This window comes from Chionomys nivalis, chromosome 7 (assembly GCF_950005125.1).
Source record: "Chionomys nivalis chromosome 7, mChiNiv1.1, whole genome shotgun sequence".
Lineage (NCBI taxonomy): Eukaryota > Metazoa > Chordata > Mammalia > Rodentia > Cricetidae > Chionomys > Chionomys nivalis.
The window spans coordinates 14,532,906-14,677,084 of record NC_080092.1 but is presented as its reverse complement, the minus strand read 5'-3'; the positions used below and the strand labels follow the sequence as shown (position 1 = coordinate 14,677,084).

Below are 144,179 nucleotides of genomic sequence, written 5' to 3'. Positions count from 1 at the left end.
CACACTGTGTGCAGTAATGGAGCACAGACCTTATCTCGTCTTACAGAGAACTCACAGCTACTAATCTGTCAGATCACGATACCACCTCCCGAATGACAATTCCCAAAGGCAAATGACTGTCACTTGAGCAACACTGTGCATCTACCATGCTGGCACAGAGTCTTTCCTGCAGCTGGGAGCTATAGGCCCATCCTTGCCCTCCTGGAAGTGGGGCATCACCCCACAGCTTTAAGGGCTTTGGTGGAGCCGTGAACTTGGGCTGGGTCTCTAGAAAGTCCAGTCTCTCTCTCTTTTCTCTTAAGCCCCTGGATCTGCCAAATTAAGTTTCTTTAGCTATTCAGTTGGCTCCTCCAGATTGTGTGGCTGAGCTTATGGGGTCCTAGTGGAGTTCTGAGGAGATGATTAGTGAGACGTTGAACTGACCCCAAAGCCCCTTAGAAATGGAACTTTTGTTTGTTTGTTTTGCTTTGCTTTGGACACTGCCCTCTGATGAGTTTAGTTTCGAAGTTGACATCTAAATTTCAATTAAAATTGACATAATATTGTTACATATTTTTATGGGAATGGCATGATAACTCTCTACATACATGTGATGTGTGGTAAAACTAAAAAGTTTGGCCCGTCAAAGCAGGGGTGGGATGGGGGTGTGGTGATGGACTCTCACCACAGAAGCCTGAGAGGACAACTGAAGAGAGGGAGCAGGTGGGAGGGGTGAGGGAGGATTTATTTTATTCCAAGTCTTGGTTCCCCATAGTGGGAAGACAGAGCATAACAAAGCATTGACATCAAGGCAGCCAGTAAAGTGTGACCCGCCTCCTCCAGACAGACTCTGCCTCATAGTTCCCATTAACTACCCGGACAGCATCCAGGACCAATCCTTCAGTAACATACCAGCCTTTTCCAGGGAGCTCTTCATACCCAAACCATAATCATGATCACCAATCTGGGATGGGCAGAAGGATGGGGAATAGAGAGAGGGTTGATGTGGGATGTCCTTCTGTGAATATGTGTTGCTTTTATTGGTTGATGAATAAAGCTGATTGGGCCTATGGTAGGACAGATTATAGGTAGGCTGGAAATCAAAGGATGGATACAGGTGAAGAAGGGTGGGGTCAAAAAGAAGCCAGCAAGCCACTGGAGCAGCAAGATATACAAGAGGACAGGTAACGCCATGAAGCCATGCACTGATACACAGATTATTAGAAATGAGTTGATTTATATGTAAGTGCTAGCCAATAATAAGCTGAAGCCTTTGGCCAGGCAATTATAATAAATATTAAGCCTCTGAATGATTATTTTATAAGCAGCTGCAGGAACCGGCAAGTGGGAGAGAAACAGGTCCAGTCGGACCAGGCGAGACAGAGAAAAGCATCTGGCTACAGAGGGTAAGTATGGTGTCCCCAACCCAGTTACGTAAGAGGAGAAAGCCCCTGTGTTCAGTGGCACCATAAAGTGACTGTGGCTCCCGACCATGGATGTGTTTCACAATGACAGGGAGAAGAGGCTATGGGCTCTCGATACACAGGAGGAAGAAACGTTTGAGGAACTGGAGACATACTTTGGTGAGTTCTTTGAAAGTCCAGACTATTATTAGTTTCTAAGGACAACAATTGGAGAGTCATGCAACACGACAAAGGAACAAAACAAATGGCTCACTCTCCCACTAAGCACGGGTCATTTACTAACCCGCCAGTGCATTTCCTCCTGCATACAAGGATATAAGAACTGCTATGCTGGAAATTCAGGGCACTTTGAGCAAAGCACATCCACATCCCACCACCCCCAACAGGGTGTTACTAGGTTGCTTTGGCTGTCCTGGAACTTACTACACACCAGGCTGATCTTGAATGCATAGAGATCCTCTGCCTCTTTTTCCTGATGCTGGGGTTAAAGGTACATGCTACCATGCTTGACCTACTTTTACTATCTTTTTAATTGTGTATGTGTGTCTGTCTGTCTGCATGCATGCATGCACATGCACACATGGGTATAGGTACATGTGAAAGCCACAGGTATTGTATGTCCCAGGGATGAAGTCCCAGGCAAGTTATGAAGTCTCCCAACACGGGCGCTGGGAACTGAACTTAGGTCCTTTGCAAGAACTGTGTATGTTCTTAGCCACCAACTCATCTCTCCAGGCCTATAAAATGGAAAATTCTTATGAACCCTGACTTGACTGTCAGCCTCTGTGTGACCTGGCCCGTGCCTGCCTCTCCCATCTCTTTGGTTCCTCTCCTATCCACCCAGCCCTGCAAGTACACAGCTCCTCAAGGCTAATGTCTCTGCCCCAGTGAAAAGTTTTTGCATGACTTGCTTTGCTCCAGTGTGTGGCTCTCAATCAAAGCGTCACCTCCTAGGATAATCTCTCTTGGAAATCACCTTGTTTCATTCTAAGTTTCTGTGTTCATCGTCTGTTCCCCCAAGTAGTAAACTTCCTTCCTTCCTTCCCCAGTTCCCAGAACAGCCCCAGAATAGCCCTTGGCACACGAGCGCATTCATTAATTATTCAGTAAGTTCATGAATTAGAGTACTGTATTTACAAGCTGAGATCCAGCTATGGTTGATGGTTTGAAACTAAATTTTCTAACTCACAAAGATGTGGCCACAACATCTTTTAGTGGCCACATGGATGTGGGATGGATGCATTCTAACATTTGACCAAGCTAGGAGGGCATTTCAACTTTCTCATTTTGTAAAGGGGTGCAACATACTTCAGGGAGTCTTCGTACACACTTGTGCCCTCTTCCCCCCTCTGCCCCCATTTTCTCCGTGAGTCACAGCTCGCCAGAGACTGAAGGATCAAAGGGGTTGTTTAGCTCTCATCCACTAGGTGATCGCCGGAGTGACCTGTAAAAGCTTTCATCACCTCGAGTTGCTTAATGATCCATTGCCTGCGGCCTTCCCAGTAGCATCCTCGAAGGTGGTGGACTATTGCTGTTTACTTACCCAGGAGAGCTAGCATGGAGGGCATGGGGCGAGACTGCTCAGGTCTCCTCTCTCTGCCAAGGTTCGCATACACTGATCAGCTGTGTAGGGATCGTCTAAGCTGAGAGTGGCAAAAGGGAATGATATCACTCCTTCCAGGTCAGGGTTCTTGGTTGTGGAATCTGTAACCAGAGAGCCTACCTCAGCCACACACTGACTCCGTTTCCCTCCTCCACGGTCCAGCACTCACCGTGGGCTCAGCGAGCTGGTCCCCCAAGCCCCACCCCTATCTGGCCAAGTGCACTGTGCCTGCACCCAACCCACCTTTGTTGTGCATCTCCCTCAGCCCATTTCATCTTCTCAGAAGTCCTTTCTGTGGTCCAAGTACCAGGACGCCCTCCAGTCCACAACTATCCTGGTCACCAGGTTCTTGCTGCTATGTGTCCAGTTGGGAACTCCCCTCAGCCCCACTCTTCCCCATTCCAAACCCCGCCCCTCTCAGAAAGACCACCAAAAATCCAGGCTCCTCCCATGAAGCGCAACACCCTGCCTACAGGGTATGCCCCATTTCTAGATGAACCGTGAGATTGCTCCTCATCCCCTCTCCCGCCTCATAGGAGTGGGGTTGTGAAGGGAGGCTGGAAAGGTCACCTGAGAGTGCTTGGCTCATTAAACCTGGTCTTTTAAATTTGACTTTATCTGGTTTACTGTGTTGGTGGAGAAACCTACTATGGGGTAACAAAAAAACCCCTTTATCACTATGCAGTTCATGTACCTTAATAAGCTCAAATCTCCAGCTTCTCCCGGGAGAAGCTTGCAGTACCTCATGACATCTAGAGGAATCAGGGCTAGAACAGAGCCTTCACTGACCAGCTCTGAGCACTGGGGACAGCAGCATCTACCCTCCTGAGCATCACTTTCCCTGTCTTCAAAATGGGGCTTATGCCATTTGGGCTGAGAGGATGACTTTGAAAGTTTGGGGCTCCTATGGCACAGAACCCTCAAACTGAACAGTCGTGCCTGTGAGATGGTGCAGCTAAGAGGAACAGGAGCACTTGGTGATGACAGGAGCGCCATCCCTAGAGCCCACAGCGGAAGGAGAGAACTGACTACTGAAAGGTGTCCTTTGACCTCCACGCATATGCTATGGAACTTGTGCACATAAATACACAATAATAAAAATGTCACAATGATGACTTTGCCTCCCAAGAGACATAGACTTAATGAGAAACCCAAACACTAGACATAAGAAGCCCTCTTTTGAATTGTTGGTCAGGGATGTCCAGGAGATTCCCAAAACATGATAGGAGATTGCTGTTGGCCTCAGTTGCCCCTCATTGGTAGAGAGTAGTTACTTATTGCTAGAAACATCATGCACTTTGGACACAGAACCCAGAGGACCTGAGCTGGACCTGACCTGAAAGCCCTTTCCCTGAGGACTAGTTTTTGTGGCACCAAAGATGCCACACAAGCTTCCAAAGGGGGGAAGATAACCAATAGTCCTACCCAGCGATGACGAGCTACAGCAATGACCAGCCTGGCATGATAACCCTAATGGTGTAGCGTGGCACATATATAGCAGTAACCAACAGCGAGAAGGAAATCATGCCTGGTACTGGAAACCCAGGTAACCACCGTGGATCTTGGAGCAGAACCTACAGCCACCACTTTACTAGACCACACAAGCCCTAACAGCCATCTAAACATTACATCTCTATAACAGAGACCACTACAGAAAACCAAAGCTAATCAAAACGTAGAGTTGTAGAACCCAGTCCCCATGCATGGATCTACAGCACAACTCTGGCACCTAAAGCTCAGAGAACATTGCGGAGGAGGGGGCAGAAAGGTGGTAAGAGCCAGAGGATCAGGAATCTGCTGTGAGACTGTGTCTCCTGGAAATATTAGAAGCCACATCCATAAAGTGGATGAGCAGAAGAAGGAGAATACCAGTAGACATGCCAACACGGAGCGGGGAAGGCTCTCAAGGCCTCAGCCCTAGACAAAGAGCCACAGGTAACTAAGGGACGCTGAGAGTGGGAGAAACAGTCTTCCCCAGGGAAGCGCACACTACTGCCAATCCAATATCAAGTGGCTACTTCTGAAATATATATATATATATATACATCTATATATATCAACATTGTGTAAGATGGGCAGGTTGTATTTACGTATATGTGTGTCTATGTATACCTACATGCATTTATACGCAACAACAGTTAAAGAAAAAGAGGCAATGAATTTGGGTAAGGATAGGGAGGCACTTGGGAGGGGTTAGAGGGAGGAAACGGAAGGAGGGAAATGATATTACTCTATTATAACCTCAAAAATTAAAAGTTATAATTGAAACATAGAAAAGCACAATAAAATAATGGCATTGGAGCACTGGCCTTAACTTTGCCCTTCGGTCCTAGGTCCTAACAGAGAGTGGGCTAGCAGCAGGTTCAAGGCTAAGGGAAGTATCTGTGGAACTTGAGGAATAGCCGCTCAGTAGTGTCCTTTCTAGTGCAGGGAGCCTCACCAACCGGACTGCTGTCAGAGCCAGCGTCAGACCTCCCTGGGAGCTCGGTCTAATGCTCCTGGAGGAAAACGACCAGCGGTCCCATGTACCGCCCACACCAACCTACCCGGGAGATGTTCTGGTATCCCTAGGCGAATGAGACCCACCATTCATTGACTACCTCCTGTGTGTCAGAACTGAGGGAGCAAGAGGGTTTTCTGTGGGCTTCATTTGGCCCCTCATGCTAGCTTTATTTTTTTTTTAAGATTTATTTTTATTTGAAATTAAATGCGTATGGGGGAACACGCTCACGAGTGTAGATCTGGCAGAGGTCAGAGGAGTTAGAGTCTCGAGCTGGGGTCCCAGGTGGTTGTAATCCGCCCGATGAAGGTGCTGGGAATCAAATTCAGGTCTTCTGCAAGAGTGGCCTCTCCAGTCCCACATCATGCTATCCTGATGTGACAAAGATTCTTATCACTGAAGAAAAACAGAGTCATGAAATTCAGGAAGCAGCCAGAGGACAGAGGGGCAAGAAGAGGAAAAAGAAGAAGTGGGGGGAAGTGTTTGAACAGAATCAGCTAGCATATAAACAATAATAGTTTTCTTTTGTATAAAAGGAAGCAGCTCCGCCTCCAGCTGGTCAGCCTTCTTATGCATTCAGTGGGAGCCTTTCAGGGTTGAAAGGAGGCCTTGTGGTCACTAGATCAAGGATTATCAGAGACTTCAACCTCCCAATGCTATGGCAGAGGAGTGGTTTCTATTTCTGGTGCCCGCTGCCATCTCCAGGGAAATGGCTCTCCGCTGCTCGGGAGTCACAATGTTCTTGTTTGCCTCCTGTGACTCAGCAGGCAGCTCCAGATGGCTTCCTGCCCCTCTTGCCCTGCTGGCTGGGTGCTAATCGCAAAGGCGAGTCCGAGTCCTCCTGGCCCAGCTCTCCGCTGCAAAGTCTTGCTGCCCCTTTGCACAGGTTGCTCGCTCTGTCTTTCAGGCCTCCCCCAGAGTATGTATGCTCCACGCTTTGAAGGTGAGATCCACAAAGTGCATCCTCCTACGGACCAGCAAGAAGGGGAGGGGCATTGGTGGAGCCTCACTGACCCAATGGGAACACTGATCACCTGCCCCTGAGACTTGCAGAGTTAGGGCTACCGGATACAACACAGGATACTCTGGTAAATCTGAATTTCAGACAAATTGTCTTTTGCTATAAATATGTCACAAATACTACATTGAAATTTAATTGGATGCCCTGCAACTTTATTTGTGAAATCTGGCAAATAACCATTTCAGCATGCTGAGCGTGGAACGAGGAAACCAATGTGGTTCTTCCTCCACCAAGAGCCTACACTCAGTAGCATCTTTGCCATGTGTCTGTTACAATGACAAACACACAGTCTTGAGGTGTGACAGGGGTATGGACCACCTCAGTCAGTGAGTAGGATATCTGGGTCTTTTGTCTGTTGCTTCATCCTTAGGGTGGATGCTGTAATGCTTGCATGTCGCTGGCTGCCTGGCACACAGCTAGACCAAGACTCCTTTTAATTTCATGGATAATAAGAAGCCTAACTCGTTGGTAGGTTCAAGCCACACAATTCGCTGTATCGTGCTCCTTGAAGCCTGCTTGACATAAGAAAACCACAGGGGACAGCTGAAGCCACTTTCCCTCTTTGACTTTGAAGCGTCTCTGAAAACCAACATATGAAATCTGCAAGAAGAGGGGTTTGGGTTTGTTTTGTCCACCAGCACTCAGAAGAGTGCCTGGCCCTCAGGAAGGTGAGCATTGGATGAACTGAACCCTGTCTGATTAACAACATCAACAAAAACAAACCCGTGCTAAAGCACAGTGGATCACCTCTGTAGTCCCAGTGCTCGGAAACTGGAGGCAGGGAAGTCATGGTCGTCAGCCTCAAGCACATGGTGGCTGTGAGTTGGCCCATCTCAGGAGACCTTGTCTCAGGAAACAAACAAACACAAAGCATAAGTAAGTAAATGCATTCACAGTCTATTAGAAGGGAGCCTTTCTGACAATAATAACGTCCCGTCCTTGCAGGGACACCATCATAGCCCTGCTCTGCTTGCAGTAATTTCTATCAAACCCAAACAGGATTTCCATTAGCCACTGAGAAGTCACAAGTACTCAGCCCAAGGCTGACACAGCTTTGCCAGCTCTCCCCCAAGCTTCCCCTAGATCAGAGACTGGGCTTTTTATCTTGAGTAGCTTTTCCATGGCTCTTGTGTTAGTCAGTGTTCTGTTGTTATGAATCATTTCTGAGGCTGGGTAACTTACAAATATAAAAAAAGGATGTTCATATAGTGAGTGGCTTGAGAGGCCAATGCCATGTCACCAGCTCTGGTGAGCTTGGTGACTTTCTTTACCTTGAGATACATGGTGTCACAGTGGCAGGAATGCATATGGGGAAGTCTAAGACATGAAGCCAGAGAGGACCTCGTGTGTGTCAACCTGCTCCCCAAAAAACTACTTTAACCCCCTCCAGAGTGCCCTGTCCCTAGTGACCTCCCGCATGGCCCCATCACTCAGCTTATGAACCAAGCCTCCAAGACATGAAATCCTGGAGGACAAACCACATCAAACCCCAGTGGGTCACAAGGCTCAGATGACTGTCCAATACTCGGTATGGGTGTGAGGGCATCACCCACGGGAATTGCAGGCAAGCCACTGGAATGGTTTAGCACTCAGAAGCCCTAGGAGCCATCCTGGGCTCACCAGGTGGCAGCTCTGGAGGGTCTGGTATACCAGCTTCACCAAATGTGTTCAGAGCCCGCATGCCCGCTAGCCCCTTATATGGTTCCACACTGACATCTCATTATTTCATCGTTCTCCATGATAGGTTCTCCAAACTGTCCCCTCTTCTACCCTACCTCCATCGCAGCTTCTACACAGAGTGTTCCATCTGCCCTAGTTTGTTTTCTGTTGCTGTGATCCAACACTGACCAAAACTAACCTGCAGGTGGGGACTTACTTGACTCTTAGCTGACAGTCTATCATCCAGGCAGGATCTCAAGGCAAGAACCCAGAGGCAGGAATGGAAGCAGAGGCTGGGAGGAATGCTGCTTACTGGCTTTCTCCTGTCTTCATTTTTAGTGACCGGTCTTAGTCCCAAACCACTGCCTAGGGATGGTACTACCCACAGTGGACTGAGCCCTCCTGTGCCAATTCACAATCAAGAAAATGCTCTCCAGATGTGCCCAAAAGCCGATCTGAGGGAATTCCTCAATTGAAGTTCCATCTTCCCAGGTGTGTTGAGTGAGAAAAAACGCATGGGCTCATATATTTGAATGTTTAGTTCCCAGTCGGTGGGTGGGAGTGTTTGGGAAGGATTAGGAGGTGTGGTCTTGTTGGAGGAGGTGTGTCACTGGGGGTGGGCTTGAGATTCCAAAAGCCCACCTCTTGTTTATCACGATGTGCTACTGCTCCAGCACCATGCCTGCCTGCTGCCGTGCTCCCTGTCGTGATGGTCATGGTCTCTAACACTCTGAAACTATGAGACGCCCGTAAACTCTTTCTTCTGTAAGTTGCCTTAGTCATGGTGTCTCATCACAGCAGCAGAAAAGTAAGACAAGAGGGCCTCACTATGACACTGTCTCGCTCGGGATGGTGTTGCTGGCTCTTCCCAACTTTTCCACTCCCAGCCGCCTCTCCCCAGACCTACTATCACCATTGTCCCAGGGTGACCATTGATCAAAGGGTGTCTTCAGTCTTGTCCCGAATATCTCATAAAATGAAACTGAGGAAGCCCAATGCTCAGCCTAACCTTGGTCCGACTTTCTTCGTAGGCCACGCCTGTGGCCACTTCAGCTTTGAAGGCCCATTCCTACTGTACTCATCGCTTCGTGTGAGCCTGTGCAGCACACGCTCACCAACTGATCACCGTATCACCTGAGGTGTGGCTTCAACTCATTCCACTTCTATGACGGAATAGCACAAGCTCGTAAAGTACAGACGTTAGTGCAGGCAGATGGCTCAGAGGCTAAGATAGCCTGAGGAGCTGAGTTGGAAGCACTGACACCTGCGCAAAAACTGGGCTTGGCCATTTGTCCACCTGTGATCCCGGGGTGGCGGGGTGGGGGGGGATAGCGAGAGACACAGGCGATGACTGGAACTGGCTGGTCAGCAGCCTAGTGGAGAAGCGGTGAGCTCTGGGTTCAGTGTGAGACCTTGTCTCAAGGGGAGAAGGTAGAGAGTGATGGGGCAGGACACCCAGCGTTTTCTTGTGGCCTTTGCATATGCCTAGCATGACCTCCTACACACACAAACACACACACACACACACACACACACACCTCCCCCCACAACAGCACAGATGTCATTTGATTCTCCATCCTGGAGTCTTCTGGTGAGGACTCCATGCTGACTCATAATGAGGTGGAAGGTAGTGCGGAAAGCAAACTCATGAGAAAGAGGGAAGAACAGACAAGCAGCAAACAAATATGTGAGGGCAAGATGCAATGTCTAGTATTTCTAGCCACTCTACAGAGACCGAAACCAGTGCACAGCCAGAGACAGTGACACATCCCTGTAATTCCAGCATGTGAGAGGCAGAGGCAGGAAGATTGCCACACTTTCAAGGCTTTCCTGAGCTGCACAACAAGAGCCTGTCTTGAAAACCAACAAACAAAACTGAACAAAAGAGACACAAAAGAAAACAAGCACACTAACCCAAGAACGTCCGTCCGGTTCTGTAGGAACAGCACGTGATCTCTACCACTCCCATTAGGCTCCACCCCCTACCATGGCACCGTGGGAACTGAGGCCCCCAAATGTGAACTCTTGGAAGAAAGAGTCAAACCTCAGCAGCTCTTCTCCCCGTTACTCACCCCGGGAAGAGCATGCGCATAGATATCACGTTTATGAGCATGAGGATACTAACCTTCTCTGGATACTAAATGTGCATGTTGTGAAGACAGCATCTTCCGGTTTCTCACCAGCATCACTGCACTCGCTTAAGCGGCATTGTGTGTGTGGTGTTCCTATACACGTGTGAGCAGGGCATCACCACCTAATCTGAATACTTGGCGTATTTCTCACCTCAAACATTTATCGTTTGTGACATGAACATTCAAAATTGTCTCTGTCTACCAGCTATTCTGAAATACACAATATGTCACTGCTAACTATAACAGAGACTTTTAAAGCACTATGAGGTTTTTTTTTTTTTTTTCTTCATTAAAACGATGAGAGGAGGAACAAGAAAATGGAAGACCCTAGTTTTCGAGGTGAATCATCGCCAAGAGCGAACTCCTGGACCTGAAAGCGGCTGACACTTCTTGAACCCCCGGTGTAAAACACAGGTAGTCTGGTGAGCCAGATGCTGTGATCCCAGCACGCTGCTCCTGGAGCCCACACTGCTTCTCCAGCTACTCCTCTGGGCCTGTGCTGCTCCCTACCAAGGCTCTTAAGGGCCTTTGCTTTTGAAAAGCTCTCTAAGGCTCCTCACTTCCTCACTCACTGAAAAGAAAGTCTTTAATGGCTGACAGACAAGTCGACCTCCGTTTTCCTATAGAGAGGCAGACACCAGGGGAGGAAGGATCCCCTTGGAACATAGTTAAGAGCTTGAGACATATTTGCCAAGTAAATAAACAGCCAATGCATTTCATCACATTGGGAGAGAAAGGCCAGCCCACTCAGAAGAATGATCAAGGTCACCCCTAGGCCCTGCCCCACACCTGCGCCAGCCCGTGCTTCTGCATATGAGGCCCTCAACTGAGTCCAGCTGATGGCTGCCCTCTCTCACGCATTTCTGAGGACACCCTCCATGGCTGACACTCTTGAGACACAGGGCTTCCTTCCTTTCCCTGCTGGGTGAACCCACAGGAGATACCAACGCTGCCCCTGACAGACTAGCAATGAACTTTAATTTAATAAGCGATTAGCAGCAACCAATCACAAAGCAGGATCATCATAACAACGCACAGCCACACAGGCTATTTAAAACTTAGCCCTGGCTTGTCTCTGGGATTTTTCCAAGTATGTTCAGAACTCACAGAGAAGGGGACAGAGCCTTACACACTGCAGATGACCTAGTGGGTCTTATGTACAGTAGACAACCTAGTAAGCCACATGGGACCCTTGGTGCCTAGCAGAATACACAGCCCCAGACGAGCTATTACAGTATGTTCAGGCTTCGTTGGGGTGGGGGTGGGGTTCTCTGAGAGCGCCTCATCTCCTATCCATCCCTTAGCGCCTAGCTAGAGTATCACCCCCTCCAGGAGTGTCCCAGGATGCCCATGGCCTCCTGCCTGTTCTACTGTCCTCTTTCTCTTGTGTCTCCCCAGCCAGCCTGATCTCTGGACTACAAGGTTCAGTGTGAGGCAAGACTTGATTCTATTCTATTCTATCAGCTACTGACCTGCCCTTTAGGCAGTCTCTCCCTCCCTCCCAACAGCCCTGTCTTCCCTGTACAGCAGGTTCATGCCCCACCCCCGCATTTCTTCATCTTGTTTTGAATTAACCTTTCTGCTTCCAAAGAAAGTCTCAGACCAAGAAGTAATAAAGCCCCCTGGCTAGCCGAGAGCTCATGAAGATTGCTTTCCTGTTACTTCTCTAAGCCCCACCCCCACTCCCACCTTGCATTTTTACTAAGCCACACTCTCTCCCCCTCTGCAACACTGCTCCTTTGCCCCCCCCCTTTTCTGCACCTCGACAGAAAGTGGAGTGCTCCTACCATGCTCCCCATTTCTCTGGCTATGCAGGTCGCATGCATTCTGGAGGCACACCCAGGATCTACTGGCTTTTGGAGTTCTTGCCTCCACCAGGGCAAAGCGGTGCTCAGCCTCACTTGGGCCCTTCCAGCCTTGGGCCTCAGGCACACCACACCAGGAGCCACCCAGAGGACTGCTGTCTGGACTGCTGGGGACCCAGGGGAAGGCTGAGGAGTGTCTAGTTTGAGTGGGACAGGCAACCATATCAGATGGTCACCCCGTCCCAGAGAGACCCAGCCAATGCTGGTGTCCAAGCGTGAGCAGCAGGAGGGTGAAGAAAATGAGCCAACCAAAGGAGAGTCAGATATGAAATGGCCCCATGAAGCCCGGGTTATGTGACACTCCGGCTACAGGAGGGATGGACACTAGCAAGCCTGTTTGGTGGCAGCGCTCTGAGCAACCCAAAAAGAGACCCAGAAGTTCTGAGCAGGACATTAGCTCTGCTGTTTACTAACCAAGCCAAAGTCCCCATCTCCTTGACCCCCAGTCTCTTTCTCAATAACTGTGATTAGCAACTTGCAAGGCCACTGTAAAGGCTATAGGTCACATGCCCATGGCAATCAGTCCAGCAGCACCACTACCTTTGTTCTGTGTTGTTAAGAGCTGTGGTCTGGTACAAGAAGGCAAGGCAGGTGCCATTCAGGCAGTAGTAAGCCTTAAACAAAGGGAAAAAATAGAGAGGAGGAGACACTGGCCGCACAGGCAGAAACCTTGTGTTTGGAAATAGCAGAAACTCCAGTTGAAATGCGTTGAAGCAGAGAAAGCACCAGCCCCACAGCCGGGAGGGGGGTGGGGGTCAGAGGCTCATGGCCATGTCACCCTGCCCATCCATGGGATAGTCTCATCTTCAGACAACCACTGCACATACCTACCCTGACCCCAGCTACCCAGGGCTAGTGGGTTCCTTGTAGGAATACAAATGATGTCTTTGCTGGCTTTCCGGATGGTCTGGAAACCTATTTCCAGAATATTCCTGATCCTGAGGCCAAGGCCATCAAGGAACTGATTGGCTAAGCCTGGGTCATGTGACCATCTCAACCCAGGAGCTGGGAGTGAGGAGGGGGGAGTCTCTAGGGAGCACAGGTGTGTCACTCAAAGCAAGGGTAGGGTGCTGGGCAAATAGGAACTCGGGGTGTGCCCTGCAAATGATGGACCAACTGAGCAGGCTCAGATGTGGAAGGCTGGGAAGTCAGAGCAGTTAGTGGAAAGCGGGCACTCTGAGTGACAGCCTCGACTGTGACACATGAATTGTGACTCAGCAGCAACGCTTGGTTTTGCAACAAGCTTCCCTTGACTCCCACTGCTCTGCTGTGTCCCTGGGGCTGCCCAGCTTCTGCTTAGAAATACTGCCAGATCCCTCTCCCTACAGGGTCTCTAGAATCTCTGCAGCCCTTCCTTTCCCTCGTTCCCACTGCCCAGGGCAAAGTCTGGTGACTGCAGAGGAAATGTCAAAGGTTGCCTTGTGTTTCTGATGAGCCTTTCAGGCACCCAGTCAGGGAAAGACCAGGACAGCTTGGCAAAGACCTTAGACTCCAGAGACCAGCAACCATAGAACTAAGCCTAGAGTGTCAGCAGAAACCCCTTTGGCCGTGCTCAACACGTCTCAACACTCCCAGTGATATGCCCCCGGGGGTGTGAAAAGCACTGGGGTGGCCCACAATTGCAGACTATGCTGGGAGAGGAGACTCTGCCCTCAGCAGGCCTTTCCTGGATACATCTGAGCTCCGATGGTCTGAACCACACACAGGCTCAGGAAAGAGAGGAAAGTTCAGTCCAGTGCAATCTGTGCACAGAGTTGGTAGGAAGGTCTCATTCACGACAGAGCAGACCTGGAACCAATAGCCCAAAGCAGACAGAATCCTTTGTGGGAGAAAGCTAGATACATCCTCGGGATGAACACAGAGACCAGACAAGCCAAGATGGAACTGGCCTCAATGGGAAAGTCGAAGAAAGGAGGAAAAGGGCAGTGTTGGCAGAAGCAGCTGTGCGAAGGGGCTAAGTGGGGGTGGAGGGTGGGACAGGACCGCAAGTTTCCAATAGGAATGTGTTGAGGTCTGAGAGCGCCTTCTCTACCAGTTCATCTCTAAGATGGAGAAGCACAACCTTGTATTGAGCGAGGCTCTCCCTTCCCTAGGAATTGGGTTCCAGGAGGACTCTGGCATCCAGGGAACGGTAAAGAGAACCTGACTTTCTAGGAAAGAATCATAACCTGAACATATTTCCATGTTCAAGGTCTTTCTGAGGAGTTAAGACAGTGGTAAGTACTGGGACTATATCAGTGGTTGGGTGAACAGACACACGGCCTCTGCACAGCTAATCTATACGGCAATGTAGTTAGGGGAGTGCTCAGCACGGAGTACTGCAGGTACCAAAGTCCCTGCCATTCCCACCCACACATTCAAAACATCTTCCTTTTTGGCCTTCATTTGACACTTCCAGCTCATCATCAGGAGGAAAGTAAAAGCTGCTTGGTCACAGAGTCCCAGCTGGGTGACCTTTGTCAGGGTTTTCACTGAAAATCAGCTTCAAAAGTGATGCAGCCTGGGGCTGGAGAGGTGGCTCTGTGCTTAAGAGCACTTACTGCTCTTGCAAAGGACCTGGGTTCGGTTCCCAATGCCCAGATGGAGGCTCCACAATCAGCCTCCATCTCGTATCTCCAGTTCCAGACGATCAACACGCTCTTCTGGCCTCTGTGGATACCAGGAACACACTAAAAGGAAACATATCTTTTTATAAAATCCATGAGGCCTCAGGTCTAGGATGAACACAGCCACGCTATGAGATGGCATGCTCACCCAAAACGATGCTCTGCCGAGCCCACATGGTCTCCTCTCTCCATTGCTGTACTGTGTCCATGTGTGGCTCCCAGAGAGAAGACAGTGACAGCATAAGTCACAGCGCCGATGGCAATACCCGAGTGTTGAACGGAAGATGTCCTTCCTCCTATCCTCCTGAGGACCCAGGGGCTGGGTGGGGTTGCTCAGCCCTCTGGATGCCACAGCAACACAAGACAGTTACTTCTTCATTGCCCAGGACCTATAATGGGGCGCCAGGAAAGACCCGGACGCCAAGCCCTCACTGCAGATCTGTGCACATTTCACAGAGCAATTGCCCTTGGTCAACGCCTACACCTTGGGCAACCCTGGCCTTGTGGCTCACACTGGGGAAGACTAGGAGGGAGGCTTAGCTTCAGAAAGAGAACCCCGGAGTCCCAGGGCTTAGAGTTCCAGGGAGGGAAATGTGCAATACACATGGGCGTATCTCTTCCTCCCTAAGACTCTTTGTTTCTGATGTTGGATGGGTCAGAGCAGGGCCTTATGGAATGCAGGGTCCAGGAGGAGAGCCCCACTGACCCTGCAAGCAGGTTCTTGGTCTCACTATTGCAGGTGCACTCTGAAGTAAGAGTCCAAGCCTCTCAGGGCTTTACATCTGCAGGCTACTTTGTAGCTTGGGCTCAAGCTGCTGAGTCCGGTCCTAGCCAGTGGGTATCAGCCACTGGCTCCGGTCCTGGCCAGTGGGTATCAGCCAGTGGCTTTGGTTCTCAGGTTACCCTGTCACAGCAATCCTCAGAACTGAACATCTGGCCTTCTCTAGACAACATGTTAGTAATGGAGAAGGGAGTAGCCACACCCACCTTCGATTTCTTCCATCTGTGACCTGTGATCATAAGGGCAAGCAAACCCTGACTAGGCCTGCCTAGCAAGACTCCCCTGTCCCCCAAGCAGGCCAACCTTGTGTACAGCCAGGTCCCTCATTGGGATCCTAAATAAATAAATTAGGGAAGTTGAGAAGCCAGAGGATTCCTGACTAAACATAAGTGGAAACATGATGGGAAGCTATGAGTCTTGTAGGGTTCAGAGACAGCCCTGGAGAGGATGGACAATCCTGAGGAGGGGAGGGGAGAGGAGGAGGGACAGCGTCACTGTAACCACTCAGTGGCTCTATGAGGGCGTCATTTCACCTCTTCCAGTTCTCCAGTCTGGAAGCAGACACAGGACCACTCCCTTTTTGTCATACCAATGAAAGATGTGAAACAACCAGCCTATTCATTTTTCATTTTGTTGACAAGTATTTATTCGGTCCCACTGTCTCCACTGGGAATGGACACCCTCCATGGGTACCAGCAGCTGAAGGTACGGAGGTCCCTTCTATACAGTGGCGTTGGGTTTGCATGGAACTTGTGAAGCCCATCCTCCTGTACACTGACAGCTATGCCCGCATCACTTATCACAGAATGCCAGGTGAATGCCACGCAAATAGCTGTGGGAGACTGTTTAAGAAAAAAAGACAGAAAAAAATCCGGGGCTATTCTTGTCTTCTCAGCATTTCAATCTGTGGTCGGTTGAATCCACAGTAGAGCAGAGGCCAACTGTACACACATATATGTTATATAAAGCACAAACAGGTTCACCCACAATACACGTATATAGTGCTGTAGGACTTGCTTTTGTCTGCTGATTAACTGCCTTGGTTTGTGGAGAATCCAAGCTGCAGAGCCTGGTTGGCCAGTGGCAACACACAGGCCAGGGCTGTGCCTGACCCAGCAGCCACTCGGTTGCTGCCAGCCCTCCAGCTCCCAGCGCTGACCAAGAGAACTGCTTTACCATCTGGTTTGACCTGATTTTCCTCCTCTTTTTCTTCCCCACACTGCAGGCTTCGGAGTCTGGGCGGGTGGTGTAGAGGCAGCTGAGCCGGCAAAGCAGGCTGGAGGCAGACTTTGCTCTTTTTAGAGGCCAGTGGGCAGTCCCCTGGCGTCAGGCCACTAGGGCCTTTGTGCAGGCATTTGGCCTGATCAGAAAGGCCAACTATGTGGCAGGTGGGGCATGGAGGGTAGCATTGCTTCCAGGTTGTTGGTGCCAGTGAGCACTTGGGGCCACCTGCATAGCTTTGTGCTGGGACCTGTGTGAGTCTTCTCACCCAGATGAATTCTGTCAGCCACATAAAAGGACAGGCAAAGAGACTCATTCACTGGTCCATTGTTTAGACTTCCATCGCACCCAAGGCTGTCAGCACCGTGGCAGGTTCTTCCTCTCCTTGCTGTAAAAGGCATTCAACTGCGGTGTGACCTAGGAACCGTCTTTGGGGGATGCGTTCAGATCGCAGGAAAATGGGAGAAATGGGGGGGATTTGAAAGAAGGTGAGATCTGGGCGGTGCTGAGTAGAGAGGGCTTTGGCCAGGAAGGGCATTCAGGCGGGGGCGGTTTGGCTGAGAAAGGCTGGGCAGACATACAAAGTGAGTGTGCTGGGAACCCAGAACTGACTCTGATGTCCCCAGCTCCACGGTGGAGGAAGTGGCTGTTGTGACAGATTCTTTCCACTGCTCTCTTGAGTGGCCTGAGGCCAGTCACCTGCCTCTCTGACCCTCAGACTGCCATCTTGTAAACCGCATTCCAGGATCCTCACCTGGCCCGTCCTACAGAGAACTCCGAGAGGCCAAAGGACCATGCAAGCTTTACTCTGCAGAGCTGGAAGCTACGTGCTTGCTTCTTCTACATGTTCCCACGGTCTCATCTGACCTCAGTCCCTGGTGGCCTAAGAAGGAAAGATTCAGACTATGGGAGGTGGGAGGGACACCGGCAAGCGGCGGTCTCCGGTGGAAGGACTCGGGTCAAGAGAGCTGCAGGCAGAGGGAAGGAGAGGAATTCCTGTGGCCTGCAGACCTGCTGGGCTGGAAAGAGTGGGTGCAGTCTGCTTGCACAGGTGGCAGGCCGGGGTGGGAAAGGCCCTAAGGCGTGGGCTTCCTGCAGCCTGCGAGTCCAGGACATTTTCAGGGCAAGCTGTGTCGCAGGTCTGGAGGAGAGGCCTGGAAGGTGGGAAGGCCAGGGCGCCAGGGTGCCTCGCCCCACACAGCAGGCCTCCTGACCTTTTGAGTAGCACATAGGGGTAGGGAGCAAGCAACCCCACTACCAGCTCACGGGTGATCCGTAGAGGACCCCATGTTTCTCTAAATATGTAGAAATGACTGCTGCCCAGCCAGAGGCTAGCAATTGCCTTTCTAGTTCTGGTACCTAGAATTCTCTTCCTGGTTACTCCAGACACGTGATCCAGCGCAGGCGTACCTAAGCTCTCGGCAGTACCCTCTGCTCTCTCTGCATCCCCATGGTGAGTTTGTGTAGTCCTATTTGTTCGTAAGAGCCTTCCTCTAGCCCACGTGATGCTGGGAGAGTCTGGATTCTGGAGGAACAGACTCAGAGCCAAGGAGACGAATCCTTCGGAGAATTTAAACCAAGGGACCAGAACGTTTAGGCAATGTTAGCCCCTGGTGATCACGAGCATTCGCTCTGCTGACCGCTTACTCAGTGTGCTTTATCCCAGCCCCACTCACATCAGCCTGAGGGTCCAGGTCTGATTAGCAGTGGTGACGAGAAAACAGCATCATGAGGACCCATGTTTGTCAGATCATCTCAGGCAGCTGCATGTGCTATAACTCAGTTCTTCAAGGGAAAAAGGGAACAGAACTGGGAACGCCTCATTACCTAGGCGATAGATCCGTATCGCGAGGTGACTGCAAACTCCCGGGAAGAGACCGCGCTGTGTGCTGCCGATGGAAGACTCCACAGCAGACTCAGGTCCCAGAGCTGACACACGCATGAAGAATATAAGCTACACACGGAGCTTCTGTGGGTCTGGGATCCGCCTGGGCTCCACGGCAATGGCAGGAGCTTCCATCCGTCATTCATGTCAGGTTGAAGTCTGCAGCCTGGGTCTCTTAGTAATACGAACATGTTGCCCCTACTCAGCGGAGAAGGATGGTTGTGGATGAGGACAGTCCCTTGGTCAGGGAAGTGGCTGTTTCAGAGATGGGACGGCCCTGGTCTTTGTTCTTTGCTGTGCTTTCTCTCGGGGACATGATGGAGGGCTGGGAAGGAGCTGAGGCCTGAAACACTCAACTCCAGGCTGCCTGCAGGCAGTGGGAGCAAGGGCGGCTGTGAGGTGGTGCAGTCTGCAGAGGGAACCGAGAAACAGTTCGGAGCCCCAAAGAATGAGCAGTGCCGCCCACCTTTGTCTTCTCTGAAGCCTGGCACCTTTCTGCCACCTGAGGTGTTTTGCATCCTCCTGGCTGCTCTCCTGTCACATGACTGTATCTGAGCTTTAAGCTGTTGTAGCAAAGCACTACGTAACGACCTGAGGTATGAAGCCCTCTAAGAAGCACCCACTCCACTAACTCAACGCCCCAGATATGCCGGCAATGTTTACTTCATTTCCTGTAGGTCAAAAGAAATGTGACCCTGAGTGACATTCCTGCTGATGTAAGTCAGGAATGCCCACTCCCCCTTTCCATACACTAAAGGAGAGGTGGGGAGGGCTTTTTTTAGGACGTTGAACTGTCAACCATTGACCCCTTAAATTCATCTGCACTCCGCTCCTCTCCACAGCTGAGGGTCCCTCCTACAGGGTCCCCGTTGGTCAGTGTCACCTGTGCATCTAAACTGCAACTAGGCTGTCTGAGTTAGATGCATCACCTGGCCACTTCCACTGGACACTGCCAGCCTCCACCCTCTTCCCACGGAAATCTCCCTCTGTCGTATGGCACAGGACATTTGGCTTTCTCTCTCTCTCTCCTGGAGCCAAGGAGGCAGCCTATACTGAGAACCTTCTAGAAGATGAGAATGCTGTTAATAGGAGGGAAGAAAGCGTGTGCAGGAGCACGCAGCATGTAGGGAGCCCTTGCAGGTCTTTCTGACACCTGCCATGCTCGCGATGACCACAGCACCCCTAAGAGAGACCCTACAGCTTCAGCCTCAGGAATCCTGCCCATGTCACCCCCCCCCCCAGATGTGGCTTTGGTCAGTGTAAGGTTCCAGACTGCTCTCAGTGCTGCTTCCTTGGTCACCTCAGAAGGCTACCCAGGCCAGGCCGTAGTTCATTCTTCTGGCATCTTCCTCGGGAGCACTAGGTTCATGTTTATTGAATGTGCAAAACTGGCTTGCATGGGCTCGGATCTTACTTTCCTGCTTAAGACCCAAGCTCCTCCACTCGGCTCAGCCCTGTGTGTCTGGCTCCCTGCTCATCTTTTCAGCTTCGACCCACACCCTCCCACTCTGCATGTGCTTCCAAATCTCACACCACCCTCTCTTCTCCAGGGCTTTTGCTCCACTGTGACTGTGCCTTGCTCAGCCTCCTGGCAGCCTCCTCGGCTGTCTCAGGCTTTCTACTGTGTGAGAGTGGAGTTGAATGTCCCTGGGCCCAGAGTCACAGAGAACTCTGCCGTGCCTGGTGTGTTGCCTGTTGTTCTCAGCACCTCGGGCTTCTCACATGTAAGCGGGGCTCACAAAACCAACTTAATGGGACCACAGTGAAGCGCCACTGAGGAGACAGGGGCAAAACACTGAGGAGAGGAGATAAAAACGGTGTCCCTAGGGCTCAGTAAACAGAACCACCTTTGCCATTCTCCCATCGGCCATCTCTTCCCCGTGCATCCCTCAGCTGAATAAGCAGAGCATAGATTGTTTATCCAGATAGGGAACGGACGGCTCAGTTCACCACGAGGACTTGGCGTGATAACATACAGAGGATAAAAGTGGCAACCACATTTGCTGGCATTTACTATCTGCCAGGCACTATGCGAAATACTTAAAAAGCATTAATCCACTTCTTCTCCAAATCTACTAATGGGGAATTTTCCTTTCATTTACCTGGCTGTGCCCAACTTATCATAGCCAATGACTTTTTTTCAGTTTTAAAATGGAGCCAAAATGATAGGCGCTCAGTAAAAACTGTGCTTTGACTTTGAATGTCCCCTTTGTCCTAGGCTAACGATGAGCTCCGAGACTCTTTCTGGAATGATGGGGCAGCAGCCAGATGCCACTTGGAGCCAATCCTGAATTCTGGGACCCAACAATGCAGGGTCCTCTGCCACTGAGGGCAGTGTCTGGTGCTTTACACTTAGCTACACTACAACCTCAGCTGAAGAATCTTCTTCAGATCAGCCCAGAACCACGTCAGTGAGACATTTGGTTTTGCTTGTTAGTTAATATAGGAGAACCCACATACCATGGGCATTATCACACCTGAGCAGATGTGTCTGGGCAGTGTAAGAAAGCTGAACATGAGTCAGAAAGATCAGAACCAGTAAGAATCGTTTCATCCCAGTTCCTACCTTAAATTCCTGCCTCGCCCTTTGTTCGTGGTGTGCTGTGACCTGGAAATGTAACCCGAATAAACCCTTTCCCCCAAGCTGATTTTGGATAGATGGTTTAATCACAGCAACACAAAGAAAACTAGCGCACGCGCGCGCGCGCGCGCGCACACACACACACACACACACACACACACGAGCCACAATATCTAGGAGACTGGTTGGGGAAGTGGGAGGCAGGGATTGGGAGTGGTGAGGGCGTGACCAGCAAAGAGGTCAAAATCACCCACTTGTCCCCACTCTGGATAGCAGCGCAGTATGAACCTTCATGTCCTGAGCTCAGCTGCTGAACTACTGCACCGATCAGCAGTGGGAGCACGCTGGTGTTTCACTGAGCACGGGGGTTCCAGCGGCCAGGCCCAGCAAAGGGCACAGGTTTGTTCACTCTGGGACTGAGCCCTAGCCCTTCTCTCAGGCACTCTGACCACGACATGATCTGGCAAGCTGCACACAGGCTTTTGGTATGTCCATTTCTGACCTCCCTCCATCGGGCCTCCTTCTGCAGTTCTGGCTGTTTTGTGACTGACAGCTGCCTTTATTTCCAGACTCTGGAGCACCTATTGGTCTGTAAATGTTGTAGTGAATTTGATGAAAGCGACACCTGTGACTGGTGCTTGCAAGCATTCTAGGATTTAGAACATATCCTCGTTCATAATGGGTGGTAGCTGGGTTTGGTGGCAACAGACAGCCTGGGTGTATCTGCATCCACTCATCCATTTGAAAAACATTGAGTGAGCAACTGCCATGAAGTGTGCATGGTTAGAGTGCTGTGAGAACAGCCGTGTACCAATAGGCATGGTTCCTGTACTCAATCAGACTACAGGGTAGGGATGGGAGAGATGGTGCAGTGGTCCAGAGCCCTGACGGCCCTGCCGACCACCTGAGGTCCAGCATCTGCATGATGGCTTACACCTGCCTTTAACTCCAGTCCCTGGGGAGCCTTTGCCCTCTTCTGGCCTCAGAGGGTACTGCAGACATGCGGTGCAAATATACTCACACAGGTTCACACACATACACATAAATAAGAAAAATATCTAGCTGGGCACGATGACACACGCCTTTAATCCTAGTACTTGGCAGGCATAGGCAGACAGATCTCTGAGTTCCAGGCTAGCCTGGTTTACAGAGCAAGTTCCAGAATAGTGGGAACTATACAGAAGAACCCTGTTTTGAAACAAAACAAAATAAAAATAATTAATACTAAATAAAGAAAATCTTTCAAAAATTTAAGACTAGATTTAAGATGGCAGTGAAAAGGAAACTGGAAACAATAAAAAGCGAAGTGAGCTCAGAGGGCTAACGTGACAATACATGAGATGTAGAGCAACCCATGCCTTGCAATGGGTGTCCAAGTGGCTATGTCCGCACAGACATTCACAGCATTGCTCTTTGCAAGAGCCCAAAGCTAGAAGGAACCCATTGCCCATCAACCGCGAACAAATCAAATGTGGGATGACTGTTATGTGTGAGAAGATGCTATCCAGTCTTGTAAGGGAAGCTTTGAACATGTGCTATTGAGACCAGTCAGTCAGTACACAGACAAATAACAGATGGGCACAATAGCACAAACTTCTAACCCAAGCACTCTGGAGCCTAGGGTGGGAGAATGGTGAGTCCAAGGGTACCTTGGGCTACATAGCAAGTTCCATGCCAGCCTGGATTATGCAGCAGGACCTCCTCTCAGAATAAACAGAGACAAAACTGCGTCATTCCACTTAAAAGAAGTCTCTAAAATAACCAAGCTCACAGAGACAGAAAGCAGAATGGCAACTGCTGCTGAGTGGGAGAAAGGGATTAGGGAGGAGCTGCCTGGGGACTGATGGCAGTAAGCTGAGGTTCTGCAGGTCGGGGTGCAGCATGGGGACACACCAGCAACCTGCACCACCCTTTGAAACAGTTACCATGGCAAACTATGTGTTATATGAGGCTATTTTTACCATCTTTATATTAAAATGAGAGAGCAAAAGAAAGGGAGTGGAAAGAGAGATACACAGACAGACAGACAGACAGACAGACAGAGACTGATAGAGTGAAGGAGGACCCAGACTTCCAGGGAGAGGAGTCTGGGCTATGTCCTGGATTCCCACGTATATGTGAATGAGACTTCCTGTCTCCTGAGGTGGCTGTTGAGTACCCTGTGAGGAACTCATGGGAACCCCACACCTGTACAAGGCATGCACGAGATGAAGGTGAGATTTTTGCTATTGCTATCTCTGGTGCTAAATAAACAGCTGTTGGAATAAGCACAGCAAGACAGAGGTTTAAAGACCCAGCAACTCCTACTCCTAAAGGAAGGCTGTGTGCTTGGTCTTGTCCCAGGTAGGTTAAGTCCCTTCCCCACCCTGTAGTGACCTTCCTGTTACTAAGCCCCACAAGCACATCTTAGCTGTCACAAGTGATGGTTGAGACTTTGCCTTCACCTGTCCCCAGTGACACCATTCACTTGATTCTCTTTTGGTCTCTCAAGTATTCAGCTTCTCAGTCTCCTCTGTTGGTTTCCCCTGCCTGGCTACTTACTGTACGGCCAAGGGCAGAGCCCAGCAGTGGTATCTTTTCTTTATTTCCACTCATTCTTGAGACTCCAACCAGATTCAGACATCCCTACCACACATGCAGCCAAAACTGTCCTGTCTTCACCCTGGCCATTCCCTCAGTCTGGACTCAACACTGTCACAGAGATGTCTAACTCAACATTCTAATGGATGAACCTAATGTACACAAAAGAAATAGGCCTTACCCAGCAACTGAGATCCCCATTGCTTAAGCAAAAACCCTGGTAACATTTTTACCTTCCATTCCTCTGTCATCCCATTTTCAACACAGCAACAAGTACCACCTGGTCAGCCTTTAAACCATACCCAGAATCTAGTCATCTGGTCCAACTGCTACCATAATGTTTCCTGACAGTCAACCTTGTGCCTATTGGTGTCCAATGAGTACTTTCCCTACTTGTGATTTAAACCAACCTATAAATAGTTCATCCCCCAAATAACAAACAATGTGATCCTTTGAAACTATGAGAACACATCTCTGAGCTGACCCGAACTGACATGGCCTCTCCTTTCATTTAGGATAACAGCAAAACTTGCATCCTGTCTACCAAAGCTCTACTACCCAGGGGACCAAAGGAGCCCTAAGGAGTAAGAGAGGAAGGGAAGGATCTCTCTCCATCCCCCAAGCCTGTACCCACGGGGTAGACAGGAGCACATAGACCTCCCCTTTCATTGCACATGCTCGCTACTCAGAATGGAAATTGTAGTTATGGAAATGAGAGTCTTCTTGAAGTTATAAGTGAAGAGATTTGTTGGTCTATAAAATGAGTATCCAAAAAAAAATTATAGCTCCCATCAAAGGTTTGCCCCACTGAGTAAGGGAAAAGTAGTCAAGCTAGCATTTTGCAAGGGCATAATTGTTCTTCTTCTTTTTAGGCAGTTTTTTTAAAGTTCCCTTTTACTCAGAATTGAAAGAATTCTGCCTTTCTGCAGAGAATTCTTCCTACGCACTGCAACCAAGCCAGCAGTGAGATTTCTTCCCAGCGCTCCCCCTCACCCTCCCTGCTGTTGGTTTATCGTCTGGAGTGAGGCAGTGGTGTGATTTTGTCACTTATACAAATGCACACTCACAGCTGATGTACGATTTTGCTATAAATTGAAAGAGGACCCCAGCAAGCACTTACTACAAAAACAGTTTCAGTTTCCTTTCTGATCCAGGGATGCCGTGAAAACACAGCATGCCCGGAGTTCCACACGGTGAAGACTTTTCTTTAATGTTTTATATCTTTGGCCCAAATACTGAGATGCAGCCCTGGGCCATATATCAACCTGAAGCACTTAAAATGGCTCCCCAGCCTTCTGCAACTTGTGGACTGGGTAGCTAGGAGTTTTCTTTTGTTCCCAGAATCCTCTCTGTTCCCTTTGGGTTCCTCATTCATCTCCTTATTGTTATGGTGGTGCTGGGGGAGGCTGTGATTATCTACTGACTTAGGCTGAGGTTTCTAATTCAGAGTTGAGAGGCTGTCTAGAGCCTCGAGTGGGCTTGTTAGCTGGCCAATCTCACTTCTGGGTTAAAAAGTGGCAAGCTAGGTTTTGTTCTTGTTAGTGACCAAAGAAAGGACTACTTCAGCCTCCTGCCTGGAATCTATTCCCCCAGAAGTCAGTGGGGACCTCACTACTTCATAAGACACTCTCACTTGATATTCCTCTGAGAAACAGCTTTGTATTTTACAGCTCCTACCCAGCATGATATCTAGAAACACTAATTCACCTTCTCCAAGGACAAGCATCTGGGGTTTTATTGTGAGAAGAGGGAAATGCTCTTGGATTCACTGGTAGAGTGAAGGAGTGATGTTGGTGTGGTATTGATACTCATGGAGGTGCTAGATGTGGTGGCAGCGACTGTGGTGACAGCTGCAATGATGGATTTGGTGACAGCAGTGGTGGCGAGTTGGCAACAACAATGGTGGTGGTGGTAGAGCCGCTGGTGAAAGTCTGAGGGGTGGAACCTGCAGCTATGTGGCTGAGCTGGCAGCAGTGACGGTGGACAGCAGTGCTGATGGCTGCAGTGGTGGACAGCAGTGCTGATGGCTGCAGTGGTGGACAGCAGTGCTGATGGCTGCAGTGGTGGGCGGCGGTGCTGATGGCTGCAGTGGTGGATGGCAGTGCTGATGGCTGCAGTGGTGGGCAGCGGTGCTGATGGCTGCAGTGGTGGACAGCAGTGTTGGTGCTGATGGCTGCAGTGGTGGCAGCGGTGCTGATGGCTGCAGCGGTGATTGTGATGGCACTGTGGTTGCTGGTGATACTGCTGGTAGAATATCTTGCTCCTTCCGCCCTCCCTACTGTTGTCTACTTCTCACCCAGCCATAGAACTATCAGGTGCTCCTAACTCCTGCCATGTTCTGAGCAGCCCTGGCTTTTCTCCTACAGATTAGATTAATGCTTCCTTACTATTTAGCTACTCCCTTGCTCCTTGTCTTTGTAAATGTATCCCCCTTTTTTCACCAGGATAGATAGATAGATAGATAGATAGATAGATAGATAGATAGATAGATAGATAGATGGATGATAGATAAATCTGTGGGGTTTGGGAGAGAAACAGGTTTTTAAATAGAAGTTCCCACTACCTTTAGAACGAGATTTTGTTTCTTACATCTTCAGATTTCCTTTTTGTTTTCTGTATAAAAAGTAGGACCCTGCCAGGCGGTGGTGGCACACGCCTTTAATCCCAGCACTCGGGAGGCGGAGGCAGAGGCAGGCGGATCTCTGGGAGTTCAAGGCCAGCCTGGTCTACAAGAGCTAGTTCCTGGACGGGCACCAAAGCTACAGAGAAACCCTGTCTCGAAAAACCAAAATAAAAAAAAAAAAAAGTAGGACCCATCTCCAAGAAGAGCAGAGTACTCCAAGAGGAGGCGAGACCTTTAAACTCATGTGTCGAGACTCCATTTCTCAGGATACAAAGGGTTGAGCCTCTTCAAGTTCAGAGGATTTTTTTTAGAGTGCTCCCTTTTTTAAAAAACAAAAACATGCTTAAGCAAAGTTTAGGAAAATTCAAATCAATTTTAAACATCTACATTTACCAAATTCCTGTTTTCTATACTGAAAACAAAACACAAAACAATACAATTGTGTACTGTTCACAAGATAATCACAGGATTTGTTAAATATATTAATTTACAATATGTAGGCAGAGTGGTACAATAATGAGATGCAACCTGCGCCAGTGTGAACCCATGTGATGAATGTGATCTTTGCATTTCCTCTCAACTCACTTCAGAGTCATGATTTCCATAGCGATGGCAGCCACGCACAGGCTCCATTTAGGCTCATGTGCCTCGCCTCAGTCAGCACACGCACATGTGATGAGCCAGCTCGACAGACAACAATAGCCCAGCTTCCCACGGGCAGCAAGAGCTCAGTGCCTGGATGTGAGCAAGTCATTGTTGTGTGCAAAGGGCCTGGTCTACAGTGTGCTTGCTTACAGCAGCTACTTCCTGCAACCCTGGCAAGCTTTGGAACCATATGTCCTCTCTTGGCCCTGACAGGAAGACAGAAAGGGGATTAAATAACCAACATAGCTTATCTCCCTTTAAGATATGTAGGGCTACTGGAAATCAGAAAGTCTGGAAACCTAGCAGGATATCTCTCTTTGCAGCGTAATTTAACACTTAGGGAAATACAAAAGGGAGGGATTCACCCGCCACTCAAGAGAAAAGTAGCAAGTTTTGTTTTGCCACATTTTCTCCTTCTCAGTCATAGGTGCACGTGCACACACACACACACACACACACACACAGGGCTGAGGACAGACAGACAGACAGAGAGGAGAAAGACACAGAGAGAGCTTGAAATAAAGCAATTCAATCCAGCAAGACTTGGTTTCAGATCCCATAGCCTTTAACAAGTGTATGAACTTAAATAGACTTCAACCTTTGACAAAACCTCTGTGCTCCAGTTTTCATGTTTATGGAATAGTATTGATTGCATATATTATTTCATAATAAAATAATGCAAAATAATACACGCAGTATAATGCTGGTCACCACCACAGCTGTCTTGCAGGCACTCAGTGAACAGTAGCTGAATTGCTGATGTTGACTCTTAATTTAGCAGGTCTCTGTTAAAAGTCAGGCAGCAGGGAACAGGCAGAGGCAGATGTGGACATGTCCACTACTGAGCTCTGTGTACTGAGGACTCCATCTCATGGAACCAGCAGCATTGCAGCCAGAATGAGCCTGGACCACGAAGGCAGGGAGGGAGGAGCTGAGAGGTTGGGATCTGGCTGACGGGGAGAACTTGCAGAAAGATGAGTTGGTACTCTCTGCTTTTTTAGATGAGCACACAGTCCAAGCATCCCGGATGCTTGCTACTGCCTGATTTTCTCATCGCTTCTAATGACGGCATGACATCACCCGGCTTCCAGGTGTTGCCTTTTTCTTCACCCTTCCCTGTCATTTGTCTTCTCAGCTGTCGATTTGAAGCTCTCACAGGTATAGCTACAATAAACATTCACCTGGCAGTTCTTCCTCTTGGGAATTATCTCCACCCTACTTCAAGGGCTATGGGCACTCTTGGCAACTCTTGCAACTCTCTAGCAAGCTGCTGTCAGTGGCTTCGGACACCTGTTGTTATAACTATGTAGTTTGTCAGGATAGGTAAAAGCAGAGCCTCACTATTGTTATAACTATGTAGTTTGTCGGGATAGGTAAAAGCAGAACCTCACTGTTGTCTAGCATCAGTTTGTTTTAATGTGTTGTTGATGGGGAGAGCACCAGTCACTAGGCAGGAGAAGGCAATGGGAATGAGAAGGAAACTTACCTCCTGAGCAACAGCCAGGGGTGGCCTGAAGCAGGACTCGGCCTACAAACTGACACTCAGTGTGGCTATGGTGCTGAGTTTCTCGTCCACAGCTAGCTGGTCAGACCCTTAACGGAGTAAATACTCATCGCCTACCATACGTGCCGGGAAAAACCATTGTTGATTCCAGCTCTGACCGTTCTGTTTGCTTGTTTATTTTTAGGAAGTTGCCAACTGTCACTCAGGGATCTTCTTCTCTGCCCTAAGCACTGTGGAGGAAAACTCATGTCCTGTTGGTTGGTTTCCATTTCAGCGTGGCCCCTGTTGGGTTTGTTGATTTGTTGCTGACATTTGGCTACAACCTATTGTCAGCACATTTCTCATTGATGTGAGAAAAGACCTGAGACTAGATGATTTATAAACGAGAAAAGGTTGTTTGGTTCATACTGCTGTGGGTTACAGGTCGAGGAACCTGGCACCAGCATCTGCTTAGCATCGAGGAAGCCCTCCTAACGCAACAACATTGTGAGTCAGACAGGTGTGTCTTCCTGCCCTTTGCCATCACGGGTCCACCCTCATGACCTCACCTAATCCTAGTCATCCCACACAGGTGACACCTGAAGACACCATCTGTGCTGGGCATTACATTTTCAACACACGGGTGGATGGGGGAACACATGTTCAAACCACAGCACCTGTGAAGCTCCCCTGAAAGGGTCAACCTGCAGGAAGTCCTGAGCTAGTGAAGGGGGTGTAGGGGGCTCTGTTCCTCTTGTGGGCCCCCACTCCTTACCTCGTGTCTGTTCTGGGGAGAAGATGGCAGCAGAATAACAAGACCAACTGGCCACACAGGATCTGACTTTTCCAGCTCTGGGGGTGGAGACCCTGGAAAGGATCAAGTTGGAAAACATCAGGGAGGAACTGAGAACATGGCCCTGGCAGGGCGGAAAGGGAGGTTGGTGCCCAGCTGCCCAAGACCATGGTGCAGGGACCACAGTGCAGCCTTTGCCAAAGGGAACAGGCAAAGGAGGGCGGTGGAGCACAGTGAGAGAGTTATCTACAGTTTCCCGGGGGCCCACTGTGGGACACCAAGTGTCTGAGGAAGGCCAGTGTGGCTAGATTTAAGACCTGTAGATTTTAGTGATGGTTGGCTCTACTGTACCAAAGCCAGATGAGGCCAAGCACCCTTGAGCAGACCCATTCTAGGCACCAAGCTAGACCAGGCAGTCCACAACAGGAAGAATGTAACAAAACCACCTCAGCTTCCATCTGTCTTAAATACCAGCTGCTCCTGTATGCTGCCCACGCCCATTTACCATTGCTCATTCCACCATTGCAATGAGGGAACAACTGGATCTGGGTGCTTCACAAGGAACAGAGGTTCACTTCGCTTCCCAGGTTTAGAGGCTGGAAGTCTGAACGGCACGGATCTGGCAGCAGCCTCCTTGGCTATGTCTTAGCATTGTGACCGCGACAAAACCCACATGACAGATAGAAGACATCTCGGAAACAGAGAGGGACACGTTGCTCTCACAAGAACTATCAAAATGCCACAAAACTACCCTGCTCCCTTCTGACAGCCCCCTGGCACCTGCCTCTTAATGTTTTCAGGTTGGAGACCAGGCTTCTAATGCAAGAACCCTTGGGGGTACGCGCCAATCACACCCAAACCATAGCAATGTTTGCATCTCAGAAGCAAAAGAATTTGAAATCCCTAGGGAGTTGGGAAGAAGGGAGGGGGCAACAGAGACTGGAAAGAGATGACTTAAGAGGAAGTGAGATGGTGCCAGGGTGTGTGCTGGGAAGCGGTTCCTGTTCCTCTACTCCCCCAAGCCCCACATCGTGATAAACTTGCTTTGTAGAAAATCAGGCCCAGATGGAGTCCTGAACAGCTGTGGAGTAGGCTGGGGGCAACCACACAGCAGTTGAGAACCTTAAGGATCGAGTCCTGTAGAGCCCACTAAGGGCTGTGCCACACGGCTGCTTTTTCCAGGACACGCCCATCCCTTCGTGTTAGTGTCCTGAAGCAGGAATGGAAGGGCTTCAGCCACAAATGGCCTCTATCCACACCTCCCTTTCCCCACCTGGGAGCTAGTGTTATGGGGCAGGCCATCTGATGTCACAACGTCCTTTCTAAGGGCTGAGCACTATAGCATAGCTAGAGTACTGAGTACCTTGGACCGTTCTGCCATGGCGACAAGAAACTACCACAGCAGTGTCCTGTGCAGGTGTGGGCTAGCTAGTGACAACAATAATAGAGGGGGTGGTGCTGGTGACTGTAATGGCCAGGGCCAGCTTCCTGCCGTTATCACAGCTCCTGTTCCCTAGCAACAGCAGCAGGCCTAGCCTGGCTGGTGAATCTGTGACTTGGAGGTAATTGCCACCAACATTTCCTCCAGCATCCCTTAAGGCAGCTGTTCCCAGCCTTCCTAATGCTGTGACTCTTTAATTTGGTTCCTCATGTTGTGGTGACCCCCAACCATAAAATTATTTTCGTTGCTACTTCATAACTGTAATTTTGCTATTGTTCTAATTCATAATGTAAACATCTGTGTTTTATGGTGATCTTAGAAAATCCCCATGAGGTCAAGCATAGGACCTTGTGCCTGCTAGGTCAACTATATTCCTGCAATCTGTCTAAATGTTAAAGATTATAAATAGAAATATATAAATATATAATAGAAAGCTGAGACTTGGAAAGAACTGAAAGTTAGTGTAATATCAAAAACAACTGTTCCTCTTATATCTGAATAATCTTGATGTTTAATGCATAACAAAATAAATATATACATACCTAAAAAAGAAAAGAAAATCCCCATGAAAGGGTCATTTGCCCCCAAAGAGGTCTCGACCCACAGGTTGAGAACCACTGCCTTGAGGTGATGTTATACAGCTCAGACCAATGGGACTTAACAGAAACGATGCTGCAAAGGTTTCTGGGGAAGTTTTTGTTTGTCCTAATTTAAGAAAACAGCTGACTCTGATCTGGAAATACCTGCTCCCCCCGCCCCCCACTGCTCACCCTGCCTGCAACAGGGCATTGTGAGGGGGCTAAAGGGTTCTTTGTTTGCCATGACCTTACAAACACAGGCAACTGCTCAGGGCGTCATGCCTAGCCCAGCACTTCTTACTCTTTAATTCTGAAACAGGGTCTCACTAAACTGCTCAGGCCGGTCTTGCCCTCTGTAGCCCTGGCTGACCTTGAACATGCTATTCTCCAGCCTCACCCTCTGAGTAGCAATGGTTACAGACCTGGGCCACCAGGCAGCCTTGGCTGGCATCATGTGATTCCGAGAGATAAACATGAGGAAAGAGGCCAAGGGAGTCTGAGTCACTGGCCTGGCATTTGGAAGTCTCTGGACCTAACCTACCGGCTGCCTGCTCTAGGCTCTTGCTATCACTGAGGAGTATAAGCTGCTGGTTTATGCTTCAGGTACCTGCAGCCAAAGATATTCCTGATAGATCCAACACTGAGCTGTTCAAGAAGCAAGAAGCCCAAGCAGACATGCAGGCTCCGTGAATGTCATCCGTTTCTGTCCCCCAAGCGTCCTTATGTCCTCATCCCTAAGAGATGACTCGGAGTTACCCTGCTGTGTCTATCAGAGCTCAGCTGATTAAAAAAATGTAATGGTAGTATTCAAAAAAGTAGTGGAAATGTGGCTTCCAGAAAAGCCAACAATGAAGAAATAGCAGTCGCTGCCACCCTGGGGAAACCCCAACACTCCTGCAGCAGTTCACTCCCACCTAGTTCCCAAGGATTCCAAGGGCCCCTGCTTTGCTGCAATGCTCCCTGAGGCTCAAGCTGACTATTCCATGCACTTCCTGCGAGTGACAATCAGTTGTTAGTTATCTGTTTATCCCTGGTTCCCAGCTAGGGGCTGGCACGGGGTGGGAACCCAATCTGGACTAGGTAAGCAGATGCAGGAAGCCTCCCGAAAGCATGAGTGGTGCTGTGGGCTTTAAAGGCAGAGCCATCAACCTGCAGCAGAGCTGATGATGAGACGGGGTTGCACGGGTAAGCAGTTGCCACCTGCGCTCAGGAATCATCTGATGGCCTTGGGTGTCTTCCAGACAGTCTTCCAGCCTTGTGGCTGGTCCCACTTGGGCTCCTCTTCCAGGGCAGGGTTTCCTGTGCTGCTTTCATAGGACCTGCTGCCATTGTGGGGCTGCTTCCCACACAGTGTGAGGAATGGGAGTTGAGATAGCCCTGCCTTTCTTTTGGACACGACAGCATTCTCCCCCTCCACTAAGGCTTGTCACAATGAGTGCCGGCCTCGCCCCAGTGTTTGACTCAGCCAGTCTGGAATGGGGCCTAAGAATACTCATTTCTAGCAGGTAATGGCCAAGCAGGGGCTACATAGACCAGACTATACTTGGCAGAAGGTAGTGAAGAGGAAAAAGAAAGTCTCAAAGTCTACTGGGGCTTATGCCACAGATGGAAGCCCAGGTCCAGAACTGCCCTTTGTTCTCCAGCTGACCCCTGAAGACGACACCACCTGAAGCAGATCCATGAAGACAGTCAGCAAACAACTAGCTAGCTTTAGCTTCAGAAAATGAGATCGAACTTTCCCCCAAAATTGCCTTGATGAGGTTTCCAAACACCCAGTCCTTAGGGAAGTTTGGAGGAAAGATGGGAAAGTGGGGTACCTATTCTGTTACCCCTAAACCCAAGCAGGCTCAGCTATTTAACCCAAGATACCATATGAAAACGCTCACTTCCTACATTTACTGGAGCCCAATTGCCTTATTCTATTTTTTAAAAAATATATATTATTTCTTGGGGGGTTTTTTGAGACAGGGTTTCACTGTGTAGCCTTGACTCGCCCTGAACTCAGAAAGCCCCTTTCCTCTGCCTATGAGTACAGAGATTAAAGGTGTGTGTCACCCTGCTCTGATAGCCTTGTTCTCAGGGTGCACTACCCAACACTGTAGTTAGAAAAGTGGCCAGACAAATGGAGATAGACCCTAAGTGTGAAAACACCAGTTTGTCCAAACCTTGAACATGGAAGCACGGGGGCCTGTTTCTATCAGCCAGGCTCAAGAGACAGACTAACACAGCAGCAAGGCTGCGCCCCTAGTAAACCAAAGCAAATCAAGTGACATGGGTGGCCAGGGAGACAGTTTTGAGTATTTTCCATCCATGAATGTATTTATGCCCCCAGAAGTGCATGTGTTCTTCAAAATCTATGCTACAGCCCTGACCTCTGTTGGATGCGCCACCTTCATTCTCCCAAGGAAGGGGCAAAGGGGTGAAGTCCTAAATGGCAGGTGGATGGATACATCTGGTGGCTACTCCATTTTTGCAGTTCTGTAACAGAGTCCCAACTTCTGTTTGCATGAGAGAAATTTCGAGATTACTCAATCACAGGTGACGTAGCCAAAGGACTGCTGTGGTCACGGTGGTGCCCTGCCTTCCGCCACAGTTTGTGGAGCCACCCAGATTTGGAAGGGGTGCTCTGGGGGTCAGTCCCAGCCCAGCCCTGGGAGGTGTCAACAGAGGTTAGCTGGCTCCTTGTGGGCGTGGCTTGGAGCCTGCTGAGCAAGCACACAGCATCTTCCTGGGAGGCCACCTTTACACACTTTGGCCCAACCTGATCTCCTGAAGCTGGGGTTTTGTAAGAGGCCAAATTCCAGGCTGGGGCAGAACAAACAGGCATTCGTGGCTAATGATTGGTGAGTTGGCCTGGGACACAACTGACCACACATTTCAGCAGAGACTTTGAGATCCCACCTGACCCCACGCCAACTGTTTACTGCGAGGCTATCAAACAACCAGGGGCTCCTGGTCCCCATGGCGTCTGATAGTGGCTCCCCTGCGTCCTTTAAAAAATAACAGAGATGGTCTTCTTATCAACCGGGAGCTCTCTGCCATAACTGCTTAACAAATAACAGTATCTTTCTGCTTAAAACCTTATACACACCTAACATTTTGCAATCTCCAAAAAGATTCCCAATTCTACCCTGGACTCAGTTTTGGGAGAGGAGTGTCAGAGAGGACAATGACTTTCCCAAGGACACACAGCCAGGAGATGTCTGGGCCAAAAGCTGAAATTTTTCTCCAGTGAACCACAGAGAACAGTGGTTATGTTTGGTTCCAGCCCAGGAGATACACCCGCCCCACAACCCCAGAGATGCTTGGCCTACCACTGGAGGGGATGGGAGGGTCCCAAAGTATTTCCACCTTGGTGGTAGCTCAGAATATTGCTTCTACCCTCTGTTTAAAGATAACCACAGCCCTTCCAATTACAGTATGCACTTCCCCTCTTTTTCAGGGTACTGGGAGCCAGACCAGGACCTCACACTTCTTAAGCATACACACACTACTGAGCTCCATGCCTATCTCCACGGGAGATGCCAGTCAGCAGTCAGCAGGCAGGCAGCGTTCAGTTTCTGGCCTGCTACCATCCTGCCTTCTAGATCCCGGCTTTCTAAACTTTCTCCACTTGTGACTTCTTTGTACTTGAGAAACTTTAAAAAAGAAAAAAAAAAAAAACCTGTTGTTTTATTTTATGTGTATGAATGTTTGGTACGCATGCATGTATGTGTGCTGTGTGTGTGCCTGGTACCCTCAGAAGCCAGAAGAAGGTGTTAGATCTGCTGTAACTGGAGTTATGAATGGCTTTGAGTCATCATCATGTAGATGCTGGGAATTGAACCTGGGAACCTCTGAACGAGCAGCAAATGATCTTAACCACTAAGCCATCTCTTTAGCCTCTGTACTTGAGACATTTTTATATAATCCTAGATATATAAATTAGGTTAAAAATCAAGTATTTGCTGATTGTAACTCATAAATAAATTTGTTTTAAAATAATTCTTACCATTTGCACACAAATAATTTTACCATTGCTTGAAGATGTGCTTGTTTATCCTCACACAGAGCAGTGCTGCTCGGCTGGATGGCTGATACCAGGGTACAGAGAGCAGATTCAGTATTTTTCAGAGTTGGTCAATATTTTGATTTTATAATCGTCAATGCTAAGGATATCAGTCCTCTCAAGTAGGTGGTAAAACATGGCAAAAGAATGTTTAGGGCCATTCCAGAGCTTGCTGGGAATTCTATCCTACTCCTGCACCAAAATTCATTGAATGATTTCTGCTAGTTTTTCACTTGATTTATTTATTATTATGAAACTCAAGTCAGTACCTTAAAGAGCAAATTTTATAATCACACTTTTGAACACACCATAAGCCAAAGCTGTACTATCTGGTTACGTACATGCTGAGACGTGACAGGTGGAAAACCATAAAGCCTTTGCTTTATGGAATTAAACCGTTCTGTTTCTGCAAGGAAAGGAACCTTTGTCTGTACAGTAGGAACAATGCAGTTCAGAACACTGCAACCCAGAACCTCGGATCTGAGTGGAGCTGTTTCATGCATTGGTCAGTGGCACTGTGTGGAGTGAACGCATGCACAGTACAAAGTGCTCGAACAAAGTCTGCAGTGGTCCCCATACCAGACATACCACAGTCTCACTACTCACGTGATTTAATTCCGGCCCTTGTGTGCTTAGAATTTTTTTTAATTTATTTTATTTATTTATTACCATTGCCAGACTTTATTGTGACCCCCACATTCAGTTACCAGACTCTAAGCGGGGTGTCCAGTCCTGGTTTTTGAAATGGTAGATGACACTAGATGATAGTGACCATCACTAACCACTATAGCAGGGCTCAATTAGTTTCCTAATCTTAAAAGAGGATGGAAAGCCCCAGCTAGCTGGCAGACCAACCCATGCTCTTGAAACTGCTATTGGGTGTAAACTTCCAGTTACCCCAACGCTACTCAGCTGCTGAAGACCCAGGGACCCACAAGATGTGTGTCCCTTCCATGTACCCATTGCCTTGCCTTGCTTCCCCATCTTGGGTCTCCCCAGGCCTATGATGGGTGCCTCAGCTACCCTGTCTGGTGCAATCGGCCACCTCACTGGCCCTGTTCCCTGCAGGCTGCTGGGGAAACCAGCGCCTTCGCCAGGCTCAGATAGCCAGGCCCCCTCAGCTGCTTAGCCACATTTCTGGTCGCTTATTGTTTCTCCAGATTAAGTCCCAGTCAGCACTGGGAAGCCCAGTTTAGGTTGGATTCTTCCAATTCCCCAGAGCCAATCAATTCCTAGCTATTTTTGGCTTGATTAATTCTCAGGCCTTCCTGCTTCCAAGGTTACAGCCATGTGTGTATGTAGGTGTGTGTGTCCGTCCGCCTGTCCGTCCGTCTGTCCGTCCGTCCGTCTGTCTGTCTGTCTGTGTTGGAGGGGGGGTCTATGACAACACCATGTGACCCTGGCCTTGGTTTAGTTTTCCTCCTGTGGAAACTGAGGTTGGCTGAGGCATGCCAGGCTAGGAGAGATGGGTGACAATGAAATCTGCCTCTCAGATGTGCACCAGCAGGGGCCTCTATCTTCTTCTCTGCTGACTCCCTACTCACACGCCACTGCAGAACTGGAGTCACTTAGAAACAACAAGGCCACAAAAACCACTCTGGGCCTTGCCTTCCCTGTTAGAAATGCAGATTCTATGGCATTCGAGCAATTTCTAAGCCAGGCCGGTAATCTCCTGGTCATGTTAGGAAAGCGCAAAGCCATCTGGGTTTGAATAACTCAGTGAGCAAGCAGAGTGACTTTAGAGACCCAGTTGCCCCGGAATGCATTTCCAAGCAGGAATTAGCTGACGCAGGCAGTGTCAGCTGGAAAAACAAGGTCCCCGGTTAGGTGGCCCAGAGGTTCCCACTGACTTCACCAGCTGGAGAGCACAGGCCAGCAGTCATTGCCCCCTTGGTGGTTGTACCACTAGAAACCATACAGCTGGTGGGGTTAACAGCTTGCTTAGTCCTGAGGGCTCTTGTTGTCATTTTTAGGAAGAAAATTACTGGTCTATCACTCTCTTTAAACCTGGACAGTAATAATTAGCCAGGCCCCGGTGAGAGGCGGGTTACCCTTGACCTTGGTTGCTCCAGTGAAGTAAGCCATCTGAGTCTACGCAATCCTTTAACCCTGACCAGCAGGAGGGCCAGTGTAGAAGGTATTTAAGAGAAAGGGTTACAGTACACACTAGTTCATTTCACAATTTTCCAAGCTTCGGGTGACCTTGAGGTCAAGAGCAAAGAACTCTCAGGTAAGGATCAATAAATCAGGGCCCACCATCCAAATCCGCCCCCCCCCATTTTTGTAAATAAAATTTTACTACAGTCCAGCCAGGCCGCCTGCTTATCTACACATTATCTGAGACTGTTTGCATGTAATAAGTAGCTTTGGGTTCAGACTCTAAAATAATCACTCCTAGACCCTTTACAGACAGAGGTCAACGGCCTCTGCCCTACTTCACGAAGTTTAAATTACTTAGCCATCATTCTTTGACCTTTGGACTTGGATGGGTGTGGCTCTGTGGCTTGCCTGGGTCTAAGAACTGTGCAGGGAGTGGTATGCATCACTTCGACACAGAACCTGTGTAGGTGTTCGCTGGTGTGTGCTATTGCTCAGACCTCAAGGTTCCTCAAAGGCGCACAGGTCAAGTCTTTGCCCCCCAGCTTGGCAACACTGGGAGTTGTGAGGGCATGATAGGAGTCCCCAGGTTACTGGGAGTATGGTCAAGCAAAGGCTATTGTGAACCCTGGTCTCTTCTCCATCATTCCTAGTCAGAGGGCAGATGGGGTTCCTCTGATTACTCCCACTATGGTGCTCTGCCTTGCTACAGTCCTAAAGCATTTGTCCTGAATCCTCCAAAACCATGAAACAAAATAAACCTTCTCTCTTAGTAAATTAATTAGCTTGGGGACTTTGTTACAGTAATGGAAAGCTAACTATAATAGAATGCCCAGGCCTTTATACTAGAACCATCAGAGAAACCCTGTCTTGAACCCCCCCCCAAAAAAAAACAAAAAAAAAAACAAAAAACAAAACCAAGAAAAGATGGTAAGTCACAATCCAGGATCCCACTGCTCATAGGTGAGCTACATCTGCATGTGGATCTTCCAAGCCAAACCCAGTCTCTCTCCACTAGTGTACAATGTGTCAAGAATCTTCAACAGGAGAACTTTGCTCATGGCTTGTTTGAATCTAGAATGTCCTAAGGGCCCATGTGTTAAAGGATGGAGCCATAGCTTTGTGCTATTGGGGGATAGAAGAATCTCTGAGCAGTGGACCTGATGGTAGATCTTTCAGACACTGAGGGTATGCCCCTCAAATGGGACTGTGGGACCCTGGTATCCTGATGTAGGGTGTCCTTCTGTATATGTGTTGCTTTTATTGCTTAGTGAATAAAGCTGTTTTGGCCTATGTCATGGCAGAATATAGCCAGGCTGGAAGATATATATATATATATATATATATATATATATATATATATAAAGAGTAGGTGGAGTCAAAGAGATGCCATGTAGGTGCTGAAGGAGACAGTCGCTGGAATTGTACCTGGTAAGCCACAGCCTCATGGCGATACACAGAATAATAGATATGGGTTATTTTAAGATATAAGAGCTAGCCAATAGAAGCCTGAGCTAATAGGCCAAGCAGTGTTGTAATTAATATAGTTTCTGTATGATTATTTGGGTCTGAGCATCCAGGAAACTAAAGGCACAGTGTCTGTTTACAGATGGTGCACCAGTGTGGGAAACTGCAACCACCTAAGACCTGAAAGAGCTTGGGAAGAAATTCTAAACACAAAAGAACAGAGTTAAGCACAGCTTCTTGGTAACCACATTTTTTTTCAGTTAGACTATCTGCTGGTGGCAAACAGAGGTACAGCTCCTTTAAGAGAAGTCTTCCTGACTCAGTGTTAAAAGGCGAAAAAATTGCATGGCTTCTTTAAGATTCAGCTTCCTGGTTCGTGCTGGCAGAATGAACTCTGGCTCTTTTGAGAAGTCATGCACTTAAATGGGGTCTGTGAGCAGTGGGTTACAAATTGTTTAATGGGCTGGGCGGTGGTGGAGCATGCCTTTAATCCCAGCACTCGGGAGGCAGAGGCAGGCGGATCTCTGGGAGTTCGAGGCCAGCCTGGTCTACAAGAGCTAGTTCCAGGACAGGCACCAAAGCTACAGAGAAACCCTGTCTCGAAAAAAAAAAAATTGTTTAATGGAGACATAGAGCCGCTGCATCCCTGGAGCTGGGGCTGTGAGCATGGCTCACAAAGCTGGTGATGGACATCCACCACACTGGACTGGGGCGGCCAAAAGGCAAAGCAGCCTTAGTACTAGCAATGCCACTTAGCATTTTAAGAAGTGCTCCTGGTCAGAAAGTGATTATAGATACGCAATAAAGACAGATTCAGACAAAAATAAACCTCTGAACAAGGCACAGTGTGCTTTAAAATGTACATAGGCTTGGGAGAGAGAAGAAAAAGAGTATAGACAGTTATAAAAAGAAGCATGTGTGAATGTGTGAGAGAGATTTTGTGTGTGTGTGTGTGCGCGCGCGCACGCGCGAGAGAGAGAAAGAGAGAGAGAGAGAGAGAGAGAGAGAGACCTTGAGGGCAGGAGGTCACTGTAGCTCCCGTCAGTTCCAGAAAAAGGCATTGGCATGAGTAATCGCAGCTCCATTGTACGGAGAACCATCCTGAGCCCAGGCAGCCTACCCAACATGTGAAGTCAGATATCCAAGGTGCTTGTTAATTTAGGGCCCTGAGCTCTAACATACAGAACGGCTTCTTCCCAGGCACTGAGAAGCAAACCAGCAGACGTTTCTTGTATCCACAATTTTCTAATCTCCCCTTCCATTTCACACCTACCAAGTAGTTTCTGTGTCGGCCTGTGGCTCCCAGAGGGATTCTTACCAGCAGCACAAACATCACAGGGAAACTGAGAGATGCAAATTCTCAGCCTCATTGCAGCTCACCTGCAGCAGAACTTCAGGGGCCGGGATAGTAGAAGATCTGAACAAGCCAGGACCAGTCTTACAAAGAGATCAAGTCAGTTGGCCAACAGTGGTCTTCAATGTTACGCTTGTTAGATCACCTGTCATCTTTGAAGACACACATTGTACTGGGGCTACCCCATCCCTACTGGATCAGACCATACCCTGGCAACAGTGATATCAAAAGCATCCCATATTAATTTTGCTGAACAGCCTTATGGCGGGGTAGAATTGAAGATGATCTTTACAATGTTCGGGCCCCCTCAGAAAGTGCTTAAATCATGGAGAAAGGGCTCACCTGGGGAATCTGTTCAAAATGCAAGTTGATTCAGTGGATCTGGAGTAAGTCTGGCATTAGGCATTTTTATTAAAGTCATCTGTGATAACCCCGGGGGATTACCAGGAGACCCGCAGATTCCCAATCTGCAGATGCTCCAGTTCCCTTTGTAAATCAGTGTTGTGTGGGCACACAACATGCACATCCTCTTGTGCACTCTTCAACATCTCTAGGTTACTTACAACACCCGAGACAGCACAAATGTCATGAAATGGCTGCTGCAGGATAATGAGAAAAGATGCAAAGTCTGAACATGCTCAGCATGAACACATTTTTTTCCCCATGAATAGTGTCAAACTGTAGTTGGCTAAGTCAGCAAAGCTGGAAAGACAGAAAGTCGACTGTGTGCTCCCTCCTAGTGGTGCTAGTCTTGCAAACCTTGGTAGGAGCAGCAAAGCTCTAGGGAGTCACAATCTTATCTGGAATGTCTTAAAAAGCAGTCGTAAATGACACATCTACACTATAAATGCTTCCTCAATGCTCCTCTTGCCGTCTTCAAGGGAGACTGCCTGTGGCAGATGCCAGCTGAGCTTTGCCCTAAAAAGATGGAAAGAATTTTTGCTCAATAGACATAGAAAATGATGTTGTAAAGCAAAGAGATGAGCTTTTGTTAAGGAACCCACCAAAAGCCACGCTGGGGGCCTGGGGTCTAGCTCAAGTGGAATAAAGAAAGGGAAAGGGGGTCAGAAGGTTTGTGGCTAGTGTGAAAACAAGCCTGGACATCAGACTAAAATGTCCAGGTTTTCTCCGGGGGTCATAGAGACATGGAAGCTTCTTTAGTAGGGGTAGGATACCTCTGTACACACACAGCCTGGGTTCCACATGAACGTGATGGTTGCTACCACTGCCCTGCTTTTCATGACAAGATTTATATCACAAGACAAAGGGATGCCAGGACAGTTTGGGGGCCTGTAGTTCAAACTGTCCATTCCTCTTCCTTGTAAGAGAATGTCTTCTGGTCTTTTTGAGGAATTGTCTCAAGGAGGAGGAATGACAAGATTTCTACTTATAGAGAGCACAGCTCAGCTCACGTGTTCCAGAAAGTAATGTTCCCCGTGCCACGTTGAGCACAAAAACGTGTGTGATGGAATTAAAAGCTCTACTGCCCAGCTACCAGTGGGCAGCCTGAGTTACTATGGAAAATTCCTGATTAAAGTCAGCAGAAGAATGTTCTACCTAGTGACTGTTATTAATAGGAGCCTAAGCCTTGTGCTGACATTCAGGATTTGGACTTTTAATATGTCACTGCACAAGCAGATGAATAAATCCCCCCCCTTTTTTAAAGCAAAGAGAATACACCCATCTTTGCAGGCTGACTACCCTCTTAAATAACTCACGAAGTCCTGATCAGTTAGCATGAGAACAAAACAGCAACCATGAAATTATTTTAACAGGACCATTAAAAAATTGCTTGAGTCCTGGGTAGGGGGGCATAATGTTCTCACTAAACTAATTAAACTCTATATGTCCCTGTGTCCTTCCTGACATTTTTCTGGTTCACTTTGCTTGGATGCTTGCAGGAGGACTGGTGCCAAGCTGTCAAAGGAACGACTCAAAAACAAAAGCAGGGTCCCAGAGAATTCCTGCCTGGCCAGCAAACTGAGAGAGAGTGACTTTGAGCTGGTCAGCACGCTTCCCCTGTGATCGCATCCTGCCTGCAGGAGGAGATGAAAACAGGGGGCTACTGTTTGAGTTCCAACTCGGGAACTGAGCTAGGAATTGGCATTGTCCTTACTATAACTTCTATTGTACGCCCCCCCCCCCATCACACTGCTTTAGATAAAGGCCCCAGCAGTGGTCTCCCATTTTCTATACCGCTTCTGCTCCATCTCACAGTAATTTACGTCTTTCCCGCTCACACTAGCTATTCCCGGAAGCCCCTGGCAGCTTCCTGAGACATCTTTACAGGCAAATGGTTTATTTTGGGCCTGGTAAGGACTAGACAATGATTAATGGATGGGAACTTTGGTTTTCTGGCAAGAGAAGCTTCTTTCAGGCTGGAGAGACCTTTAGGTATTGATCAGGCTCTCATCAAAGTCAAAATGGGAAACGGGGGGGGGGTGCATGGGCACACATATGCCTTGTGTCTGAGTGTGACTGCTATGGCCTCAGACTCTTTCAAACTAATGTTTCTGTTCCTTTGGAGCTTCAAGGAAGCATTCCGCTTCACAGCTCTATAGCACGGATGAGGCCATCCTTTACATTTCAAAGAACTGTAGAGCACAGATAAAAACACACAATCCCACTCATTTCCATTTAAAGCACCTCACAGGAGCACCTGCCACGCGTGAGATAGTGATGTCCTCACACGCTTTGGGTGAGCAAGATGAAAGTGATAGAGGTGCCTCCTGACTTCAAGGAAATTAGACCGTCCTAATTTAAGGGGGGATCCGTGTGATGAATGGCAGCCTGCTCACTGTGATAAGCCCTGACATTTCCATCACCAGCTACGATATGCAAAGTGCATGCGTATGTGCCCGTGTGTACGCGGTTAGAAGGCTATTCTTATCTCCTGCCAGTGGATGCTGGTGGTCTCAGATTGCTTTTCCACTGGCTTGTCCCACTCAGTGGAGAGAAAGGCATTCAGCTGGAGTCACAGGAGCAAGCCAGGAGACTGACCAAGAAAGCCGGGGCTTTTGTAGTATCTTAGATCATGTCACGCAGGAACAAAATGCCCATTTCTCAGAATGGCCAAGGTTCCGTTCTCCAGTGCCTCTGTAGCTGATTATAACAATGTCTGTCTCATCCCTTCCCCTTTTGTCTGGCACTCCCTTTCTCGAACCCCAGGTAACTTATGCACAGGAGGCAGCCCAGGCTGCAGTTGCACCATGCTGTCCTCGGCCTTCAGTCCTTGCCTAGTGCCCCTGCCCAAAGTGTACCCTGTCCCAGGGCTCTTTGCAGAACAGATTTGTCTCTACGTGGAGGAGGGGCTACAGAGAAGGGAGGCTACCAGGAAGAGCAGCAACCCCAGTTGGTACTTCCTGTTTTGAAACCCAAGGACTTGTTTGCAATCAAGGATGGGTGGCAGAGGTTGGCAAGACAGTTTCCAGTGTGCCCCGAGGACTGTCTGGGGCATGCAAGTAAGCAGGCCTGGCAGTGTGCCCTCCCTCTATGGGTTACACTGCCCTATAGGTATGGTAGTATGGTAACGATGGCAGCATGTGGTGGTCTGACCTGGTGTAGGAAAGGGGGCCTGCTGGTGGCTGCTGCTCGACCTATGATCTTCCTCCTCTCATGGAGGAGACGTTGGAACTGATAACTTTCCGCTTCCCGCAGCTCATCTGAAGCCTGCTGCAGGATTCTGGAACCTAAAACCACAATCACCACCTTCTCTGAAGGATGCCTACTGCTTGGATGCCTACTATGGGCTCTGAATCTCTGTTTCCCATTCGCATCCTGGCCTTTCTGCCACGTCTAGTCCTACTGCAATCAGTTCAGAATGTAACTCTGTAACCCAGGCCTGGTTGGCCAGACCATGACATCACCTGACCAGTGTGACTGGTTCAGGAATGGGCTGTAAGCTAAGCTAGGGGATAATTATAACTCCATCCATTAAGCACTTACTGTGTGCCAGACACGTAACATTCAGCATTTCAGTTGACTCTCCCAGCAGCTTTGTGGGGTCAGCACTCTTACTGCTAGAGGGGCTGAATAACTTGTCAGAGGAACTTGATAAGGTCACTGTCTGAACCTGACTCTAGGACTCCAAGTTGAGACTTCAGTGTGAGAGTAGACATAAAGTATTCTGTGAGAGTTTTCTTCAAGGAGAATTTCAGTTTTCAGTATGTATCATCCCGGAAAGCACGCATTATGGCAACAGAGGCCAACCAGGGAAAGGAGGAAACTGCAAGGCCCATGGCCATCTGGAACTTGGGAAGGCCCTTCTCTCTGCTCTCCCCAGCAACATCAGGGCAGCATGCCCCATGCCCTTTACCCTCTCCTTCCCTCTTCCCCTCCTTTTCCTCCCTCCATTCCCGCCTCTTTCTTACTTTCCTCCACTATGTTATACATCCTGATCCATGGATCAGCTTTTCCCACTGAAACTGACGTGGACTCTAGTGCATTCGTCATAGCGTGAAACCGGCGAGCCTCGTTCCTTCGGGGTCAGGGTGAATCACAGTGAATCATCATTACTCACGCATGTGCATGTGATGGTCTGACCTGGCTGAGGAAGAGCCTGCGGTACCCTGGGATCTGGGTCACGGGGGTCAATGGTAAGAGCTGCATAATCGCTACAGGGCATAGATATGGCTAGACCCACCCTGTTGGGACTGTTGGACTCAGAAGATGATACCCCAAATGAAGTCTCAGAGCCAAGCTACTCTTTGGCCTTCGGTGCCTCTTTGGTCCCCTACTCTGACCTGGTGGAAGCCTTGTGTACCAGAACTTCTTCCACAAGGTCAGAACCCCTTCCCCACAAAGTCAGTCAAGTCCAAAAATACTATACTACCTTTTCCCTTCCTTTCTCTGTGACAGCAGGCTAGCAAACCATCAAGACCCTCATTCCAGAGGAGTCCTGCCCTATACCAGACAGAAAAAAACAGTGCAACTGAGGGGCCCACAAGGCTCTGAACAAGAAGGCATGGCTGGGTTTCCCACTTGCTCTTTTAGCAATAACTCAGACCCATTCACTTTGGTATCTTGCTGTCTCTACTTTATTGAGTCTAAGCATAAAAATGAACAGTTCACTCTGGGGCTTGGAGGCATAGGATGACCCCTGCGCCTGCAAAACTTTGGTTACATCAGTATATAGGCCTTTCTCTTGTCAAACTATACTTTGTTGCGGGGTGACTACTGAGACTGTGGCATGAAGGGACTGACCACCCGTCCCCTGCTGGGAGATAACGCCAGCTCTCAGGTCTGTGGCTCTGCACTCCTGTGGACCTGTGCTCAGGACAGTGCAGCTCATTCCTACCAAGAAGAGTTGATATCAACACTCTGGACTACTGGATTAATTAATCCTTCTAAATATGAACCCGCGCTGTTGTTCCACCCACAGTGCTGCCTGCCTTCCTCCACAGGCTCCCTTTGTCGGTGGAGCAGTACCATTCTAATAAAATGATTGCCAATCAACTGACTTCTGGTTTCTTTAGAAAGTTGAACATACACACAGTGTGGCATTTTATATGACATCATAAACGCCCACGACAAGTACTTAGAAATGATCAGAATCACAGAGATGGAAGGCAGGAATGTGACTGAAGGCTGTGGGGATCGGAGAAGGGAGCCACAATTCAGGGCACGAATGAGCCATGAAGATGGATTGTGGTGACGCTTTGGCGAATTATGAATGTATTTAATGCCACTTGAAATACATATTGGATAATACTGACTTTCAAATTACTTAAATCTATTTGGATTTCCACAAATGAAAATAAACTGAAAAAAAGAAAAAATCCCTACAGTATAGGAAAACGTCTACATGCCAGTATATAACAGGGAATCCTAGAAAATCTCCTGTTAATTAAGAAAAATACACCACTTAAAATATTGAAAAGTATCATTATTTTAAAAAAAGGAAAAGTCTTCATGCTGGGTATACTGACTCATGCCTGTTGTCCCAGCACCTGGAAGGCTGAGGCAGGAGGATTCCAGCTGGAGCTCACAGAAATAATCTGTCAAAACCCAGATGATTTACATTTTGTCTTCAGCTCTGGCCATGAAGAAGTGAACAAAAACACTAACCCTTGCCTCCCTGCCTGTTTTCCAGTGTTGAACTGTTAATGATGGAGTTCTTAGCTTCTCTGCGTCGCTGACAAAATTATTCATACAGCCCTTCAATATCATTTCTGTACTTAAGTATGCTCAGTGCCCAGCACTGGGCCTTCACCCTGCGTTTTAGAATGTGTTTATCACTCTTAAAATCACTAAAATGATAAATTACATCATATTTGTACAAATATTTTATCATAATTAAATATTATGAAAAACAATCCATTGGATTTTTCTGATCATAGTTGTTTTCTGAACAGAAATTTTATCTGTCCATTCTGGAGAACTCAGGTGAGTGTTAAGAGCTCAAGTCACTAATGTTGCCATTTTGCTACATAGAAAATTGTGATCAAAGATCCGGTTTATTTCCATTAATTTTTTTTTCAAAACAGGGTCTCATTGTGTAGCCCAGGCTGACCTCAGAGTCTCAATATCCTCCTGCCTCCGTCTCTCTAGTCCATCACAATTTATGTACACGTATATTTGTTTTCCTAAAATAAACAGTATTATTTCATGTTAAATACGTGGGCCATTTTTCATCTATTGTTTCAATTTCTATGTGCTTCTTTATGTGATGTGTATAAATAACATACATACGTATCTGTTACAGCACCTCACTCCTTTTACATATCAAGTACTGTCATGTTCTGGCTCCTAGAAGGCTCAGAAACCATATGGATGGCTTTGATAAGCACTAGACTCACCAATAACATGTTTACATCCTAACTGCCTTCCTGGCCTTAGCATATTCAGTCTGTCTTTCCCTAACCCTACTTTGTCCTCGGCGGTTCTCTAGCTTATCATAGTACTGTAGTGTATGTTGTTCTGAGAGTGCATCTCGTATCTATTATTATTATTGCAAGTGACACATGGATATAAGATAATTATATATTACAAGGATGATTGACCAAAATATTAAATTTTAAAAAAGTGTCCTGCCTAATCTAGCACAGATGACAGCAGAGTAGAAGAGGATCAGTATAAGAGAGAGACAGAAGCAGAGACAGAGACAGACAGACAGAGAGAAAACTGCTGCACCCTGCACGCCTATGGCTCTGTCTGTCACTGAGAGTGTGTAAGTTTATCTGCTGTCTTCTGATAAGTCTGGATGACTCATTTCTCTCTGGCTTGTGCATCTGCCAGGCCTGCAGACCACTCCCTGGACTCCAGAGTCGAGCCCCTTAGGGTGGTTTTCTTCTTCTTTTCAGTGCAAATGCCCGCATGTGACTCTGCTGCATTTATACTCCAGGGTTCCCCCAGGGTACACCTGGGCACTTCCGAGATTGCTGCCACCCCTCAGTGTGAAAAGAAGAATGAACTCCAGAGATGGAGAGCAAGGCAGCGACACCATCCAGAGCAGAACCGAGGTCCCCTCCTCTCTCCATTTGTTCTTAACAACTGTTTCTGAGGACTAACAGGTGTCAGACACACTGGAGACTCCGGAGACAGCAGTGACAAGGCTGACACAGGGCCCCATGACTTCAGACTCACATTCTGTAGGGACAGGTGAACACGGAAATGGATGTGGTGACTTTAGATTGTGACAGACTAAACGGGGGCATCCTGCTGGGGAGGGAATCAATCGGGATAGAGGTGCCAGGCGGGTCTCTGAAGCTAAGGCGGTACTGGTGTGGATGCACAAGATTGCTCTGGAGGAGAGTGCTTGTCGGCTCCTTCTGGAGTGGAAAGGGGTCTGGGTAGAGCTGTGGACAATGAGGTTGAAAAGAGGAGCAAGATTTCCTACTCTGTCACCCCAGCTCTGGTTCCAGATGCTTGTCATGGGTGCAGATGTATTTCACACCAAAGGCCTCCACTGTAAGGTCAAGGAGCCAGCGAGCTGGCCTGTTCCTCCCCTGCTCATCCCAAGCTCGTACCTTTTCTTGAAGGATTACGTTTCTACCCAGCTTGATTTTAGCTTCCAGAGAGCTTTGCAGCTCTGCCAGCACCCCCTTCATGAAAGAAGAGACACATTTATCTTTGTGGTGGGGACACACTGGTCAGTGAGAGACGGCATGGCAACAGGAAGGAATAGAGGCACTGCAATGAGGAGGGACGAGGGTGGAGCTTTAGCCAAGTCCTAAAACTAGACTACAAATTCAGTCAAGAATATCTCGTTATGGGACTAAAGGCATGTGCCTCTGCCTTTAAAGGAGCCACAAGCCTTTAATCCCAGCACTCGGGAGGCAGGGACAGGGGGATCTCTGTGAATTCAAGACCAGCCTGATTTATAGAGTGAGTTCCAGGGCAGCCAGGATTACACAGAGAAACCCTGTCTTGAAAAGTCCCCCCCCCAAAAAGCCTCCCTTCTCCCAATTGGGGTCCTAATTAAGCATCCGCATCACCCACCCCAGCATCTGACACGAGGAGAACAGCCACAAAGCTCCTCAGCGCAGGTGCTCCTCCTATCACGTTATGTCTTAAGAACGAAGAACAAGTCTTCTGGGCATGCCCATTGTGGAGGATTAGGCTTTACATAGTGAATCCACTCCAGCATTGCAATTTCCCTGAGCCTTAAACTCCTTTCGTCAGCACTAAGCCAAGGGAGAGCTGGCATTTTTAGCTTCTTCTCAATAGGCCATCTTTTGACAAATACGTCAGCCAACCAACCAAATGATTGGCACCACTTTTAACTGTACAAGCTACACTATCAAACCTAGAATCTCTGTTAAATGATCCATATCAACAAGCTTAAGCCGATTCATTTTTATGTTCTTTCCACCATTGTCCCATACGCTTAATATCCATTCCCACACAAATTCCCCCGATTGATGCTTGAATAAACCAAAAAATTTAAAATTATTATATGTGTAACATGCTCCAGAGTTTTGTGTCTGATATGTGACACAGATCCACAGTCCTAGCCCTAGCCCTAGCCACTGCCCACATCTTGCTCTCTGTTCTGAGTGAGCGGGGCCTGGTATCTGTTAGAACACCCGAGAGCATCCAGGCTTGTGTTCCACACCCCTCCCACCAGTCGGCACTGTCTCATTCCACCTATACACATACCACATATTCGTACACAGAAGACACTTGATTTTGTGGATCTAATGAGTAGTAAATATTTAGTATGCATTAAAATCTGAAATGTAGGAGATCAGCTGGTGGGGGTCATTTTCCTCTGCTTTGGCAAGAGGATGGGGTGCTGTGACCTTGAATGGAATTATGGACATCGGCTTCCTTTCTTGTTTTCTGCCAGTGCAGTAAACAGGCAACACCAGGTGGTATGTCCACCAGAGTTCCATAGTAATAGGCCCATCTGACCATGGATTGGACCCTTCAAAACCATGAGCCAAAGTGAGCCTTTTCTCTTTATAAGCTGATTACCTCAGAGATTCCATTACTGATGGAAAGTCAGCTGAAAGCTCCCATCACCCTTGCCCCTCCTCAAAGACTCTTCTTGTAAGCTCAGGAGATAGAACCCAGACTGATCTCAGTCCCTCCATATTCCCGCCTCAGCCCCTCCAGCCCTGGAATGGATGGGCCCTTAATCCAATATGATTGGTGTGTTATAGACCAGAAGAGCCCTAGATACATGGGCGTGAGGGGAGAGTGCTCTGTGACAACAGAAGCAGGGAGCAGGTGTAGTTGCAGGCCCAGCAATCACCAAGATTGGCAGCTACCACTGGAAGCCAGCAAGAGGCAAGAGGCAAGTACTTGACTGAGAGTCAGGGGGCGTGTGGTCCAGCTGACACCTTGACTAGAGATCTCTGGCTTCCAGAAGTGGGAGGGTTTGTGCCTGCTATTTTCAGGCACCCAGGTTGTGGTCCTTTGTCACAGCTGCATGACACAACTTCACCTTTGTATCTACAGGGGACAAAAGTCTTTCAAGGGGAACAAATAAACCAAACGATAGACTTCAACTGGGAGAGTTTGAATAGACTATTAGAAGCAAACACACACTCTCGGAACATTCTGCTTTCTTCTAAATTATCTTTTCCTTATCTAAAACTAAACTAGTACTAGTGGAGCCTCAGAATGACAGGGTAGGAGAGCAGGATGGCAGGGACTGTGGGCAGTTAAGTCATGTGGCCCAGGCCCACCACATGATCAGTCCCATGGCCTCTCACAAGACTCCAGAGGAAGAAGCCCCACTGCAGAGGTTTAGCGAAAGAAAACACGCAGGAGTACAGTGAGGGTGAGGGGCAAACTAAGGATGGTGAGGTTGGCAGTGAGCCTAAGAGACACTGATCCATTGAGGGACACAAAGAGGGGCACCCACGTGACACCAACCGGGGAGGGAGGGAAAACAACCTTCAACCTCTGTCTTCTCATGCCAGGGCCTCCCATTGGCTGAACTGGCAGGGAGCCCAGAGGACACAGTAGCCTGGAACAAAGAGAGGGCAAAGGGTGGGGAGAGAATCCAGGGAACCAAATGGAGAATTTCCAGGGAAGCCAGGATTCTTCATTCTCGGCTTGGCATTCTCACCCTCTCTCTGCCAACCTGAGAGAGGCTCGGGGGATGGGAGGGACACCAGGTGATGAGTCCTAAGACCCAGAGGTAACTCCTTACAACATCGAGCAAATAAACAATCGACTGACTTCACCGGCTTTCATAAGGCCTGCATGTTATTTTGTTTTCTTTTAAAGTCTCCAGTGATAGACTTGGATAAATTATGCCTCTGCTCCATGTCATAAAAGGCACAGAGGGAATTGTACAGCGTATTAGAGATAATTAACTCCAAGCCAAATCAGAACTGCCAGAATTCAGGAAGGATTTGAATCAATCTTATCCTAAACAGACACCGAAGCCCACGAACAGGAAGGAAAATAGAAGGCAATTGATTCAAAACATTCTGTACCTTGCAGCCTCAGGAGGTTTGGATGGAGGCATTAGTGCCTGCAACTAAAATAGCAGGTTCATCTGGCGGCTTGTGACAGACGGGGAGCGGGGAGAACTTCCTAGGCCCCTGTGTAGTGGTCCAAGTGCTGTCCATTATCTACGGACTGCTGACGCAGAGGCAGCAAGATGGAGCTGGGTTCTGAAGGGGAGTTGGGACAAGGCTGGCTTTTAGCATCTCTGGGGAACTATGTCTCAGCGCTTCACCCTTTCTGCAATAGAAACAATGGCACACTTGCCACGGTGGGCCGATAGAGTCGAAGACCCCTGTGTGTCACTGTATCACATCCTCAGCAAGCAGCAGAGGCAGGAGAGGAAACAGACTCAAGGAGTTTTGCCTGCTTTCTTAACTAGGAGCCTGAAAGAAATTCAAACTTAAATTGTTTTCAGCATCCTACCATATGAATCAAACACACTAGCCAGGCCCTCAAGATTTGGTCTTGATAAGCCTTAAAGAAATGGTGTAGCCATACTAGTACAAAAGCAAACATCTTTTGTGGGTGGTTGGGGACAGGACTGACGAGGGTGAGGAACACTGGTGAGATCCACTCCTTCAGAAAAGGCACCAAAGACTTTCTTCGTCCCCTTTGACACAGGTCTCCATGTGCCTGACACCACAGGTACCACAAGGGGACTCAGCCTTGTGGTGCTGCTGGAGTCTGAAGGGCAATAGCACAAGGGTCTTGATGACAGGGCTGAGCTGTGTCCTCCTTTCTACAGGAGCACACACCCAACTCAGCAAGATGAAGGTGACCTTCACATGGAAGCCATCTTGAGTTTGGCATTTCTGCTCCTTTCAGTGGGGGATGCCCTAGCTGGTACTCTGCTTCAGAGCTGCCTCATGCTTTCCCTGCATGACTCCTACCGATCCCATGGTATCCTTCAGGTCCAGCTCAAACATCACTCCTCCCTGTAAACCATGCCCCTCACTCTGCCCTGTCTTATCTGCTTCCTGCAGAGTCCTGGGTCTCATTTGTGTCTCTTATTTGAAAACAGCAACCCTTTCCCATACTAGAACATGGGCCTGGGGCCATACTAGAACAGGCCTTCTTCACTCCACATCTCCAGGACTTAGCTCAGTACCTAGCATATAGTAGGCACCAAATGAGTCATTTCTAAACCATTGGTAGGCAGCTGGGGTTCTAATCCAAGCTAGATGCTTTTCAGATCTCTTTGTCTGCCTCTGGTGGGATTCAGGTTTCTTGGCTGCTGTTTCTGTACTCATGGATACAGCTTCCCTGGCATGTGCCCCCATCTATGAACATGCTTTCCTTGCAGAAGAACTCCTAAGAAACAGACAAGCAGCCCAACAAACAACACGTTCACAGCTGCCTGGTCTGCATCTCATTTCTTGGCTCAGGATTGGTGACTCTGTTCTCTAGACCAAGATCTTGGACACAGACCCGCAAGAGCCTTATCATCTGCCTTGGCCATCTCCCCTCCCCCACCAATTCCCCTGCCCAGTCTGATCCTAGAGGAGTGAACTGGTGTGGCAATACCATCATAGTGCCCAAGAATTACCCAGAAAATGGAAACTGAGGTTCACATGGAGGCGACCTTGCTATAGGCAGTAAGTAGATGATGGAAGAGAATCTGAGTTTCCTTTGTCTCCATATTCCAAGTTCTTCCCAGTAACCTGTGAGGTGAGGACAGAGAACACTAGGCCAAATATGAAAGTTTTCATTGCCTCCAGGGTGGTCCAAAGTCTATCTGGTTAACTCTGTTGTCTCAGTTTTCCCATCTGCAGATTGGGGTGCTCAGCCAATTTCTATAGTGTGTGTGCACACATTCAGGCGTGCGCACATGTGCGTGCGTGCGTGCGTGTGTGTGTGTGTGTGCGTGCACGTGCACAGGTTCACACTCCTTAGAAGACTGTGTAGAGGAAGTTGATGTAAGGGTAATAAAAGCACCAAAGTAGCTTTTCCTTGACATCTAGGTTCAAAGAGCCACCTAAACTGGGAATTTTGTAATTTGATCACTATACACACACAGACGTGTCCTTCACAAGACGCTTAGTGTAAAGCACCCATTGTCCATTTGCTTCTGCACTGGGCCATTTATCTGTCCCAGCTCCAGGACATCTGGTGCCTGTGGCTGATCCATTAGCAGCCTTGCCTGCCCCCAGAGAAGAGCAATCCAGGACACCATGAAATATTAAGCAGTCTTGACAGTAGATATCTCCCTTTAACTGGATTCTGTTAGGGTTAGGGTTAGAGTTACAGATGAGAGACCAGACCAGCTAAGGCTTTAAAGTCAAAGGCCTAGCGCAGGGTTGACCACAACCAGGGGATGAACACAGGGAAGCAAGCAGAAGCTTAGGGTTCTCTATTGAAAGAGATGCAGAGTTGGGGTGCTCATACATCCTGCAGAGGGGCCAGGACTTGTGAGTCCACTCCAGATCATAGAAAATAGCAGTTTTGAGTCATATCTGGGGTCCAGTACAGCCCGGCCAATTTCTAGCTCCTATAGTGAATTACTATAGTATGCCAAGACTCAGTTTCTCAGTCTGTAAATTGGGGAGAACCCACCCCACCTACTGCTGTAAGGTGTCTGGAGGTATGTGGAAGAGCCACTCGTGTCTATTATGTGTGTTCCCCCCTTCCATGCAATCAGGGCATGTTAGAAAGCATAGCCAGGCACAGCCCAGGAGGTGGAAGATGACTATGTTCAAGGTTACCTGCACTGAAACCAAATCCATGTCACTGAGCATCAGATCACACTAAGTGTGTTACATGAGAAAAGAGTCAGAGAGAGAGAGTCCATGCTTGGAACTGTGGGCTGGATACTGTGTTAAGTGGGCTGGGTACTGTGTTAAGTGCTTCACCCACATTGCTTCTGTCAAGGACAAAACACCACACAGCATTCTGGCAACCAAACAGAAGCATGCATATCTACTAAGCGCTGATGGCCCTCGCTGGCATTATAGGCAGAGCAACCCTGACTTCAAGTTCATAGCTATAAAATAAACTGTTTCAATGGGACTTGAGAAAACTGCCGGGGAGTACATGAGAGTGCTTTAAAGTCACAATAATGAAAAAGATTTTTCCTGTAGGAATGCCAACACTGAAAGTGTTTTTATAGCTGGGCGCTCATGGCCATAAAATCCGAATTCTCCCAGCTCTCCCAGCGCTACCTCACATTGCACCTTCCTTATCCCCACCAGCTCTGACCCTGGAGAAACATACTATGTGTTCTCTTTTCCTCCTGTCGTCTTCCCTAGCATGCTAAGATAACGTGTCTCCAACAGGCATATGTTCACAGCAGCAGTCTTTCAATCTGTTGCTCTTGTGGTTTGGTGAGAGGGAAGGGGACCCTATAAAGCCAATTGTATAGTATTTGTATCATGGCCACCAAAATGCGGAAGAAAAACTTATAGTTAAACGGCAATGGTCTCTCTGAGCAACCTGGCAGCCACTGCCCAAAGGAAAACTCCGAAGTCAGCAAACCTTCTGGTCCTGTGTTGATGAAAAGCAGGATGCTGTCTGACCACACCTTTGACTTGGTGGTAAACTTTTAACTCCCATTGGTGTACAAGGAGTCTTGCAGCCTCAGTGTGAAAAAGCAATGTACTTGGAGGCCTTTCCCACAAGGGTGCCCGATCCACCTACACTCATGGACTTTATCTCATGGAATCTGGATGATTCCTATCTCCATTTAACAGCCCAGGGGAAGGAGGTGAGATCTTCCCAGACTCACAGAGCAGGAAGCAGTGGGGTGCTGCGATTGCAATCTTCTCCAAAGATCTCAGAGCAGGACCGAAGCCCTGTACACACCCCACTCTACCACACAACCTGCAGGCTCCTGCCACATACCGGGAATTAGTGGAGATACTAAGATATGGCTATAAGTAAGAGTCTGTAAGTAAGACCTGTACCCCAAGGGATTCACTTTGAGACAGAGAATAGGAGAGAAAGCAAACAGGTTCTGCTTGAGATGAGACTTGTGATAAAAGTATCCAGGTCTCCCTTAGGCAGAAGAGAAGAAAGCATGAAGTGACTGTAGTCAGGGGAAGTTCCTCTGAGGCAGTGATATTACCTGAAAACTGTGTGATAAATAGGAGTAAGTCATGCAAAGAAAACAAGGGCAAAGCCCAAAGGTTAGAACTAGCTCAACCTGGGACCAAGGTAGAAGCAGTAGCATGGCCAGAAGGTCATGACTGAACACCAGAATAATGATGGACGGATGTTGACCACAGGTCTTGAGGACAGAGCAGTGAGACTGAACATTAGAGAACAGGACAGACATCGAAGGGTTCTGGCATGGAGGTGATAAATCAACTTTGCATTTGAGATGATTTTTTAATGCCAGTGTGTATATGTCGGCATGCATGTGCATATGTGCATCTGGGTGGATATTCGTGTTGTGTGTGTTGAAGTGGAACATGGGAGAAGGCTACATGATGATCAGGGAAGTAAAATGATACTGCTCTAGACACCAAGACAGGACTGGATGAGATCTGCTGTACTGAGATGGGGAGAGATATGGGATCCATTTACAAACAACGTCATCTGAATTTGAAGACTTGAGAATGAGCAGCAAGGGAGGCACTCAGAGCGACTGCCGCACCAGTAACACAACAGGTTAGGTACAGAGCTGTCTATCCAAGGTTGTTGTAGCAGGATGAGGGGCATGGAAGAGCCCTGTTTCAGGCAGGCATACCCCGCCTCTGCCCACACAGGAGGCAAGACACACTCAGATAACACCCCTCTCTGCCCAGCATCTTCCTGGAACACCAGCCAGTCGGGCCCTGCGGCAGCCAGGACACTGCGCTCTCTAGATTGGGTTCCTGGAAAAACTGTTCCATTATTGATAAGGAGCCCTCCTGACATCATGACATGATGAAGAGGCATTTCCTTGCTGCCTTGCAGATCTAGGTTCTCTGGCTCAGAGTTGGAGCATGCCGGAGGCTGGGGAAGGGACAGTGCAACAATGACATATAGGCAGAAGAAAATACCACAGAGGAACATGGCATTGTGACAATCACATTCTCCTTCCGAGGGACCACAGTCCTCCTAAGAACTCTAAGGAAAAGGTCCAAGTTCTCCCCACCTCACAGAGGAGAACGCTGAGGCAAAGGGAGGTTAGGCAGGTTGCTCCAGCTTACCTAACCTGCAACAAGAAGGGCCAGGTTTAATATCTACCCATCTGGCTCCAGTTTGCAGCACTCCACTTGCTGAATCACCCCAGGTGCTACCCAGCTCAAGTCAGGAGCTGGGGCAGGTACAGAGGCACTCTCTGCTCTTCCTTACTTAAAGTGAGTTAGTTGGAGCTGGGGTGTTAGTGGCAGAGCCTTAACACAGCATGTGCAAGGCTCAGGTTCCATTCCAATACCACATAAATGTGAACTAGCAAGATGAAATGATATGGGGAAACACTAAGACTGTCAGGCAACAATATTAAGTGCTTGTCTGTTTGCTCCATTCCTCTGAGTAAGGAATCTTGCCCTAAACCTGGGCAGCTAGGAAGCAGTGGTGCTAGGATCTGGATACAAGTAATATAACCCAAGTGCACTGGACAAACTTATGGATGCATACGGAATATAAAATGCCCAGGTTCACTGCACAGACTATTAGTGTCTCGGGAAGAGCACACACTGCTCCCACCTCTCACAATGCCCGGTAGAAGAGTCACTCTGTGACTAAGCATTTCATCCTCTGACCTTGGGTGAGTGACATTCTTCTTGGAAACTCAGAAGAGAGGAAATGAGACCCTAGTAAACAGGGCAAAAGATGATGAGCCTAGGGTTGGTTCTACCCTAGGACAAGAGCCAGGTATGCAGGTATGCCCTCTGGACCACTGCTGTTAACACCTAAAAGTCTCTGGCCCATTGTCTCCCAAACACAACTAACAATACTTCCCACCTTCAGAGCTTTTATGAAGGTTAAAGTAACTATATGCGAATATAAGGTGTGTGGATTGTGCACAATAAGGATCAGCTTTTAGTATTTATTCTCTCTTTAAAATTTTTTAATTGTATTATTAGTGGGAGAGGAAGTGCAGGTATGTGCATGCCGCTGCTCCTATGTGGAGTTGGTTCTAGGGAGCCCACTAAAGTCATCAGCTCACATGACAAGCACTTTTCCCTGTTCAATCATCTTACCTACCCTCCTCTCTCTCGCCTTCTCTCCTCCCCCTCCATACTCCAGATAGGTGTGCGTGTGTGTGTGTGTGTACGTGTGTGTGTGTGTGTGTGATTCTTCTACAATAGGTAGATGTTACTGGCCAGTAATTTGGCTGCTCCATTTCAGAACACCGAAATGGGAAGCCCTTGACAATTACACTTCAACAAGAAACTGCCAGAGGTGTGTGTGTTCTGAATAAATGGGAGAAAGCCAACCACGACAGGACTAGGCTCCTTGCATCTAATGCAGAGCCAGCATCCACCTTACTTGATCTCTAGCCCATGCTGCATAATGGGCTCTAGTTAGGCGGACACTATGAATGCGCTCATTGGCAGTACACATCAGAGGAGATGAGCAGTTTGGGCATCAAAGACAGTGAGACAGAAGGAATAAGTGCTAGTGTTCTGCAGCACAGGGGATGACTGCACCTCACAATGATCCATTATCTGTTTTATGAATAACTAGTGGAGGGGAGCCCAAAGGCTCCAAACGAAATAATGATGGAAAGGGAAACAGAAACTTCTTGGTTTGATCAGTCCGCATTGTAGACATGTACTGAAATAGTACGTCACGGCCCACAGTCAAGTACAACTATGCTAGCTGAAATTATTTTAACTGGTCTTTAAAGAGTAGGCCTACAACTGCCAGCAGGCCAGCACACTCGGCGATAGGCTCAGATGCACAAAGCATACATGCACAGGGGCTCTGGAGGGCTCATTCATGCTGTCAGCCCATGCATATGCATGAAGTAACTGTTCAGTGACCAATCCAAAGACAGCTTCTGAGCAGAAAAGAACTGAACATCCGATCAGGGAAGCGACCAGAAGCCTTATTAAAACCCACATTCTGCCCCTTACGTCTCTTTGAAGCTTGGTTCCCTTATTTGTAAAAGTGAAGGTAATATAACTAGAGTGGTCTGCAATATTAAATTAGAAAATTGAAATAAGAATGGTCTGAGACAATGCTTGAAAAGTACTAAGGGCTTAATAAATGCCACTTAATTGGGAGTCTGAGGGCCACAGAGACATACCAACTTAACAAATACTTATTGGTATTCTACAATATGTCAGCCTTGTGCCAGGTTCTGGGCATATGGAGACAAAACATGGCATTGTGGGGGGCTTCCATAGTTTAACTGGACACATTCATCCCTCTCTGTCTATGATTTCTGAATCCATGGATTCAACCTAACGTCAAGAATACATAAAAACCAACGGCATCAATTACCAAACATGTTTAGACTCTTCCCTACTTTTACTTCCCAGATAATATAGTGCAGTTACTATGTATGCAGCATTTACATTACATTAGCTACTGTGGGTAATCCAGACGTGACTTAACACACATGGGAAGATACATGAGGTTATATGTAGGTTTTGCATCATTTTATGTAAGGGACTAGAGCATGTACAGATCTTGGTATGGGGTGTGGGGGGGGACTCAGTACATATCATCAGCTCTCCCAAAGTTACTAAAGAATGCCACATGCTTTATTTGTGCATATGAAATCAACACAAACAAACCAACCAAGACAAGTCACTTGTGAGGGACATGAAAGAGCTAGAAGTTCTCTTAGGTTACCTCTTGCATTGAAGATCATGGACATAGAGAAATCTTAGGTTCAAGACACAATTCACTTTGAGTTGGGTAACATTCAGAGGGACAGAAGGCAATGTCAGGCATCCATGTTTGTCAGAAAAATATAAGCATGTCTTGACTACCTAATATAATAAGCATGCCTTGACTACCTTTCTACACAATCCAAAAATCAGACCATTATCACTGGGGTTTTGCCTAGAAATTCTTCAGTCTCAGAGAAACAATAGCTTTCCTGGGCACCAATGTTCCTGAGACCTCCCCTTGCTTGGACAGCCTCTACTCTCTGTCTTCCTGCTCTGTGCCTCTGGGAGGCTGTTCCTTCTCCTGTAGGTCCTGATGAGGAAACAGGATTGGGAAGTCTGAGATGGGAATGGTGGCTGGGGGTATTTACACCTCATCTTCTCTCTTAGAAGGCCACAGTGTGTTGTGTGAGACCCTCCGCCAAAAGCCATATTTCCTGCCAGGTGGCTGCCTCCAGGGTGCTCTCCATCCCTATACCCAAAGACCCAGAGGAAGTGACAACAGGGGCTATTATCAGCCCCAGGGAATTGTACTCCGTCTCATGGGTTCCCCTCACCTTTGTAAATAACTCCTTCATTAAACTCTCCTCACATCTTGCTTAATTTGAACGATGCCATCTGTTTCCTCTGGGCCACTGACTGACACTTCTAGGTTCCCAGCCTGGAGGCTGCTGTGTTCTGTGCATATGTTTTCTGGACCAGTGGAAAATAAGGCTGGAAATTTGGCCATAACAAGATTGTCCTTTCAAATCTGCTTCACACATCCTGCTTGCTGTTCAGCTGGGGCTAACCATGGGAGTTGGTCCCCCGCCCCCAATTCTTAGGAAAAGCTCTCTCCCATCTATTCTGGGACTAAGGACCCAAGAGGTATGTGTGGGGACAGAATCCACATGGACCATGGAAACTACACACCTATCACATGGTATTTCTCAGGACTCCATAGAAGCCTGTGTGCTAAAGCTCCTGGTGGAATACCCAGCTAACAGTAAGGAATTTGGGTCCTTTCTGGTTCTGTGATTGGCTGGACTTCAATTCCCAGGGACTCACGGATATTGCTCTAAATGCCTGCTCGGCTCTATGGCCACCTTGTTGTTTCTACATCTGTAGCACAAATTCTAATTGGTCTTAATAATAAAAATTCAGAGTCAGCTATCAGGGAGTGAAAGCTGAAGGATCAGAGAAGCAGAGCGGCAGCCACTAGAGTTCTTACCTCTATCAATTCTCAGACCAAAAGGAAAATCCTGTCCTTAGACTGACTGCTTAGACTGCAACCTCAGACTTCTCCTCAGACTGCAATGCTCCTGTCTCCTTTCTCCTTATATTCCTTTCTCTGCCAAGCCATATCATTCTGTCTCCACCTCCCTACTGCTGAGATTAAAAGCATGGGATCCCAAGTGCTAGGATCACCTTTGTGTGAGCTGTTTCTCTTTTAGACTGGATCAATTTTTCTGGAGCCCAGGGTGGTCTGCCTCTGTCTCCCGAGTCCTGGGATTAAAGGTGTGTGATAACACTGCCTGGTCTCTAGTGACTTAGCTCTACACTCTGATCTTCAGGCAAGCTTTATTTGTGAAAACATTAACAAAATGTCACTACATACATCTCCAATGTAAAGAATTGTAATTCACATTTTTAAATCTCCTACTAGTGGTCAAGCACCTCCGACCACAGAGAAGACATTGGCACAGTAAGCAGTCTGATTATCCACTTACTAACCTAAAGTTTGGGTCAGTTTCTTAACTGTTAATGCCTCAATTTCCTCATTGTAAAATGAATATATCACCCACCTTTAAATTTGCCGAGAGGAATCAGTGAGGAAAGCATGTGAAACATTTATGCTCATGCGTTATGGCTACACCCATTATCCTAGTTAATCCTTATGACAGTCCTAGAAGCAGTGAGACTGTTACAGCTGTGCAGTCTTGGTCTGTTACTATAGTCATGAGGATATATTGTGCGACAGAATTCAAGCATCAGAGTGTAATAAATATACGAGCCATGGCTGCTGTGTACTGAGTCATTACTATGCACCAGGAACCATGGAAAGCTCTTCATGTGCAGTATCCCAATTTCAGGTCAAAACAATACAGCCTATTTTCAATCCTATTCTCCATGAGAACCTGGGAACCCAAGGCTTAGGTTACACGCATAAGGACATGCACAGAAAGAGCCTCCAGTGGGACTGAAGGCTCTTGACCACCGAGCTCTCCACTTCAGGGACCCCCTGAAACCCTGTCTGCCGTGTAAACGGTATCCTACCGTAAACCAGGCTGGCTTTCTGCTGTGACAGTGAGAAGCAGAGCTGAGTGCTGAGGCTGACAAATGCAGCATCTGCTGTAATCTACTCCATTATGGAATGTGCAGTGGCTCACATTAAAACAAAAGACAGAGAAATAGTAGGAAGACGGGGTGCTTAGAGCTTTGCCAGTTGAACAGTGGCACTTGACATCACCAAAGCTGATCACAGCAGCCACCAGATGGGAAGCCCGAGAGGATCCTAACTGTCGATGCCATCACGATCGCAGCCTGTAGAGCAAGAGAAGGCACTCTGACAAGGTCCCTTCAGGCTCCCACAGCCTAGCCCTGCTGAACAAGGCAGCATCCCTGCCTCAGAGGAGCCCATCTAGGGACAACAGCTGCTTTCTATGCATTCTCATTCCTGCCTCTGTCTGAGCTTGTAGCGTGCAGCAGAACTGGGGAGATTCCTCCCATGTCCCCTTCAAGAAAGTTCATTCACTATCCTAGTTTTCTTTCCGGTGCTGTGATAAGTCATTCCGATGAAAGCAACTCAGCAGGAGGAAGGATTTAACTGGCTTAAACTTACAGGTCATAGTCCATCACTGAAGTAAGCCAGGGCAGAAAACATGGAGGAACACTGCTTGCTGGCTCACTCATCACCTCATGCTTAGCTAGACATCTAAGACAACCCAGGACCATTTGCCCAGGGAATGGCACCTTCCATAGTGACCTGGGGTCTATCTACGACCGTTACCTATTAAGACGATCTTTAATAGACATGCCCAAAGACCAACTTGATAAAGAAAGTCCTTTCTCAGGTGATTCTAGGCTGTGTCGAGTTGACATTTTAATGCTAAGTAGGATATTCGGATGGAAAGGGTGGAAAGTAATGTGATGTGCCTTTACCTGTTACAAGGCTGGAATGATGAACAATGGTGGGTCAGACACAGTATAAAAGACACTGAGATGAGGTTAAGGAAGTAGGGTCCTTCCCAGGACAGAACATCAACAGGACTTTGATGCAAGCAGCTACCATACTGGAGGGGCTAAAGCTTTGCTAGAACCAGCTCAACTATGCATTGAAACAACTTTCAGGACGTGCAGTCTGGAAAGTTAGGAACTGACCTTTAGCCAGAGTCATGTAACACCCCCCACCCTCACCCCACCATGATGATGGGATCAGGAAAAGAGGTCAGCTGACTCAAGATAGACCAATCATAATCTCACTGAAAGTTACAACCCAGAAGACCCAGGATTTCTCCATATTTTTTTCCTTTAAAATTTTACACATGCTTTGTATACTACTATAGCTCAAGGACCCAAAATAAGGCCTGACATTAGCAGGTGCTTAGTGTTTATTTTGAGCTAAAGTTTGGCCAGTTAGTCTCCCTAGAGAGAGCTGAAGTTCCTTAACCGAGGAGCTGGGACACCCATGCTGTGAAAAATGGAAGGGAACTGGCAGAGGGTCAAGGAGGAGGATGAATAAGGAGAGGGATGGAGAACATGACAAGCTTTAAAGCCTTTTCAATATTCTTATGATAATGTTCTTTCTCCTGGAGCTAGCTAGCATGGGCCTCGATATTTAAAATCAAGTCATTGCAACACAATAGCAATGTTTTCCTGAAAACCTTCCTCAAAGGGATTGAAGAGAATCCTGTGAACGCTTGAAGTATTTTTAGCTGAGTGCTCTTGAGGCCCTAGGGACAACTTTAGTGTTTCCCCAGATACCTTGTCTGACCTGTCTCCAGAGGAAGGCATGGGAAGGCAGCATGATGCCAGCTCCAGAGCCTGACAGCCTGCTTCCAGTCCTGGTCCATCCTCGTCACCCTGTAGCTAGAAGCAGCTGATGCAACTGCCCCTTCCCCTGTAAGAAGGCTGTAGCTGCACCTGCTCCAAGAGAGACTTTGAAAATATGGACATGTCGATACTGGATCACGTGAAGACACTGGGCGAGCAGGACTGGTGTTGGCTCCCACTTCCCTTTGAAGGTGCTCATGGTGTACCATATGTCTCTTGCTCCGTGCATTCTCTAATCTCGGTTAGGTAATGACAATAATAAAAGGTCTGTGGTCACTTTAAGTCAGAGACACTGCCTCAGTTCATTGTGTAATTCTTCCTCTCCTTCCTGCTTGGGTTTCTGCCAGCAAGAACCTGTGGATCCTGCACGTCTGCTCTTCCACTAGCTTGGGGACTTAGTTTCTGGTCCCTCCAGGAATCGTGGGGGTAAGGAAGGAAGTTAGAGGGGAATGGGAAAGCTCTTAAATGGTTGGAACTGCCAAAGGTTGGCTTTGGCCTCTCAGAGGGCAGCAGGGGCATTCAGTGGACATTCTCCTTCCTGGAAGATCTATACGGTTAATGTAGGCAGCCTTCCCTGGCTACCTGTGACGTCAGCTCTGTTAGTGTAGACAGGTTTCTCATTTGAGCAGCTCTTTTTGTTCCCCAACACTCAGGTCCTTCCTCCTAGATCCAAGGCTGGCATTCCTCTGCTGCTCTAAATATGATGTTCTGTCCTGTTTTACTTGCCTCTGTCCTAATAATGTGGGTCATGCCCCGACTTCTTCTAGGCTGCCGCCAGCCACTGTAGCTTCCACAAGCAGGAAAAATACTCAAGTCCACCTCATGCCCCAGCTGCAGGCCAAACAGCCATCTGAGAACCTCCATGGACCAGGGCTGAGAACAAGAGAATATACTCCTTCCTAGAGCAGCCTTCACATACTCATCCCTAATCAACAACACTTCAGTTCTTACACCCAAACAAGAACAAGACTTGAGAAATGTGTCACTGAATTCTTTTCAATACTTTGAAAATTCTGTACTTGGCTGGCCTGCCTCATCTAGCCTGTGAAGTGTAACGGCTGTTAGACCCTAGTGCCTCTGTGGAAGCTTCAGTTGAAAACTCCTGTAACATTCATTTTTTCACAATGTGTGGCAGGCATGAAGCCTCAGGTTTAATCCTCAGCATTAAAAATTAGGAAAATATCGGCATGCACAGCTAAGCTGGAAAAGCTGAGGCAGGAGGATCACCTTATAATAGTGTTGAAGGCTGACCTGGGCAACAGAGTAAAACCTTACTGCAAAATATATAAAGGGAAAAGTTCAAAATATGTGAGGCTGAGCAACTGTCCTCGTATCCAAGGCGAGACTCTGATTCAGCTCACCTGCAAACACACAGCTGGGAACTTGGGTCACATTTGCACCCACATCTGCCTTTCCATTGCTGCATACAACCCTTAAATGAGGACAGACAGGGCCACGTAGCCTTGCTTTGTGGGGTCTAACATGTGGCCGCAGGTCTCCTATAGGCCCAAGGGCACTATTGAGTCATAGGGTGTCCTAAGAGGCCTGCCTGGAAAGGCAACAGCAAGTGAGGCACAGAGGGGAATATCCCTGAAGTGTATGCAGGCAGCTTGTACCAGACTGGAACTGGATCCAGAGAACTGACAAAGGAAATCATTTCTTCCTTTGCCACACATTCCCTTCTCAGCTACCCACACTGGCGTACGTTTGCAGACCAGGGCTGCAAAGGCTCAATAATGAAAATGACATGGGGAAAAAGCGAGAGTTTTGGGGCTCCCCCATTTTCTGAGCCCTAACCCCACATAACACAGAATACTTACACTAGCAATGTTCATGTGCTTGAGGATTTTCATAGGGAAGGCTGAGATTACTTGTACCAAAATTTGAGGAGCAAATGGTAGCAGAAGGTACATATAAAGATAGCTTGATAGCCTATGTCCACTTCCACAGCGGGTAAAAACACACCAGCCCTCCCTTCTCCTCCCTGTCATGTCACCAATACCTTCTAGTATTCATTCCTGGGCTAGCTCTAGCGACTGCACCATGAGATTATCAACCTCCTCCCACTTTCCAGAGGCTCCAGTTCCAGTGAGAAAAACCAACATGCAAATCCAGGATAGAAGAGTAAGGATGAATATGGTCTAGAGTCACATGGTGGCACCACAGCCATCCAAGGGACCACAAGGATCTTGTAAGGATAATAGAGTGCTTGAAAGGATTCTTGTTGCCCAGTGATAGCATGGCTCAAATGTAGTGGACATAGTCTGTGTGTCTGTGGCACTGCAGGCACAAAGAGCTGCACCTTCAGGAATACCAGTGGGTAGTCCATAATTCTTGGTTGCATACTGGTTTATGTATTTACTGTACTACATATGGCTGTCATTAGTTTAGAGTGTGTTCTTGTTGCTTATAAAACTGTCTTTGCTATAAAAGTGGGCCGCACATACACACTTGGTGTTTGTCTCAAGGCATCAGAAGACCACGCCAAGAACTTGACCTAGACCTACAGATACAGTTCACAGAATATCCTGCATCGCTGCTGTGGGGACAGAGTGGGGAGGAGCCAGATGAGCTCTGAGGTAATCCTCCAGATGTTTCATGACTGGTACTGACTGACCAGGGAAAAGACTGCCTGCCCATCTAAATCGATTCCAGCCCGGCGCTGGCAGAAGCAGTTTCTTGGAAGGCTGATGCTTGTGCTTAGTCACAATTCACTCAACAGACTACTGAACAGGAGCAGCCCTTGCGAGGAAACCTGCAAAGGCGAAGAAGAGGAATTCTAGGGGAATGCTCAGAACTTCTTTGTTGTAAATCTCTTACAGCTGAATGCAGCCAGTAGATGTCACGTGAATTTACAAGAGAATACAAACAAGAGAATGAAAGGAGTGGAGGAGGTGTGATACAGACGCACAGTGGAGATGGCTGCACAGCAACAGTAAGGCAGTGACATGGCTTCAGTTGACTGCAGAGGATGGGGTGCCAACAACGTCCCCTGTCTGTGCTATTCCATCCTGCCTGCCATGGCAAGAACATTGGCCAAGATTACAGATAGGACGCTATCGGAATGCCTAGAATAGCCCCTGCAACATATTCTTCCATAGGTATTTGTCTCACCCAGAGAAAATAGCACCAGCTTATACAGCCAGGCCTATGTGACCCTGAGTATCTTCTCTTAGCGCATATTTTCAGAGTGTAATTGGGCAACTTGGGTGAACTGGACACAGAAATAAAGCTGTTTATGTATGTATAATTTGCACACAGCATCCTAGATGCAAATCTACTTCTCTTGGGGTTCAAAGAAACAATAATGAATTTGGGCCAGCTGCGGAAATCAAACAAGCGTTATATGCCATGAAAACCCAACACAAAAGATAGGACCTTTGAGAAGTGTAGCAAGCTTTTTTGCTGGATTTTCTTGAACTGTCAGCCCACAAATAATGCTATGGAGACTTATTACTAATTATGAAAGCTTAGGCTTGTTTCCAACTAGCTCTTAGAACTTAACCTGTATTTTTAAATCTACATTAGACCACATGACTTGTTACCTCATCTCCATATTGCACATCCTGCTTCCCTTGTCTCGCTGGTGAACCCGCCCTTTTTCTTCCCAGAGTCCTCTCTCTTCCCAGAAGTCCCACCCACTCTCTCCTGCTTCAGCTCTTTATTACCCCAATCACAGCAATACTTCTTCCATCTTCACACAGGGTAAACAAATATTCCACAGTAGAGCATCAACTTTGATAATATACAAAGCAGTCTAAGCTTTCTATGGAAGGTCACAGACCCAATAAGGACAACCATGTTGTCTGTAGCCTCCCAGTTGAGGGGGTCTGTGGGTCAAAGGATCTGGACAGCAATCCTGGAGCATTGGTGCCTTGGGGTCTTCTGATTCTCAGTGGCCCAAAACATCCAATTTTTTATCTAAAATCTAGCATTTGAGAACACAATAAAACTTAATAAGCTGCTCCCTGGTTTTGTAGATGCTGCCCATATGTTCTCCACCATCCTGCTGTTTCTGTACTTAGCCTTCAGACTCCAGAAATGAAGGCTCCACAGCAGTCTAGGAGCTCTGAAGGTGGGACCTTCACCCTGACAATCTGCACTTGCAGCTCAGCCACAAAACAGTCACTGCTGGATGTGTCTCTCCTGGGTGCACCAGTACCGCACAGCACCAAAATAACATTTAAGTATTACCTTACACAGAGAACAAAAAAGGAAAGCCAACTGAGTTGCTAGCTACTTCATGTGTTTATCTCAAATACATTTTATTAATATTTTCCTTCAAATGGCTGGTCTGCTGAAGACTTGTAGAAAACAAGATTTGTGTGCATTCATTAAGCCTCTAACGTGGAAGCATATTCTCATACCAATTATTTTTTAACTAACTAATCAGCATGCTTCATTCATAAATCGGGATTTATCGGTATAGTACATGAGAGGAGAGAAGACATTCTTATTTAATTTGGTTAATATGCAGAAATGGTACTGTCTATGTAACAACCCGCTTTTGTTAAGGAGCCGCAGCTGGAAAGAGCAGCGGCTGTTAGTGAGGGCACTGCTCCCAGTCCCAGTAGCTCACATCAGACACTCATTTTGCTCTCTGACCTTTCAGTGCACATGCATCCCCTCATAAGCTAAAGCCTCCTGTTACTTCTGCAGATAGAACCAGTTACACCTGCTCTGGTGGTGGAAGGTGTGGGGAGAGGAGGCCGTGAGAAAGGGTCTCCCTTCCTCCCACCCTGTTCATTTCCCTCCCCTCTTTTCTCTTTCTCTCTCCTTCCCATCTCTTACCTCCAGATACTGGCAGGAATAAAGCCCAAAGGAATATGGTTCAACGGCAGAGCACATGAGGGCTGGAGAACTTATTTAAGAGCACACGCCCCTCCACATATAGGATGAAAGCTCAGTTCGGTTAATATGGGATTCTACACTAACCGACTGATTCTTCCCACCCTGTGCCTGGTCAGCACACAGCCCATCTGCTATGCAAATAATTTCCCTGTTCTGAAGTCCTCCCACAGGACTGCTTGCACATGTCTCCTCTCACAGGCTGACTGAAGACCAAGCCAGAACGCAGGGTTATCCAGTCCATAAGGAGCCTGGATTATCTCTTCAGACCCTGTACACACAACGTCTCGCTTAAAACTGGAGTCCGTGTGGCTTCCTAGCCAAGCCAAGAGAATTGCTTTGGCCTCACCTAGAAGTCAACGTGGGGAGAGGCGACTGGTAGGGATCACATGACCTTTCTGTGACACACTGGAACCTATTCCAGGCACTCTCTTCCTGTCCAGCCTTGGAGCCAGACTGCTGAGGTCTCCACTCTGGGGACATTCTGATGTAGCACATTATAGAGAGGCCCTGCTTTTGTGTTTTAAAAGAGAGTATGTCCTCTTTTAAAATTTTTCACCTGAGCTCTTTTTAAATTATGGAATGAACGCTCATTGGAGAGATTCAGAAAGAAACCATCTTTTTAAAGTCAAGAAAAAAAACATGTCTAGGCATGGTGGTACACACTCTTAATCCCAGCACTGTGGAGGCAGAGGCAGGTGGATCTCCGAGTCCGAGGCCAGCCTTGTCTACATAGCGAGTCTCAGGACAGCCAGAGCTATGTAGAGAGAACCTATCCCGAAAACAAAGCAAAACAAAACAAAACAAAAAGCCAATATATAAGTAAGCTAGTCTGTAATAACTCCACGACCAGGAGCAAGTCACTCACCTTCGGAGTAGCTGCTTCCTGTCCCCTGTGCAGTGGCAAAACAGGTCTGCTCAGCAAGAGGGGAAGCCTAGACTTCCTCCATCTCGGAAGCTTAGAAGGTATACACATGTATCACACTTAGTCACGAGATAAACTGTAAGACGAAGTCTGTGACTGTGGTAGAATCAGAATACTCTCTGCACTGTAGAGCTGACTTAAAGGGCCATGTCAAAGTCTAAATACAACCTGGTCAGATAGCTCTCCTGCACCGCACCACCCCGGGACACACTCTGTGTGTACTGTTGTGTCTATCTCATACCTAAGAGCACAACCATCTTCATATTTTTATGTTTTAATTTTATTTTGTGAACGAATTCACAAGTCAGTAAAAATTCTTCTACAACATGAGTTTAATGGCTACCCAGCATTCCACTCTACTAACTTACCATTTAAGCTCTTGTCCATTATTATACAGTTTAGATGTTTCTGTCCCCTTCTGTCACTGTAAATAATACTGCTTTGAACATCTTCTTGAAGATATCACTGTAAATAAATAGGGCTATCTTGTTTAGATAGATTCCTAAAAGGAAAATTACTGGGCCATGGAGTAGGAATACTTTCTGAGTATCATGGTTCATGCTGTTCAATTTGTTTCCAAAGAGATGAGCTATCATGGAAATTAGGGTATTTTCATTATTTCAACTAATCTTTAATTGCACAAGAAATTCATGGAATACAATCACCTTGCAGAAATATTTTAAAAGATTTAAGTCTCTTTTAATGGTCTTTTCCAACGTCAGAAGCCTTTAGAACTTAACAATTCTCAGTTACAAAAGACCTCCAGCAATGTACTGGCTCTATTGTCTGTGTCACACTCTTACTACAGACTGTGTGTCTGCGAACTAATCAAACATACGTCTCTGTGACTACAGGCATTCTGCATTTCTGTACAGGGACAGCCCCCACAAGGGTAGCCTGGACATGAGCAGCCTCCACATTATTGTTCATGCCTTCAGCTGTGGGCCTTGGAGGCAGGGATACAGATATAGCTCGCTCCTACCTTTCCCTATTTTCCACAGGACAGACACCAGTCTCCTTGGCTATTCCCTACATGTAGAAAAGTGAAGCATCCTAGCCCAGTTTTCACAAAGTGTGCTGCCAACAATACCCTTTCACGTGAACTGTTTTGGTTTTATTTTCTCTGCTTGAAGCTAAGCAGTAGAATTTCTGAATCATTCACGGGATGTGCATGCTTTCAATTTTAATGGATTCTGTCAAATTGTACAGGGCATTTAAAACTACTTTTACTGACAACTTAGGTACAATTGTCAAGGCTGTACCTGAAGTGTTCTGTTCTATAGGTTACCTCCTAAAGGTCTCGTCACATTTTCTTCATCAGCTCTCCATCCCTGTCTGCCCAGTCCCACTGTGGTCCCTGACCTGTGGTGTACATTGAAGGAATATGGGTTAGGTGCTCCCCATCCTCTCAGGGGCCCACTGGACACCTGAAGCCTTTCAGCATCTGCCAAACCCCTGCTCATCTTTCCAGACAGCACTCAAATGTCCGTTCTTGGAAGCCTTCCTTGCAGATGAGGCTGAATAAGGCAGCTAAGCTTCAGTGTCCCCATGGCACCCTTATTCATGGGTTCTTCTTGCTTACTGCAACTTGAAATATGGTTAACTTTATCTTAATAGTTATCTGGAGAATTTGGGCTTTAATGGTACATCACAATCAAGAGTCACCTTAAAAATGTGGATCACTGAAAACCACAAGAATGTCCGTACTGAAAACCACAAGAATGTCCGTAAGTGTTGAAAGGAAGGCACCAAGCACATCCTGCTGTCTTCACGGACAACACAAAAGGACTATAAAAACTAAACAGCCGACAGTTGACTCTCAATGGTGATCAGGAGTTCAATAAAAATGATGAAAAATCAGTAAGAAAGTAAGTCAGCATGTCCCACCTGCACACAAAAATTGAAAAACATTTATCCCATTGGAAAATATAACATTCTTAGTTCACCATTTTTCCATGAAAACTAGAAGATTTTAATGTGATTTGTCTTTTAAAATACACCGCTGAGAATGAGACAGGAACCTGCCTAAGTAGTCAGAATAAGGAGAACTCACTGTCCTAAATTTCTAGCGAGGGTGTCAACTCTGAAAAGGCTGAGGAAGAGGGACTAGGATTAAACAGAGCAAACATCAACAGAAGTAGCTGCTGTGGCGCTGGGGCGGTATGTGAGCTGCTGATATTTGCTTTTCTAAGCATCCCAGTTTATCCTGCCATGTGCGTACTTTTAAATCAGAGAAATAGAAATGGCCCACACATTTTTCAGACATTAAACAAGTTTCTAAGAAGAAAAAAGTTAGAACTGGTGCATTTGTATGCGTCTAACAGGTGAAAATAATTCCTAAATAACTTACTGCCCAACTCCTTCTCTCAGACTAGATAGTCACTTACTCAGTATGGGGCAGAGGGCATTGTGGTTAACAATCGGGTACAGTTCCTACTCTCACGCGCTTCCAGTGCAGTAAGGGCCAGCAACTCAAATACCAAACAGGGTGGGGAGCAAGGGGAAAGAAGGGAACTCACTAGCTGCTAGCATCTGAACACTTGGGGAAAGAGGCTAATGACAGCCCATCTCCCACATGTTTAAAAACTTACCACAATATGCAAAAATACTGCTTTCAAGAAGCCTCCAAACATTAAAATCTATGGGTTTTCAAGTTCTTTATGTAAAATGGCATGGTATTTGCATATAACCTATACAACCATCTATGATGTATTTCATCGGCTCTAAAGTATTAACACAATATAAAAGTTGTGTAAATAGTCTGACAAAATGTAATCCAGACAGTACTGCATAAAAAAAAATCTATCCATGTTCGGTGAAATTACAGCTTTTTCCAAATATTTCTGGCCAGCACTGACTGAACCCACAGATAAGGAAGGCAGTCAGCTTCTGTGTGTCATGTGGGAGATTTCTGTAGAGGGAAATTAAGGATTTTATTTATATGCTGCTTGACCATTGTCTAGTTTTGAGAATGGCATTCTTCAGTTCTTTAATAGCATGTGAGCCTGTAAGTAAATGATAGTAGGGCTCCATGCCTGAATATTACGCTCAAACTTCATGCATCCTTTGCTCCCCAGCAGGAATTCCATGTACTTGGAATTTGATGTGTCCCCAGGAGCCTTCAAGAAGAGGCCTGACATACGGATGTGCATGCTTTCTTCTCTGATGCTAACTTTAACCATGTTCTCCTTCCTCCTTCCTTGGCCCGCCATCGTAACCTAGGCGCATGGCTCTCACTGCACTGCACATACACTGTTGTCATTATCTCTAGCACACAGCTGTCACTTCAAGAATTATCAGCATGTCTCCAGGACCTACTAAAGAGCCTGTCAGATGTAGACACCTGGTAGATTTTGTTTGTCTTGAGGCATATTCATCAGTTTGGCATCCTCAAATGACACATATGTCTCCAATCAAAAAGTTAATCATAATCATAGTTGGTATCTAATATACATAGGAAGTAGAAAAAGACAAGATCTCCTGAGTAAATTGGAAATGTGGGGATCATGAGAGAAGGTGGAAGGGGAGGGAGAGGAAGGGGAATGGAGAAAAATATATAGCTCAATAAAAACAAAAAAAAATAATCACAGTTGGTACACTGTTATTGCCTAGAAGCTACCCTAAGAGCTTGGCATGTCCTCACCTCATTTAACCCTCTAGAAAACTTTCTGGACATCGTTTTCCAGGTGCAGAAACTAAGGTCAGAAAGACAAAAAGACAGGCACAGAAGTCACTCAGCTGATGACAGAGATGGGACTTGAACCATTACCCAATTAAAACATCTGTTTTCTAACCCAGTATCCTAGTATTTCCTGAAATTCCCCAGTCAGAGGGTTCATGAAGGGACAGTCTCTTGCTTTGATTATAACATCTGTTGGGTGAAATATGCATTTATTTCAGCATGTATTAGAAAAAAATTCATGACATCATAATATATATGGCATGGCATTAGTATCAGTGATACAAATTTTTCTTTTAGCTTATTTACTTAGGTTCTAAAACTCATGTCCATTTGAAAATAATGATGAACAAGAGGCAGCAGAATGATAGAATGTAAATTAGGAATCTTCCTATTTTAAAGGAGTAGAACTAGAAATCAATTGCCTCAAAACAACCAAATATGAATTTAAAAGAGCACACACGCACATGCACAAACACACACGCATGCACACAAAACACACACAAGCACCCACATACACATGCACACACACATATGCGTGAAAACCAGGAAACTAAATTTTAAATTCTCACCATGCACTTATAGGTTATAAAATGTCACCTAAGATTTAAACTGTATCTCAGATGTTATCAAGTGAGACTCCAAATAGTCCCTAACTTTCTACATTTTAAGCATGTTTCTTCCTTTTTTTCTATTTTTGGAGTTTAAATAGCTGAATAGATTAAAAATTGCCTTTAAATAAAAAATGAGCTAGGGACCCCGAGCTGTCCTCTGCCTCATTTCAACTCTGAGCAAATGGTGAATTACTACACCTCTGGACACGGTGGTTTCTAACTACAAGCTGCCAGCAGCACAGAGTGTGGCCATAATGCTACCTATTTCCCTTGCTAAAATATTTATGCACTTATTAGACTTTACATAGGCGGCTGAATGTGAAGGTACCTCCTGTGGGGGCTGGGCCATTTCAAGAAGCCCATTACAGAGACTCAACTCAACTACATTAGAGACTTGAGCATCCACTTATAGGTGATATTGCTCATTAATATTAGACAATTTCTGTCTCCGCGCTTGTTATGAGGCAGCGATAACATTATGTGCGCGCATGCACGTGTGCAGGCACACATTGGCTGGTGGCTCCTAAGCAATCCACTTCATTAAGAAGCAGTTTAACATGGAGGGTGTATCAATAACGATCAGCTTGATGCAGCTGCAGCACCGCACCGAAAATGATTTAGCCAAGTGAAGCAATTACTATGTATAATGCATTTTACACAAGGCTGAGATGGTTTAGTGTTTATAAAGTAATTCTCTGGATTTATAATGACTGATCTGCTGTGCGATCCACAGCAGAGAAGTTTTATGTTAACAGGAGCTTCACATATGCTACTAGAACACTGCCATATCTCCCCTCCCCACAAAACCCCACCAAACAATAAAATGAGGAGTACTAGTTGTAAAATGTCTCAAATTTTTTGTTGTCTTTTTTTCTAAATTCAACTGAATATGTCTTACTCTGGACTTACTTGTGATTTGTATAGAAGGAAAAAAAAACTACCTTAACTCCAAAAATATTTGCTAAAGGCTTACATGGGTTGGAACAGAGGAGAGAGCCCCTGAGCTTGAGAGGCAGCTAGAGCTAGTGGGAGTTATACAGTTGATTACACAACAGTAGACTACGTGCTGAGTGTGCATACTGACCTCGGAGGAGGTGCCATCTCTGCTGGTGGCCAAAAAAGGTCATCTAGGATAGGACCCTTGTGAGAAGGCCCTGGATGAACAAAGCAGATGCTCAGCTGTGCAGGGAGGGTGGTGGGCACAGGACGCATCTGTTCTCTCGGGACTTCGCCTGGTCCTCTACAGCAGCTTACTCTTTCGGCCTGAGGCTGCATCCTCTAGTTTAAGGGAAAGTGGGTCCGCATCCAGGCGTACGGTTCAGTTCCCACCATAGGGCCTAACGGTGGGCTGTTGTGTGTGGTAGGTCTCTGGAGAAGGCTCCACTGTGAGGAGAAATCAGACTCTTTGCAGCCCTGTTTCTTGTTTCTGAAAGGCACTGCATGACAACTGGGCCTGGGGACTGAGATTGACATTTTAAGACCTCAGAGAAAGCCAAGAACATCCAGAGATGCCAACTGGAACCCTGATATCACTGGCTAGCCAGCATCAGCAAATACTCACACAGCCTCTTAGATGTGACGGAAATCTCTTCATATGGCGCTGAGTGCTGCCATCCCTGGGTTTCGTTCCTTGTAGCAGATGGCACTCTGGCTGAGAGTTTAGTGTGTGGAGACAAGTCTCGCAGGGTGCTGAGCAGCAGAGGATCAGGTGGCAAGCACCAAGTTGATGGGCCCTTTTGCCATGTCCTAAGAGTTTGGCATTGGCTTTCAAACAATGGTAGACTTTCTACTGGGGTGTGTGAGGTGATTGTGATGGCACAGACAAGGCAAGGCATTGAATCCCACATGAGAAACTTAGCTCTTCACCATTCTCATTACAGAAAGAGCATTTTTCATAGTTTAGACTCGAAAGTCTTTAAACCCCTTTCCCACCTTATTAACTCTCGTTTCAAAGAGGAGATCTCAAACCCATGGCCTTTGACATGCATACAGGATCTAGGCAAAAGTAAATACCATTCTTTTGTTTCCATTGTCATAATTCTAAAAATCACTTTTTGGTTATAATAAGTGATACTAAGTTCTTTATGTTTCTTTGAACATATATTAAGTTTTTTATTTTTTAAATAAACCAAGTAACAGAAAAATATCAAGTAAGGCAAATGGTGATTCCAGAATGAAACCCACCAAGGTTTGATCGGAGCTGAGCACATATGATAGTTGCTGAAAACATTTCAATCACGGAGTAATATAATTAAAAAAATAAAAGATTTCGTGGGCAAAGCTAGGCATGAAGTCTAAAGATTGCTTTGGCAAAACAAACAAACAAACAAAGGTGAGACATGCTCAGATTTGAACCAAAGGAGAAGAGAAGAAAATGAATGGCAAGGAAAGAAAAAGGAGAAAAACTCAAGGACAGAGCAGGCAGAGCTTGAGATGACTTCTAAGGTTGGCTTAGGTGACTAAAGAATGAATCACACCGTTAAGTGAGTTAAAGAAAACGGGAGGAAGACTGGGGAGGAAGTGGAGGAGAAGGATGGGTGTAACTGGCTGCATGAGCCCACTGCCCATGTTAAACCCAGAAAAGAACACCTCCGAGACTTCAGTTCTCAAAGCATATTCATCCAATCAGCAACATCAGCATCATCTGGAAGCTTACTGGAACCGACACAGCTTGGTTTTCCCATCTCTTCCCATAGCAAGTGTCCATGGACTGAAGCTTCTGCAACCACAAGCCCAAATAAACCTTGTCTCCTAATAACACATGATTTGGCATGGATTTGTTACACTAATGGGAAACTAACGGCACATATTGAATCAGAATTCTAGTCCTGCAGTTCTCTAGGTGGTTCTAAAGCATGCTAAAACTTGAGGACTACAGGGCTGGGGAGAAAGAGGGCAGTCAAGATACTTGTGCAAAACCAACTGTATTATTTTACACAAGGCCTTTTGCTAGACCCCAGTTTTCTCAACTATGAAATGCATGGCTACAGGACTGCTAGAAGGTCACTAAACCTTGCTACTTCTGAGAGTGTAACCCTCAAACACCCACTTTGCTTTAATAACAGAGTCTGACTTTTTAAAAAAGATTTATTTACCTATGTATTTTCTATATATGAATACTTTGTCAGCATGTATGTCAGCACACCAGAAGAGGGAAATCAGGCAGTTGTGAATTGCTATGTGGGTCCTGGGAAATGAACTCAGGACCTTTGGAAGAGCAATGAGTGCTCATAACCACTGAGCCATCTTCCCAGCCCCCAGAGCCCAACTTTTTAACAGAGTACCCAGGAACACCAACAAAGCCCATGTTCTTTGACTCTATTTGTAGTAGGTGTGGCCACATGGCCTGTTGTGAACTATGGGAGAATAGATGTGATGCCTATGTCTTCTGAAAAGTTTCCTCAAAGAAAAGGCTTAGGTCTCTTCATCCCTTTCTCTGCCCTCCAGTCTGAACTGCAGATCATGCATCTTGGCTGTCAGGGGGAAGGCACACTTAGAGGCAAGAAGAGCAAAGAAAGCAGACGCCTGGGTTCCCAGTGAGCTCTGAAAACCACTCACTGCACCAGCTCTATTTTAGTCCCCCGAACTATTTTACATAAGAAAGGGGCAGTATTGCTTTAACGTTTCTTAGTTTGGTTTCTCTGTGTTCTTATATAGTAAGCCTCTTCTACTTTGTAAGGGTGGAAGACGCTATGAGGAAAATGCAAGATAAACCAGCCTTTAATCTCAGCACTCAGGAGGCAGAGGCAGGCGGATTTCTGTGAGTCTAAGGCCAGCCTGGTCTACAGAGCGAGTTCCAGGGCAGAGGAGCTATACAGAGAAACGCTGATTCAAACACAAACAACAAAAAGCAAGACTCCTTGTATCTCGAGGCCCAGCCTGGGAATCTGTATCTGATGTAGGCTAATGCTTGTGAGTAGCATACGCTCAAAGAACAAGAGGGCAAGAAATATGGACACGAAAGAAAAGGATAATTTTTATTCACCCTTTCCCATAGGCACTTTTTCTTTTTTAAAGAAAACAACATTCAGAACTGACATTCTCTTTGCAATATTAATTCGGTCATGAGGAAATCATTAGACCAATTATACCAGTATTTGTGAGTTTCTGGATATATTGGGACAGCCCGTAATCCCAACTCTCTGTCTTCTGGCCCCCACAGCTTGCCAGCATGCTCAGCAAAGTTGCTGTTTTCCCTGGCAGTGTAGGTAAAATTCTACAGCCCAGCTATGCGGTGTGAGATGGCAGTTACTTGGCACGACGACCATGGTTTTGATGCAAGAGGAAAACTGTGTCTATTCAAAGCAGAAAGGAGTGATCTAGATCTTCAGCCTGTCCATGCAGGAAGCTGGAGCTCTGAGAGAATCCAAGTGTGGCAGTTTGGATATAATTGGCCCCCATAATCTCATATGGAGTAGCATTTTGGTGTGGCTGTGTTGGAGTGGACATGGTCTTGTTGGAGGAAATGTGTCACTGTGGGGGTGGTCTCTGAGGTTTCCTATGCTCGGGATACTGTCTAGTGTCTCTGTCAACGTCCTGTTGCCTACAAGATGTAGGATTCTCAGCTACTATCTCAGCACCACATCTGCCTGCATGCTGCCATGTTCCCTACCATGACAGTAACGGTCTGAACCTCTGAAATTGTAAGCAAGTTGCCCCAATTAAATGTTTTCACTTACAAGAGCTGTCATGGCCATGGTGTCTCTTCACAGCAACAGAAATACTAGGATGTCAATTTATCCTGTGTGATGCACATCACAGTTTGTGAAGGGCAACCCCTGCTCTCACTCACCCATGTCTTTGCAGGATGAGGCATTTCAAGGGCAACATGTCCACATGCTGGGCCTCATCTTTTCAAACCTGTTGTTTAGTAAGGATGCACTGGAGGAGCTGGGTGTTCCCTTCCGAACAGTTTGTTAACTAGCACTCTGGGCTAGCGTGCTATGGGAAGGCAGCAGGAAAAGTCAGACTTGTGCACACTGCAGAACACCAAGCAAAAGAAGAAAAACCAACTGAGCAATCAGTCATTTAAAATGGTGTGTTCTAAGTAAACACGCACCGTTTCCTAACACTGGGTCTCAGTGAAGAGCAGAAGTGGAATTTGAGGAAGATCTGTTCTGGGAATTGGCTCCATCTCCGGCCAGCTCACAAGTTTCAGACACTCTTGGAAATGAGGCTATCCCAAGAGTTATCCCATCCTCTATTCTTTCTTTGCTTTCACAGAAGTTGCCTTTAACTCTTATAATTTTTATAGTCATTAAAAAGCATATTTTGACATTTTATTAGATAGCTCATTAATGTTGCTAGCCAAGAAGTTGTTAAGTATTAATTTCTTGTGTGGTCAAACTATATACCTGTCTACATTTACCTTCTTACTACAACCAATAAATGAGGACACCGAGTCCTTCAATTCAATTAGAAAGTTCTTGGGCTGCTGACTCCAAAAGGATCAATTGCTTTAAATAATTCTGCATGTGTGGATATGAGCTTATGTCATCTATGGCAGCTTCTTCTGTAGGGGTGCCATGGTTTATAATGTGGCTCAGTGTTTTATAGAAAGGAAAGGTACCAGGGACCACACATTGTACAACTCCTGTGGGTCTCATTTACAGATGGTCTTCGGTACCTTATGGAATTGCATAGTACACAATATAAGCAGCCTTGGGTGAAGGCTATGATTGCTAAAGTTATTAGACAGGCCCCTAGATAGCTTGGGTGTGTACTGTTTGGAAATGGCTGCAGTGTATGTTTTGGGAGTGGTGGTGAGGACATTAGAGCTCTAGTGGGCCATTGTTCACCCTGTGAAATTTCTGTCACCTGACAAGAGTTAGAAGAAAGAGGCTGGTGACGCAGACATTAACATTGCTTCCTGGGAAGCTCTAGGTTTGGGATGTGTTTGGCTTCAAGACCCAGAGAGGGCTGGGCAGCAGCTAGCGACATATAGGCATTCCCTGGCCTATAGTTTTTGTGAGGGTGTGTCTGTATACTAGACAGGAAGGGAGCTTTGTAAAATTTATTTTTGAACCTGGTAGCACCTTAACATTTGGACAAAGTATGTTTGCCCTGCAAACTGCAAGCTTCCTGGTGAGCACACTTCATGGGAGGGACTCCTATCACCGGCAAAGTGCTCCAGTCAGCTCTTATCTGCAACTGCAGAGCCCTTTAAAGCTCCTAAATGGAGCTGCTGAATTGTTGCCATGGTTACCAGAGGACAGTTTCTGAGGCCACAGTGTTTTCAAGGAGGGTAGTCTTGGGTTGAATATCCTGGGTTTTGGAGTATGTAACAGACTTAAAAGAACAGTTTCTCCCTTCCTTCTCTCTTCCTCACAGTGCCCAACCATGAACCTGACCCTTGGTGACTCAGATGTCCCCAGTGATCATCCTAGTGTCAGCCCAGATCAAACCTTAAACGATCAGACCGATCTAGGAGTGGAAGCACTGACTGTGAGTCTTGGCATGACTCCTCCTGCACACCAAGAGAGGTTCCTAGACACTTGGTTCCTGTAACTTCTCCTAGGCAAAGGACGCAGCTTAAGTAACTCTCTGGACTCAGTACGCTAGCCAATAAGGCACCAACATCTTGAGCACTGCACATGGGCACAGCACTTACACAGACCTCATGTAACTCACTAACCTAACAAGAGGGTGGAGAACACTGTCCACATTTTATCTATGGGGAAGGAAGGACATGTAGTGGTGCTGCTTACGGCTGCACAAGGAGGAAGTAGTAGAGCTGGGATTCAAACTCAGGGCTACTAGGTTCTAATGGCAAACAACTTTCTTCTATGCCACAGTTGCCATCGTGGATACTGAGAAGAACTGATAGCTCCAAGAGACCCATAACCATCTACTGGACACTGAACACCCATCTATTCATTAAGTAAACATGTCCTCAGTCTGTTCTGAGCCAGATTCTCTACTGGTCACTGGCAATATATAAAGACAAATCACACACAGTCTCTGCCCTTAAGAAACTAACCTACTAACAGCTAGTAGTAATTTAAAAACAGGAATCTAAAAGACTCCAGTGAAGGGAAGTTAGGGAAATCATTCTGGAAGAAACAGTACCTGGCTGAACTAGCTCAGTATCAAGGTATGTGAGGGGTAGGGGCAGAGGAGAGGAACAGCAGAGTAAGATCCAGCAATACCTATGCTCAAAGAACTCACCGAACTACAGAGATAACTATGATACATATACAAGGAAAGAGCACAAACTTCCTGAATGAAGGTCCACATAGGTAAGCCATATAAAAGCATTGGAGAATTGAGAGACTAGATGCAGAAGGTAAGATCAGGAAGAACAGCTAAAGAAACAGTGAACAAAAGATGATGATGATGATGATGATGATGACGATGATGATGATGACGATTCTTTGAGACAGAGGCTCACTATATAGCCCTGGCTGGCCTGGAACACATACAAACCCAATGTTTGCTTCCCAGGTGGTGGGATTAAAGGCATGTGTCACTATACTGGGTCAATATTTAATTTTTTTTCTTATTTTGTTAGAATTACTTAGAGCTCTATCCTAGTTCCATTTTTTTCTTCAGTTTTCATTTCCCAATGAAAGAAAAACATTTATTCAACATAATCTAAAGTTTATGCTGAGGGCAACATATTACTTCAGGCCCCAGTGGAGCGCACGATAGGAGAACTATACAAAGACAAGAAGGTGCTTGAGTAGACAGCAAACAACCAATATGGTGACACCTTTAGATGTGAGCTCCAAACCAAATGGCATAAGGAACTAAATTATTAATTCAGATTTGAGAATAGGAGCTGTCGGGAAGGAGTCATTGTTGCTGGTTTATCCGTTTCTGTTTCCACTCAAGATTCATTCCCTGGTGCTTCCCATCTACAATGTCAACTCTTTAGAGCAGTGGTTCTCAGCCTTCCTAGTGTTGTAACCCTTTACTACAGTTCCTCATGTTGTGATGACTCCCAACCATAAAATTCTTTTCATTGCTACTTCATAACTGTATTTTACTAGTTATGAATTGTAATGCAAATATCTGTGCTTTCTGATAGTCTTAGGCGACCCCTGAGAAAGGGTCATTCGAAACCACCAAAGAGGTCGCGACCCATAGCGCAAGCGCCAGTCTAAAGATAAAAGCCACCAATGAATGCGTTACACAAGTGTGAGCTGCATCCACTCACAGGTGCAAGGTCATGTACGTCTGTAAAAGAGAACTCAGAAGGCAGAGTAGGCAGTTTAGGGGCTGAATCCTCAAAAGAAATAGAGTTTGCCAAGTGGAGACAAGGGCATGGAAGAAGGCATAGAGATTAATGCCCACAGGACGAGAAGGCTTGAACTGCGGACTTTGGCTTTTACTCTCCAGGTAACGGGCAGCCACTAAAAAAACATATAAGCCGAACAGGATCGTGACTGGATTTTCGACTTTAGAAAAACCTTCCGTTCTGCTTGGAAAGTGGGATAGAAAGCCGAGAGTAGGTGGCTCAACCACGGACGCCAACAGCATCTGCATCTCAAAAGAAGGACGGGAGAGTAGGCGGTGGGAGTGGAGGACTGGAGGCTGAAGGGAATCCCTTCGGAGCTGCACATTCTGGGGAAGGGCTACGCAGTTCTAGGCACAGCATAGCTGCCGGGAAAACACGCCTCCCCTTCCTTCCCTCTGGGGAGGAGCTCGGGCCAGAGCACGTGACGCCTGGGGCGCCCACCTTTACTCAGGGCAGGCCTCTCGTCTATTCTCGGTTTCATGGGTTTGCCACTTTGGCCTCCAACAATTCAGCTCAGTGTTTCAGTGCGCAAAAGGAGCCCACTCTATACCGAACGTCTCTCTATGGGCTTCCTGAGAAGCCTGCTTTGGGAACATAAACCTCAAAGGAGTCTTTGCCCACAAAAAAGATGGCGGCACACGCCTTTCACTGGGTGCGCGGACCGGCTCTGGCGTCGGCCCCACTGGGCGAGGCGCAGGCGGAAGGGGCGGCTCTGAGATGACCGGGGACCTTCCTGGGAGGGGCTCTGAGCCTGGAAGGCGTGGCCTAATCGGAATCGTAGCGTCGGATTGGTCTTCCGCACGCTGGGCGGGGCCTCCGCAACACCCTGCCCCTCCCTCCTCGAACCGGAAGTGTCTCTCGGTCTTTCCAGCTGGTTGTCATTTCACTCGGCTCGGTCCTGAGGAGAAGGACTCAGCCGCGGCTGCGGGACCCGGGCACCAGAGGCGGTGGCGGCGGCGGCGGCGGAGGCGGCGGCAGCGGCGGCGGCGGACGGCAAAGGAAGACGAGGAGGAAGAAGCAAAGCAAAAGAAGAGCCAGGCGGAGTCCACAACGACGACAGCTGGGACTGCGGGACCGGGGGAAAGCGACGGCGGCGGCGGCGGCGGCGGCCCAGCAACCGTGAGGAGAGACAAAAGCCTTCTAAATTGTAGTTTCCAAGCAGTGTAGGGGGAAAGAGAGCGCAAGCCCGGGGGGAGGCCTTTCTCCTTTAGAGTAACTACGGTAGCGGGGTTTTCCTTTTTGTCCATCCCCCCTTCCCCCTCCCCCCCGGCGGAGAATCGAACTGAGAGAACTGAACAAACCGCCCCTGGGTCCCATGAGGGAAAAAAATCCCGGAGCCGCAGAGAGGGGAAGAGGCAGAAATCGCAGGACCTTCCAGGTCGCCCCCTTGGTCCCCGCACCCCCGGGCCGCCAGCTCGCCCTTGTCCAGTCTCGCTAATCCCTCCTGATCGCGACACCCCCCAGAGGGAGAAACGGGTGTTTCCAACCCCTTTAATGGGGGAGAGGAGGCCGAAGGGACAAGAACAGCAAACGCAGCAAGATCTGCACCCGGAGCCCCAGGAACAGCCCCAGAGGCCCACACTGCACCCTACAAAAGAACAGAAACAGGACCAGGAACAGCAGAAACCTCCCTGCAATCATCTTCCCTTTAGTCAAGGCTGATTTCCTCTTTGGCAACCAGAAATTCACCTCCCGCCCCAGATAACCTAATATAATCTATCTATATATAAATATATAATATATAATGTTCTTAAATTATTCCTGATTTTTTTAACCAAGCTGCCAAGTAAAGAACGTATTCTCACATTAATCCTATTCTAATTTTTATGTGAATCTAAACTGCTGAGGAAGACCATATGTGATTGTTAAATTTTATATATATATATTTTTACTCTGCACAATGCTTATTCTTCTATATCCATAGATGCTTGAGAAGCTGTGTTTTTGTCATTCATGTACATTTTCCTTTGGAAAAAGAAAGCGCCTATTTTACTAACCAAAGACTTGATTTTTACCTTTTTCCTTTTTTATTCCCGCCTAAAAATAAGCCCAATTGGATTCATATCAATATTTTAAGAGATTTTTTTTAGTTGTTTTTCCTTCCAGAGAGACCAGAATTCCAAATCAGAGATACTTAGGGTGATAAGCTGTGATCTTTGAGTTAGCTATAAATAAGATACTTCAAGCAAGCAAATTTGAGATACAGAGGAAAAGACGCGAGACATTAGATTGTCTTTTTTTTGTTGTGAGATTCTGATCCTAAAAATAATAAATGGGGGATTACGGGTTTGGAGTGCTAGTACAAAGCAATACTGGGAATAAATCTGCTTTTCCAGTCCGATTCCATCCACATCTGCAGCCTCCACACCATCACCAAAATGCCACCCCCAACCCTGCTGCTTTTATAAATAATAACACAGCTGCCAATGGCAGCAGTGCTGGGTCAGCTTGGCTCTTTCCTGCTCCAGCTACCCATAACATTCAGGATGAGATCTTGGGGTCAGAAAAAGGAAAAAATCAACAGCAGGAACAAGACCCTTTAGAAAAGCAACAACTCTCCCCCAGTCCAGGTCAGGAAGCTGGAATATTGCCTGAAACTGAAAAGGCAAAAGCTGAAGAAAATGCAGGGGACAATTCTTCAGAAAACAGCAATGGAAAAGAAAAAATACGCATTGAATCACCAGTGTTGACAGGGTTTGATTATCAAGAAACCACGGGCCTCGGTACTTCCACCCAACCCTTGACATCTAGTGCATCGTCCCTTACTGGTTTCAGTAACTGGTCAGCAGCGATAGCACCTTCTTCCTCCACGATAATCAATGAAGATGCAAGTTTCTTTCACCAGGGTGGGGTCCCTGGCGCTTCAGCTAATAATGGTGCTCTGTTGTTTCAAAATTTCCCCCATCATGTCAGCCCTGGCTTTGGTGGTAGCTTCTCCCCTCAGATCGGTCCTCTCTCCCAGCACCATCCTCATCACCCCCATTTCCAGCATCATCACAGCCAGCATCAGCAGCAAAGGAGGTCTCCTGCCAGTCCCCACCCCCCACCTTTCACACATAGAAATGCTGCTTTTAACCAGCTGCCTCATTTGGCGAATAATCTTAGCAAACCTCCTTCTCCATGGAGCAGCTACCAGAGTCCCTCTCCAACCCCCTCTTCTTCCTGGAGCCCAGGAGGTGGCGGCTATGGTGGCTGGGGAGCTTCTCAAGGCCGAGATCACCGCAGAGGGCTGAATGGTGGAATAACACCCCTGAACTCCATCTCACCTTTGAAGAAAAATTTTGCAAGCAATCATATTCAGCTCCAGAAGTATGCACGTCCTAGCTCAGCCTTTGCTCCCAAATCCTGGATGGAAGATAGCTTGAACAGGGCTGACACCATTTTTCCTTTTCCGGTAAGATGTTGTTCCATTAATAAATTAGGATGTATAAGGAAGTCATGTGGTAGAGTATCTGTGGAATGAAAGAATTGGAATTGTCTGTGTCTGTATTACAGATCTTAGAAAATAGATTGCCTGTCTTTACTTTAGCAAATGAGTGTAATTGGAACAAAAAATAGTCACTTGTTTCTTGGGCCTTAATTTTTCCCTTTATGACTACAGATATCAGGTAGTGATAGCCTAATTACTTATAATACCTTTCTTGTTTAACAACAGAATTTTCTTCACTTGCTTAAGGAAGAATGGTAATATGTAGCAGATGTGTGTTTTGTTGTGAAAACTAATGAATGTTTTCTGCCTATCTGAAGAAACTAACTAAAAATGACCTTTTTGACATTATAAGGTAGGAATTCACTAAAACCAACTAACTGCTAGGTTGCAGTTTTCCTCTTGGCTATATTTAGACGTGGACCTTGTAGTCTGAGAGTCTGAACTGATCGATTCAGCAATTCCTCTTAAATCTCTCTGCAAATTCTGACCTTTCTTGTGTCAGTAAGGACTACTGCTTAGGGAGAAATGGTAGATGGGGTTTTTGCCATATTTAAAATTATTATTACCATTAATTATTATTTGCAGTGCTTGGTGTAGAACCCAGAGCCTTCTAAATGATAACCATTTTTTTTTTTTTGAAAACCATGAAGGTGCCATGCCTTTTTTTGTTTTTTTTTTTTTGTTTTTGTTTTTTGTTTTTTTTTTTTTTGTTTTTTTTTTTGTATCTGATGCCCTGATGCCCTTCACTCACTTGTTTATTTTCCAGTGTTAACTCTAGGGGTGTAGATAATTAAACCATTCCTAAAAATAGATCCAGGCAAAGATCACTTGTCTTTGTTGCTACTAGTATATCCTTTATCTGGTAGGAGTAACATTGTTTGATGTTTTTGAACTAATGAACAGCCAGTTTATCACAGAAACAAGGTAAAGGGAATTTCAGATCAGCTGAACATCACTTGTCACACTCAGTGTATGTATCATAGTGTATGATCATTCCTGTGTCCTTAGAAAATTTATAGAAAGTAATGAGGTACACCGAACCTCTCCTCACAGCAACCCGCAAGGTAAGTTTATCGTTATCCCATTTACAGATAAGGAAACTAAACACGGGATTAAAGTTATTTATACACGAATGTGTCACACACATGCATTACAGCCAAGGGGTTATTTTAGATACAGTTCAGCAGGGACTAAAGCATAGTATAAGATAGTCGTAGTGTTCCTGGTTAAGGGAAGTGAAAGTTTGCTAAGAGAGCCCTATGTCAGTCCAAGGAATTAAGTATCTTTTCACTCCTTAAGGATACAGGTGCAAGGCATCTTAAAATATTTGGTCAAATTTAGTGTTAGTTTTTTTATTTTCAAGTTTTTTTCTTTGTTGGCATTTGCTATTAGAAAGCATTATTTTTTGCTCAGGCCAAAGTGAAGTTGTCATGTAGTGACAGATAAATAGCTGCTCAAGACATTGACAATGGCTTTAAAAAGTTGTTTTTAATATTCCTTAAGACATAAATTTTAAAGCAATTTAATGCAAAGGTGACTCACAAACTATTTATGTACTGCTAATTTAAAAAAATCTATACCTTGGGCTGGAGAGATGGCTTAGCAGTTAAAGAGCACTGACTGCTCTTCCAGAGGACCCAGGTTCAAATCCCAGTACCCACATGGCAGCTCTCAATTGTCTGTAACTCTAAGATCTGACACCCTCACACAGACATACATACAGGCAAAACATCAATGCACATAAAATAAAAGTATGTATTATAAAACAAACCTATACCTTGGGGGCTGGAGAGATTGCTCGGTGGCTAAGAGCACCCACATGGCAGCTCACACAACTGTCTGTAACTCCAGTTCCAGGTGACCTGACACCCCTGGCAAAACACCGTTGGACATAAAATAAAAATAAAGTTTAAAAACCCATACCCTTTAACTAGATTATGATTAGTGTGAGAATTGCATGCACTTTTCTTCCTTATTTTCTACTTCTTACACTAACAGTAAACTTATGTGACCGAATGATCACTCACTCTGAACTTACTAACTTTGGTAGAGAACTATTCAGGGAAAATGAGAAGTTCAGGAAATAAAATATCTATATATGTGAGTCAGGTTTTCTCCCTATGCGGATGGTAGGATGTGTTGAACATATGGAATCTTTTGGATCAATTAAACTTATTTTTTAAGTAGCAGACTGAGATTGATAATAAAGGCTGTTGTTAAAAACTAACCCTCTCAGAGGGCAGGGGATATTCATAATAGAACACTTGTTTGGCTTGTGTAAGGCTTTGGATTTGCTCTCCAGCACTGAAGCTTTTGTTTGTTTGTCTATTTTTTTTTTTTTTACTTTCCTGTTGCTTTTTCTTGTCTATTATGCTAAGGATAGGAAAAGGGGTGGCCAGTAAACCTGGTTTAAATACAGAAAGGCTGGGCATGGTGGTGCTCGCCTTCAATTCTAGCATTTCAGGGGCAGGTAGATCTCTGTGGGTTTAAGGCCAGCCAGGGCTACATAGTGAGTGAGACCTGTCTCAAAAAAAAAATTGTTTTCAAATATGGAAAGATTAGAAAGTGGATTGTTTTATGCTCCCCATCTCCATAATTTTTGGTACTGGGCTTAATATGAGATTATAATAGTCATATAAATCAGGATAGCATGTTATGTTAAAATAGAAATTATCTGAAACTTGCCTAATATTGGACAACTTTTATTTAGTTTGAAATGAAACAGAATTTTTTTTACATTTGTTTACTGCAGGTTTGCTTTTGTTCTGGCCAAATCCTGGGTTTTAAAATTAATGTTTAATTTTTTCAATTTTATTTGTTTTGTACATATACACATGTGTACGTGTGGGGGTCAGAAGATAATTTACAGGGTCCAGTTTTGTCCTTCCACCAAGTGGATCCAGGGATCAAACTCAGGTAGTAGCTTTTATCCAGTGTGCTGTCTTGCCTGAACTCCTCCACAATTTTTTGTTAATTTTCTTATTTATTTATTTATTTATTATGTATACAATATTCTGTCTGCAGGCCAGAAGAGGGGCACCAGACCTCATTATAGATGGTTGTGAGCCACCATGTGGTTGCTGGGATTTGAACTCAGGACCTTTGGAAGAACAGGCAATGCTCTTAACCGCTGAGCCATCTCTCCAGCCCTTTTTGTTAATTTTCAACCTTCCATTTTGTCGACACTTAGGAAGCCTGATTATACACCCCCATGACTATATAGCCCCCTAACTGATCCGCCAAAGAGGTATATTTTGAGAAAAAACTTTAATTAAAAGTTATTTCTGAGTTTTTACGTAGTCTAAAGCTTCATGAATTGAAGGTATGAATTGAGAAGTCATAACTTGAATCCTGTTTTCAGATACATTAAATTAATATGCATTTAATAATATATATGGTGCTTTTTATGTTGTGTTTTGTATGTTAATCCATTCAGTAATCCTATGAGGTAGAAATTATTATGTACCTGCAAGATTTGGCTCTTAACCATTATACTATAGCACCTCTTCACAACATAAAAGGCTTAAGTTTGGGGTGAGAGGAGCTCCTCCCACAAGCATGCAAGATGAAAGGGGAAAAGTTAACTGTATGTGATGACCAAAAGCTGATTGTAACCCAATATAGTTTCTGCTACTCTGGAGGCTGAGGCAGATTGGAGAGTCTAGAAGTTATGGCCAGCCTGAGCAACTTAATGAGGCTTTTCATTTAAAAAGTTGGCTCTTAGAGTTTTAAAAGTAAAAAATAATAACATATTTGTTTATTAACTCTAAATGTTAAACTTCATAATGTTAAGGTCAATAACTAAATTTCTTATAACATTTGTTTATTGTATTTATGTGTACGTGCCAGTGCCACTGTACATGCCTGGAGGTCAGAGGACAACTTGTAAAAGTTGTTTCTCTCTACCATGTGGGACCTGGGGATTAAACTCAGGTCATCAGGGTTGGCAGCAGTGTCTTTAACCAATCTCACTGGCCCCAGATACTTCTGTTTTGTTTTTCAAGAGAGTTTCCCTGTACCTTTGGAGCCTGTACTAGAACTCTAGACCAGGCTGGCCTTGAACTCAGAGATCTGCCTGTCTCTGCCTCCCAAGTGCTGGGAATAAAGGCTGCACCACCACTGCCTGGCTTTATTCCTTCATTTTTCATTTGAGTAGTTACTATATAACAGAAATGGGTTAGGCGCTTTCTGATAGGCTCTATTACTCCCTGTAATCGAATTCCTCAATTCCGTGACTTTTGGTTGTATTGTCCTGACTTCAAAATAAAGAGACAAGGCTCATATTCATGTGACTAAGGTATGATTTGACCCTTACATTTAGGAGAAAATAAGTCTTGTCTGTCCTGCTAAACACATCCTGGAGCTCCAATTCCAATTTCCAAACCAAATAATAGATTGGGATGCCTGCCAGTAATTATATTTGAATATAGTGCCTTATTGGAGTGATGCCTAGATCTGTCCTTACAGGAAAAGTAGAGCAGAATTCCGTAGTCTATATACTATTATCTAAAGCTCCATTTATGTTCCCATCTCCATTAGCTAAGAACCAGGAAAATGGCCACAAAGATTACCGTTAATCTTGATTGGTAGAGAGAGAATGCAGGACTTTACTTAAGGCTCCATTTGCTATTCCTTAGACACAACATCACAGGTTTATTAAATTGTCTTAATTTCACAAGTAATTCTTGTCACTTAATAACTTACTAGGTGGTGTCAGCATTGTGTCTTTAAAATTTTATCGTGTGCTTATAAATAGAAAGTCACTATAGTGCTTCAGGTGACAAGTCTTAGTGAATTATTAAACATCATAACATGCAACCTCATTCCATTTTATCTTTTCTTAATTTGATTCCAAGAGAGATTTTTGCATAGGAAATATTTTGTTTGACTTAGACAGAAACCAATTTTGTAATTGTGAAATATGTGTTGGATGTGTCTAGCTCTGTTAGAATTGAAATACTGGAAACATACTGGGAAAGGGGTACAACTTCTTCCTCTTGTAGAGGGCGTATAACTAGATCTGCTATTACCTGGTAGAGCTGAAACTAACTAGAGTAGACTTTTTTTTTAAACCCTTTCCCCCTGTTTTTCCCTCATTTAAAAAGAATTTATTGATTTTTATTTTATTTGTCTGAGTGATTTGCCTGTATGTGTGTCTATATACTTCATGAGGCCTAATACCTGCGGATCTGAAGAGGGCATTGGATCCCCTGGAACTGGAGTTACAGAAGGTTGTGAGCTCCCATATATGTGCTAGAAAGGAGCCCAGGTTCTCTGCAAGAGCTCCCAGGGTAGAATTTTTAGCCATATTTTGTGTTGTTTTCAGGAAAGTCTTGAAATGTGATCAAAAAATTGCTCTAAAACCTATCAGAAGAGCTTACTTATTGCAAGCCTAACGAATATGGTTATTGCTAATTTTTAACATAAATTTATTGAGAAATTATGTTATAAAATAGGTATGGGACTCTCACAAAAATGATTCGATGATGTATTTTATAATCTCTTTCTAATCTTTGCTAATATTGGAGTGATATTTAACACGCATTTTTCTTAACATTATAATCAAATCATAAACTAAATAATTTAACTCCATTTTAATTCAGGATCTAATTGATTAAACTTTAAGACAAACTAACAGATTCAGCTGTAGATATATTAGAAGTGATATGTAAATGTGACCATTAATAAAATAGAAATTTCCAAATTGGAAATTTGTAAATAAATTCTTAAATAAGCTACTTTGTATACCTGTATACATTACTATTTACACTCTGACAAAGTGATGTGACCAAAGGCAAACTTTAAGCCTTTGCATAGCAGAATTCCAGTACTGCTTCATGTCAAAGAAAACCCGATCACTGTACATTGTCCTACCTCTCAGGTTTATGGGCTGAATTATTAAACTTCAGCCTTGAGTTATGCAAATACTTCCCATATTGTACTGTGCTGGGCCTGGACAATCTGAATTTGCAGAGTGTTTTTTGATATACATCGATTATTTTTATACAGCAATTGTATATTGCATTATGTATTTCAAAGCCATGCTTGTATTTATAATGTGAGGTACATTTTAAATAATAATCCTTTCAGGAAGCCTAGAGGGATGCATCCAACTGGTAGGTTCATGGTGCTAGCTAGTAAAACATTTGCTGCCACTTTATTGTCCATGAGACCCCAAGAACATTTCTACCCCTAAAACAATATTAATTATGACAAGACAGATCTGGTCTCTACATATGGCTTTGCTGTTTATTAGACATATAACCCAGGATAGGCATGCTGCTCTCCTGATTCTCCCCCCCCCCTTTTTTCATTTCTCCAGTCCTTTTGAGAGTAAAACGAAATTATGCCTAGTATTTGTCTTTCAAAAGATTCTGTTATTAAAAGAAAACAAAATTTGCAATAGCAATTTAGTCAGGGCTGGCAAGTTGGCTCAGCAGGTGAGATCACCTGTGGCCAAGCCTAATGATATGAGTTCAATTCCTGAAAACCACATGGCAGAAGGAAATAGCCAACTGCTTTAAGTTGTCCTCTGATCTTCATTTGTGCATGCACATGCAACACACACACACACACACACACATATGTCATTTAAATGTGGAAACCATTGTATGACTGGAATGTGATAATTGAACTTAATTTTAAAGAATATTTTCATAAATGAATTATAATTTTAAAAATTAAATTATTTCACAACAATAATAGTGGGACTTGGGCTACATAATGATCTTTATTTTCCTGAACACGAATAAATACAGTGTCTGGCTGATGATTTCCCCCTTTTTAAATAAGGTTTTCTCCCCCATGTATTTTTTTTAATTTTTTATTTTGGAAAATTTTAAAAATTGACTAGACAAAATAGTCACCTGGCATTGGCAGTCTCTGGCTCCTGGACAATCCTCTCTCACACCCCAGAACTCTTCTTTGCCATTTATCTTGAAGCAGTTCTTAGACATGGTAGGGTTTCATTGTAAAAGTATACACTTCTCCAAGGTACGGAGTCTTTAAAGGGTATACAAAGAGTTTTCCAAGTGTCTTTTAAAGATCCTGATGGCTCACATTTCTGCTGTCCCTGCTCAGCCTGTTTTCCCTGCTCAGCCTGGTGTTACTCCCACATACACCAATGGCCTCATCTCTTTCTGGGCTATCAAAAAAAAAAAAAAAAAAAAAAAAAAAAAAAAAAAAGACAAACAAGCCCAGCTCTGAGAATATCCATTAGCAGGGTATAATCTATAATCTTGGCTTTCTTCTAATTCTAGGCTACTGTGGAATTGTGGGTATGATCTCTGGAAAAAATTAAAAAGAACAGGACAGGCTGTTCTTTGGGGATTATATTTCTGTTTATATTTCATTTTTAAAAGGTATTCAGAGGTTGGGGGTCTTTGGGAAGCCTGTGGAGTGTATCAAACCTTATTCATCCGTCTCTTTCAATATATAAGTGTTTGCTGTTTTTGATGGATTGTAGGCTAGAAATATTTGACTATGGCAAGGTAGGGGCTTCTCATGAAGAGTACAGTCTGATAACTTCCTTTTTTCTACTTGAGAGTTGAGACATGTATTATGCCTGGATACTGTACAGAGATAAAGACGGGGGTGGCCTTGTTAGGTCGAGACTGAGCAATGACTGCTTTTTGTCATCATTGTCAAGGGTCACAAAAAGAAGAGTTGTTAAGAGTTCCAAAACATAAGTCTGAACTCAGGCATAAAGAGTGTATTTTGGGTTTGCAGTCCCTCTGCTGACTGGGCCCTGAGCTGACCAGGCAGACATGGAGAGGAGGAATTCTGACAGCTATTTAGGGTCTTCATGTGTCTATGACCTGACTCAGTCCCTTCAGGGCGTCAATTTAGTTTTGTTTACTTTTCTTAAACCAATAACCTCTTGTGTTAAATAACTTGTTAGCTAGGAGAACATCTGTGGTATTTTTGGATCCAGAAGTTTGGGTTTATTATGATAACCTGTATGAAACTGGCCATAGTAAAGCACGGAATGGCTGGATTATTCAGATAGGCCAATAACCCATTCATAAAATGTAACTTTCACTCTTTTTTTTCATATACCACAGAGGGAAGGCACCCAAGGATGTTCACTGAATGTGCCTTCTAGCTGTCAGCCTTTGTGCCACACTGTCACATACCATGTCTCATTTATTTCTTACCAGTTTTGTGTGTGTGTGTGTGTGTGTGTGTAAATATGAGTGTGCAGGTGCAGTTTCCCTTGTGTACACATGCAGAAGTCAGAGGAGGACAATGGGTATCTTCAAGACAGGATACCTCACTGTACAGGAAGCCTCACCATTTTGTCCAGGCTTCCTGGCCATCTGACTCCTGGTATCTGACTGTCTTTGCCTCACAATGCTGAAGTTACAAGCACATGAAGTTGTGCCCAGATTTTTTATTTTATTTATTTTTTTACGTATCCTAGGGTTTATTCATTTTATTGAAAATAGGGTCTTTTCTCATATAACATATACTGACTGATATAGTTTTCCCTCCCTTTACTCCTCCCAATTCCTCACCACCTCTCCTCCTTTTTGAATCCACTCCCTTTCTGTCTTTTAATAGGAAAGAATAGGTTTCTAAGAGATAGCAACTGACAAAATAAAATGTAATAAGACAAAGTGAAAAACCATCACACCAAGTCAACCCAACAGAAGGAAAAAGAGTCCCAAGAGCAGTATGCCTAGCTTTTTATGTAGGTGCTTTGGACTTGGGTTCCCATGCTTACAGAGCATGTGTTCTCACCCCAGAGCCATTTTCTTGGCCTCGCATCACAATTTTACAGAGATAAGTTTCTTTTTGTGTATATGAAATCAAGATTCAGTGATGTTGCAGTGCCAAGATGACTTATCCAGTTAGTAGAGATTTGGAATCAAATCTTAAATGGATTTTAACTATTTCTTTCCTCCAAGCAAGGTTAGAATGGCTAAATAGCCAAGAAGGAAATCTATTGAACTAATGGAGTCTAAATTGCCAGTTTGGTTTTTTTAATTCAAATAAGTGGCAACAAGTTTTATTTTTTTTTTAAAAAAAAATAAAACACTTTAAAGATTTTATAATACTCCAAAATGCATAAGTACATGTGGCATTTAGTAAAGGGGAAGTAAAAGGCAATTTCCTCAAAGGCTTTCTGAAGAGATATTCTGATTTATCAGTTCATGTGGAAACCAAATGGAGCTATGAGCTGATCAGAGTGATTCAGCTGTAGTTTAGAACCCTGTTAGAAATAGTAGCCTAAGTAAGAACTCTTTACCTTCATTGGAGGTGTTATGATGAGAAAGAACTGACTCAGAAGAGAAATGGCAAAGAATAAATATGAGGTGCTATTAAGTATATTTCCTTGGCTCTTCTTCACATTCTCATAATTACCTCTTTGATGTCACCCCCTGACACTTGCCTGCATCCAGGCCATGTAGACACAACCAAAAATTTATATCTTGCGCATGTCAGTAATGAGCATTCTATGTTATGACACAACTTACTTAAATAGATTTTTTTAAACTTCACCTCTGAATCTACTTACAGTATGATTTTAAGCTTTATTATCCTAAAATGGGATAACAGCAATTAGTGGCTTCTCATGGTACTTGTAAGAAGCTAATGCAGATGAATTTATGTGAGAGATGCAACTCAGAGCCAGGAGAGACCCACAGCCTCTTGCTTTACCGGTGGAGGTAGATTTACAGCATGCTGTACCTGTGCTGCAGGAAGCGTGTAGTCCTACCCAGGGAGATAATCAGCAGCCTGTCTGTCTGGTGAAGCATGGGAGTGCTAAGGGACTCAAAGCAAAGAAGCTTACTCTGTGCTGGAGTATAAGGCCTTTTGGAAGTAGAGTCCAGAAAGTTAACTGTACAGTCGCCTCTTTGTGATTTGTGGACATAAATAGCATTTCATCCAAGAAGAATATTTATATTTTGGAAAATCTTGGATTAAAACTCCCATAGTTAGCTTTGATTAAATGTGAGCTCTCCCAGAACTTTCAAGCTTCCTATTTGTTTTGGCAACTGACACACTGGCATTGACTTTCCTTTTGAACCAAAATATTTTCCTTTCCCTTCTTCACCAGGGAAAATTTAAGCCAGAAAGAGAAACTTCCACAGCTTGATATGGATTAAGAGCAGACTGAAAGTGATCACAGAAAGGGAATGAAGAAAGTAGGGAGCTGAATTTTGTCTTGGGCTCTTAATGATCTGGTTGTATTCACATTTATTTATTTATTTATTTATTTATTTATTTATTTATTTATTTATTTTTTGTATCACACAAGTCTGGTAGCACCAAACACAGTGACATGGGTTTACAAAAAGAGCCAATAAAGAGTGGTACTAAGCCGGGTGGTGGTGGCGCACGCCTTTAATCCCAGCACTCGGGAGGCAGAGGCAGGCGGATCTCTGTGAGTTCAAGGCCAGCCTGGTCTAGTTCCAGCTAGTTCCAGGACAGGAACCAAAAGCTATGGAGAAACCCTGTCTCGAAAATCCAAAAAAAAAAAAACTAATAATAATAAAAAAAAATGGTACTAGTAGTGGTTAACTGGATATATTTTAATGAGAAAATTCAGTCTGAAGACAGAATCTCTGAACACAAAACATCCGGTACAGACTGTATAACATGATACTTTCTGTTGTTCTTACCTAGTGAATGTGGATATCCCCTTAAATAAGAGTGAAACATGAGAAAATTTTGCCTAAGGGTCTCTAGCCTTAGGGAATTGGTAGAGATAATAATTTCCCTCTATAAATGATTTTTAAGAAAATGTAGGTAGTGATATTTTATAACAAGATTCAAGTATAAATCTGAGACTATGCTCTTAGACTTTTGGCCAGGTTATGCTATATAGCTTGAGGAATCTAACTAAAAGAAATTTAAGAATCTTTATTAAAAAGAAATGAGCATTTGCTTCACCTGTCTTTTTAAGTAGAGATGACTTATAGGGCATTTGACCAACAGTTTTTTTAAAAAATATTTATTTATTCATTATGTATACAATATTCTGTCTGTGTTATGCCTGCAGGCCAAAAGAGGGCACCAGACCCCATTACAGATGGTTGTGAGCCACCATGTGGTTGCTGGGAATTGAACTCAGGACCTTTGGAAGAGCAGGCAATGCTCTTAACCTCTGAGCCATCTCTCCAGCCCTTTGACCAACAGTTTTGAGAGGGGACAAATTATTAGTAAATATCTGAAGGCAGGTATGATATGCCTCAAATAACAGATTTTAGATGCCAGAGATAATAGTGACAGTTTAAGTGCCAGGATAATAAGATACAAACCACACCACCCAAATAGCTAAAGAAACTAACGTGTTCATTGGGATTATTTATTTACCTTAGTAGTTTTTATATATAGTCTCTGGCCTCATATGGAAACTTGCCAGAAATGTGAATTCTTAGGCTCTTCCTGGACATCCTGAATCTGGGGTGGCTCAGTAAACTGTTCTTAAACAAGACCTCCCCGTGTGATTCTGAGGCATCTTCAAGTATAATAAAACATAAGCAGCTGGGTATAGTGGTACACACCTGTAATCCCAGCACTCAGGAGGCAGAGAAAGGTGGATCTCTATGAGTTTGAAGCCAGCCTGATCTACATAGAGAGCTCTAGGCTAGCCAGGCTACACAGTGAGACCTTGTCTCAAAAAATAAACAACAGCAACAATATTTTGGCTTAGATCAATCTGAATGTTAAAAAAAAATGTGGCTTGTAATTCTAGCTACATGATAGGCTGATACAGGAGGATGATGAGTTCAAGATTCTTGGAACCAACCAATTACTTACATGCAACTCAATGTTAAGTGTAACAAGCTGTAGTGGTACTGTGCCTGAAATCCTGGCACTTGAAAAGCTGAGGCAGGAGGATCAAGAGTTGGAGGCCATGGTGAGGCAAGACCACTCGGTAGGCAAGGGCACCTCTGCCAAGCCTGATCCCCTGAGTTGGAGAGAACCAGCTCCTGCATGTTGTCTCTGATCTCAGCAGGCTTATCAGAGCACACAGTCACCCTACCCCTACATGCACACAAAGGAAAAGAAGGAAAACATAATCTTAACAAAAGAGCTAGAGGTCAGTCCGAGCTACACAGGGAGAGCCTGTCTTTAAAAAAAAAACAAAACACATCCAACAAAAGCTATACAATTATAAAGATGCTTGTGGAGCCTTGAAAATGATAGTTTTTTTTTTTTTTTTTTTTTTTTTTTTTTTTTTATGGGTAGTTATAAAGTTCACGAGTTTTCAAGCTGAAAGCCTGGGTTCAAATTTTGTTACACTACATACCTGACAAGAATAAAGTCATTCTGTTACTGTAAGCTTTTTTTCCATCTGTGAAAGGGGATAATTGATTATACTGATTATACAAGGCTTTTGTGAGGGATGAGTGAGGGTATGCATTTAATGTTTGAAATTAGCTGCAGGCATTATTACTATTAGGACAAGCCTGCTCCTTTGGTTTATGGTTGATAGCCTGCCAATGTGTATATATTATAGGTGTAATGTGTGTGTCTTACCTAAGCATCCCAGTGGGGAAGATAGGGCAAAGGCTTTGTTTTCTCATGTGTTTTTAGATTTCTGTTTCTATCCTTTCACACTTACACATTTTTTAATTCTTTGTTGAGTAATCTTTAAGTGCTTACTGTTTTCCAGTCATTTGCCAGGTACCTATGCCCTCAAAGTCCTTTCAACGTCGTTCTCCTCCCTCACTTTGTGCATACAGTTTTAGAGATCCTGTGGTGATCAACTTGTCTAAGGTAGTATCCCCAACTTTGGAATGAGGCTTGAATCACAGCTGTGTTGCTGAACTCAGCAGGAACCTGCCTATGCAGTAAATTGTATGAGTTTTCCTTAGTCTTAGTTTTTTAAATTATTAAATGGGAATAACACATTCTAACTTAGGAAGTCTGAGGCTTATAATTAAAACAGTGCTAATAAAGTACGCAGACTAATGGTGGGTACTTATTTTGGTGCTCAGTACAGAGATGATCAACTTTTCTCCCAAGGGAGACTGGCAAACGTGGTTTGAATCAAATATGGTTGTTGGTTGAGGGGAGCGTGTTGTTTAACTTTTGCAAGATATTTAATCTTCTCCCTAACAAATTGTATAGGCAAATAAAAAGAAAACTTGTTATTTTGCTTTATGTTTGCATAATGGGCTATTAACCCTGTAAAGAAGACTGGGACTATATATATAGTTCTGTGGTAAAATGATTTTTACCACATGGAAGGCCTTGAGTTCAATCTCCAGCACTAAGAAAGTAAAAGGGTTCAATTTCTTACTGTCAGTGGTCTCTGCCTTTTTGTAGGCTAAAAAGTGAACTTTAAGTAGTGATTTTAATCCACATCTTTGATTTTTGACATAGTTGTCAAATTGATAAAATATACATCCCCGAAGAGCCCAGACAGTTAAGATACTGTAAACTGAAAGAAGAAAATTGGCTGTGAATATAGCTCCTTCCCAGAACACTTGCCTAGACATGGAAAGCCCTGGATTTCATCGCCAGCTCTGCAAATGCAAACAAATAAAAAGCATTTTGTGCTAGAAGAGACTGTGGGCATCTAATGAAATTCCTTCCTTTTCTGGACCAGGAAAGCATTCTGGAGGACAGCAGTACCCTGAGAGTTGAGGCTTTTTAGTGTCTATATTCAAGTGCACTGTCTTAGGCTGATATGATAATCAGGTTTTGGTCATTGGCTCAAAAACTATCAAGAAGAACTGTCACTTGACAAATATTCCATTTTACAGTTGCCTTCTGGGAAATGGATCCTAGAAGTCCATTTTGTAGTCAGAAGATTGAAAAAAAGGAAAAAACTTGGAAACCAAGTCCTTAATAAGCTTAACTCTTTGATCGTTGAATAGGAAAACTGACATTGTTTATTCTGTTCTTGTGTGCTGGCCTTACTATTGAATCTCTACCCTTCTACCTATTTCCCATTGGTACAAGACAAGATCGTTAAAAAATTAAATGTTAAAAATAGAAAAGATCACTAAAGGAGAAAATTAAGAATGATAAACTTTGAGTCTCTATTGATAAGAAGCTAACTTGACAAAATATATGACTTTTGAACCCTTTGACTTATCAGAGCATTGCGGAAACAAATGTTATATGAATGTAGTTTATAGTGAGTCTAATTGCTAGTATGTTTGGGTTGTGGGCAAGAATACCTATTTTAGTGGGGTTGAAAAGCAAATGGTGCTTATGCTACTGAGCCCTCAGACTTTGCATTTCATTATCAGCGATCTCTTAAGGCTCCCCTTCCTTCTAAAAGCATATAGAACCTGGGAATCTGTCTCAACACACTGCACCTGAGTGTCAGTGCCAGTTGATCCAAGTTTATATTTTGGCATTTATTTATGAACCTGTAATTAAATCACAATAAATTAAAAGAAAAAATATGGGTAAAAAAGGATTGAGATGATTTTAATCCAAAAATTACTGAAATTTACATTTTTCATTTGGGTTTCTAGTTTGCTATACTTTTTCAGGTAAAGTCAGTGGTTATTAAATTTAGTAGCAGTCTGTGGTATACTTGGGACCCAGATAATAACCATGGAGTCATTTACTAAGCTCTAGTGTCCCATTAGCAAACAGAAGCTTTTTTGACTTACTAAAAGTAACTTTTACAAAAGAAGCCACACAGAACCACTGTATATTTTGCTTCTCTTTTCTCTTCATTTTGTGATTGGCAAAATGCAAATTCTGGAAATTCACAAGGCTTCAGTTCTATGAAAAAGAATAACCAAGTAAGTTGTTCTATCCCTATTGTTTATTTTGGCAAATGAAAATGCATAACTGTAATGGGAAATGGGAAATATCTAAACAAACCTTCAGACAAGGAAGCAGAGAAGAAATATTTCACATGCTTAAAACTCACTCAGAAGCATTCACCCACATGTTGGTTTAGCAATTATTTTGAGCACCTCCATCCTGTAGATGTGCTTGACAAATAACAATGCAGTTCTTAATTCCCTAATAGCATGGACACAAAGAAAATATTTAAAAAAAAAATATCACCACCGAGTTTCTGCCATCTCGGGTCCTTCTGGGCAGTCCTGTGGGGGCAAAGTGGTAGGACTTCGTTGTCTCACCATTACCCATTTGAGGTCAATGTCGTTCTGAGGGCATTTAATGTAAAATAGGTCCTTCCCTTGGGACATTGTCAGAGGACATAGCAGGTGAATGCTTTGTACTGGCTATGGCTTTGGTAGATGACCCAGGGACAGGCATAGTTCATAGTCTACTAAAAAAAAAAAAATTCAGCTACTATGGATTGAGATAGTGTGACTTGGTGTTGACATCCAAACCCTGAGTTATACCTCAGATCCACTGCACTTCTAAAAGAAATTGCAGTAAGGGTTTTGATGTTATGTTGCACTTGAAGCCTTAAAAATAGACCAGTCTTCCCTTTTGCACATTCTTTGCCTTAGAAAGTCTAATTCTGGCTGTATGTCCTACTTCTCTGGGGACCCAATTGAAAAAAGAAAGCTGAAGAGGGAAAAATCAGGAGGAAAAGGTGGGGAAATAATCAATTCTGGACTGAGTGGCCCTTTAGGGCAGAATCAAATGGTAAAACACCCTACCCGAACCCATAACCCCATTCTCACCCCTGAATCTCTCATCCCAGAGGCAGACCTATAATACTCTCTCCTCTAATATGGAATTAGACCCAGATGTAATTGCAGCTGGACTCCTAAATCTGCAGAGTGTCAGAAAACCATGGGTTCAGTGAACACTGAGTGTCTAGATGTGAACAAGATAAGGAGGAGTGTCTCTGTTTTAGGAAGCATAGTGCAAAGTGATACAGAAAAAAGCACAGAGAGAAATGTCAGGTTGATCAGAAAATAATCTTGAGTGGAAGATACTCCCATTAGCCTAGAAGTTAGATTTCAAAATAAAGTGAGATCTCAGCAAGTAAAAATAAAAGTAAAAGCATGGTAGAGCAGTCTAAGGTGTTTAAGATGTTTGTTTGTTTGTTTGTTTGTTTTAAACAAGCTGAAACTCTAGGTTAAAAAGTAATGAGGAGTTATGTGGATTCTTAGCATTCTTAAGGGCCTGAGTTTACCAAGAACAAAAACTTGACAGAAACTGAGTGAAAAGTCATTTAACTGCAGAGAAGGCTACAGAACCCTACTTGTTAGGTTCCTATGGAGTCCTCTGGAATGCTGTGTGTTTTTTGAGATAAGGTCTCTCACTGAATATGAGGCTCATTGACTCAACTGGCTCAATCTGAGACGGATTCAGTTGACTGGAATTGACCTTCAGGGCTCTGCCAAACTGATAGAGAGTTATTGTAACAGTGTGGAAAGGTTTACCCTATTAGTTGTCTTAAGTCTTAGAGATTAGCTTTCTTTTACATTCATGACTGTTCTTAATGTGAAGGCTGTTTTAATGGTTTGTGCTTTATTAATTAATATGCTTTATTAAGTGATATCTTTGTTGAATTCTTGTCAGAAATAAAAGTGATGTGTGAGTCCCCTCTATATGTTATGAATATGTTTTATTACCATTGGTTAATGAATAAAGCTGTTTTGGCCAGTGGCTTAAAAGCAGTCTCCAATGAGGTTTATGTACTTTTGTGGGTCTTGATGTTTTGAAAGTGCTAGAGTAAATGCACTTTTTGTCTTGTGTCCTAACAAATGCAATTTATTTTCCTCTTGTGTAGGTAAATGCTGTGAGGAGGGAGGTTATTAGGAACTGAGCCTTACACATGCTAGTGCTCTGCTACTATGTTATCTCCAAACCTTAAAATATCTCTTTAAAAATGGTCTGTGATTTTGTGTTTACAGGATCGCCCCAGGACATTTGACATGCACTCTTTGGAGAGCTCACTCATTGACATAATGAGAGCCGAAAATGATTCCATTAAAGGTAAGTTGAAAAATGGAGCTATCCTATTTTAGTAAATAGTTAATAATTTATTATCTACTTATTCTGGTGAGCAATATCACTATTATAAAGTCATTGTGTCTAGTAAGTAGTATCAATTCTACGCATAAACTCCTTTTTGCTATAAAGTCAAATTATTTGATGGGCATCTGCAGCAGAACCCATCATGGTACCAACTAAGAGCACTAAACAAGTTCTCATTGCTAAGTGGGCAGTTAACTCAAAGATCATATACTGCACCGTGTCTCAGATAAAAGCCTTTTAAAGAGCCCTGAGGTTCTTAAATGTGACAGTAGCTATATACTATGTTGTTGGCATGTTGGCAGTTTTTGGCCTAGTTTTACAATTTAAAAAATGCTTCATAGTTTTTGATGGAAATGTTTTATAGTTAATTTTTTTCTATATATGGTGAATTTTTAAAAATCCTATTCCTGCTTGGCTTCTGGTCTCAAGTCTGTCACTGACTAGATGTGTCACAATCTTGAACAAGGCACCCACTTTCACCAGGTCTCCTTTTCATTTTCTTCACCACTATTTGGGCTTATTTTTTCCTTTATTCTTGAAATATGATCATATTTACCCCTCCCCACTTTCCCTCCCAGCTGTTTCCATATCCCCCATGAGGAATCTTTGGATGTCGTAGAGCTTTGTGAAATAATGTGTGTGGAATCGTGTGTATCCATCTAATGAGGTCACTTGAAAATAAGGATATTTGAAATTGTTTCAGAATATTTTGAAGGTCCTTACTGAATACCTCAAGGGATTCTGGGCGTGAGTTTCATATGTGAAGAGATAGGATCTTTCCGAGTTTTTCAGAGTTTTCTATTTTTAAGTATGACTATAATCCAGCTTTTTCCACATTTCCTTTTCTTGTCATTAAAATAAAGAGAGGCTAAGGCCACTTTGAGCACCAGAAAATTGTACTTTCTCACAGTTGCTCAAAGAGAATCTATGTCTGTTTCCTATGTCCTATAAGAGATAACCAGTTTGGGGACATGGAGTAAAGGGACATGAGGGTTTCTCTCTATGACCTTTTGTAACTTACTTGTGAGTCTACAATTACTCCATAAGCTAATTACAGGAAAAGTTTGTAAAGGACATTTTTTTTAAAAAAATTGTTTACTAGATTCTTACATCAGGTTTTTTTTTTTTTTTTTTTTTTTTAGAACCTCACTTGTACTAGATCAGTGGTTCTCAACCTGTGGGTTGTAACCCATTTGGGGGTCAAACAACCCTTTCACTGGGATTACCCAAGATCATCAGAAAACACAGAATTTACATTACTTCATAACAGTAGCAAAATTACAGCTATGAAGTAGCCATGAAAATAATTTTCTGGTTGGGGATCACCACAACATGAGGGACTGGATTAAAAGGTTGCAGGATTAGGAAGATTGAGAACCACCGCACTAGATGCTGGGAAATGTGGGGAGAACAGCAATAGATACAGTTTGTTATGTTCTATTTCTAGGAAGCAAGCCTCTGATTAGTACTTAAATATAAAGAGTTTCACACACATGGTATAATTAACTGAAGGATTTATCAGTTTTAGCCAAGATATTTAAGGTTAATTTTTTCTTTTTGTTTGATAAGGTATTATTGCTTAAATTCCACTTTTATTCCGTATTCCATATAAAATTTATTCTCACTGATATTTACTTATATCTCTTCAGCTGGTTCTGTATGGGAAATCAAAAGTTAAGTGACAGAAAAAAGTTATGTGTAGATGGTCTAATCTGGAAGCATAAGGAGTTTATGGAATCATGATTTGTAAGAGACAGCATAGCAGAATGAAAAGAACATTTAAACTCTACATTTAAACTGTCCTCACAGCTGTGCTGATATTTGTGAGGTTTAAATGACAGCATGTGTCTGTCAAAGTCAACATATTGCCTGGCTCTAGAAAACACTCAAAAACTGATGTGGCTCTTACTGGAATCTGCTAAGTGTTTCATCATGTTCATTACGTGAGGAGGCCTGCTTCAGTTTAAGTTTCAGTAGTAAATAAACCACATTTTTTTTTTCAAAAAAGCAAGGAGGAATCTATAGATGAAGGCATGCCCTAAGATGCCAGTTTATAATTCTGCTTGGCTCTAAAAAGTTCTGAACATTGTGTCAGTGTAGTCTTCACCAGTAGAGCAGCAGCTCTGTCCAGGACGGTACTTCATCTCCGGTGAGCTCTTCTCTGAGCTGAAGAGTTTCACTCCGCTGTGCTTGATTTGAATAGTGAGTCTGTCTTCAGATGTTGTTTAAAAATGATCATTACCTTTTAACACCTTGAAAACAATCCACAGTCCTCTAAATCAGGCACTAAGTCCTCTGGCTAACCCATGTGTAAGTCAGCCACCTAGTGCTCCTTCCTCAGAAACAAGAGAGCAGAAAATCACCTTTCGTTCTTTGAGAGCATCATACCTCTTAGAAAATGTAAAATTTAACTTGAGATTAGTGCTAAGATTAAGACAAATTTTTTATTCGGGCTAATTTTGAAATAAAGTAATTTCATAGAATATGAATAACCTCATTTATTTTATCTCTTATCTGTGGTTCCTCATAGATGTGTCTGTGTTTAAATCATAAAGACTAAAATTAATTTTGGAATGACAGCATGAGTCATTGTTGTAGCATATATTAGTTTAAATGAGAAAAAATATAAAGGAGAATTTGCATTTTCCATTTGGGAAAATATTTTATATATACGGGGCCTTAAATTTTTTATTTTTGCTATCAACAAATACAATACTTGGTATATCTAGGGGCCTTCAAAGATAGGTTTTGAATTTTCTTATGAATGTGTTGATTCTAGCTATTTCTTTGAACTTTTAACAGATGTTCAAGAGGAGGACATAACCTTCATTTGATCATGAATGTCAGAGCTTTTGTGATTCAAAATAATTTTTTAAATACTGTTTTAAAAGAATTTTTAAGTTGCTGTCATTTGCTCCATGGCAGGGGCTCAGCTGTCTGGGGGAGAAAAAGGGACCTCCCTGTTCTTTATCTTTGTGTCATCGCTGAGGTCAGCTGGCAAGTCCTTATGTTATTTTTATCCTGGAAACTGTGTATTGCCTTCTCCAGAACCAGCGCCAGTGACAATCCACAGAAGCTTGTCCCCAGAGACCAATTTTGTTTTCTTTCCTCCACACCCAGACTCATATGCCAAGAGCCTGAGTCTTTGAGTTTTGATCTCCCCACGTGGCACCTTGAGCATGACTATAATGCTATTAGATAATCAGAACCGAGCCGTGCTCACCTGTTTATATGTTCTGGTGACTGTTTGGGGAATACTAATGTTCACTTTTTTTTTCTTGCACATGACATTAGCAATTATTATTTAGAAATGGAGCAGCAGATTGAAGCCAAACCTTAGCACAGCTGTTTTCAGCCTTCTGAAGCACAGGTTGGACACATGAAGTAGTCATGAAATGTGTTCTCATATGTGTATAGTAGGAAAGACCTGACAGTCAGGGAACTCCCCCCACCCCAGTGTGTGCAAGGAATTAAGGAAAGTAGGAATAAAGTAGGAAGTAGTTTATTGAATGGAGTCAGATGTATTGGCTAAAGACAAAATTAGTACTTAAAATGTATAGAACAACTCCATTTCATGTTAGTGGTTGAATATTTTAAATCTGATCTATAAAATCAATTTAATATCCATTATGCTTTATTTCACTAGAAAGTCAAATTAACAGCAAGATTACTGCAGGAGCAAATGCAGTCCATACGTCATTGCAACACTGCAGGTGTTCTTGAGACAGTAACTAAACTATGAGTCAGTATCATATTTTACCTCTGAATGTAATGAAAATGGAGTCCTTTGCATTGTTTTAGAGTAAACTTCACTTTCAATTTTTGGAAGGAATGGGACTTGACATACTTACCAGCAATGATTCCTGTGTGTCAGGCATGAAATGCTAAATCTACATGTAAGCAATAATAATTGTTTGTAGTGCCTGTTTACATATCCCTTTATGTTTTCTCCTTCTTTATATATAAAATTTCAGGGTCTCTCCCCTACTGGTTTCATCACTGCACTTTTTTTTAAAAAAACAAAAAGCTTAAATGTGTGGGCAAGGGGTGATTCCATCTGTGCCTCTTTGTTGCTGAGGAAAAGAATTTATAGTGATCTTAGAAAACAATCATGAAATTCAGTTGAAATTTAGTGCACAAAACTTGCTTCATTAATTTCATAAGATTTTTTTATGTCTTTATGAAAGAGTGATGGTTAGGATAATTATGTAAATTCTTTATCTTTGTTATTGGGAGAAAATAAATTTAGTGCTACCTTTGGGAAAAGGTTAAATAATAACTGGCAAACTTTTATATACAGTTGCCTCAATATTCTTATTATCCAAATTGTAATCACTTAGTTCTCTTAGAGAACAAATGGTATATACTGGTATGTCGAAGCCTCAGACTTAATTTCATGTAGGTACTGACTCTGCAGCCTTAGAGAACTGTAGACTACCTGAGAGTGGTCGAACGAAGACTACAATTGGTCATTTATTTGTGTGATGTGTTATAAACCTGAAATAGTTTGGCCATAAACAAAAATTTCAAAAATTCAAGGAGTTCCCATAGAACAGGGTGTGGCTTTAACATTATAGTGCTTAATTTCCAGTTAGAAATGTGTGTGGGGGCTTGTGTGTGTGTGTGTGTGTGTGTGTAGGTATAGTATTTGCCCCTTTTCTATTTAAATATGTTGGCCTCTGTCTATATGAAGACAGAGTGAAGATAGCACCCTAACTTCTACTAACTATTTAAAGGGTTTGATACTTTCTTTAAGGAGCATATAATAGACAAGGTACAAACTGCTTGAAGAACCAAAAAGAACAGTGCAAAACACAACTAATTTATCTTGGATTCATAAACAAATTTCTCCTCCCAATTAAATTACTATTTATGTTACCTTGTGTCGTCTGGGAAATTGGGGGATTCGTAAATATTACATGTTTTTAGAATTCAGACTCAGCCAAGCATCTTCCCTGCTTATGGGACTCAACCTTCCTGAGAACACTGCTTTCTTCTTGTCCTCTTTGGACGATACCAAATAACTCAAAGCAGCTGAGCAGGGGAGTGGTTGAGGTTCCAAAGTAGAAAATTGCCTTACTTCTAAAAGTCTCTTGAGTAATGGAGTGAGAGACATAGTAAGGAGTATAATTTCAACTAGACTACAATTAACTGTGTGTGTGGCTGTTTTGAAATGAAGGGTGTTTCCTCTCCTGCACTCTCCCTTTCCTAGCTGGGGACATGGAACATCCTAAATAGCCTTCTCTTCGGCTGGTGGTGCCTAAGGACAGGGCCTCAGCTGTGTGTGGGGGCAACATCACCGTGAGGAAGAGGAGGTGGGTGGGTTTCTTTGGATCACTGCTGGGGAAGGGCCTGCTGCATTGTTTTCAGGGTTACTTCTGATCAGGATTTACTGAATACTTGTGTCAGCAGAGGTAGCCTTTGAAAATGCTAGTATAATGTTTCATTCAGATTTAGGGGTTGCTAATGTTGTTTCTGTTTTTAAAAAAAAAAAGAAGAAAAAACCTAGGGGAGGAGAGAATCGATAATTGCCTAGGAGAGAGAAAAATGTGATGTTGAACGTTGATTTTTCTGGTAGAATTGAATTGGTGTCATCGCCGCTGTACCTCTGAACTGAACCACAGTTGCACAGAGCACACATTCTGTTCACCCCTCAGATCCACTCGTGTTCTGCTTGCATACATGGGATGAAAGCAGTTCTTCTGTCCTCTGTCCCATACATCTGTGGGAGAAGGTGTACCACACATCTATGATAGAATACTTGGCACTTATTTCTATTCTGAAAATCTCATAAGCAGATGTCATAGAGCAAGAATTTATCTTATGTCATCCATGATGTGAGGTCATAATTGCTTGAGCATTCCCCTTATTTTTATTCTTGAACATTGAGCCCAGAAAATCCTAATTTGAAAATTGAGTGGTCACAATCATCTTAAAACATTGGTGCAACTCTGATTTTACATGGGTGGCAGGTGAGGGTAGAGGGCTGGGGGCGCGGGGAAGTCATATTAAACCTTTTATGTTATTAAAAGGTTAACGATCCTGAGCATTTTCAAAAAGATTCATTTACCTTATAACATTGTTCTTTTCAGTTTCACTAAGGCTCCTATATCCTATGGCTGTTGTGACTTAATTTTGTTTGACATACAGAGGGGCAGTGAAGGGGGAAGGATTGCTAAAGGCGTAAACACAAATTTGGTAAACACTTTTGAGATAAGTACTAGTAAGGTAACAAACATATTGGCAGATAATTTCCTTTACAGTTTTACACTATTACCTTAAGTAGTAGGTGCAGCTTATATAAGCATGGATTTACCAGATGATTGTCAAAAATAGTAATAGTCTCCATTTACAAGTGAAAGCTGAGTAACATTTTGAAGTTTTCCGGCATTTTCAACAGTTTATGAGTGATAAATATTAGAGACTCCCACTATATAAAAGAGAAAGGGGCTCAGTCAGAATCACAGAGCTCCATGCTGCTGTCACCTCCTATCCATGTTAATGTGTATGTTGTACATCTTTTGATAGCATCACTTATTTTTCTTCTCAAAAGTTTCTATGGAACTTTTATATGGAGGTATTCTTGCTAGCTCATTTCCTGACAGCTTCTAAAATAATCATGTATGCAAATACCTATTTAATAAGTGCTTTGTTGTCTCTAACGGTCCTCAGACCTTGATCATGTTGTGTAGTGCTGGCCTATGTTATTGGGGGGCCTTTGGCAAAGGGAACCAGTTGCCTGGTTCATACCTGTCATAAAGACATCCTGATTCCTTTTGCGGTTAACTTAGCTGCAGCAAGGAAAGAACAATCTAGTGTGGGAAGAAATGACTTCCCGAATTCAGATCTGAACCCTTGTAAAAAGCCAGTAGTGGTCACATGCCTGCAGGGTATGGAGAAAGAGATTGCTTGGCTTTGTTGGCCTTCAGTTTAGCTTCAGGTTCAGAAAGAGACTGGCCTTAGAAGAATAAGGCAGGAGAATGAACAGGACAACTGATGTCCTTGTCTGGCCTCTGTGTAAGCACCACCTGCATTCACACTACATTAACACACACACACACACACACACACACACAATGCACTCATACACATGCATGAAATTTTTAAAAAATTCCTGATCTTCATGGAATATTTAACTGAATATCATGTGCAGTTAATTATCAGTTATTTGTGTCTTTTTTATTTCACGGTGCCCACGTACTCAGTACTAAAACTTAGAAAGAAAGAAAGCAACCAGCAACAAAACCAATGAATTTATTGCTGTTTAGCAGCACAATTTGAATAAACGCTGCCTCTTGAGCTTCTTTTTTTCTAATTGACTGGTTCTGGATTCAGTCCACAGTGGTAAACCCAATTCTAAAAACTGGACTTTGTTTTATTCTGAGTTATACCTGGTAAGCAGCCCATTAAGACATTAGTCAGACTCTGAAGAGAGCTGAGAGGGGTGGATGCCAGTTGCTATCCATCAGAAAAGAGGAGAGGTCAGCCAATTAGAAGACCCCTTATTTAGTGCCTGAGAAACTAGCAATGTAGTGCAAATCTTTGTTCTAAAGAACAGTCATGACTAATAGTAGTTTAACTTAAAACAAGTCTTACAGTGTCTACTGGCTATAAAATTCCAAATAGTAAATATCTGGCATGATTGAGTAAATAGAGGTGTTTAAGCCAACTGAACCCACCCCAATGATCAGATATTAAGAAATAATAAGAAACACGTTTGAGATTGTGTTCAGACCTGGCTCTCTGGTTACAAGTTGGTGGCTTTCATCTAGACCTCACCTATAAATGAAGGGTGGAAGCTAACAATATTTAAATTGCCATCAGCAGTTTTACACACTAACTTAGAAGATTTGACAGTGTTTAGTATTGAGTAGCTTGCAGGAAGAATATAATCAGAAACCAGTTGGGGTTAAATCAGTTATATGAAGGTTTTTTTCCTTAAGCGGTTTTTAAATGTGATTTCATGGAAGGTTTCTGTTCAGCAGTTATGTACCATGGATCTCTTTAGCCATGGTGTTATTTGATGGAGTCTGTGAATTCATTAGTGACCAAGTATACTAGTTCAATGATAAATATGTCACTTTCTGTATAGTTACTTTTCTATTGTTGTGATAAAACACCAAGATCAAAGCAACTTATAGAACAGTGGATCTCAACCTATGGATCATGACCATCAAAAAGCACATATTTCTGATATTCTTATACTCTGGGATACTGCTCAGTAGCAATTACAGTTAGGAAGTAGCAACAAAAATAATTTCATGGTTGGGGATCACCACAACATGAAGAACTGTATTAAAGGCTTGCAGCATTAGGCAGGTTGAGAACCACTGAGCTGGAAGGAAGGGTTAATTTGGGCTTTTGCTTCCAGAGGGTTAGAGTCTATGATGGTAGCAGAAATAGCTAAGAGCTTACATCTCAAACCATAAGCAGGAAGCAGAAAGCACACTGGGAATGGCACAAGGCTATTAAACCTTGAAGCCCATTTCCAGTGACTGACACACCTCCTCTAACCTCAGCCTCCCTACACAGCTCTCCCAACTGGAGACCAAACATTGAAATGTCTGAGCCTATGGTGAACATTCTCATTCAAACCACCACACTTGCATATGCATAGCTGCTTTCCAGAAGCATGTGAACGCTGATATAATGCAATTAAATTACATTTAAAGATGTTTTTGAGTTCTTACTGTTACTAAGGCGTTAGTTGTTTTGTTTGTATTTTCTGGGTCTTTGTTATCATGTAGTGAAGCCACTATGAAATAGGATATGATATAGTTCTAGAGAACTTCTTTAATTGTTCTGCTTTATGCTTCTGCTGTTAGGATGTTCCCTGGTATGCAAAAGAACATAGTACTATAAAGGAATCATAACTAGAGGAAGAAGTAAGGAGAATGAAAATGCATAGGTCACTTACTTTATATTGTCATCTCCAGCAAATAGTATTTTGGAGCTTCATTTCTATATTTGAAGCTGTATTTGTCATTTGAGAAAGGACTGGGAGAATAGGGACACTCTGGCATGATGTGACATAGCCATATGGCTCGGAGGTACCCTTCACTGAGCTCCTGCCTCTATTCTAGCTCCCCAAAGATTGCACATGTTCATATTCTGTACAGTACCCTTTCACTGTATGTTTCTTCTTGGAAGTAAGCTGGATTCTCCATGGACAGCAGTATTGACATGCACATCCAAGCGGAAGGGCACTACCGGCACTTCTTTTTCATTCTCTGCTCTTTGGAGAATTGACTCCAACCTAAATCCTCACAGAAACTTTTTCTTTGAATTTTGTGATCTCTATTTTATAATCAAAAACAGGTAAAGCCCAGATAGGTAAAACAACTTTTATAAAGTTACTCTGCTTTCTAGTAAGGGAGAGATGGTCGATATAGGAAACCTGGAAGCCTCTTGCCTCGAATTCAGTGGCTCAGGCATTTGTTTTGTGGCCACCAAGAAGAAACAAAAATGTAAGAAGATATAAGCAGTTATGGCTTTGCATGCTTCCATGGGGTAGGCATTAATATTTCCTAGCTTCAGTTTAGGCATTCAATTTAAAATTTGTATTTTAGCATGATTCATAATGAATTTCTATAGAAGGAGTGTGGTCCTCACCCTGTCTGTTTCAGAGTAGAGACTGGTGTTCTGTCTATCCTCTGACCCATGACTCTGATTCCTCAGGCTGTTCTGGAGCTTATATAAGCAGCCTGTTAACACCCCAGGTGACTCAGGCCCATGAGTTTCCCTTCCCACCCACTTGTTTGTCTGTTTTTATACTTTTCTACCCATTAGATTGCCCCCTCCCCTCTGTTTTAACCAACTATGGCCGATTTAATTTGGACAAAAAAATATGCCTTTTTTTTTAACTTAAATTTTTGTCATTAATCACTGGAATCATAACACCCTCTTAAGGCAGGTTACCCCGCTGCTAGTCTTCTCACTGCAGCAGCCAGAGCAGAAGGCTTCTGGCGAGGGTAAAAATAGCTTTCCTGCTTGCTGGTTTGTTGTTAGCTTTCCTGGCAGTCGGAAATCTTTTGAATTCCTTAATTAGGTCAGCTTCTTGGTAGCTCTCTGCAGACATTCCCTCCTGCCTGGAATTCTTAGTTGCTTTTAGACCTTGCAAGTTTACAGCTGCCTTGAATTACAGTCAGGTCGTCTTTCATTCTGTAGAAATGTGTTCCTTTGACTTTTACAATCTGTTTTCCACTGTCCTATCCTATCAGAATTTAAAATTTAAATGTGAGCTTTCGGTACAAAAAGAAGGTGCCCTTTGTTTTTATTAACACTGGAAACTTAAGGTAAGTTTTGAAGTTTCCCTTTTTCCTAAAATCCTGCTACTGTGCTAGTTATAACAAAAGTCAGGCGCTTGAGTTTTGTCTTCTCTCTTTTCTCAGAAAAGAATTACTTCCTGTTTTTAACCAAAGATACTAGCAAATTTCCGTTTCTCTGAAGCCAAAAGATTCCCTAGATTATTACTGCCTTCTCCAGAATTCCAATGTAGTTCTTGTTAGCCGGCAGAAACTGCCCTGCTCCCTTTCTCTCACAGGTGGAAAATGGCTGCTTATCTTTGGCTGTTGTTGAAGAGGGGAAAGGAATTGCTGTTAATCGCTGAACCACTACACCATAGGGGCAGAGGGGTCTTATCATTCTACAGAGGTTATTTTAGGACTAACCCACAATGCCTATAAATGGGAATAAGGACGTCTGTGTCCCTAATATTCAGCAATATGAAGCAAATTTCAATGCAAGACTATGATTTTACCCTTTTTCCTGGATCCTTCAAAGCAGAGAGACATTACCACTTGTTGGCTTTATTTCTTTCATTCATCCAGCAGCTGATTATTGAGTATTTTTCTGTTTTCCAAGAGTTTTGCTATCATACAGGAAGTTAGCTTAAAAAGGAGTGTGACAATTAATTTTAATTGTCAGCCTGACACAAACAAAATCACCTGTGAAGAAAGAGCCAATGAGGAATTACCTAGTTTGGCCTGTGAGGGATTATGTTACTTGGATACCAGAATTGGGAAGGCCCATCCTGAATGTGGGTGAGACCATTTTAATGGTCTAGGCCCTGGAGTGAGTGACTAGGAGAGCTAGCTGAGCACTGGGAAGCATGCGTGCTTTCATTCTCTGACTGCTCTCAACTGTGGATGTTCTTCAACTTCCTGCTATCTTGATTTCTCCACAACAAGGGCTTATAACCTAGAATTAAGAGCAAGTAAATCCTTTCTTCCCTAAGTTCTTGTATGAAGTGTTTTATGACAGCAACAGGAAATGAAACTAAGACACACAGTAACATGGTATGAGAGGTGCTGTGGACCACACAGGGTTATCTGAACAGAGTTTGGTAGAGGGAATGGAGTTAGAATTTGAGTGGTGAGACATTGGGACTCAGAGGAGAGGGGGCATTCCACAGAGAAGGTACCCTGGAAGTAGAAGTTAGCAAGTCTGAATGCCTGGTGGATCTAGTAAGAGGGCAGACAGGAAAGAATACAAATGTAAGGATATTTTTCTGGCTTTCACCCTGACAGCCACATTCATCCCATACAGGGCTTTTGTTTAGCCTGAACTCTGTGTGTATATAGCGGGTTTTAAATGTGTCTTCAGAAAAGAGCAAGAGTCTGTAGCTGGCGTCAGTGCCAGTTCTTCCTTTGTGATTTTACATAGAAATGCTATGAAAAGTTGGTTACAGGACAGAAAGATCTATCAGAAAACTGAGTAAGGTTATGGACTTTGATTGTTAAGCAGTCTTTTTATCATAAGGCATAGAGCAGAGTGAGTACACTGCATTAGGTCATACTGACATTGGTTCTACATTTATGTAAACACACAGTTGGCATCATAACCAGTGAATTTATAATGGGCCTTTAGCTTTTGTTGTATGTTCTCTAGGTATCCACAGCACCATCTTACTACAAGTATCTGGCAGTATTAGTTAAAAACGAAAAGTATGTAAAGGCCATATGTCACCTTTTATAAGTACTTGTGACAGTATAGCTTCGGTTAGTCATGAACTAAATAAAATTAGTCACTCTCAGAGTTAAGAGGGATGTTCTTAATCAAACAACTACTACAGTGTATGTGTCCATATACAAATATGTATGCACATGTGTATATGGAAGGTTTTTTTTAGAGTACTTATGTTTTTCTAGCTTGAGCCAGCTTAAAAAAAACTTAGAATTTTATGCTACTTGGAATTGTGTAGGACCACATTGGCTATGTTCTAGACAGCAAAGCCATTATTTCTTTTGTAACTTAGCTTGTACCTTGTCACAAATGATGACTCCGAAGAAGAGAAGTTCATACATAGCATGATATCTAACGTTAAGCATTTTCTGCTGAATCATATGTGGCAATAATACCTGGGCTTCTCATTGGAAAATAAGTTCTAATTATGAAAGTTACCTGTGTATTTATTACTAATAAACTAGAACATTGCCTTTTATCTCCTTGAGAAGCTTGCTTAGTCCTAAAAGAGCATGATACACACTGTTCTTTAGAACAGTGTCCTCTTATTAACTCTAAGTTCATCATTTGCTAAGTAGTGGTTCTTTCCAACTCATAGATGCCTAGGATGGACCTGTTGAGCTGGTGCCCAGACTTTTTCTAACTGTAGAATTTGGTAGTGTATTTCCCTGAGTCACACTGTATCAGTTGGCTATATTTGGCTAGTTGAATCGTGTCTACAAATATAGCCTCTGCCTTTCGTATGATATGTGCTAGACTCTGGCTCCAAATGCCATAGCTGCCTCCAGAGACACATCGCATTTCTGGCGATGATCAGGCACTGTGTTTTGTATTTATATCATAGTCAATAGCAAAAGCAAAAGGATTAAATTTTAGCCATCAGATAGGTTCACTTGCCTGAAATCCTAATGTCATCCTTTTTCCTTCAGAACTTAATTATACCAAAACATGTTCATAGATAGCTGAGTTATCAAAAAACCAACCCAACAAAATCATAGACACTGCACTACATCTGTATTCACATAGCTCAATTATTTTTATTCTTTATTTATTTGTGACTTACTGTTGTTTTAAGTTCAGTAGAATGAACTTATGATGTCTAAGTTTTAAATAAAAGTCTTAGTCCCAATGGACATTTATTATATATTTTAAAAAAAAAGATAAGAGAAGTATCCAGTAGCTGAAATGATTACATAAGACTGACTATCTCTGTGTGGCCAGAAGTAAGATTTGGTGAGCTAATTTAAAAAGACATTTCCATTTTGGAAAAAGTGTCTTGAAAAACAAAAACATGACCCTGAAAATATTTGATAAATCTCCTCAGAAAGCTTGTATTCTTAGTAAAAACCAAGAATAGATGTTTCTAACAGGTTAACTAATAATTGCTATACTTAAAAATAAACAAAATATCCTTTAGTAGTTCCATAAAAACATATAATAATATGATGTGATACTAAAAGCTCTCAAGCTCCAGGAAAGACATAAAAGAACCATAAGTCCCCAGTAAGTGAAAAAAGCCAGTCTGATAAGGCTTGGTTCTGTGATCTCAGCCATATGATATTCTAGAAAAGTAAAAGCTTTAAAATTAGCATAAAGACCCAAAATTTGGGTAAAAGGACAGAATGAATAGGTGGAGTACAGAGAAATCTTAGGATAATACTCTGCAATTCTGTATCAGTAGGTGATTGTGAGTACATGTTATACATTTATCTGAACACTAAGAATGAAAGTGATAGCACTTGTGAGACACAATAACCAGTCCTTCCCTGGGAACAGGCAGTGAGACCCACTGTGGATCTATGGGAAGGAATAGTCAGGACCTTAACCATGGAATAGGAAAGGGAAGTTAATGACCAATATTGACAGTCACAGAACAAAGAAGATAGAAAGCAAAGAAGGGCAGTGGGGATAGCTTATAGCAGATTCAGTTTCTACATGATATGAAAGGTGTTTTGGGAGGATTTCCAGAATTGAGATTATTATCTGTAATTATGAATGACTTTTTAGATTCATTAGTTATAGAAAGAATTTACAAATTTGGGAAAAAACATTATGAAACTTAAAAAGAAAAAAATCTCTTAATGTCACTGCTGATATTTTAAAACTGAGAGAAAGAATTCTTGATTGTTTTGGGAGGATATCACACAGGTATTGTATTGACCTCATGATCAAAGCTAGTACTTGCCTGACCGTAAGCCTTTCACGAGGCCAAGCTAAAGCTGTGATGGTGAGGGTCACTCTCAGTGGTCCACCTAGGAACACTGCCACTGGCTTCCAGGGTAGTGTTTTGTCTTGGGTGCAGGCTAAGCTGCTATATTCAGAAAACTAAGGAGCAGACCATCTGTGAAAGGTCGCTCACCTTAAAGTGGGGCACACACCTGAGCAGAGTCAAATTTTTGTGTCTGTGAAGTTGGGATATTTCTCTGTCCTCAGAAAGTACCCAAAAGCTGTGTTTCTAGTGAGTCTGAACTTTGTTCAACTGTACCAGCCAGTGTGGCGATCTGTCACTTGGATTCCCTTTGTTGTTTGTAGCCTTTCTTAGCCCAAGATAAGAGACACTTTGGCTCATATGGTACAGACCCAGCTTCAACTACAGTGCTAACACCAAAGAAATTAGGGCAAATTCACAGAACTACAGAGACAGCTCTTCTCAACCTTTAATTTTACTAGAATCAGCGCTTCTCAGAACTTAATTTTAACCAATATGTTATATTTATGTATTGACTTTTAATTCATCTTTTAAAATGTTTGATGATGAAAGAAAATGGTTTTGATAGCTCCTGTTAACTCATTTGCTTAAAGGGTTGCATAGCAACAAAACTAGACATACATTTCATTAGTAAAATCAGGTGAGTGAGATCACTCCCTGCAGGTTTTAAACAGGCATGCCATGTTCCTGTTTCCAGCATCTCAAGTCTTCTTTAAAAAAAAAAAAAAAAAAAAAAAGGAAAGAAAAAGAAATATATATATATATATATATATATATATATATATATAGTTACAGAAATTGAATCCAAGCTGTAGTTTAAAGCAGTTCCAATGGCATTTACCAGAGTTGCCTACTTGACCTGTATATCAGCATAAGCCAGTATTTAGGCAGAAACTGAAATATCAAAATCAGTTTTCATTTTTTTCCCTCTCTCCATTCTTCCATTCATTCCATAAATAGCAGTAAGCTGAAATCTTAAGAGGGCAATTAATTTAACCTCAGAAAGCCCCTTTATTTGATTTTAAATCAGTGGCAAAGTTTAGTCAGTTGTGGTTTTCCCTTGTGGGACCCCAGGTTTGGGGCATGGATGCATTACAGGTTCTGGCAGTAAAGGACAGCCCTCTCTTCTCATGACATGAGGTGTTTGTAAAGAAGTTCCTTTCAAAGTCACAAGGTTTTAACATTGAAGTTCCCTCCCAAAGAGCTGTCTGTTAGTGCTCCATGTAGGCTTGATGGGAGCGCATTAGCTCTGGCTCTTAGTCTCTGTGAACTGGGCAGTCTTGCTGGCATTCAGAGAAGGCGTGCTCAGTGCTCCAGCCAGAAGGCTTGGCAGACACTCTGCTGCCTCTTTACTCCTCCATTGCCCATGAGACTCACAGCTCTGTATGGCCAGAATAATTCAGTGCTGACTTCTAAAGGAATCTTCGTGCTTCAGAGTCAGATAGGTAGTATTCTGCTACTCCTGACTATTCAGAGAATTGGCAACCCAGCTTTTCTGCCCATTCTTTAGATGAGCAGCAGAACTTGATGAGGGCTCTCCACCATTTTTCTGAAGTTTGGTAAAGATGACCATGTAGGATTTGAAGGCTTAAAAATGGTGCCTCAGTGATATTTATTTTATAACTTAGAGTGTACACAATATGTATTCAATAGGATTTGTGATCTAGTTAGCTCACTTTTCATGTAGAGGCTCTTCAAAAAAACAGAAATATAATTTCTTAAAGGCAGAGAAATCCCCATTGCCTTCCCTTGCCAATTTGTAAGACAGTTCATCCAACAATTTCAGTGCTTTCACAAGTTCTTTTTTGGGAGTAGCTTTTAAATAGTGGTTTTAGCTTCAAAATTTATGAACCATTTCAAACTTGGAAGTCAAATGACCGTACACTTATTGAGTGCTTAGTGTGCTTGTGGTCTGTGTCAGGGCTTTGAGCTCTTTCTAAAATGTAAAAGCCAGACAAACTCTCTTTTCTGCCTTCATTGTGTACCGCCCAAAACCCAAATTCAAACGTGCCAGCATGCCTTTACCTGTGGAAGTCTGGCTTTTTTCTTAGAAAAAAGTCACATAAGAAAATACTGTGATTAATTGCATCCTTTAAAAAAGCAACAACCGTCACAGATGAAAATATTTCATATTTATTGGACAAAGATTTGAAGATTGTTATTATAGGTTGTCAGAACACAGCAGTATAATGAAAAGTACATTGGGTGGTGACTTGGAAATGAGAATGACTTAATAGTTATATAGTTAATATGTTATGAGTAGTTAAATATGAGGGGGGACTTTATCACCTTCAGACTTTCCCCTTTGGTGCATCAGTGCTTAATACATCCCGAGAACAACAAACCTGTGTCCCAAAATGAAGATTTGTAAATACTTTGCATATTAGAAACCATCAACTCAGCTCTGTTATTGAATAAGCTTAAACCATCTATGAAAAAAAATCAGTAACGGCCTTCTTTTACCTTCAGGTCGTCTAAACTATTCATATCCAGGATCCGATAGTTCTCTGCTTATTAATGGTAAGTGATAATTGATTTACCCTAGTGAAGTGCACAAACTGAAGTTAGTATTAGGTGAGAAAACATAGTATTTGTGCTTCAACAAGTACAGAAGTGACACTTATTTGTTCCACAATAATAATTGTAGATTGCTACTAGTCACCTATTTTAACAGTAATTCTTGTCCCTCAAAATTGTGGCAGATATTTTCTCTAAAAAATACTGAGAGCCGCTTGATTCTCCATTCTGAAATAATGGAGTGAATGTGGATCCCATAATGACACCGATCAGCTTCATCAAGTGCTAGTTAGCTTCTTAGATCAGAGGCCAGGAGAAGAGAGGAGAACCAGAGACTTAGCATCAGAAAGAGGCAGCCCAAGACCACAGTACTTTACATTCCAAAGAGAAGGTCATTCGTATTTATCATCAAGAAGAGCATGAAGAATGAAGATGGATTGGCCTTTACAGTTCCTTTCATAGAGGCTCCTTACCTGGCCCAAACACTACTCAGGTGCCCACAAATACTCCGTTTATGTATACATGCCAGAAGTAAGTTACAGATCACAGGGAAGGCAAAGGCATCTACTCACAGAAATAAGAACTTCAAAGTGCATATCTGTTTTTTGGTTTCACAATTTAAAAAAAATATGTGAAATACAGAAGTCTTTTTTTTCTTTTTATTTGCTAGTGTATGCGTGTGAGTATGTGTATGATTTATTCTTATCTTATGTGTATGTGTCTGTATGAGTGAGTCACATGTGTGCCAGTTCTGTGGAGGCCAGAAAAGGGCATTGGATTCCCTGGAGTTGAAGTTACAGGCCATGAGCTGCTATGCAGGTACTGGGAACAGAACTTGGATCCTCTGGAAGAGCAGGAACAGCCCTTAATCACTGAGCCATCTCTCCAGTTCCTGATATTTTTTCCATATTTCTGTTAATTTCAAATCTCTTAAGATCTTCTATCCTCCAAGAGTTATTCTTGCTGCATTCTCATCATTTCTTAAACAAACAGAAACAAACAAACAAAGCCATCTTGCCTATGGCAAATAGTAATGGAGGAATTGAAAATATGCTCATGATATCATATAGTAGCACAAAGGTATCAAGCTAACACCTACCACCTAATGGCGATGGCATAAGGTTGGGGAGGACATCCCTTCCATGGAGCAAGGTTTACTTTTTCCTGTAAACTAGATCCAGGGTCAGGTCCAGGTACTGGAAATTACAGTGAACCAAGATTTGAGATACGGCAAAGTGGTTGACTTTATATTAATTTCCTCATGAAGTTGTTCAGTTGGATCACTTGCCTGTGAGACTCATCTTAGAAAAACTCTCTGGTAACTTTCTCTTAAAGATGAACATATTTAAATTTTAAGATTTTTTTGTTTTACCTTTGCTTTTATCTCTACTAATATTTATTTTTATGAATTTTGGTTCAGTGACTATTTCTTGGCAAAGGAAAAATAATAAAGATGACCTCTCTCCCCAAGTATTTATGTTTTGAAATTTTAATGGTCCATAAACTATAGAAGGAGGCCAGATGCTTCATTTCCACTGCTGCTTATATAGAAGTTTTATTTATTATAAAAATATACTGACTGGGTTAATATCACCTCAAACTGAAAGATGTGATGATGAAGAAAACTAAAAAGATATTAGAAACGGAGAAACTCTGGCTCCTTAAAGCAGACCCAAGAGTATAAAATCGTGATTGCCTTGGTCTCAGGTTTAACATCCAGCTTTACAGGGTCCAAACTAGGTTTTGTCAGATGTGACCTAGTGTTAGTTTTTAGTAGGAAACCAGTAGGACCAGATGCCGATTTTGTTTTCATTTGTACTGAAGAATGAAACTTGTGGGCAGAGCAGATGCCAGAACTGACTCAGTCATTCTCTAGTATTAAAGTCAAATATACTAGAAGATTGTTTAAGTGGGGGCAGGAGAGATGGTTCAGTGGTTAAGAGCACATACTGCTCTTGCAGATGACCCAAGGCTCCGAACCACTTGTTACTTACTCTCCAGGGAGATCTGACACCTCTGGAATCCTCAGGCACCTGCACTCATGTGCACAGACTGATACACATAATTAAAATGTAAAGGAAAATAATTTTAAAAGATTACTAAAAAGTCATGAAATCAGAGTTGTTTAGGAAAGGAGGACAATGAAACCTTCAGCACCTGGACTTAGGCATGAGTATTGCCTATTTCTTTAGTCATTTTTATAAAACATCCTTGTAAATGGACCACTTTTATAATAAATGGATCTTATTGCTCTGATTCTTGGTAGCTTTGCTCTTAGGTTGTGTCAGATTTCGGGTGTATTTATCTTGGAAGGCTAATATACGGTGGTAAATGTGCTTAATGAAGACAAGCTCAAGAATTGAGTATTAAATACAGCTAAATCACTTATCAAACCAAGCACACAGTGAATCTAACTAAAGCCATTCCTATTTCTTTTTGCTTAAGAATATGCACACTAAAGATTTACAAAAAAAGGAGCGACAATAACAAGGCATTACTAAGATGAATCTGTAAAAGTTGTCTGGGGTGAACACATTTTTTCTTTGTTATTGAGATAAGTAACCCAAACTTCCACTTCTAAATGTAATTCCCTCAACTTTTTGCTGTTTTAAAAAATGGACAATAAAAGCTTGATACCTTGGTGATAAAGTGTTAGTTATAAAAGTTTTCTTTTTCTTTTTTTTTCCTGGGGAAAAGTCTTGGGCTTAAATGCATTTAGTGTATTAATTTGCTAAGAGGGGTCAGTAACAAGCACACCGACTGTGACTTAAATATCAATTTTTCCTCACAGTTGTGGAGGCTAGTCACTTTGTGGGAGCTAGGAGTCACTTTGTGGGAACTAGGAGTCACTTTGTGGGGCTAGGAGTCACTTTGTGGGAGCTAGGAGTCACTTTGTGGGAACTAGGAGTCACTTTGTGGGTCTAGAAGTCTCTTTGTGAGGCTAGGAGTCACTTTGTGGGTCTAGAAGTCTCTTTGAGAGGCTAGGAGTCACTTTGTGGGTCTAGAAGTCTCTTTGCGAGGCTAGGAGTCACTTTGCTAGGAGTCACTTTGTGGGGCTAGGAGTCACTTTGTGGGGCTAGAAGTCACTTCGTGGGGGCTGGAAGTCTAAGATGAAAGCATGCCCAGGAGTGATTTCTTGTTGGTGTAAAGATGGCTTCTCCTTACATAGTCTGCACTCTTTACACATCTCCAGCCTAACTTCTTAGAACAGAGGTCGTGTTAGATTAGGACCCACCAAAGGTCCTCATTTAATTTTATCTTTCAAAAGACTGTCCCTAAAAGCCATCATATTCTGAAGTCCTTAAAGGTAAGACTTGAGCATATAAATTTGGGGTGTGGAGCAAAAAATCAACCTATAACGAATATCTTTTACTAATAAATTTTGGGTGTGGAGCAAAAAATCAACCCATAACGAATGTCTTTTACTAATAAATTTTATGTAATAAGCATATATGTTTTATGGCTCTGAAACATAAACTTGAAACTTAATTTCTTGGTTAAGCAAAAATGCTAAATATGAGCCAGATTTACCTCTAAGTTTCTTCTGGTGTGACTTAGTTAAGCACTAAGTTAGGTGTTGACTGGAAGATTAATTAATTTTATTCATCCCTATGTTGAAGCTTAATTTTATCTAAGGAAACCAACAGTCACTGCCACCTCCACTAAAAAGAGAAGTTTGTGCTTTTGTTCTGTCATTTTTCCTCTAATCTTTATTTTCAATGCTCCATTCTCTACTAGTTAAACCATTAGAATTGTTTAAAAGATAAACTTTGGTCACAAGAAAGGTTCCAGAACAACAACAGAATGTTAGGTTTTAGAACTCATTTATGTGGTTCTTTCCCTCTGATAATGTCTGTTCATTTAGAAGCATCAAGTGTTTTCTTATTCCAGAGAAGGGGCATTGAGACCTATCTTTTAAAAACTGTCAAAGACTTTTTGTCTCTTAATTATAAGTTTTAGAGTGAAGGAGGGAGATTGTTTGCTTGGATGTGGAACGAAATCTGTAAAAAAAGGAGAGTATAATTTACCTAAGAAAAATATAGGCCATGTTCATATTCTTTTAATGCTACTGTATCAAATTACTAATGTGACATAGGAAATGTTAATTATAATCTATGTGTGATGTGACATAGGAAATTCTAATTATAACCTATATTTATAAATTAATTTTGATAGTGAATTTATTAGAGGTTGATTATAAAGTCACTAAAAATTGTTATTTGCACTTTTGTTGGACTATATGTCTTGATCATCTCAGATATAGGCATCCTATCAGCTTTTAGTATTTACCCCCTTTTGTTCAAAGATTAACAACTGTAAGTTTTAGGTCTTTGAATTATATCTTTTCTTTGTTACATGTTTGTGTGTGTGTATGCGTGTGTGTGTGCACTGCTACACACAATACAATAATATTTGCACATGTTAAAAGGGGTCACATAATAAGAATTCCTGATATGGATACTTTGAAATAAGGGGGGAAAAGATGCTTTTTAAGAAACAAATAGAAACTCACCTTTATAATGAAATACATTCAGAGAGAGAGAGAAAGAGAGAGAGAGAGAACAAATTTTCTGTACCTTCTTTGCAATTCTAGGCTGCAGACTAATGGAACATTTTACTAGAGGGACTTTGACTGTGAGTACAAGGCTGATAAGAAAACCATTTATAAGCAGTCCTGTAGAGTTGTTTTATAATTGAAGCACTTATCAATAGAACTAATATCACAGATCTAGAAGTTAGAGACATTTATGGCCACAATGTTTCAAGCATATATTTACTACTCTTGATTATTTTTAGTTCTGAACATTAAATCATTGAAGACTAAGCCCAAAGTGAGCAATAAAAATAAAGGTAGGGCCTACAAATAGTATTTATTTTAACTCTAATGGAGACTGAGAGGCTCTAACTTAGCAATACGGAAATGTTTCTTTAAAAAGTCATAACAGTCTAGCAATACAAACATGTATCTAATACATCATAACAGTTGATACTTTAGTCACTTTGAGGAAATTCTTAACATAGTATACTTCAGCTGACTTAACTAGAACTTTTCCAAAACATGTGTGCCTTTCTGAATTTTCCCCTTTGTGTTTGCAAAACATCAAATGACAAACTATATTTTCTGTTCATGAGATTAGAAGTCTGTGTGACATATTTTCCCCAGGAAAGTCTATGTTGCAAGTATTTCATCACAATGTTATTCCAAATATAACTTGGAGTCGGTGGGGAAGGGGCATTAGTAAATCTTTGCATAGGATAGAGAGGCAGCATTTACATTTAATTACTACTTGGATTCTGATTGTGCTGGCATGTTCGTCAAAGCTGCAGTTTGTTTACTTTTCCATATGTCACATGTCAAAATTCACATGCACAAAATATAAGTGAAAATAAAAAATACATTTTCATTTTTAAGTTCCAAACGTCATTATTTTCCATATTAGTTTACACCATTTTTTCTGTTTGATTTTTAAAGTTTTATGGTTGTAAATATTATGTACCTGCAACCTTTTTTCCTTAATATGGGAAAAGGTGTCTGATTAGTTTTCAAAATTAATCCTGGAATTTAACCTTACATCCCTCTTAACCACTTAATTTCATGTACATAAATAAAAATTGAGACCTCACATTTGAAGATTTTTGGAGGTACTTTATTTTAGCTATTTTATCTATAGCTCTTTCTGTTTTTGAAGGCTTTGGGGCTTTGTTAATTTTTTTATGGAAGCCATGTGAGTTTTCATTTGGCTTTGTAGCTTCTAAAAGCTACTCTTTCAAATATCTGCTTTCTCAGAAATTGAAGTAGCGTCAATCTACTTCTTAAGATAGAACTTAGACTTCCAAGTCACTCTCTTCTCAAACTCCTTTGTCTTTGAAGTGGTTGTCTAAATAGAATGTTCTATTTATAAAAGCAGACACCCACTTTTGTGATGTCACTTGTCTTTCTAACCTCTGTCTGGTAAGTTGGAAAGTAGCTCTTTACCTGCTAACCCTGAACTCATCGGAATGAATACCTACCAGGCTTTCCTTGAAGAAAATCTTAGCACTCTTTTAATCTATTTACTCCAGTAGTTGAGTGGAGTCCAGTGCTGTGTAGTAATGGTAGAAATATATTTTGGTATGAAACCTAATTTTATTTTGCAAAATACTCAACTGTTAGTTCCGAGTTAAATTGATTTGTGTTGTGTCTAGAAAATAAATAGTGAAAGTGGTGTCGTGGCAGTTTTTAGAGTGACATCTAACGTCTAAGAGCCTGTCCCAATATCCTGTTTAAACACAGTCCCCAGCCAAATACTACCTGTGCTACATTCTTTGTCTGAACATAACAGCACCCTGTGGTGTGGCAATCTTGATACTTCTCCTGTTTTTCCTTTATGATCTCACCTATATTCCATTCCTGCCGCCCCCTTACATACAAGGAATTCTCCTCAGTCCCTGTTGCATGTTCTACATAACCAGCAGGACTGTGTTCCCTAAAGACTGATGGTGTTAAATGTTTTCTCCTATATGTACATATATACATACATACCTGTAATAAAGTTTATTTATAGATGAGGTATGTAAGAAATTAACAACAATAATTTAATTTTGTTGCTTTTAATTTAATGAAACTGTAATAAAAGTTATATGAATATAGTCTTTCTCAAAATATCTCAGAAGTGACTAACAGGCAGGTAGCACATGCAACATGAAAACACTGGACAAAAAGGATGATCCACATCTTGGGTGTGGTAGAGAAGAGAGGTGCCAGGTTCCATAACGCTACTCAGAACTTACAAATTGTATTTCTAGAATTTTCTATTTGATATTTTCAAATTGAGATGTACCATGAAAAATACTGAAACCATGGAAGATGAAAGTAGGTAAAGTGAGGTCACTACAGCCATAGGCACGGCTCATTATCATGGCAAATGGCTATGTGACCCGTGGCATACATGATCACTTGTTGCTTGAGGTCAAATCTTTAGGTTGTTTTATCCACTGTGCTTAGTAAGACCGTGGGGTCAGGAAATGTCGAATTGAGCCAAGGCTCACCTTGAACAGGATGAGCCCCCATGTCAATTCATCTCAGAGAGAGCATTTTCTCAGGATGCTCTTAAAGTTTATGATGTTTCTTGTGGATTCAATAATTAAACCTTTTCTCTTCTTTTGAACTGCAACTGATTTGGCGACAAAGCCCGACCTTCAGTTTTGAACATTTGGGACTGGGTAGAGGGTTTGGGTTGGTTGTGGATTTTTTGTTTGTTTGATTGTTTGGGGATACAAAACTTTTGACTAAAGCCAATATATAAATTGCCTAAAATTTTCGTTTGTTATGATTATCTTCTATTTGCAAGGATTAGAAAAAATACTGTAAGATGTGTATTCTGTAATGGTGAAAAGACATGAATTCAATATTGATGTGTTTGCTAAATTATTAGCTTGGAAATCTGAGGGAAAGTATAATTAACACAGTGGTAATTGGTGTAGATCATATTGCACATAACCTTAGCTTCATAAGGTCTTGGCCCTTGGATATTGACTACAGTCAACGGTTTCCTTTAAAACAAGTGACATTCAGTGACGATTATGTTGTCTTTGAAGTTCTTTTTAAAAATGCATGAAACTGATCATAACCGTCCAATTCCTTGGTTTGGTTTTTGGCTTTTGGTTTTTTTTTTAATGAATAGACTAGGAAATGAAGAATGTGGCTTTTTCCATTTCAAAAGCTCATAGATGAAATCTCAGTGGATTCTTTGACAATGTTTGAAAGGTTGTTTTTGTTTGTTTTTTTGTTTTTTCTTCTCATTTGACATGCAGCAAGGACTTATGGGCGAAGGAGAGGTAACATCAATGTTTTTCACTTTTGAATGTATCAGTTCTATATGGAGAGGACTCGTGCTCTCCCAGTTTATAATCTCTGTGGGGAAGGAGTGAAGGGAAGTGGATGGGTTTGCCATTTTCAGAATCTCTGTCTTGTAGTTGGAGCTGTAGACATTAAAGAGCTGGAAAAATTACCAGAAGGGTAGGAATAGGATTTGAATTCTGTGCATTAGATATTTAACTGACTTATAGCTGAAGATTTATTTTTTAACTCCTTAGAAGATTTTAAGAATTTTTTTTAAATATTTGATTCCTTAAAAGCTAGACTTGTCTAAAAAAATCTCATTAATTGAAGAGTCATTTATACTTAAGCAACTTACATCAGCTTCTTTTACTAAGTGAACATTATGTATTTATTTAATTAAATATGATGAATAAATGAGCAGTTCTACAAATGCTCTAAAATAATAGGGAATTTTAGAGATTCATTTGCTAGAAGCTCTCAACTAAACTTAATTTTCTTATCTGTAATACTTTGCTATTTTATAAGAAAATAAAACCATTAAATAATTTAGATTTAAAGTGTGATTTTTAAAAAAAAGATCATTCAGAAAATAATCTGAAGTTGTAGAGCCATTTTGGGTCATAATTTACTAATGGTATATAGAATGAATTTGTGACAAAGACACTGTTGCCTATGCTTAGGAATGGGAATTACAGTTACTGTAACTTTGGGAGTTACTGTAACTCCCAAAGGGCATGCGAGAGTTCCAGTAAATAGACTGGAGATCATTTCTAGAGTACAGTTGGCAGTTTCTCAGAGAGCATCTGTACATAGCAGCTTGGGACACTGAAGCTCTCTGCACCTCTGTGCTTTGCTTATGTTATAGATATTTCTATTTCCTGCCAGGTAAGTATAGGAAGACTTGGCATTTGGCATTTCTAGTCTTTTCTCCTTTTCTATGTATTCCAGAGGATAGGAACTTCAGTTTTTAGAATAGTTTTCAAAGCAGATGACATCCTTGGTAAGCTAATAATCACTCAGCTAATATGTCTTTAGCATGCCTCCAGATCTTAAATGCTGTAAGACTAGAAACTGAATTGTGTACCAACATAAAATGAACTTTGATATATCCTATTAGTTAATGTAAACTAAAATGAGTACCCACTTAAAATTGACTTGCTCATTTTAAGTACATTCTTAGGAAAGTATGCAGAAGCTATACAATTTGGTCTATTAAAGAAATTTATATAACCAACATTTTATAGCCAAATTTAATATTCCGTGTCCTTGTGTAGGTTGCCATAGGGCACTGCCAAGGCAGTGCAGTTCGTTGCCAACAGCTTTCAAAAGAGTGTTCTCTTCAACTGTGCTTCCATTTCTCGTGCTGAAGCTTCTGGATTCCTGTGGGATGATACTTAAGTAGCCCTCCTGTTTAACCAAATACAGTCTCTGTGATTCCGTAGACTTTAAGGTGATAACAATTCAAGAGCATAAGTGAACCTGTAGTGAGCAAATAAAAGCAGCAGCAGTTTTATCATTCATATTTTTTTTTTTTTTTTTTTTTTGGTGTGTGTGATAACCACTGACAAGGAGCCCTTCCTATTAGCTTTCTATTCTGCTTTCTGTTTCAGGTCAGTCTTCACTGTTTCCGATGGAAGATGGATTCCTGGATGATGGCCGTGGGGATCAACCTCTTCATAGTGGCCTGGGTTCACCTCACTGCTTTACTCACCAGAACGGGGAGAGAGTGGAACGATATTCCCGCAAGGTGTTTGTGGGTGGATTGCCTCCTGACATTGACGAAGGTATATTCAGGAAGGACTGTGTTAGAGCAGCGTGGTGGCCCAGGGGGAAGTTGTACAGAGTTTGCTGTTATAGTCCCTGTCTTGCCTGGCTCAGATCTTAGTCTTGCTCACCTTGTTCCTTTGTCCTGTCATCCTGTCATGTCATAAGATTAGTTGCAGAAGGAAGCGAAGCTGTGCTGAAGCAATGACCAAATTCAGTGGAAAGAGGGAAGACCCCAGAGATGTCCCAAGGATTCTATTGTGGACAGCATGGGCTTAAGTGCCCTTACTCTGTTTCGTCCAGTTTTGTTGGGCTTTGTTTTTGTTTTTCTTAGCTACCTTCCATTGTTTCAAATTTTCAAATTTTAGACTAACCATGAACTTTTAAAAATATTCTATACCTGTACTACAAGAAGAAAGTTCTTAAAGTCATTAAATTTTACATATTTTTTCATTCAGCAAACATTTACATGTTCTCTAAACAGCTGTACTGTTCTTGGGCTTGTTTATGGAAGTAAACAAAACAGAAGGGCCCATTTGCAGAATCTACATTCTAATGGGGGAAGGTGCATGGAAAGTATGTAAGCATATGAGAAAATATCAGAGAGCAGTGTTGGAAAGCAAACAGTGTTACAAGGTCTAGCATGCAAGGAGTCTTCTTAGATTGGGTGGCTAAGGAAACCCACTTTCAGGAAATAGTATTTGTGCTGAGACCTGAGTCGGTGTGGAGGGATTGGTTACCCAGTAATATTGAGTTCATTTCTCAGTTTTAGTTACCCTAATACAAACCACAGTAGCAGACCAGCAGTCTTATAGTCTTGGATATTTTCAGTTTCTTTTATTTTAGTTTTCTGAATGGAAGTGGAAATAGAGTAATTCATGTTCTAGAGAATAGAATTTATTTCTGTAATAGTCTGTAAGATCTAATAATATTTAATTATTTGTCACTTAGACAAAGATTGCATTTATCAAGCTTCTAGGAGGTTAAAGATTATAATAAACACACTTGTTAAGTATCTTGATAAAACTGCTGAAATTTCAATTCCATTCACACTCATTCTCCTTATCACCCTCAGAGTGCAGAGCTTGAAAATATTGTATTCTGGAGAACTGTGCAGTAAAAAACTTACAGAATTTCTCTATAGGACATGGGATGAGAGGCAGATCATTTGAAATTGAATAAGCTTTGTATCTGAAACAGAAACAAAACCAGAGCTAGTACTCGGACATAACCTGAACAGTCCAAGAACTAGTCGGGTAGCCCAGTATCCTGTGACAATGCCCCTAAAGTAACAAAGTTGAAATGCTAGCTTGTAGTCATGGAAATACAGTACATAAAGATGGACCACTGAACACCTGAGAGGATGCCAGGAGCCCTGGAGACTGAGATCCTCCTCTCTGGCAAAAGAGCCTTGCTTGTTACATTTGTATTTGATTTTCTTAAGCTGGAGCCGAGAGGGTGCAGGCTTTGCATCACACAAGCTGAGGCTTTTCCTTTCATAGTGAGTATTATGGTTAGTTCTGTTCTTGCCATCTAGCTCACCTTGCTCAGGAAAAAGTTTCTTATGAACCATACAACTTCCAAGTCAGCCTAGCAGCATTCTTCTGCAAATCAGTCTCGTTTAAGCTAAGTTGTGCAGAAACAGGTATACAGAATAGACTGCACTATTGATTGAAGGAAGCTCAAGCCAAGGGAAGGAACAAGGCTAGGAAAACCCATGAGATATTGGAGTTGCATTGGAAATATCAATATGTATGTCGGTTTTTATAATACACAAAGAGTTATAAACATGTTTGTTTGCATATGTATTGATTTCCTAGCTTTGTCTACTGAAGAAGACTTGGAAATAATATCTTCTAGTTATGAGGATATAGGAGTTTTTTGCTGCTAAAAGTAATCAAGACTGCTTTATAAAAAAGCATTTCATGTGTTGACATGATTTAGTGATGAGGCAGGAAAACAAGATATGATGAAATATCTTCCTGAGCCACAAAGCATGGAAATGCTTTGTAAAATGACAGAACGGTCAGAAGGTCCTACGACCTTCCACTGGCCGTCTCAGGGAAAGGTCAGTAGGTAGATAGGTAGATAGATAGATAGAATCAAAATAGAATTAGAACTGGAATATTATAACCTTTTGAGTGAAGTAGGTGTGTATGTAAATAACCAGAAGAGAAAGAAGAGCTCTTCAATACTGTGTGATACAGATGAGCAAATGTAGAAGGAACAGTGGAAACAGGTCACCAACATTTGATAGCCATCATGGTGGTTACATATGCATCAGTGGTGCCTTCTAATAAATGGCATGACAAATGCAGCAGAATGCTGCTAGTAACACAGTATTCCTTGCAAAGTGCTAATCAAATACAGAGAGGAAAATGGCTTCTCTTTGACAGAGAATCCACATGACCAGGATCAGTTGTGTTTAATTAAAAGATGAAGTGACACCAGGCAGTGGTGGTGCACACCTTTAATCCCAGCACTCGGGAGGCAGAGGCAGGCGGATCTCTGTAAGTTCGAGGCCAGCCTGGTCTACAAGAGCTAGTTCCAGGATAGGATCCAAAGCTACAGAGAAACCCTATCTCCAAAAAAAAAAAATTAAAATAAAATAAATAAAATAAAAGATGAAGTGACACAGTATCATTTGGTAGTATTTGTGTCTGGGATACACAGCATGAAACTACCAAACAAGGGCTGTGCTAGACTGCGGGGTCTCGACCCCCAAGTTGAGAACCACTGATATAGACTGACTGTGGAGAGCTGAAAAAGTCTAGTGCTTCAGGGATATAACAGTTAATGCAGCATGTGCTCTGGGTGGGATTCCTTATCAAAAATAAAGGAAAAGATTGTGTTGGGTTATTGAATGGAGTCCGAGCACTGAAGAGTAATTGTATCGGCATTGATTTCCTGACGGTGGAAGCTACACATAAAGGTGTAAAAGAGAGCAACTTTTGAGCTGCTTTGAGCTGATACCAATAGTAGTATTGGGAGTTATAAAGGACAATGTCAGTAAAGGATGATGGATATATAAGTTGACTCTATATGTATCTAACTAGAGGGAGAAAGATGTAAGGAAGAGGTTGAGGCGGATGTGCTCAGTCCTGAGTGTGATGCCATGAAGTAATACAGGAGGAGCTCTTTGCACTGTTGTTGGAGATAGGCTTTTATTAAAGGGAGAGCAAGGAAGAGTGATACCAGGTGATGAGGAAAGGTGGGATGTAGATAATGGACACATGAACCCTGAAAGAAGATAACTAGCTGCTTTCTAGTTTTCTCTCTGCCATATTTTCTTTCTTTGTTTTTTCCCTTTTCTTACGTGCTGGATAAGTACATAAAAATGTAATTGATAGTGACAATTTGAAACCCTACATCTTCAAAATGTGTGTTCTGACTGTTCAGAGGTTCACTGAGGTGTGGAGACTTGGAACTGGGCACATATTTGAGTGGCCACATTCTAGTTTGGGGAGATTTTATTTGTGACTTCATTGCAATAAAGTGATTTTATATTTAAAAGACTATTAAAACTGATAGATTTAAATCAACATTTTTATTTCTTATTAGATGAGATCACAGCTAGTTTCCGGCGGTTTGGCCCTTTGATTGTGGACTGGCCTCATAAAGCAGAGAGCAAATCTTATTTTCCACCCAAAGGTAAGTCTTGAGACTCCAATTATTGAAGTACATTTTATTCCCAGGTTGTCTAATACTGAGTGCTTTCATAAATATTACTTTCACTGCAAAAGTTTTCATTAAAATTTCTATTTTCTAAGTGTGTTTTCAAATTTTCTACATAATATACTTTTGATTTAATTTTAATTACACATTTGCAAAATGTTTCCAGATACTACCAAATGGAGCTAGTTAGAAGACTCAATACTTATGCCACACTTGACAACCAAAGTTCTGTCCCCCTGGACCCACATGGTAAATAAGGAAAAACAGTGCCTGCAAGTTGACCGCATGATCTACACACACATACACACAGGAGAGAGAAGTGTTTTTAAAAAGATACTACTAAAATGAGCTACTGATGTGTTCAGACTTTTATTAGGAATATTGTTTTAATATTTTCTATTCTTTTTCCCTTAATTTTACTTTAAGCTGTTTATCCTATGTGTGACAAAGACAGGAAAACATGTAAGCCTTACTTTCTGTCCCCTGCCTCAGGCTATGCGTTCCTGCTGTTTCAAGATGAAAGTTCTGTCCAGGCTCTCATTGATGCATGCATTGAAGAAGATGGAAAACTCTACCTGTGTGTATCAAGTCCAACCATCAAGGATAAACCAGTAAGTGTAGTATAAAATTGTCTTTTGTTTATGCTTCTATTTACCTGTTTTCTTACTTAAATTTATATGTTTGAAAATAGAGTATAACAGGTTTTATTATGGTTTTTTTGGTAATTTCATATGTGAATACAATGTATTTAGATGCCCTACCATACCCCTTCAGCTTTTAGAAAACATTCCTCCCCTATATCCTCCTCCTAACTACATCATCTCTTCTTCCTCCTCCCATTCCCCCTCCTCATCCTCATCCTCCTCCTTCTAATAACTTACTGAGTCCAATTAGTGCTCTCTGTATGTATGTGCCAACTATGGGCCACAGACTGAAGAAAGCTGACTGTCCCTCCCCTAGCAGCCACCACCTGCCAAAAGCATTAGGGAGGAGGCCCTATGAGCTTCTCCCTGCCGGTGTTGGAGCTGTGACTGCTTGATCTTGTGCTGGGAATTGGTGAAGACTCTATTTTCCAGTGTCCTCTCCAACCTCAGCTCTTACAATCTTCCCATTCCCTTTTCCTCAGTGCTCCTGAGCCTTTTAGATGAGGGAGTGTGAGACAGATATTCCATTTAAGTCTGTACTCTACAGTCACATGTTCTCTGCACTTTAGCCAGTTGTGAGTCTCTGTATTAACCACCATCCACTGCATAAAGACACTCCTGTGATGAACAGTGAGATCTGCTTACTCTGTGGGTAGAAGGATGAATATTTAGGAGGCAGTTTGATACTATGTCCCTTTAGCAAAATAGTAGTAGGTTTTCCTCTAGAGCCAATGGCCTACCCAACCATAGTGTCTTGGCCCAGTTAATGGTATCATACATAAACTTCTGTCTTCTGAAGTAGGTCATAGTCCAATTAAAAAAAAAAAACTCTTGGATACTCCCATAACATTCATGCCAGTTTTCCACCAACAGCCAATTCTGCCAGGCTGGTTGTTATTGTAACTCACAGGGTTCACAGCTGGATAAGACTGATCATGACTTTTCTTCCCCAGCAGCCTGCAAAGCACCTTCTAGGCTATAAGTGGGAAGGTTTAAGTGGAGAAGAGAATGAGAGGGTAGGGCAGACAAGGGGTTGGGGGGACTAACTAACACTGCAGATATTTGAAAAAACATATTGAAACTTTTATACTATTTTATAAGCTTGTGTGTGTGTGTGTGTGTACATATACATAGAGAGAGGGAGACAGACAGAGAGACATTGAGAAGGAGGGAATTAGAGTTACATTATACAGAGGGACAGTGCTCCCACCTAAAGCCATAGGTTATCAGACAAAAAGCCCAATGCCAGGTGTGGGATACACCATAGGCTATTGCCATTGCTCTTGGCTACCAACAAAAACTTGATCATAAGACCTTATGGTTGAGGACATCACACACTCACAGGATAAATCAAACTGGTACATAGGGTGTACAAGACTGCACAACCAGGCCTGGCTTAGGCACATTATTCTTGGTTGGACTAATGAGCACTAAAGTGTTTATGAAAGTAATACTGCTCAGTGGGTAAAAGCACTTGCTGCCTTTGCAGAGGACCTGGGTTCAGTTCCCTACGCCCAAATAAATAAAAATAAATAAACTTTAAAAAATTTTTGCAAACATTAGCAATATTTTTACTTTGCAATGTAACAGATTCATTAGTATCAGTAGTAAGTATGCATTTCCTGGAAATGTGCTGAGTCCTATTTTATTTAAATTTTAATTATGTAGATATTGTAAGGATGGGTAAAATAGAGGTCCTAGTAAACTGAAAAATAGTTAACTTGTAGGTAATGAAGGATGTATGAGTGTGTTTGGCTCATAGTAAAGTGAACTATTCATGAAACACTCTGAAATGAAGGATAGGGAAGGCAGTTTTTAAGCCTTTTAGTTTTACAGCTTTATTGGTTTGTGACAGAATGGGTTATTGTAAAATACTCTGCAATAGTTTTGAACTTTTTTGATATGAGCATTTTGATTTACACACTCTTAGGTGCAGATTCGACCCTGGAATCTCAGTGACAGTGACTTCGTGATGGATGGCTCACAGCCGCTTGACCCACGAAAAACAATATTTGTCGGTGGTGTTCCTCGACCATTACGAGCTGGTACAGTTAGACAAAATCCCTGTATCTTTAGCATGTGAAATATAAAGATCTTTGACTGAAATACTCCATGAGCTTTGAGTTTATGTGCAATGCCCCCAATGGCAAGAAGAGGGCATTGAATTTCCTTGGACTGGAGTTGTGAGTTTCCATGTGGGTGCTGGGAATCAAACACTGGTCCTCTGAAAGAGCAGCCAATGCAATATGTGCTAGTAAATAACTAGATGTAAGCAAAGGTGCCGGATTTTGGTGGTGAAGGGAGTAAGAAGGGCTCCCAAAGAATCGACGAGTGAATTTTCTAATGTTCGATTTATAGTAACCAATTCCTTCCTAACCAGTACAGATATGACAACAGTGTAGCCCAGAGCAGACAAGCCAAATCATCTCGGAGCCTGAGTTTTCTCAGAAAATTACTGCCTATTTCATAGGTTGTAAAAATTAAGACAGCACATTGTAAACCAACCAGCTTGTTGAATGAATAAATACTCACCCAGCAGAAAAGTTATTGCAGTAATAATTTTGATTTTAATAATGACTATGATGCAAACTCAGACGTCACATAAACTTTGTTTCCATGAAACGGTAGGTGTGAGTCAGATAAGTCTTCTCGATTATGTCTCTGTTCCTCTCATTTTAGTGGAGCTTGCCATGATAATGGATCGGCTGTATGGAGGTGTCTGCTATGCTGGGATTGATACTGACCCTGAGCTCAAATACCCAAAAGGAGCTGGACGAGTCGCATTTTCTAATCAACAGAGTTACATAGCTGCTATCAGTGCCCGCTTTGTTCAGCTACAGCATGGAGAGATAGATAAACGGGTAAGTCCTGGACTGTGTTTGGAAAGTTCCAGAAATGGTGCACCATCTATTATTGTGAGACCTGTGTTTGATGTAGGTGTCGAACACTCTGTGACACTATACTCTGAAGTCTTCACTGGTTATTTTATTGTGCTATTCTCAGTCTAAAATAGAAGATCAACTTGGTGGGTTGTGCTCAGTGTTTCAGGTCATGTATATTCTATGTCAGTGGTCGCTCTCCAGTGTACATAAAGAGAAAGCTCTACCTACAGGTGATGGGCAGGATTTGCTATAGCAGTCACATGCTGTTTGCTCTTCATACTTCCCCGTCAATGTGTTTCCAGCTGGGGTTTATCATTAGAAATGTTTAGTGAAACCTGTGGGTCAGTGTTCAGTCCCTCTCTAGGACCACTGCAGAGTCTGGGGCTTAAAGTCTACCTGCCCTTCCACACATGCTAGGGAGTTTCATCCTGGAGTCTCCAAGACTAAAATCATAACCAATCTTATAGCTGGTGAGTTAACAACGGTTGTTCTAATGCTCAAGGGTCTCAGATGATATTGGCCCACTAAATACTGGAACAGCCCAGTTCTGTAAAATCACCTCTCACTTTTAGAGTCAGGTAAACCACTCTCATTGACAAGGAATAAAGTGAGGTTTTCGACTGTGAGGACCACAGCCACATCAGGTTTTACTGGAACTCCAGCTGTGGACACTTAAACCACCAGCCAAGTTTGGCAACCTCTCAGAAGTTCATAGAGCAAAAAGCAGCCATCTTCTTGCCCACTAACCCTTGCAGTATGCTATTTTATGGAAGATGGAAGCACTTAGATGGTTTTGTTTAAATTATAATTCTGATAATGACCAAAAAAAAAATCTAGATCCACTAATTAAAACAAGGGTTTCTGAGGAAAACCTGTGAGTTTCATTTCATAATGCTCTAAGCAGTTGGTTTTACTTTATGATTTCTGATAAAATTCTTCTTTTGTTCTTTTGTTTGAAAGTTTATTTTAATAAGACAAGCATGTAAAACGATAGATATTAGCATCTTCTGTTGAAATGGATGGTCTTCATTTCAGTAAGTGCATCACTGCCCCTTTTAACACGTTGGCACAGGTAGGCTGAGGCACAGGATAAAAGTGTGCTTGCACATGGTTCTGACGTGCCAACTCCTTTTTTATCTCTCCATTGCAGGTGGAGGTTAAGCCATATGTCCTGGATGACCAACTGTGTGATGAATGTCAAGGGGCCCGTTGCGGGGGGAAATTCGCTCCATTTTTCTGTGCTAATGTTACCTGTCTGCAGTATTACTGTGAATATTGCTGGGCTGCTATTCACTCTCGTGCTGGCAGGGAATTCCACAAGCCCCTGGTGAAGGAAGGTGGTGACCGCCCTCGGCATATTTCATTCCGCTGGAACTGAAGGATGAATGACTCCAGAGCTCATTTGCAGGCCTCAGAAGTGCCCTCTTCTGTTCACTCTGACCCTTCCTCAGCCTCTTCATGCTGGCATGTCCTGTGTAGAGTGTGTAACTAACAGTAGTAGAATGAAAGAACAACCTACAACATAGGTATTCTGTAGACTCTCGTGTCACTACAAACAGTATGTTAAACTCCTTTTCCACATTGCCATCATGGTGCATGCAAGTTTTAACTCTCTTGTTTTGCTGGAGGCCAAGAGGATCCAAACTTGCTGCAGCATTTTCTTAGAGGAGAGAAATATTAACAGAGAAGTGAGACAATATTTTGGGTTTTTAATTGCTGGTAATGATATAACATATAAGAATACTTTATTGAGATAACCACCAACAGTAACACTATTGTCTAATCTGACACAGTCTCCCCCAGGGAAGTGCTCTTGCCGTTTTCTTTCTTTTCTTTCATTCCTTATCTTTTCTATCCCTTTTCATTCTTTAACAGCAATGGAGGAAGTTAACAGTTACTAACAGGAAAGAGTATGTCAGAACAAGCAAACGATGAACAAGATTGAGCAGCATAACCGGAAGGGCTTTGAGGCTAAGTATGGTTTAATCACGCCTCAAATGCATCATACATCAGAAAATAATAAAGCAGGCAGAGCTGAGTTTGTTTTCTTTGGAATAATTCTTAAAATTCCGAATGTAAGAATCAGGTGACTTTACTACTGAGGGGAGTGCATTTATTTACTTCACTGACTTCCTAGTCACACCCCAGGAAGCCTACCAAAGCTAGAAGTAATGGTATCTGGTGGGAAACAGAAGAACAAATGCATAAATTTTATTTTTGTTGTTATATAGAAACTCTATATCCTAATTTACTAGGTCATCAGCTGTCGGCCTTTGCTCTCCATTTTGACATTGGAAAACAACATATCTAGACATACCTCAAGGATATCATTTTTGACTTTGTGTTACACTACACTTGTAGCCAAGACTGGAAGATGAAAATAGCATACAAATTGGCTGCCCATTGGCTTTGTTTTCCATTTGAAGTTACTTTGGAATCCTGTAATTTAGTTGTAACATAGAAAATGTAGGGGGGGAAGGTTTAAAAAAGTCAAGTAGTTGCAAAGTGTTTTTGCACTGTTGAACTAAGTAATTGTGTAAATCTGTGCAAAAGTCCGTATGTTTATCTTACTCTTCCTATAAAGTACAATAACATACACTTTCCGAACTTAGCATGGGACATAGTGTTTGAAGTGCCAACTTCATCAAGTAATGCATGCTTTATTATAAATACAACCCTAGCTTTGAAAGATGTTCTTATGTTTTGAACAGTATGCTTCAGAGATAAATTTAAAAGTCTCTTGAAGCCCTGGTCATGGACGTAACTTTTCGTTGAATTGACTTTCTCTTATTAAATGCCCTACCGTAGTTCAGAGGATGACTATCAGTGTGCAAAGCATTTGACAGCAGCAGCCTCAGTGCGCTCTTGCTCGCTGTGCTACCTAACAGTACCATCTTGGAGCCTTCAGAACCAAAGACTTGCCCCGCAGTGCTGTGTCACCGCCTGGCTGGTGATCCCTCTGATGTCTGTAGGAAAAGCAGCCCTTTATTTTTAACACAGGCTTTAATGAACTACACCTGTTAAGTCCCAAAGGTCAAAATGGAGGTACTTGCTGTCTAAGAGTCCAACAGAAAGAAGGAGCCGCTGTCAGCGACTCCCCTGCTAACAGAACAGCAAAGCACTCATGCGAATGAATGGAGGGTGCTCTCTTGTAGCTGGTCAGGGACGCATTTTCTTTTCTCCTGAACTACATGATTCTAATTGGAATGTTCGTTTGCCTCATTTTCTTCTTTACTGCTTGTAGGTGGCTTGGGGTGTGCCGTTGTGCTGTTCCTACCCAGTAAACAGGCGTGATGAGTTAAGAAATAACACTGCTTGAGAACTAGCTTTGAATAATTTTCCCTTTGTACATGACCTGCTGAATTTCGGTACAGTGTTTTGTAGCTAACTTATTTTGTCATGCACATGATGTATATTTGTTATGCACTACTTTTGTATATCTTGTTTTTCCAACAGTGAACATTTTTAGGCACACTTTTCACTGACGGGATATCTCTTTATGCAATACCTCAATTTTTCATATTGCAAAGAGTAGCTTTTTGTACTTTTATTACTGAGAGATCTTCATATACTTCATTTTTTAATATAAATAATTTTAATAAATTTTATTTTCTTATATTCTGCTTTTTATACATTTCAGTGCTCTGCATACATTTTAAATTATGAATGTTGTGCACTGGCAATGCTATTTTAGAGTCTGCAGAGAAGAGAGCATGTTGCTTAAACATCCTCCCCAGCACCAGCTATTGGTGCACCTATAATTTAAGAAATAGTCTACGTAAAGTCACAAATTAATGAAAAAAATTCGCATGAAAATGACAAGATAACACTGTAGTTCCTAAAAAAAAAATTAAATGCATAAGCATAGGGTAGAAATTTAAAATAACAAAATTGTCTACAGCTTCTTACTAAGTTTTTAAAATTATTCATAAAATGCAGACATTTTGGCTGAATGTTTAACCATTTTTAATCTTAATTGATGTTATGTGTTTGATTCAGAGATGTCTGCTCTTTTAAATTCTATATAATAAAACAAAATCGCCTGCCACAGGACAGGTCTGTAATGTTAGTATGCATGACTAATGTAAGAAATTGTTATTCTGCTAATATTTACTTGTGATTGTGTGACAAGCGTGTTTACAGATGATTTGGTTCCACTTCTTTACAGGGCATAAACAATGATTATCTATTACTCTGAACTTTATGATTACATGTCCTTCAGATTACATGGGATTGTAGTTGGGAGTTACCATGTAACTCAAACATAATTAACATGTAATTAGTTTACAAGTTTTAGGGTTATCACTTCAATTTACCAAGCATGTAGTTCTAGCGCACTAGCATGGCACCAGCCATGTATTTACAATGTAGTTACAGAGTAATTACATGGTTATTTTTGCAATGTAAAATAAAGTGTTTCTGATTATTTTCTATGTAAAGGAACTCCCCCCCACCCCTGCCCCCTGGCTTTGGTATAATATATATATACTTCTCCATACACAGACCTCTGCAGAATGCAAAATAAAACTTGCAGTGAATGAACTTAGCATTTTATGAGAGTGCTGTTGGAAAGACTTGATAATTCACCCCTTTTGTTTTGAAGAGTTGAATCTTCTGTTAAAAGGTGATTTAAAACTTGAATGTGATGAATTGTGGCAAGCTCACTCCAGTTATGTGCAATACTTATCTCACACTTTGGAAGATCTTTGCAGTGTAATTCTTTGTTTTTAATTGCAGACATTTAAAAATGTCATTTTCTACTGTTAAGAGTAATCCTCTTTCTTGCTGGTGTTTCTAAAGAAAAGAATCAGAAATCAATCTTTCTACTAATGTAAATTTGAGATTATTTTTAAAAATGGAATAAAAGAGGTTTTGGTCATTTGCTTTATTTTATTATCTTATTTTAAAGCTACTGTGATTGATAGCATTGTAAGAATTGGGACAATATTGTATTCAACTGTTTTATTTTTTATATTTTTAAAATTTAAAGTATAATTAGTTTTTATAATTTCATCAGATTTTTGTTATATTTTTTTGGAAGTGAAACTTTTAGCAAGTGGGTGTCTAGTTTTTACTAATCCCTGATTTCCCAGTGATTGCTCATATTATCAGAAGGAAGCGTTATTTAAGTGCGTCAGTTAATTGTACTACTTGGCTGAATTTCCATATAGTTTTTACTGTGTATGGGGAGGTTGTAGTATTTATTCTAGCATTTTAAATAAGGGTAATTCATTTTTTTATTAAAGTCATTTTCACGTTAAGTTCCTATTTTTGTATGTTCTACTCTTAAGTTATATAACACAGTTCCTTTTTTAAAAGAGTTCATTTGTTGAAGTGCTAGTGAAGAATTAATGTTATTAAATAGTTTGCAAATGACTATTTATACCAGTATGCATATAATTTTTAAATATTTGTAATGTGAGATGTTGAATGAATAAAACTTTTAACTCAGATTTCTTTTACTATACTTATTTCTTTTTTTTAACATAAGTAGGTTCCCTGGTTGGGAACATAACATTTTAAAAGTACTAGGAATGTCTTCTTGGGCCCCATCCGAACAAACCAGTATAAAAAAGTGTTTAGTCATCTGAGTGCTCGAGGCAGCATTCCTGGCTCACATTCGCGGTAAGAGCTGGCAGCTGTAGTGTCTTTGGTCTTGCTGTTCTAAGGCTTTCCTGTGGTGTGTGTGTGTGTGTGTGTCTGGGGTTGGGGGTATCAGTCTAAGTGTTCTCTCTCCCTCCTCTCTATTCTCTCCCCCCTCAAGATTGAACCCAGGACCTCCTGTGCTAAGCAATTCCCCACCACTTGAACCTCATCTCTTGTCTCAAAACAAGTCTCCTTTGTCTTTGAACTCTCAGTTCTTTTGGAGACTGGTGTCACAGGCTATGGCCTCGGGTTATAATCCCATAGCTAAGGAACTGTATGTGCTGTCTTTTATTTGATCCATGTCTTATGTAGAATACCAAGTATTGCAGTGCATCAATATTTACACTTTAAGATACATTTAAACTTTCAGTGATAAATTACAACAAAATATATCCGAAGGATGCCCTGTTTATGAAGTAAGGTATCTGTGCTTTCTTCCTGCATTATGCTATTCTCAAGAGTAGGAAAGCAGGTCTTACTGGAGACAAATGGACTGAGATGTTTTACTTCTTAATTATCCTTCCCTACATAGAACTCTTTCAGCCACTGGGAATTGTGGGAAAGTGGGCCAGACGGTGGACTATGCCCAGGAGTTCTGGGTTCCAGAAGCTTCAGCGACATGCGTCCTGCTTTCTCTTAATTGGCATTTTCCAAGACTGACCTTCATTGAAGCTCCCCTGGGAAGCTCGTGCTCCTTGTCAATCACACACGGAGTTGTTTGTGTTGTTCACCCATAGGTTCCAGGGTTCCAGGCTAGCTTCAAGTCCTGTCCCATGCCGGGTCAGGCTTCTTAATCCCACTCTCAGCCCCGACTCTAGAGGACTAGAAATGAGAAGCTGTTCTTCAGCTGTTTGGATTATGCTTCCATTGACATGGACCAGCGCTTGCCACAATCTCCACAGATACAAACATCTCGACCTAAGCCACCAGCTTTGAATCTGCCATCCTGGAGATGCTCTCTGCCTTTCTGATCATATTGCCTCCTTAAAAATTATCATTTGAGAATTTCCCTCAGTGTTCCCTCTCCCAAAATAGGAATTCTGGGGGTAGGAACCACTGGATTTGAAAAAGCAAGAATTGGGAATTTATCTAGCCATTTTGGTCTCTCTTATTAGAGAACATTCTGTTTTGACACGTCTAGAGTCTTCTCTGGATATTTTAAAGTTCTAATCTTTCTCTAGTCCGATTGGGTGTCACCCCTGGCCATCTGGGAACATGTTAACATGTTACTTTGATTGCACATGGTGACAGAATCGGAAAAGGAAGTTAAAAATGAGCATCAGCATGATGTCCAGGATGCAGCCAAGGCAAAACATCCATGTTTCGTGTCGCACAGCCTCTGGTTAGGGGTCAGTGGGAAGTGGCTGGAGGCAGATGGGGCCTGAGGGTGGTGAAATGGGGAACACAGGTGCTGCACTCTAAGCTTGAGTCTGCTTTAGCCTTTGCCTTCTATTTCAGGAAGCAGAGCATTGATGCCATACACTATCTGTATGATCAAGCAAATGTCACCGTTTTAAAGAAATTTTCAGCTCCTCTCCCACATCTCTGTGACACCAGAGAAGAAAAAAGAACCAGGCACAGGCAGACCTAGAAATGATCCCTTCCCCAGAATCCACCAAAGGCAACAAGAAATCTGAACTTGTTCTGAAATAAGTTACCCATAAAAGTAACCAAACAGAGGGGGAGAGGAGACCAGTCCTTTAAGTATGGAAAGTGACACACATGATTTTAGGGAGGACCTAGCAGAGACTCGATGAAATGGAGGCACACTGCCTGTGAGAGGCTGACCTGATGCAACATCTTTGGTCATCACCTGTTGAAAGATGTGATGGCAATGACCCCCAGGTCAGCGTGGGAGCTGGGGAGGAAAGTGGAGTGGTTTAATTACCAGATGTCTCTCAGCAGCCCTGACTCTACAGTGACCAAAAGATTTGGTTCTGGGGAAGGGATCAGTCACAACCCAGCACCTGTACCCGTCAGCAAGACTCCATCCTCAGAGGGCACTGCACAGAGTTTCTGGTGCCCTGTGAGAAGGCAGGCAGTGCACAGCTAGTATACAGCAAAGCCTAGATTCCCATTCTCGTCTGTCATTCCCCATTGCTTCCCTGTGATCCTCAGGATCACCACTGCCACTGGATCACTGAAAAAATAAATAGGGCAGGGCAGAGGTCACGTATGCCGGAGTCAGAGCACTCTGGAGTCAGTGGATCTCTGTGAGTTAAAGTCCAACCAGGTCTACGGAGCAAGTTCCAGGATAGCCAAGGCTACACGGAGAAACTCTATTTCAAAATTATTAATTAGCTAATTAATTAAAAAATAAAATTGAATTGTTTTGATCTGCATGAAAGATTCGGGATATTTTAAAAGTGTCAAGTTCCTGAAATTCAGTAAAATATTTTTATTAATACAAAAAGTAACAGCAGGCCACATGAGTGAGAATACTCAAGCGTGTCAGTTATTTGGGGGAGCTTTCTTTTATGGGGTTTAAGCAAAGGAGTTTGGTTATTAAGAGTATTTGAGGGTGAGTTTTTGATTGCTACATTAGGTCAGATAAGTATTTTTCTATTTTTTATGATCCTTCTCTCAAATACACCTGATTTTAATCATGTGCATATTCAATTATCCATTAAGCATACGATGATGGTGGATAGGGTTTTTCCCTAAAAATTCATATAAGGAGCACAATCTGTCTTAATTGCTTGTGCCCTCAAAACTAGTTCATGCCAGATTGACCCCCTACCTGCATATAACGGGTGTACAACTGACTGTTGGGGAGGAGGAACACTCCACTGTTCAGGGTGGAGAGGTGTGTAGCTCAATGCCGGTCCTGGCTTGCGAACAGGTTTCTAGGTGTATTGTTTGGAGAGGGGTGTGTGTGCATAGTCCATGCAGGTGAGGGTCCAGGCTGCCAACTGCATTATTAGAAGAAGGGTGTATGTGCAGCTCAAACAAAGCAGAGTCCCATGTGGCGAAGGTATTCCCTATACTTGGCATGAACCTGGGAGTGAGAATGGTACCTGCTAATGTTGAGGTAGTGCTGCCAAGCCCAGGCCCTGTGCTATAGATAGCCCTTTTCAACCTTCCTGCAACCTAAGGAGTCGGGTCCTCTAATGATGTTCAGTTTAAGGTGAGCAAGGTCCAGAACGGCTACGCAGTCTGTAAAGCAGGCTTTCAGCCAGACACACAGAGTGCAGGTCATATTTCACCTTTTTCTAATCTAAGAAGGGAAAGTTTTACTAAAAGTTACTTCATCCCCATGGGAATTAAAGTCACCAGGAAGTCATGCTGAGACGATGCACACCGTCTCCTGCAGCTTGGTTTGGTTTGACAAATGTACCTTTAACTATAACGAGATAGCGACT

At 43.3% G+C, this 144,179-nt stretch overlaps 1 protein-coding gene across 4 annotated transcripts; it reads left to right on the top strand.

Annotated features, from left to right (window-relative positions):
• Positions 1 to 82,283: 82,283 nt before the first annotated feature.
• Positions 82,284 to 140,609, top strand: Cpeb4 (cytoplasmic polyadenylation element binding protein 4). 4 transcript variants are annotated; one of them, XM_057773602.1, is made up of 10 exons: positions 82,284 to 84,768; positions 101,571 to 101,652; positions 118,337 to 118,387; positions 126,179 to 126,202; positions 127,817 to 127,990; positions 131,532 to 131,621; positions 132,138 to 132,256; positions 134,220 to 134,334; positions 134,969 to 135,150; positions 136,322 to 140,609. In XM_057773602.1, exons 1-10 carry the CDS (start codon positions 83,647 to 83,649, stop codon positions 136,547 to 136,549), a joined length of 2,187 nt encoding a protein of 728 aa, XP_057629585.1. In that variant the 5' UTR covers positions 82,284 to 83,646; the 3' UTR covers positions 136,550 to 140,609. The 4 variants fall into 4 exon arrangements, with proteins under 4 accessions (XP_057629585.1, XP_057629587.1, XP_057629586.1 ...); XM_057773604.1 differs by lacking the exon at positions 118,337 to 118,387 and having other exon boundaries at positions 136,322 to 140,608; XM_057773603.1 differs by lacking the exon at positions 126,179 to 126,202 and having other exon boundaries at positions 136,322 to 140,608.
• The last annotated feature ends 3,570 nt before the right edge of the window (positions 140,610 to 144,179 follow it).

Bases quoted from the DNA above. Each gene is read 5' to 3' on its own strand.
- Cpeb4 (XM_057773602.1), top strand. From the start codon at position 83,647: ATGGGGGATTACGGGTTTGGAGTGCTAGTACAAAGCAATACTGGGAAT. The intron at 126,203-127,816 runs GTAACATCAATG...TTTCTGTTTCAG, and splicing joins GACTTATGGGCGAAGGAGAG to GTCAGTCTTCACTGTTTCCG. The intron at 127,991-131,531 runs GTATATTCAGGA...ATTTCTTATTAG, and splicing joins GCCTCCTGACATTGACGAAG to ATGAGATCACAGCTAGTTTC.